At 41.1% G+C, this 144,179-nt stretch overlaps 1 protein-coding gene and 1 non-coding gene across 2 annotated transcripts; one reads left to right on the plus strand and one right to left on the minus strand.

Moving 5' to 3' along the window:
* Positions 1–129,770: 129,770 nt before the first annotated feature.
* On the minus strand, positions 129,771–130,334 carry LOC104237329 (uncharacterized). The gene has a single exon (XM_009791460.2). The coding sequence runs from the start codon at positions 130,332–130,334 to the stop codon at positions 129,771–129,773; it is 564 nt and encodes a 187-aa protein (XP_009789762.2).
* A 1,160-nt stretch (positions 130,335–131,494) lies between these two features.
* LOC138872331 (small nucleolar RNA R71) lies at positions 131,495–131,601 on the plus strand. The gene has a single exon (XR_011400787.1). It is a non-coding gene; the product is annotated as a small nucleolar RNA R71 (small nucleolar RNA).
* Positions 131,602–144,179: the final 12,578 nt, after the last annotated feature.

The following is a 144,179-nucleotide window of genomic DNA, read 5'->3' on the forward strand; positions in this document are numbered from 1 at the left end:
CGTTTGATGCCAAAACATGAAATGTATTCCCTTGTTTTCCAGGTGGGCGCCTGATGTCAAAACATGAAATGTATTCCCTTGTTCTCTAGGTGGGCTCTTGATGCCAAAACTTCAAATGTATTCCCTTGTTTTCCAGGTGGGCGCCTGATGCCAAAACTTAAACTGAATTCCCTTGTTCTCCAGGTGGGCGCCTGCCGCCGATACTTGAACTGAATTCCCTTATTCTCCAGGTGGGCGCCTACCGCCGATACTTGAACTGAATTCCCTTGTTCTCCAGGTGGGCGCTTGCTACCGATACTTGAATTGAATTCCCTTGTTCTCCAGGTGGGAGCCTGCTACCGATACTTGAAATGAATTCTCTTATTCTCCAGGTGGGCGCCGACTGCCAATTCTTGAAATGAGTTCCCTTATTCTCCAGGTGGGCGCTTGCTGCCAATACTTGCTTGTTTATTGACTAACCACTTTCTTTGTCACCCTTATCACAGAAAATACCTCTGATCCGTTAAAACCCAAGCCCTCTATCTATTGAATTGTGCTCATGAATTGACATATACCGAACCTTTGTATTTCACATGAATCCCAAAGCACGTCAATTGCCACCCACTCAGTGCGCATACTGTTCTTTCCTGACTTATGCCGCTTTAATGTGCTAGCCAGATTCTGTTTTGTGCAATTGGAAAGCTGGTAGCAAATTTTAAAGTCATTTCTCACTTGTTCTGACCAAACAGACTCAAGAAGAGGAAGTAATCAAAACAAAAAGAACAGAGTAAAGGACAATGGAAAGAGATGATTCCTAACAAGAAAACTACGAAGTAGAAACTTATCAGATGTGGGTACCACCTCTAATGACCATGACATGCACCTTTGGATTAAGTGGCCTAATATGTCAAGCAAGTCTAATGTTCAACTCTTGTTGTACCTCTGAGTCGTGAAACTGGGCTTCCATGCTCCGATTATCCTATTTGATTCACGGTCCTTATTCGACTTGTAGTGCCCGAAGGGTTTTTACCACCAAGCCTCTCTCATTTTGTTCTCTCTCTCAACTTACCATCGCCTTATGGTGCCTATGAAGGTTTTCACCGATAAGAATCTCTCATTTTTTTTCTTCTTTTTTTCTCTGATTCTGCAGATGACAAGGCATTAACCACGATAGAAATATCATATGCTCTTGGCATGTCTAACTCGGTACTCTCAAAGATTATCTGGGAGGTCTTTGTACTGTAATGTGGCTTTTGGACAAGGTTAGAAAGAAGGGATATCATAAAGGCTCAGAATAACTAAGACATCAGGGTTAATTTATTTATAACGTTTGGAATCCATTCTAAAACTTTGCCCCAATTTCTGAAACAAGATAATTTGATTCTTTTTTTTTCTTTTTGAGATGGAATTTCTAAGAAAGACTGCCCCACTCTCGACTTCGTGGGATTATGAAATATTTTATTTGGTGCGACCGAACCGCAAGGCTGCCTACATATCTTGTGGTAATAAGAATCAGGTTGAATGTAGTTCACAAGAATACTTTTTGTTACTATTTTTCTTTTTTCTTTTTTTCCTTTTTTCCTTTTTTTTCTTTATCTCTACTTTTTCTTTTTTTTCTTTTGAATTTTCCTTTTGGAATGAACTTTCTAAAACAAATCTATAGGGACATGAGCCTTTTTTCTACGACTCTAACTTGATTCCATAAGAGGGGAGGTCAAGAAAATTAGCATAGGCTCAAAAAGGGGTACCGAATGGTATAAAGTGTTTGGGTAGTTGAAGGAGGGCCTCCCAATCCCTGAAAATACTATGTACAACACATGCAACTTGAAAATGAAAAAGGAAGATCATGCATAACATTTCTTTTGCAGCTCCGGCATTTATATCACTGATATGCCTTCAACTTTTTTAGCCTTGTCAAGTATAGAACTCCCGTTGGGTAATTTCTTCTTCACAATGGATACCCTCCACCTGTTCGGAGCAAACACCCTTGGCTTTATCTTGTAACTTGAGATGCACTTGAACTCAAAGTTGCTTGCTTCAAATTTTCCGGGATGCACTCTCCTTTAACAAATTCTTGTCATCCTATTAACTTCCCAAATTATCTGCCCCAGTTCACACAGTTCGGGCTTCAAATGATCTTAAAATGTCCAAATCTGTACTTATTTCCCTATCATCTTCAAAATTATTTCATTGCTTTATGACTAAACTAACTTTTAAAACCAGGCTGAGAATTATACGTGCATGTCATGTCACTAGAGTTAGCAGGAAAAGAACTATAAAAGGAAAAAAAGAACTAAACAAAAAATGACTAGAAATAACAAAAAATAGAAAATTGCATTAGACAGACTGTGAAAGGGTTTCAACAACAAAACACATTGGGATTACGACCCTGGAAAAACCTAAATAACACTAAAAGGGGTACTACGACTAAATGAACTACGCAAAATAAAAGGATAGAAGGGTTTGAGTCACAAGATAATATCTGGATTACAACCCTGAAATAACCTAGACAACAGAAATGATAACAAAATAAACCACCACCCCGGGTAACCAAGAAGGGAGCGTCTTTCCAATTACCAAGCTCGACATCTTAGCTACTGTGTTCCATATCAAGATTATCAAGACCATTACCAACTTAAATATCATTAACTTCAGCCAGCAAGTTACCAAGGGGATTTGCACCCCCCCTATCACTGTCCTTGATCACAATTATCCCTTCTTGAATCATTCTTTCTATTTCCCTTTTCAAAGTACGTCAATCTTCGATGATATGCCCTTGGACATTAGAATGGTACATGCACCGTACAGTATGATCAAAACCTTTTGCATATGGGCCTGGAGTATAGCCGAGGGGCGGCTCAATCAGGCCAGAATGTTTTAACTTCTCAAACAGGCTTGTGTAGGATTCTCCGATTGGCGTGAAACTATTTTTTGGCCTTTGTTCCCCTCCATACCCCAATTTTCTAGGGTTGTTGGATGCTCAGAAATGTTGTGAAGGCAAAAGTGCATTATACGGTGCTCGCACTCGCCATAAGGAGTGATCCGGTGGTTGGACAGATGACCGGATGATGTTCGGAGGATAATACTGGGGTGGATTATGTGGAGCTCGAGGATATTCATGGGGTCGGTATTGAGGCTGAAAGCGTTTAGCAGGAATGCACACTAGATCTCGTCGTTGGCAGGACTCGTCAACATCTTTTATATCAATCGGAGGACTGACTCGAGCAACTTGTTCGTTCCATCTGAGCCAAAACTCCCTAAAACTTCCCTCGTATTTCTTTCCCGTCTGAGATATGGAGGAGCGGTCTGGGATAATGTCTACATTGTACTAATAGTGTTGAATAAAATCTTGAGTCATGTCACCCCATGCATGCCATTTACTGACATCTTGACGAGTATACCACTCCAAGGCTTCCCCACTCAATCTCTCACTGAAATATGCCATCAACAATTCATCTTACCCGCAAACAATTCTCATTTCACTGCAATAACCCCTCAGATGGGCTACTGGATCTCCACGCCCATCATACAAATAAAACATTGGCATCTTAAACCTAGCAGGCAGTTGGATGTCAGGAAACAAGCACAAGTCTTTGTAAGGCACGCTCACCTGGCTCTCTATCCCTTGCATGTTTCTTAAAGACTGCTCTAAAATTTTCACCTTCCTGGATATCTCATCTTGCTCCACTATCTTAGCATACTTTTCAGTTTCTTCGGGAGGCTCAAAATTAGAAGCGTGAGAAGTTGGTTCTGGAGCATAATGTTGGGCATCGAGGACTTTGAACACAACCTCGCTAGAGGATCGAGGAAAGGTAGATGGTGGAGGAGCTATAAAAATATGAGTGGTCAAAGGAGCGAGATATGAGGTGGTTTTGGCGGGTGGAGTGTGAAAAGGTTGTGAGGAGATATTAGCAGCAGTGGGAATCTGGATTTGTGACAGTGGCAGAATGGTGACAATGCTTTCAGGGTAGTTAGTGGGGAACTAATGGTGGAGGACGCCCACTAATCCAGGCTTGGTATATCTCGGCCATTTGTCCTTTCAACCTTAAGACCTCTTCTTTCAACTCAGATTCCGATTCAACAATTCCCTTAGACGGATCAATAACCCCTATATCCAAGTCTTTGCTAGCCATGGCTACCTTGCTCTTTGACCTTGTGTTGTATGGATGAGTTACTTAAGAACCACAAACCAACCACCCTTCTGCTCAATGAAGATAACAAAAGGAACAAAATGGGGTCATCCTGTTAGCATTAGGGCATTTAACAGCTAAAAATATCACATTGCGTGTAATGCACCTAGCAACAATTAACAGTTCTAGAGTGACTTCGAGGGTCACAAGGTCACTTGCCATCATCCCAATTTATTCATTTCAATCTTCTCTTTTCTTTCTTTTCTAGCACTTTTTAGCTTGCTCATTTTCCTTCTTTTTTTTTCTTCTAATTATCACTATTTTCTTTCCTCTCATTTCTCACATCCCATAATTTCACCTCTTTTTTTTCTTTTTCTTTTAATAAAATAAAAAAAATGATTCGATCGAACCCTATGTAGGTTGCCTACGTATCATGACGCCGCATGAATCAGATCTTTGCGTAGTTCGAGAAGATCGGGAATAAAATAAACAAACTAACGTTCTTATTTCTTTCTACTTTTTTCCCCTTTTTAATTTTTATTTTTTTACCTTAATGACTACTCTGATGAGAAAAAAAAGAAGAAAATCTCTCTTTTTAGACGTAGTGTTCTATAATCTATTCTAAACTCAATCTTAACGAGCATATATTTTTCTTTTCCTTTTTTTTGAAACAGATACTCTACGAGAAATTATTAAGGAAAAACCCTTAGAAGAGAAAAATATTTTTTGATTTTTTTTAAAGAAGGAAATCTAAAGAATGAACCAAAGAAAAATATTTTTAATTTTTACTTGATATCCTGAAGAAAGATTTCGAAACAAGAAATGAAAAAGATAAAAAATATTTTTGGATTTCAGTTTTTGATTACTTAAAGGAGAAACTCTAAAGATAAACAAAAGATAAAGTATGTTTTTTTCTTCTTCTATGTAAAATGTCCTAAAGTTCTAGTGAAAATAAAAAGAATATTTTTTTGTGTTTTTTTTATATATTTCCCAAAAAAGAACCTCAAAAGAAAATCTTTTTTTTTTGGATTTTTGGAATTAATATCTTAAAGAAAACTTCTAAAGAGGTATTAAAATAAAATTCTCTTTTTTTTGAATTTTAAGTCTTAATATACTAAAGGAAATATAAAAGCAATTTTTATTTCGAGTTCTAGATATTAATTTCTAAGGAAAACCACCTCAAAAGAATTTTTTTTTTAATTTCTAGAATTAGAATTCTAAATAAAACTTCTAACGGAAATATAAAAATGCAAAATCTCTTTTTTTTGGATTTTTGATTTATAACACATTTTTTCAAATACAAAATAGGAAGTACAATAACAAAAGACTCGACAAACTTAGCTAGACTATGACAGACTCTAACGTCACCTAAAAGACTCAACATTATGTACAAAACTAGAAGGTAAAAGACGACATAAAAAGAAAAACAGACTCAAAACATAAAAAAAAAATCTCCTTAAGCAACTCCTGAATGGGCTATCCTGACTGGATGGTCCCGAGGTATCTGTCATGCTCAAACTCCAGTAAGTAGATCCACACCTGTATGAGAAAATTAAGACCAAATAAAGTTAAAGACCTAGAATACTATGTGAGTCAATAACACTTCCTGTTAGACACGCAAGACATGATTGAGGCTATTTTGGCAAAACAACTTGCGTGGCCAAAAGTGGCTAGACATGCAAGATTTGGCTACGACCCCGCGAAGCCAAGAACCTAAGACTCACTAAGAAGACCGAACCCTATGTGGGTTGCTTACGTATCACCCCCCCCCTCCCCCCCGAAAGACGAGAATCAAGTATGCGTAGTTCGGGAAGATTGGATACGGGCGAGAATTAAAAAAAATAACTGATTTGAAGAAAATATATTTTTTGTTTTTCTTGAAAAATGATGAAGCATGTAAACTCTTTTTGGATTTTCTTTTCCCTTTTTTTTTGGATTTTTTATTTTCATTTTTTTTGGTCTTTTTCTTGGAAAAAAATGTGAAAGAAAAATACAACTAGGCCCTACTGGCTTCATTTTCACACTTCACCCTTTTTTCTATCTCATTTACCCTCAAACATCATTGGTCCGCCAAATGACCCTTTTACCCTTGAAAAAATGTGACATATAGCACATAGGATGCATCAGGATAGTCTTTTATTTTTTGGGTACACATGTCCTAGATGGACCCAACCCCTGTGTTGAGTCCCTTAAGTCAAATGCACGTGATGCAAAAAAACGTTCCTACTAGGGATCCGACATGAGGTTATGTTATTCTAGGTTTAAACCTGGGGTTGTGTTCTAGACCTGGCTTACCCGAGCGGACAGCTCGAACCGAGATGGGGGCAACGTACCGGGAGCACGAAAGTCTACCCGGCCTTGTTGCTGGCCCAGCCTCGCTCTATTTGGTATAACTTCTAACAGAAAAGTGGGTCACGCGAATGTGTGCACCATTTTTTAGAAGACTCAGATGGTAGGCATAAGAAGACAGTTTAATACAATTCAAATACTATCAAAGTGGTAAATAAGCAGTAGTTAGCACATTAGGTCCACAAATACGGTAATATGAACAATAAATAAAGCCAAGTAAAAATCACAACACAAGCTCGAATTCTTGAACCCTGAACCAGAGATTCTGGGTTCTTGTCCCCTGCAGAGTCACCAGAGCTGTCACACCTCCTCTTTCTACCCCGAAAGGGGATACAAGGGAGTTTTTCCAATTAAAGTGACAATAATCGAAACATGATTATTTATATCAAATTCAGAGTCGCCACTTGGGATAATTTATGGTGTCCCAAGTCACCGGTTTAAAATTCCGAATCGAGAAAGTTTGACTCTATTTTATGGTCTGCGAAACACAGAAATTCGGGTAGAATTCTGTTAACCCGGGAGAAGGTGTTAGGCATTCCCAAGTTCCGTGGTTTTAGCACGATCGCTTTAATCATACCTGACTAATTAAATTGTTTAATTACTTATTTTTTAAACCTTTGTGCATCTACGCCCTTAACCGCTTTTAATTAAGAAATTAACCTGAAACGAGTCAAGCATACGTGTACTCATTTCGTTTGGCGTGTCAAGAATTATGTCACGCGTACGTGTTCACAATTAATCACGCTTTATTATTATTAACAAAGTTTGGCCGAAATTGCGAGAACGCATACCTTGATTCATTTTTTAGAATCATAATTATGTAACGCGGACGTGTAGACAATCACAATAATAGATTAAGTGACTCCTAAATCATTCTAACGTATGTGGATCATTTTATGGAAACATATTTATTAAAGAGAAATAGGCCATCTTGTTACTTTATTATTTTGGGCCTTGTCAAAATTATATTAAAGGACACTAAAACTATATGTATATGAAAGAACTAAATCTTTAACTTTGGAACCAACTGATGACTTCGTTTCTACTTATTCCTAAACGAACAGCCCAATTTCACATTTTTAGTTATTAAATCCCAACGCTACTTAATCAATTAGAAATTCATATAACCCCATGCTTTAGCATTAGACAATTCTTCCAAATTCATGAGAACAGTGGAATGAATATCCACATCAAATAGAAGCAAAGTAACGGAACTCAAAGCATACAAACACAATCAATAAATAAAGCACATCAAATAAGAACTAATCAGAAAATTCATTTTAAAATGCATAAGTGACTTTGTAAAGAGAAAAGGGAAGGACCTTTTGTATTTAATAAAAATCTCCAAGACAAATATTTAACAAGGAAGCTGAGGAATGGAATAAAGATCGAGAAGTCGACGACGAAACTTTGGCAGAAAATTGGACCGCGACCAAGCTTGCGAACGGCGCCTTCGATCTCAACTTTTGACGCTGCTATTTGCTTTTGTGAAAACGAGACTGTTTTGAGGTATTTTTAAGTGGGTTTTGTGATGATATTTGGCTGGGTTTAAGGGTGGAATAAGCTGGTTTTGGATGGACGTTTTAGCTAGTGGTTAGCATCTGAAACAATGGTGGAACTGGGTTGGAGACGAGGCTGTTTTGGGGTGCATTTTTGAGCAATTTCATGGTTGTTCTGTGTGGATCTGTTAGAGTGAAATTGATGGAAGATTACATGGTTGTTCTAGTCATCCCCGGCGACCAACTCCGGCGGGCAGCAGTGGTGCCAAAAATCACTCGAGAGAGAGAGAGGGCTGAAGGGTGAACAACTGAAGACTCTCTCTGTTTCTGCGTTCCTCTTCCAGCTAAAGAGAAGGCTGCCATTTTTTTAACCTTAGGAAATTGGCCGATCTCCTCCTTTTGTGTAGGGAAATCTCTTCCTCTTATTTAGGTCCCTAGGTTTTTATTTTATTTGGATCTAAGAGGGGAATGGGTAAATGGGCTTGGATTTAGGAAATTGGGTTGGGTCCATGTCTTGTTGGGTTTAGATTTGGGCTAAGAAGACTAAAATAATATAATATAGTTATAAAAATATAAAAAATACTCTTGATTAATTAATAAACTACTATTATGGCATGAAACTAATTATTTTTTTTTGTATTTTCAAATATTATGATAAAGTAAAAAGTTGGAAGAATAAACTAAAGCCACGGTGAAATTAAAATACTATAAATATAAATATACTAATTGACATTAAACTAAAGATGAAAAAATTTTTGTAATTTTTATTTTTGTGATAAAATAAAGTAAAAGAGTCAAAACTAGTTAAACTAACTATATTAGACCTAAACTGAATATTTAAATGCTAAAATGTGTAAAATCCTGGAGAGGGTAAAAAATTACATGACTACATTAGGCACCAAGCTACATACTCTACTATGTCCTTCTTCATTCTCCTCCACCAATAATGCTGCCTCAAGTCCTGATATATCTTCCTGGCACCCGGATGAATAGAGTACCGCGAACTGTGAGCCTCATGGAGAATCAATTCACGCAAACCATCTACATTGGGCACACATAGCCTGCCCTGCATCCTCAATGCACCATCATCTATAATATGACCTCCTTAGCATTACCGTGGCGAATCATGTCCTTAAGGGCAAGAAGATGGGGTCATCATACTGACGCTCCCTAACACGATCATAAAGAGAAGACTGCGAGACCACACAAGCCAAAACTCAGCTCGGCTTAGAAATATCCAATCTAACAAACTTGTTGACCAAGGCCTGAACATCCAATGCCAATGGTCTCTCTGCTGCTAGTAGATATGCTAAGCTGCCCATACTCTCCGCCCTCTGACTCAAGGCATCGGCTACCACATTGGCCTTCCCGGGATAGGATAGAATAGTGATATCATACTCATTAAGCAACTCTAACCACCTCCGCTGATGCAAGTTAAGATCCATCTGTTTGAACATATGCTACAGACTTCGGTGATCGATGTAGATCTCACAAGGGACACCGTACAAATAGTGCCACAAAATCTTCAAGGCATGAACAATAGCTGCTAAATCAAGGTCGTGGACAGGATAGTTCTTCTCATGCACCTTCAACTGTCTAGACGCGTAGGCAATCAGACTACCTTCCTGCATCAACACCGCGCCGAGACCAATCCGCGACATATCACACTATACAGTATAAGACCCCAAACCTGCAGGCAATACCAATACTGTGGCCATAGTCAAAGGTGTATTGAGCTTTTGAAAGCTATCCTAACACTCCTATGTCCACCTGAACGAAGCACCCTTTTGGGTCAGCCTGGTAGGTGCTGCAATATATGAGAAACCCTCTATAAATCGACGGTAATACCCTGCCAAACCAAGAAAACTCCAAATCTCCGTGGCTGAGGACGATCTGGGCCAACTCTGCACTGCTTCAACTTTCTTCGGATCTACCTTGATCCCTTGACTCGACACTACGTGACCTAAAAATTCCACTCAATCCAGTCAGAACTCACAATTTGAGATTTTGCATATAACCTCTTTTCTCTCAAGGTCTGAAGCATAGTCCTCAGGTGCTGCTCATGATCCTCCCGACTCTGTGAGTACACCAGAATGCCCTCAATAAACACAATGATGAATGAGTCAAGATAGGGTTAAAATACACTATGCATCAAACGCATGAATACTGATGGGGTATTGGTCAGCCCAAATGACATCACAAGGAACTCGTAGTGACCATACCTAGTCCTGAAAGAAATCTTCGATATATCCGGCTCCCGAATCTTCAACTGATAATAGCCTAAATACAAGTTAATCTCAGAAAACACTCTGGCACCCTGTAGCTGATCAAATAGGTCATCAATACAAGGCAATGGATACATATCCTTCACTGTAACTTTGTTGAACTAGCGATAATCAATGCATATACGCATAGAACCATCCTTTTTTATTCACAAACAAGACTGGAGCACCCTAAGGTGACACACTGGGTCGAATGAAGCCCTTATAAAGAAACTCCTGCAACTTCTCCTTTAACTCTTTCAACTCAGGCGAAGCCATACGATATGGAAGAATTGAGATGGGCTGAGTGCCTGATAACAAATCAATACCAAAGTATATATCTCTGTCTTGGGGCGTGCCTGGAAGATCCGCTAGGAATACTGTCACTACCCAAACTGGAGGGCCATGACTGGCACCCGGGCCATACCTGCCGAGCACTAACGTACATTTTATCTGACCTTTCTTATTATATGTAAAGGATAACGAGATCAACATAAATGGTAGACCTGAACCATGAACAACCAACAATGACAGATAATGGCATGAACATACATTACATGGGACAACAAGACTATAATGAAACTATATATAACATACGAGCTGACAAGCTGCCATGAGAGTCTATACAACAATAATTAGCCGACAAGGCAATCCAAACTATACATGAGTCGACACCTATCTATGAACCTCTAAAGGAATATAAGTGCTGCAACATTGCTGGAACAAGGCCTCAACATATCCATAACCAAGACCAAGATAAGTCCGGAGAAGGGATCTCGCCAATAATCGATGAACTAGCAGCCTACTGTGGTGGGTGAGCTGCGTCTACCTATTTATCAGGACCTGCAGCACGACATGCAACGTCCACAAATAAAAAGGACGTCAAGTACTAAGTATGTAAGTCAAGAAAGTATAAGTACAAACAGTAATGTAAACAGGGATAGAGAATATACAACCTATAACATTTGGTACCACTGAGCGCTACTGACATGAAATGCATGATACATATATATATATACATAAACTTTTAAAACATATGCCTCTGTTCATCATCATCATAGCGTACCCGGCCGTAATAGACTCGGTAAAAATGTACCCGACCATCATAAGGTTCGGTAGAATCATACTCGACCACGTGGAGCTCGGTAAAACCCAATTGATCAGTGGTTGCACAATAGGTGCCCTACCTGGCCGACTATAGTGCGCCTCAGTAGAGAAAACTAGATACATATATATAATTCATGCTGGTCTCATTGGAATCACATTCTGAACCTCTTGGAGTAACGTTAGGTCGGTATCCTTTGTACATGTTATTAGGACTAACTCTTCATCATGAATCTTATAAGAATAAGGAAGCACTAACAACACTGAAAACATAAGAATAAGAGAATCAAAGTCAACATCAATTGTTCCATAAGAAGGGAAACAATGTAAGTACTGCGAGCTTCTAAGAGTAGAGTATCTTTGGAAGATCGTTCATTACATCATGTAAAATTAGAGTCGTGCAAAAGAACGAAATGGATAGCCTCACATACCTTGTATATACTGCCCAACCTCAAGCTATGCAAATGTCATGACTCCTTAGTCTACAATAAGAGAAATGACACTATCATTATCGTTTAAGTGTCGTAACTATTATGTATCGACCACAACCTATTTTACAATGAAACGGGCAGCACCTTCCCTATTTATATGAATTCCTACAAGTTAAAACAATCACCAAACAACATCAATAATAATCATATTGAGCCTCCCAAAACAGTCCACCATCCAACAATATTACTAACAAGCCTTTCGATATATATATCTCACAAATTCTAGCTTCAACGGCTTAGCCGCAACTTGGATAATCTTAGATACATGTAGAGTAAGAGGTTTTTACCTTTAAACAGATAGAAAAACTTCAATTTGACCCTAATTGACCACGAAATATCTCTCCAATGCTACCACAAGAACAAGGAAGCGAAACTAGCAATCAATTAGGGTTTTCCGGCACTAGAATCACTTAAGAAAACTTGAAATCACCTAGGGTTGATATTAAAAACTTTAGGGAGTAATTTAAAGAACATAAACCACTAAAAAAAACCTCCCACATAAGCTGGAACAACACAAAATCAGCAACAATAAGGACAAGAAGAAACTTACTAGCGCGACGGGATTCCCGACCCTTGATTTGTATTGTTTGCCCTTTGCTTGGGTCTTGGATCATGAGAGAACCTTGAGAGAATGTTTTTAGGGATCTAATATCTGAATATACTGAAAAATAATGACTTATAACATGGTTGAGGCATCTTATACATATCCATATGTCTTAAACCACCTATGTAGGCCCCATAGAGAGCTGTTTGGCGCAGTCTCGCAAAAACATGAATATCTCTCTACTCCGAGATCGTATCGACAAATGGTTTAATGCGTTGGAAATTAGACTAATAAATATTCAATTTGGTGGGTAGGTAACCATGTAATTCCAAGTAAACTGGGATAAAATCTTAGTAACATTTGACCTAGAGTTTGAGTAATATTATAAACGTACGTTGCGACAACTTTTGTTTCATGGCTCGTTTGAATTCAAAACTTATGATACGGATATTAAATTATTCAAATACCTTAAAACACGACCTCTTGGGAATATTAAGCACCTCTAGTTTTCCCCGAAAATATGGGCTACAACATCTTTGATTCGTTTAACTTCCAATACTTGTTACCCACTCTTATACACCCTTATATCATTTAAGACCAATATGATTAGCTTTTTATTATCTCAAACATAATCTTTTCTCGGGTTTACGTCGACTAACTTATGGTGTAAACTAAAGTACGTGAATATGGGTTTTAACAAATACTTCTGGATAATCCTTCAGTACTAGAAGTGACTCAACTGTAGGGGTATCAATACTGACATCTCTCACATAAGCTACATACACGTCATACCCCTTCTCAACCATTCGATGAGCCTTTAGAAATGAAATAACTCGGCTAGAAACATAATCTAAGGTACCTCTCCACTCTAACCGTGGTAATGCTGGCATAGCCAGCATCACTATCTTTGCGTGACAATCAAGGACAGCATAATAGGGTGACAACCAGTCCATGCCCAAAATAATATCAAAGTCTACTATACTAAGCAATAATAAATCGGCCCTGGTCTAAAAACCACTAAGAACAAACAATACATGACCAATACATACGGTCAACCACAATAGAATCTCCTACAGGTGTCAACACATAAACAGGAGTACTCAAAGAATTACGGGATACTCCCAAATACGGAGTAAAATAAGAGGAAACATAGGAATAAGTGGAGCCTAGATCAAATAAAATTTATGCATCTCTATGACAGACCAGAACAATACCTGTAATGACAGATTCGGATGCAACTACCTTCGTACGAACAAGAAGAGCATAATATATGGCCCATCATCCCCCTCTAGGGCGACCTCTACGTGCCCGACCTCCACCTCGAGCTGGCAGAGTAGGTAGAGTGGTAGCTAGTGCTATAATCATAGCCTAGGGACCATGTGGAGCAGGGTGCCTGAGTAGTCTGTGGAGGTGCACCCCTCATAAGTCCGGGGAAATCCCTCACCATGTGGTGAGTGTCGCCACACTCAAAAAATGCTCTCAGAGGGCGTGGTTGCTATGAATGGCTTGAGTCAGGTCGGTCGGACTGACCGCTAAAAGCACTTCGTGTAGGAGGTAAACTAGACAATGGCGATGCATAATAAGGATCTTGGGGCCTAGGAGTGGCCGGAATACCATAGGCGGCTGGAAGTGCTAAATGAACATGGCGACTCACACAGCCCTTACCATGACGACCTGCCACTGGGGCACGAGTACCACTATAAGTGCCAGGCTCTTGAGACCTCTTGGCCTCCCTCTCCTGTCTCTCCTGAATCAGCATACCCTCTAATCTCCTAGCAATACCCAATACATACTGGTATGCGATGTCCATCTCCAACTCTCGGGCCATGCTAAATCTGATACTAGGGTTGATCCCCTCAAAAAATTAACGGACCAACTCTTGAACTACAGCAACCAAGGCGTGTGCATGTCTAGCCAAATCACTGAAGCGAACCGCATACTTTGACATAGTCATAGAACCCTGGCGCAACTGCTCAAACTCTATGCGCCATGCATCTGTGAGACTTAGAGGATAATTTCTTGACTAAAAGAGGTAAAAGCACGTAGCTTTTAAAAATAAGTAATTAGACAATTTAATCAAGCCAAGTATGATTAAAGCGACCGTGCTAAAATCACGAAACTCGAGAATGCCTAACACCTTCTCCCGGGTTAACAGAATTCCTTACCTGGATTTCTGTGTTTCTTGGACTGTAAAACAGAGTTAAACTTCCTCGATTCAAGATTTTAAACCCGTGACTTGGGACACCCTAAATTATCCCAAGCGGCGACTCTGAATTTAATATAGATAATCCCGTTTCGATTGTCACTTAAATTGGAAAAACTCCCTTATACCCTTTCGGGTAGAAAAAAGAGGTGTGACAGCTCTGGCGACTCTGCTGAGGAAAAGAAACCAGATTCTGGTTCAGGGTTCAAAATTCGAGCTTGTTAATATGATTTTTACTTGGCTTTATTTATTGTTGATATTACTATTTTTTGTGGACCTAATGTGCTAATTGTCGTTTATTTACCGCTTTGATATTATTTGAATTGTATTAAACTGTCTTCTTATGCCTCCCACCCGATTCTTCTAAAAAATGGTGCACACGTTCGCGTGGCCCACTTTTTTGTTAGAAGTTATACCAAATAGACCGAGGCTGGGCCAGCAACAAGGCTCGACAGACTTTCGTGCTCCCGGTACGTTGCCCCCATCTCGGCTCGAGCTGTCCGCTGGGGTAAGTCAGATCTAGAACAATAAACCCAGGTTTTAAACCTAGAATAACATAGCCTCATGTCAGATCCCTAGTAGGAACGCTTGTTTGCATCACGTGCATTTAACTTTGGGGGACTCAACACAGGGGTTGGGTCCGTCTAGGACATGTGTACCCAAATTAAAAGACCATCCTGATGCATCTTACGTACTATTTGTATATTTATTTGTTTCGGCTTGCATGTTGATCGGCTAAGAAAAAAAAAACAACAAAAAAACCAAGAGTGAGGTAGGATAGGGAATTCATCCGATTCTGAAAATACTGGTATTTGAAAATGCCTCGAAATTCTGTCAAAATTTTTGAAAAAAAAAAAGGAAAAGAAAATGTATTTCAAAAAAAGAATGAATGAAAGTGAGTCAATATCAAGTTTTTTTAATTATGTTAAAATTGACCGAACTATGCGGGTCTGATTCTCACCGGATGTGAGATACGTAGGCAAACCTCATCGGTTCCGGCCCACAATTTTCAAAAAAAATCCAAAAATATTTTCCTTTAGTTCCTTCTTTAGAAAGTCTTTCTTTTAGACCCCAATTTTAAAAAAAATAAAAAAATATTTTCTTTTAATCTCTCTCAAAATCCAAAAATATTTTCATTCTTCTTTCAAAAATTGAAAAGAAAATTTAAAATTCAAAAATATTTTCTTTTTTCTTTAGAAGTATTTCTTTCATAAATTCAAAATAAAAGTCCAAAAATCCAAAATTATTTCCTTTCTTCTGTAGAAGTTTTTCTTTCGAAATTCCAGAAAAAAAAGAGTCGAAGTTAAAAAAAATATTTTCTTTCTTATTTACAAGTCTTTCTTTTCAAAAAAAAAAATTTAAAAAAACAAACAAACAAATCGAAATCCAAAAATATTTCGGGTCTTCTTTTTAAGTCTTTCTTTTGAAAAAGTCCAAAATCCAAAAAAAAAGTTAGTTTATTTACTTTATTCCTAATCTTCCCGAACTACGCAAGATCTGATTCACATTCCCACATGATACGTAGGCAACCCACACCAAGTTCGATCAACCATTAAAAAGAAAAATGAAAAAAAAATGAAAAAAATGAAAAAGATGAAAAAATATTGGTGCTAATAATAAGGACTGAGTGAGTCCATTCTAACGTGTCTTTTGTTTTGAATTGTGAAAAACGTTTGAGGTGGTCGATTTATGGTATGCGGACAACACAAGATCCAAGGAAAAATAATAACTGACATCGAAGCTGTTACAAGTGCTCAAGAGACTCAGGGTCTTTAGGTTCGATAAGAGTCTACTGTGTTTGAGGAAAATAGAATACTGAAATATCAAATGGGCAAAATGTGTCAAGCATAGGCCAATGGCCAAGGACAGCCTTGTCTTGAGTCATAATTTGCTACCCAGCAAGAGCAGTACCACTCTCCTGAGTACCACTCTCCTGAGTACCACTCGTACTTGTTTTATCTTCCTGCAAACATTGAGAAGCCTGCCTGAAAGATGGCACAGGAAGAAATGACCCAAAGAGTGAAAAGCTTAGAACAACGGTTGAAAAACATGCAAGGGTTGGCAGGTCAGGAGAGTATTGCCTTCAAGGATTTATGTATGTTCCCCGATGTCCACTTGCCGCTTGGTTTCAACACTCCCAAATTTGAAAAGTATGATGGATATGGAGACCCCATAGCCCACCTGAAAAGGTATTGCAATCAACTAAGAGGTACGGGAAGAAATCAAGAATTGTTAATAGTTTATTTTGGGGAAAGCCTTATGGGAGTAGCATCCGAATGGTTTATGGATCAAGACACATCTCGCTGGTATGTCTGGGATGACGTGGCGCAGGACTTTGTCAAATAGTTCTAATACAATATCGACATTGCCCCAGACCGCAATCCCTTTGAAACCTGAAGAAGAAACCAACTGAAAGTTTTAGGGAATATGCCATTAAATGGAGAGAGAAAACAGCTAGAGTTAAGCCACCTATGGATGACCATGAGCTAATCACTGTCTTTCTCCAGGCTCAAGAGCCAGATTATTTTCAAAACATTATGTCCGCAATGAGTAAATCCTTCTCGGAAGCAATCAAAATGGGGGAAATGGTTGAGAATGGTCTTAAGACAGGCAAAATTATAAGTCAAGCAGTTCTCAAAGCCGCAAGTCAGGCTGTCCAGATTGAATCTGATAATTTTAGTGACATGAATGAGAAGGACGAAGAAATCATGATGACATCAGGGTCGAGAAGAGGTCCTAGGAGAACGTCTCAAAGGTATGACCAGCCTTGTCTATTTTCTGATGATGCTCCTGTCTACCTCAGAACTCACAATACTCTATTGCTCCACCTCAGTATGTTGTGCAACCACCAAATCACCCAAGAAGGCGAGCACGAGCACCGCAAAATCTCCATAAGCCTCCACAAAATTTTCAAGGGCCCTATAACCCATGTCCAAGCCAGGAGTATAGAAAGGAACAAAGGTTGAAAGATAATTTTACAACAATAGGAGAGTCCCATGCAAGCTTATTTTAGAAGTTAAAGCATTATGACATGATTGCACCCATGCCTCCAAATCATGTGGACCCACGTGCAAGAAGCTTTGACTCTTCTAAAAGGTGTGAATACCATTCTAATGCCCAGGGGCACAATGTTGAAAGCTGTCGGGATTTGAAAAGAGAAATAGAAAGGATGATCCAAGAAACCCTAATTGTGATCCAAGACAGTGACACCCTGAATATCGTGCAGAATCCTTTACCTGCACATGATGATGCACACTTTGTGGGAATGATGCATGGTGACAGGGAGTATGAGAATCCTCTCGGGAACTTGCTAACTGAAGTTAATGATTTTGAAATTAGAGAAGGCTTTGTTGATTCTGATGAGCAAATTTGTGGCTAAATGTTAAGCTTAGCAATTGAAAAGTCATTCCCTCCTTGTAAGCACGTGATTTTTGACCCTCCCCGAGGATTTTCACATTTTTTAGCATGAATATGTGAAATTAGGTCTAATTTAGCTATTTTAACTATTTTTCATTGCAAAAAGAAAATTACAAAAATATATATATAAATTTTAGTTTATGTATCTCTCATAAATTTGAAAAAATACAAAAATTGCACTTTATTTTTGTACTTTATATAATTTCAAAAATTACAAAAAAAAATATAGTTCTATTAAGGTTTTATAGTCATTTTAACTTTGAAAAATACAAAAAAATATTACCTCATATTTTATCTTAATATTTAAAAAACGAAAATTACAAAAAAATAGTTTTATTAATATTTTGTAGCTATTTTAAATCTTGGAAAATATTTAAAAAGATATAGTTTTGTTTAAATACTAGTCTTATTTTTGGTAGTTATTTTGCTTGCATAGGACTAGTTAAGCAACGTGTTCCTATTTCTCGGGTCCGGGCAAAAGAATAATATTCGGGTTCAAACTACCCGGTTTTAGGCCTAATTTTCGGACCTAGCCCATAATAAACTGAGTCCAGGACACATGGGGAACCCCACCACGCGTGGGGGACATAAGTCTCGAACCCCACCACGCGTGGGGCTCATTTTTCTGGGCAAACCCATTACAAAACACGGACAAAGGACTTGGAAAAGGGGGACTTTTGAATTTTGGGGTTACTGTGCATCTTCTTCTTTCTCTTTGAAAGAAGAAGCAAAGAAAAAACCCTACTGTCCCACGAAAAACCAGTGAAACCACCTTCAACAAACCACCATTCCCTCCATCACCTTCACCAACGCCTGAAACCACCTGCGTCCACGTCCAACCAACGACCGAACGACCACCTCCATCGACGCGCCAACCCCTGCTCGTCGCCACCACAAAACGACCACCCTCGTTCCACCTCCAAACCCTCCCCAGCTGATCCCTCTCAGTCACGACCCCTCCAGCAAACCACCAGCTTCGTCACAACCCCCCGCCGCTACCAGCTCCCTCCACCTCCGTCAACTGTTCAAACGACCATAACCACCGGAGCCCCGTCGAGACCCATCACTATTTCTGCCTCCCGCTGTCCGCCATCGCTACCAGCTTCCAACCAGCACCACGACTAATAGCTCCCCCCCTTGTCGTCGAATAACCAGCTCCCCGCCATCACCAAACACCAAAACCAAAACAGACCCTTCCACCACAACACAGTAAACCCGTCACTGACCATAACCTGCTGCCCAACCCGTCGTCAAACACCACCGCCCTCACGTCCAAGAACCAGAAAAAACCTACCCGTCGCCATTGCCCAAACGACCCCTCCCTCCTTGCCACGACTGACCGGAAAAATAACACACGCACACGCCAGTTGAATCTTAACCGAAAACATTCGAAAAGTAGCCCAGAAGTTCTGTCCGGGGTGAGGTCGTTGAGGTCGTCTTTGGTTCGTCGAGGTCCGGTACGTCGAGGTTGTTGTCCAAGGTTTCGTCGCGGGTCCAACGCATCGGACGATAATATCAAGTAGGTCATCTCTGTCCGTGTCCTTCATATTCGTTGTTTAGTAACATGTACATGTGTTCGTTGAAATACAATCCTAGTTCATGCGAATAGTATGCAAATGAGCGAGACATATTCATATGATGTTTGTAAGTTGCTATTTCTTGATAATTAACTCCGTATGATATTGAAATTTGTTCGTGAATGTATTTCCTTTGTTTCGTCATGTTAAGTAGTTATTCGGCATTTTATTTCTTCATGCTCAGATTATTGTTATCTCAATGTTTGTCTTAATAGTTGTTTGTACATGTAGTAGTAATGTTAAAATCATAGTAGTAATTTAATCCCGCGGAAAAAAAATACTCGTTTCATCAAATAAGTTTAATCTACGATCCATGACCTCGCGAAGTAGCAAAGAAATGTAGTCATTTTAGCCTTGTCCTTTTTCTAAAAAAAAATAAAAAAAAGAAAAAATAAATAAATAAAAAACGAGACTAGTTTCGCCAAAAATAAAAATGTACAGATTGCGGAGCCCTCACAAAATATATGTATTAAATGCTTAGAACTCGGGACAGGCCGTTTAGAAAATTTCACGGCCCTACCAAAAAATAATAATGCGCTAGTTGTTTTAGGCGCGCCTTAATAATGTTATCTCCCTAAACTCAGGTGCACATTTATGTGACCCAAATCCAAATCTCAACGAAATCGAAATATGTCTCTAATCACGGGTACATTGACTGTGATGTGGTCTGAGATGCATTTTCATGACGTTGCAAATTCATTTTTAAAATAATAAATGGGACGAGCCTCGACAAACAAAAAAAAATGCAACTTGCGGGGCCCTCAGTAAATACTTGTTTTAAATTTACTCAGAATTCAGGAGGGCCGCTTAGCGAACTTCGTGGCCTTCCCAAAATAATAACACGATAGTCTCTTTAGGCGCGTGTTTAATAATCTACTTTCTTAAACTTGGGTGTGCATTTCATGCGACCCAAATCCAAATCCCAAAACGTCAAATAAAATATGTTCCGGATTGCGGGTGCATTTCATGTGACGCAGTCCAAAGACATGTTTTAAGCGATGTTCACATTCCTTAAAATAAATGATAAAAAGCGGTTAAAAGTCAAATTTTGCACATAAGTTCACACTTGTATAAAATCAGATAATCAAGCCGAATATAACAGTTGAGCGACCGTGCTAGAACCACGGAACTCGGGAATGCCTAACACCTTCTCCCGGGTTAACAGAATTCCTTATCCGGATTTCTGGTACGCAGACTGTAATATGGAGTCATTCTTTTCCTCGATTCGGGATTAAAATTGGTGACTTGGGACACCCTAAATCTCCCAAGTGGCGACTCTGAAATAATTAAACAAATCCCGTTTCGATTGTCCTTTAATTGGAAAAAACTCCCTTTCGCCCTTCGGGTGCGGAAAAAAGAGGTGTGACAGCTCTGGCGACTCTGCTGGGGATCGGTGTCCCAGAACCACTAGTTCAGGGTTAAGAATTCGAGCTTAAAATAATTGTTATTATTTGGCTTTATCTATTATCTGATTTTTACATGTTTGAGCCTAATGTGTTAAATGTTGCTTTTACCGCTTTGATATTATTTGAACTGTATATAAACTGTGCCGAAACCCATATCCTTTCTGAGTCTTCTAAATCATGAAGAAGGGTGTACTTCGTACGACTTCTTTTCTGTATAGTGTCAAATCCCAATTTAGAACGAGGTTCGGACAAGTTGCTAAGCCGGTGAAGCTTCTGTATTCCCGGTACGCTGCCCCCCCTCGGCTCGAGCTGTCCGCTCGGGTAAGCCAGGTCTAGAACAAACACCCAGGTTCTGAACCTAGTATAACAAAGCCACACGCCGGATCCCTAGTAGGAACGTTTATTTGCATCATGTGCATTTGACTTAGGGGACTCAACACAAGGGTTGGGTCCGTCTAGGACAAGCAACCTGAAAATAATAGACCATCTTTTGGCATCCTATGTGCTACATGTTGTACTTATTCAAGGGTGAATTGTTATGTTGATCACGTTTAATAAGAAGGCCGCACGTTTTTCCAGCATGATCTTATTTTAATCAAAAGCATGGGGAACCTTTGTGGAATCCAAGAAGTCTTGGAATTCCCTATGTCCCCCATGCTTCATTTTTGGGAAAAGCACATGGGGAACATTTGTGGAATCCAAGAAGTCTTGGAATTCCCTATGTCCCCCATGCCACATTTTTGAAAAAATACAATAAATATAAAATATATATATAAAAAGAGCATGAAAATTCAAAAGATTTTGTATGTTGTCATCATTTTCCATAAATTAGAAAATCGTGAAAAAATAAATTAGAGATATAACTACTTTTTTTTAGAAAAAAGCAATGTCCAAGTAGTATCGAAACTCTGCCGAAATTTTGAGAAAATAAAAAAAAATGTCTTATTAGTTTGTTATATTAAAAGCAAATGAAAAATAGAAGAAAAATCATCATTGTTCTGTCTTGTTTTTTTTTTCAAAAAAGAAATTAGTTTGTTGTGCCATTAAATAGAAATCAAAAAAAAAGTTTGTTTTTTTTAAAAAAAATGTTTTTTAATCTTATTTTGGTTGTCTATGAAAATGCCAAATAAAAATAAAAAGAGTCGGGCGTTAACGTGATTTTATTATCTGTTCCAAAATAAATATATATATAATCAAAAAAAAATTCAAAAGAAAATTCAAAATTAAAAAAAAATCCGAAAACATTTTGATTCTTCTTTAAAATCCAAAATTCAAAATTCAAAAAATATTTTTTAAGCAAGGTAAAAATTCCAAAAAAAAATTCTTTTCCTTTAGAATAAGAAAAACAAAGGAAAAAGAAGGAATGTTTTATGTTTTTTGTATGTTGTTTTTGTTAATTTATTTGTTTGTTATGAATGAAAAATAATAGTCTATTTGATTGTTGTGGAAAAATATAATAAACATAGAAAATGGAAAAGGGTCTTCTCCAAGTTAGTGTATAACCGAACTACGCGGGTTTGATTCTCACCGGATGTGAGATACGTAGGCAACCCTCATCGGGTCCAACCCCACCTTTTGCTAAAAAGCCAAAAATAAATTAATAATAATATACAAAAAATATATGTCAAACTTTAATTTTGTCATAAAGAAGTTGGGTGACGCTGCTTCATCAAGACATAGCCGAATGTTCCCGAAAGGGACGCCGGAAGGCTGACTTTGCATAAACAGCCACCTTTGGGTCATTTTTTAGACTTGGTCCAGTTGACCCCCACAGCCTAAAATCTTCGTCCCCGAGACGTTGAAAGGCCGTGTTTGCAATATTGACTTTTCTAATTTGAAAAACGATAAAAAAGAGTTATAAATAAGTCAGGTGATGCTGTTTTGTCATAAATAGCCAAATGTTCCCGAAAGGGACGCCGGAAGGCTGATTTGGCATAAACAGCTGCCTTTGGGTCATTTTAAGATATGGACCCACACAGCCTTAAAAATCTTCGTCCCCGAGGCGCTGAAGGGCCGTGTTTGCAACACCAGGTTTTGTTATAATTTGAAAAGAAAAAAAAACCGTTTGAATTTTGTCATAATAAGCCGAGCCAGCCTCGGCCGCGTCTTAAACCGTTCTTGCCGAAATAATCTTAGAGTATCTTTCAGTTGTCGAAAGGTTATTTTCATAAAAGAACGGACAAGTTTGTAAGGTGTCATAAAATAATCCTCCCCGGACTCAAAATTCTTGTGAAATTTGGAAGGGGCCACATTTGCAAAAATAGCCGTTTGGTTGCATTTGTCAAACGGGGAAAGAAACTGGCCGTTTGTAAATCTTTTGATTAGAATATGCGGGTGTTTGATTTTCGAGTTTGTAGGTCATCTTCAAACCTTTGAAACCCGGTCTGTTTTAATATGAAAATTGAAAAAAATGTTTATTATTCTTTATCTCTTATTGGTCCGAACTACGCAAGGTCTGATTCATGCGGGGTCATGATACGTCGGCAATCTCCATAAGATTCGACCACAACAAAAAGAAAAGCAAAAAAAAAAAAAAAACGAAAAAGAGAATGAAAAAAGAATGAAAAAAAAAGAAAGGAAAAAAAGGAAAAGAGAAAAGAGAAAAATGGCAAGCTGGGAATGAGGAATGAGTTTTTATTTTATTTTACTCTATTTTAAAAAAAAGAGAGAAAAAGAAAAAAAATAAAATAAAATAAAATAATAAACTAGTTAGTGTATAACCCGAACTACGTCGGTTTGATTCTCACCGGATGTGAGATACGTAGGCAACCTTCATCGGGTCCAACTCCCTTTTTCATTTTACCAAAAATGATATACCATAAAGCATATATGTATATATATATACACATGTATATAAATACATATATTGTTTGTTTTTGTGTTCAAAGATTTTTGTTTAGAGTCAAAATAAAGGTTTTTGTTTTCGCCTAAAAGGTCACCTTAATAAATGTGCAGGATGAGCACAGAGCAAAATGAACCATTCTCGGCCATCAGCGAGGTCCCTCTACAACTCCACATGTGGTGGAACGACTTGGAAGCCGATAACAAAGGGGTAGTAGGAAGAATATTGGGAGGTTTTGTAAATTTGTTGGGTGTTAGGCCAAGGACAGATATTCTTGAAGCTCTAATACCATTTTGGGACCCAACCCGCAATGTATTCCGTTTTGTTGACTTTGAACTTTCACCAACACTTGAGGAAGTCGCCGGATATGCGGGATTGAATGAGAGGTTAAGAGGGCAATATTTGCTTTCGCCAAGGCCAGTGTCTCCGCATGCGTTTCTGGATCTACTAAGCATTAGTCGGAAGGTACAACATGACGATTTATCGAGAGGATGTTGTGATCTCCATTTCTTGTATCAGCGGTACGGAACCCCGCAGGGTTTCGAGGAACCGAACCTTGGGCTAACTCACGGCGGGAACAGAAACAAATGGGAAGCAAGACGTACTTTGGCTTTTATCACAGCATTCTTGGGAGTCATGGTCTGTCCAAGGAAGGATAAAAAGATAGAGATAGGTCTGGTAGGGATGGCCGACGTGGCAATCAAAAGAACCAATAGTACTGTGGTTCCTTTGATTTTGTCCGAAATCTACCGGGCTCTGACTATATGCCGAGAAGGAGGCAAGTTCTTCCAAGGTTGCAACCTGTTACTTCAGCTATGGATGCAGGAACATCTCCATCACCGAGTAGGATACATGAACCACGGGTTGACCGAGAGGAATTGTATCAGCGGATTCAAGAAGCGCATGACAGGCGCCAGATTTCCTGAAGGTGTCGAAGCATGGTTTACACGGTTAAGGTCAACAACAGCTGAACCAAATTGAATGGGCATTCGGTTGGTTGACTGATACTGAGGTGATCTACATGTCGGCTGAAGAATGTCATGTTCTCTTAATGGGGCTTCGCAGCATCCAGCCATATGCCCCTCATCGGGTATTACGACAACTGGGCAGGTTTCAAGTAGTCCCTACTGATGAAGATCTGAGCAAGCATGCCTTGGAATTAAGCCCGGGAGTCATATTCCCCGAGGGGAAGATTAGAAAACTGTGGCATGAATGTAGATTCTTGGAGCCCAAGACCATGGTGCGAGAACTAGCTAAAGGTGAGGTAGACCCAAAGTACGATGCTTGGTTCGAAAGAAGGTTTCAGATTCGGCAAAGACCTGCTAAAAGGGCACACGTCCAACACTTCACAGATGATTCACAAGAGCAATGGGGATGGTTAAAAAGGGAGGAAGGTTACCGGGTTGAAATCGGGAAGCTAAAGCAACAAGTCGAAAGGCTTGTATTTGAGAACAATGTGCAAGTCGCCTCGGAGCAGGCTGAAAGAAACAAGCTAGCCCAAGAAAACCAAACCTTGAAGGCCCGCCTTCGCCAAGCCAGTAAGAGTAACGTTGACCGACAGAAGCGTCGCTCTGACGAAAGATTGATAGCAAGTTTGAGAAGTCAGGTCATCCAGAGCCAAGAAGAATTAGAACAATCAGAAGCTTGCATAGCAAGGATGAAGGTCAGATGGGAAAAGTACACAATGGCCCGGAAACAGCGTTTGCAACAGGTCATAAGGGATTATGAAATGAGCGTCGGAATATGAAGGGAGACGAACTCCACTCTACATGATCGGATCGTCAAACAAGCACGAGACGCCCAGGCCGACAGAAGACAGTGCTACGATGCAATAGCCTGCATGGAAAGACAAATGGAGTTGTTCCAGGATCGACTTGCCGACAATGCTCAGGCACTGGGGTTAAAGAACCGACAAATCAGGCAGCTGTTCAGCGAAAGCGATAACATTCGAGCAAGGATTGACGAAATCGGGCATTACATCTACATGAAATGCCTGGCATGTGAGCGAACACCTCGGAAGACCCTCCTTGTTTCCATCATGGGCTGCGTCCACCGGATTATGAACGAGTTGAAGAGCCTGCAAAGAGACCTCACACCTAGAGCCGCGGAGAGGCCGAATGATGCCTCGCGGGCCCTTAAGTTGGAAAATTAGTTTTTGGTCAAGTCCTGTTTATTTGGCTTTTGTTGTTTTCCCATATGTTGTTTTCTTTTCTTCAAACCAGGTTTAAAACCGTGGAGTCTGTGCTGTTGCTATTTTTGTTTGAAACAATGTGTAATAGCAAATTTTGATAATGAAATTAAGTGACTCCAGTAGAATTTCTATGTGTCTTTACTTTGAGGCAGAACTACGCCTGGTCTGATTCACGCGGGGACGTGATACGTAGGCAATCCCCATAAGATTCGACCGCTTTTAATAAAGAAAGAAAAGAAAATACAAAATAAAATAAAACACAGGGTTTCCCAAAGTACTTTAAAAGGGGACGAATGAGCAAACCGGGATGACGCATGTTGTTTGAAGCAAAGCATGTAGAAACGATTAACTGCCTAGGTGCATTGCATCCTCTATGTGTTATGATCAAATCTGTTAAACTCTAACGCTAACAAAGTTTGTTGTTGTCTGAATCAAACAAATCAATTGTTAAAGAACTCTGGCAACACACTCCTATCAAACCAGATCCAAAGGACCGATAGCAACCAGCATGACTACTTCAGAGAATAGTAATGAGGAAGAGAGGCCAATGAGTCAGTTGCTAAAAGAAGCGATGGAAAATATTGAAAGCATGGGACTAGAGATGAATGCAATGCAGCTAGCCCTAGCCAAAACACAAAAGAGCCCTGAAACACTGGGACACATGCCGGAATACCCTCACTCTGGCCCTTCCACAAGCCGTCCAAATCCCCTTTATCATCAAGAAAGAAGCCCTCATGATTCCCAAGCTCCACCACCCCATCAACCTCTCCCAACACCCAATATTCCCATTTTTGTGGGACCAACATCAGCCCCTTTGCAAAGAACGACCAGTGAGCCATTGTTTCAGGCTCACGATACACAATACTACCCCCCCGAGCCTACGTTTCATGCCCCCGAACCACAGGCTTACAATCCACATTTGGAAGTGCCGGCAGAGATTGAGAAGCCGGCTAAGGCCCCTGAACAGGATGAAGTATTGAGAAAGTTCAAAAGCCTGGAGCAGTCCTTCAGGAACTTGCACGGGCTGGGCAATCAAGTCAGCGTAGCATACAAAGATCTGTGCCCTTTCCCAGACGTCCAACTCCCGGCTGGGTTCAAGATGCCTAAGTTTGATTTATATGAAGGGCACGGTGATCCCATGGCACATTTGCGGGGATTCTGTAGCAAAATGAGAGGGGCAGGCGGCAAGGATGAGCTGCTGATAGCTTATTTCGGCCAAAGTCTGAGCGGATCTGCACTAGAATGGTATACCAGGCAGGATTCCAGCAGGTGGTACACGTGGGATGATCTGGCGCAGGCTTTTGCAGGTCATTTCCAGTACAATCTCGAGATAGTCCCTGACCGTCTCACATTATTGAGAACTGGGAAGAAACCCGGGGAAAGTTTTCGCGAGTTCGGGTTCCGCTGGAGAGAACAAGCAGCTAGAGTCGATCCTCCCATGAGAGAGGGAGAGATGGTGGACTATTTCTTGCAGACACTGGATCCAACCTACTTTGGTCACTTGGTGACAACAGTTGGAAAATCTTTCAACGAGGTGGTCAAGATAGGGGTCATGATAGAAGAGGGTCTGAGGTCTGACAAAATCTTGAACTATTCGGCACTCAAAGCCACAACCCAGGCTATTCAAAGCGGCACGGGAGGTGCGCTGAGAAGAAAGAAAGAAGAGGTTGCCACGATCGAGGCAGGCAGTTGGTCTAGGGCTGGCAGGCCGCACTACAACCAACCCAGACCTCACAGGTCAAACTACCCATACAACCCACCACAAAATTTCTATCCACCTCGAGAACCACATTGTTCCGTACACCAGGCCCAAGCATACACTCAGCCTCCGGTTCGCCCACAATGGCGCGCGCCGGCTCCCCAGAACATATATGCACCACCACAAAACACCTATCCTCCACCGAGGGCGTATAGAAACCCTTCAGGGGCAGGCTTCCGGGGAAATCCAGATGCTAGGAATGACAGGTTGCGGAAGCAGAGAACTTTCACGGAGTTGGGAGAAACCTACACCGCTTTGTTCCACAAGCTGAGGCAATTGGGTTTGGTTAGTCCTGTCCAGACTCGAGAACCAAATCCCCCACCTCAGAATTTGGATCGATCAATAAGTTGTGAATACTGCTCAGGGATGCTCGGGCATGACACCGAGAAGTGTTGGAAGTTAAGGCATGCCATACAGGATCTTATCGACACCAATAAGATCGAGGTCCAGACACCAGAAGCTCCTAACATCAACCAAAACCCACTGCCAGCGCACCACGAAACTCTCGGCCCTCAGCGAGGTCCCTCTACAACTCCACATGTGGTGGAATGACTTGGAAGCCGATAGCAAAGGGGTAGTAGGAAGAATATTGGGAGGTTTTGTAAATTTGTTGGGTGTTAGGCCGAGGACAGATATTCTTGAAGCTCTAATACCATTTTGGGACCCAACCCGCAATGTATTCTGTTTTGTTGACTTTGAACTTTCACCGACACTTGAGGAAGTTGCCGGATATGCGGGATTGAATGAGAGGTTAAGGGGGCAGTATTTGCTTTCGCCAAGGCCAGTGTTTCCGCATGCGTTTCTGGATCTACTAAGCATTAGTCGGAAGGTACAACATGACGATTTATCGAGAGGATGTTGTGATCTCCATTTCTTGTATCAGCGGTACGGAACCCCGTAGGGTTTCGAGGAACCGAACCTTGGGCTAACTCACGGCGGGAACAGAAACAAATAGGAAACAAGACGTACTTTGGCTTTTATCACAGCATTCTTGGGAGTCATGGTCTGTCCAAGGAAGGATAAAAAGATAGAGATAGGTCTAGTAGGGATGGCCGACGTGGCAATCAAAAGAACCAATAGTACTGTGGTTCCTTTGATTTTGTCCGAAATCTACCGGGCTCTGACTATATGCCGAGAAGGAGGCAAGTTCTTCCAAGGTTGCAACCTGTTACTTCAGCTATGGATGCAGGAACATCTCCATCACCGAGTAGGATACATGAACCACGGGTTGACCGAGAGGAATTGTATCAGCGGATTCAAGAAGCGCATGACAGGCGCCAGATTTCCTGAAGGTGTCGAAGCATGGTTTACACGGTTAAGGTCAACAACAGCTGACCAAATTGAATGGGCATTCGGTTGGTTGACTGATACTGAGGTGATCTACATGTCGGCTGAAGAATGTCATGTTCTCTTAATGGGGCTTCGCAGCATCCAGCCATATGCCCCTCATCGGGTATTACGACAACTGGGCAGGTTTCAAGTAGTCCCTACTGATGAAGATCTGAGCAAGCATGCCTTGGAATTAAGCCCGGGAGTCATATTCCCCGAGGGGAAGATTAGAAAACTGTGGCATGAATGTAGATTCTTGGAGCCCAAGACCATGGTGCGAGAACTAGCTAAAGGTGAGGTAGACCCAAAGTACGATGCTTGGTTCGAAAGAAGGTTTCAGATTCGGCAAAGACCTGCTAAAAGGGCACACGTCCAACACTTCACAGATGATTCACAAGAGCAATGGGGATGGTTAAAAAGGGAGGAAGGTTACCGGGTTGAAATCGGGAAGCTAAAGCAACAAGTCGAAAGGCTTGTATTTGAGAACAATGTGCAAGTCGCCTCGGAGCAGGCTGAAAGAAACAAGCTAGCCCAAGAAAACCAAACCTTGAAGGCCCGCCTTCGCCAAGCCAGTAAGAGTAACGTTGACCGACAGAAGCGTCGCTCTGACGAAAGATTGATAGCAAGTTTGAGAAGTCAGGTCATCCAGAGCCAAGAAGAATTAGAACAATCAGAAGCTTGCATAGCAAGGATGAAGGTCAGATGGGCAAAGTACACAATGGCCCGGAAGCAGCGTTTGCAACAGGTCATAAGGGATTATGAAATGAGCGTCGGAATATGAAGGGAGATGAACTCCACTCTACATGATCGGATCGTCAAACAAGCACGAGACGCCCAGGCCAACAGAAGACAGTGCTACGATGCAATGGCCTGCATGGAAAGACAAATGGAGTTGTTCCAGGATCGACTTGCCGACAATGCTCAGGCACTGGGGTTAAAGAACCGACAAATCAGGCAGCTGTTCAGCGAAAGGGATAACATTCGAGCAAGGATTGACGAAATCGGGCATTACATCTACATGAAATGCCTGGCATGTGAGCGAACACCTCGGAAGACCCTCCTTGTTTCCATCATGGGCTGCGTCCACCGGATTATGAACGAGTTGAAGAGCCTGCAAAGAGACCTCACACCTAGAGTTGCGGAGAGGCCGAATGATGCCTCGCGGACCCTTAAGTTGGAAAATTAGTTTTTGGTCAAGTCCTGTTTATTTGGCTTTTGTTGTTTTCCCATATGTTGTTTTCTTTTCTTCAAACCAAGTTTAAAACCGTGGAGTCTGTGTTGTTGCTATTTTTGTTTGAAACAATGTGTAATAGCAAATTTTGATAATGAAATTAAGTGACTCCAGTAGAATTTCTATGTGTCTTTACTTTGAGGCAGAACTACGCCTGGTCTGATTCACGCGGGGACGTGATACGTAGGCAATCCCCATAAGATTCGACCGCTTTTAATAAAGAAAGAAAAGAAAATACAAAATAAAATAAAACACAGGGTTTCCCAAAGTACTTTAAAAGGGGACGAATGAGCAAACCGGGATGACGCATGTTGTTTGAAGCAAAGCATGTAGAAACGATTAACTGCCTAGGTGCATTGCATCCTCTATGTGTTATGATCAAATCTGTTAAACTCTAACGCTAACAAAGTTTGTTGTTGTCTGAATCAAACAAATTAATTGTTAAAGAACTCTGGCAACACACTCCTATCAAACCAGATCCAAAGGACCGATAGCAACCAGCATGACTACTTCAGAGAATAGTAATGAGGAAGAGAGGCCGATGAGCCAGTTGCTAAAAGAAGCGATGGAAAAGATTGAAAGGATGGGACTAGAGATGAATGCAATGCAGCTAGCCATAGCCAAAACACAAAAGAGCCCTGAAACACTGGGGCACATGCCGGAATACCCTCACTCTGGCCCTTCCACAAGCCGCCCAAATCCCCTTTATCATCAAGAAAGAAGCCCTCATGATTCCCAAGCTCCACCACCCCATCAACCTCTCCCAACACCCAATATTCCCATTTTTGTGGGACCAACATCAGCCCCTTTGCAAAGAACGACCAGTGAGCCATTGTTTCAGGCTCACGATACACAATACTACCCCCCCCCCCGAGCCTACGTTTCATGCCCCCGAACCACAGGCTTACAATCCACATTTGGAAGTGCCGGCAGAGATTGAGAAGCCGGCTAAGGCCCCTGAACAGGATGAAGTATTGAGAAAGTTCAAAAGCCTGGAGCAGTCCTTCAGGAACTTGCACGGGCTGGGCAATCAAGTCAGCGTAGCATACAAAGATCTGTGCCCTTTCCCAGACGTCCAACTCCCGGCTGGGTTCAAGATGCCTAAGTTTGATTTATATGAAGGGCACGGTGATCCCATGGCACATTTGCGGGGATTCTGTAGCAAAATGAGAGGGGCAGGCGGCAAGGATGAGCTGCTGATAGCTTATTTCGGCCAAAGTCTGAGCGGATCTGCACTAGAATGGTATACCAGGCAGGATTCCAGCAGGTGGTACACGTGGGATGATCTGGCGCAGGCTTTTGCAGGTCATTTCCAGTACAATCTCGAGATAGTCCCTGACCGTCTCACATTATTGAGAACTGGGAAGAAACCCGGGGAAAGTTTTCGCGAGTTCGGGTTCCGCTGGAGAGAACAAGCAGCTAGAGTCGATCCTCCCATGAGAGAGGGAGAGATGGTGGACTATTTCTTGCAGACACTGGATCCAACCTACTTTGGTCACTTGGTGACAACAGTTGGAAAATCTTTCAACGAGGTGGTCAAGATAGGGGTCATGATAGAAGAGGGTCTGAGGTCTGACAAAATCTTGAACTATTCGGCACTCAAAGCCACAACCCAGGCTATTCAAAGCGGCACGGGAGGTGCGCTGAGAAGAAAGAAAGAAGAGGTTGCCACGATCGAGGCAGGCAGTTGGTCTGACAGCTCTGGCGACTCTGCTGGGGATCGGTGACCCAGAACCACTGGTTCAGGGTTAAGAATTCGAGCTTAAAATAATTGTTATTATTTGGCTTTATCTATTATCTGATTTTTACATGTTTGAGCCTAATGTGTTAAATGCTGCTTTTACCGCTTTGATATTATTTGAACTGTATATAAACTGTGCCGAAACCCATATCCTTTCTGAGTCTTCTAAATCATGAAGAAGGGTGTACTTCGTACGACTTCTTTTCTGTATAGTGTCAAATCCCAATTTAGAACGAGGTTCGGACAAGTTGCTAAGCCGGTGAAGCTTCTGTATTCCCGGTACGCTGCCCCCCCTCGGCTCGAGCTGTCCGCTCGGGTAAGCCAGGTCTAGAACAAACACCCAGGTTCTGAACTTAGTATAACAAAGCCACACGCCGGATCCCTAGTAGGAACGTTTATTTGCATCATGTGCATTTGACTTAGGGGACTCAACACAAGGGTTGGGTCCGTCTAGGACAAGCAACCTGAAAATAATAGACCATCTTTTGGCATCCTATGTGCTACATGTTGTACTTATTCAAGGGTGAATTGTTATGTTGATCACGTTTAATAAGAAGGCCGCACGTTTTTCCAGCATGATCTTATTTTAATCAAAAGCATGGGGAACCTTTGTGGAATCCAAGAAGTCTTGGAATTCCCTATGTCCCCCATGCTTCATTTTTGGGAAAAGCACATGGGGAACATTTGTGGAATCCAAGAAGTCTTGGAATTCCCTATGTCCCCCATGCCACATTTTTGAAAAAATACAATAAATATAAAAAATATATATATATATATATAAAGAGCATGAAAATTCAAAAGATTTTGTATGTTGTCATCATTTTCCATAAATTAGAAAATCGTGAAAAAATAAATTAGAGATATAACTACTTATTTTTAGAAAAAAGCAATGTCCAAGTAGTATCGAAACTCTGCCGAAATTTTGAGAAAATAAAAAAAAATGTCTTATTAGTTTGTTATATTAAAAGCAAATGAAAAATAGAAGAAAAATCATCATTGTTCTGTCTTGTTTTTTTTTTCAAAAAAGAAATTAGTTTGTTGTGCCATTAAATAGAAATCAAAAAAAAGTTTGTTTTTTTTAAAAAAAATGTTTTTTAATCTTATTTTGGTTGTCTATGAAAATGCCAAATAAAAATAAAAAAGAGTCGGGCGTTAACGTGATTTTATTATCTGTTCCAAAATAAATATATATATAATCCAAAAAAAATTCAAAAGAAAATTCAAAATTAAAAAAAAATCCGAAAACATTTTGATTCTTCTTTAAAATCCAAAATTCAAAAAATATTTTTTAAGCAAGGTAAAAATTCCAAAAAAAAATTATTTTCCTTTAGAATAATAAAAACAAAGGAAAAAGAAGGAATGTTTTATGTTTTTTATATGTTGTTTTTGTTAATTTGTTTGTTTGTTATGAATGAAAAATAATAGTCTATTTGATTGTTGTGGAAAAATATAATAAACATAGAAAATGGAAAAGGGTCTTCTCCAAGTTAGTGTATAACCCGAACTACGCGGGTTTGATTCTCACCGGATGTGAGATACGTAGGCAACCCTCATCGGGTCCAACCCCACCTTTTGCTAAAAAGCCAAAAACAAATTAATAATAATAAACAAAAAATATATGTCAAACTTTAATTTTGTCATAAAGAAGTTGGGTGACGCTGCTTCATCAAGACATAGCCGAATATTCCCGAAAGGGACGCCGGAAGGCTGACTTTGCATAAACAGCCACCTTTGGGTCATTTTTTTAGACTTGGTCCAGTTGACCCCCACAGCCTAAAATCTTCGTCCCCGAGACGTTGAAAGGCCGTGTTTGCAATATTGACTTTTCTAATTTGAAAAACGATAAAAATGAGTTATAAATAAGTCAGGTGATGCTGTTTTGTCATAAATAGCCAAATGTTCCCGAAAGGGACGCCGGAAGGCTGATTTGGCATAAACAGCCGCCTTTGGGTCATTTTAAGATATGGACCCACACAGCCTTAAAAATCTTCGTCCCCGAGGCGCTGAAGGGCCGTGTTTGCAACACCAGGTTTTATTATAATTTGAAAAGAAAAAAAACCGTTTGAATTTTGTCATAATAAGCCGAGCCAGCCTCGGCCGCGTCTTAAACCGTTCTTGCCGAAATAACCTTAGAGTATCTTTCAGTTGTCGAAAGGTTATTTTCGTAAAAGAACGGACAAGTTTGTAAGGTGTCATAAAATAATCCTCCCCGGCCTCAAAATTCTTGGGAAATTTGGAAGGGGCCACATTTGCAAAAATAGCCGTTTGGTTGCATTTGTCAAACGGGGAAAGAAACTGGCCGTTTGTAAATCTTTTGATTAGAATATGCGGGTGTTTGATTTTCGAGTTTGTAGGTCATCTTCAAACCTTTGAAACCCGGTCTGTTTTAATATGAAAATTGAAAAAAAAATATTTATTATTCTTTATCTCTTATTGGTCCGAACTACGCAAGGTCTGATTCATGCGGGGTCATGATACGTCGGCAATCTCCATAAGATTCGACCACAACAAAAAGAAAAGCAAAAAAAAAAAAGAAACGAAAAAGAGAATGGAAAAAGAATGAAAAAAAAAGAAAGGAAAAAAAAAAGGAAAAGAGAAAAGAGAAAAATGGCAAGGTGGGAATGAGGAATGAGTTTTTATTTTATTTTACTCTATTTTTAAAAAAAAGAGAAAAAGAAAAAAAAATAAAATAATAAACTAGTTAGTGTATAACCCGAACTACGTCGGTTTGATTCTCACCGGATGTGAGATACGTAGGCAACCCTCATCGGGTCCAACTCCCTTTTTCATTTTACCAAAAATGATATACCATAAAGCATATATGTATATATATATACACATGTATATAAATACATATATTGTTTGTTTTTGTGTTCAAAGATTTTTGTTTAGAGTCAAAATAAAGGTTTTTGTTTTCGCCTAAAAGGTCACCTTAATAAATGTGCAGGATGAGCACAGAGCAAAATGAACCATTCTCGGCCATCAGCGAGGTCCCTCTACAACTCCACATGTGGTGGAACGACTTGGAAGCCGATAACAAAGGGGTAGTAGGAAGAATATTGGGAGGTTTTGTAAATTTGTTGGGTGTTAGGCCAAGGACAGATATTCTTGAAGCTCTAATACCATTTTGGGACCCAACCCGCAATGTATTCCGTTTTGTTGACTTTGAACTTTCACCAACACTTGAGGAAGTCGCCGGATATGCGGGATTGAATGAGAGGTTAAGAGGGCAATATTTGCTTTCGCCAAGGCCAGTGTCTCCGCATGCGTTTCTGGATCTACTAAGCATTAGTCGGAAGGTACAACATGACGATTTATCGAGAGGATGTTGTGATCTCCATTTCTTGTATCAGCGGTACGGAACCCCGCAGGGTTTCGAGGAACCGAACCTTGGGCTAACTCACGGCGGGAACAGAAACAAATGGGAAGCAAGACGTACTTTGGCTTTTATCACAGCATTCTTGGGAGTCATGGTCTGTCCAAGGAAGGATAAAAAGATAGAGATAGGTCTGGTAGGGATGGCCGACGTGGCAATCAAAAGAACCAATAGTACTGTGGTTCCTTTGATTTTGTCCGAAATCTACCGGGCTCTGACTATATGCCGAGAAGGAGGCAAGTTCTTCCAAGGTTGCAACCTGTTACTTCAGCTATGGATGCAGGAACATCTCCATCACCGAGTAGGATACATGAACCACGGGTTGACCGAGAGGAATTGTATCAGCGGATTCAAGAAGCGCATGACAGGCGCCAGATTTCCTGAAGGTGTCGAAGCATGGTTTACACGGTTAAGGTCAACAACAGCTGAACCAAATTGAATGGGCATTCGGTTGGTTGACTGATACTGAGGTGATCTACATGTCGGCTGAAGAATGTCATGTTCTCTTAATGGGGCTTCGCAGCATCCAGCCATATGCCCCTCATCGGGTATTACGACAACTGGGCAGGTTTCAAGTAGTCCCTACTGATGAAGATCTGAGCAAGCATGCCTTGGAATTAAGCCCGGGAGTCATATTCCCCGAGGGGAAGATTAGAAAACTGTGGCATGAATGTAGATTCTTGGAGCCCAAGACCATGGTGCGAGAACTAGCTAAAGGTGAGGTAGACCCAAAGTACGATGCTTGGTTCGAAAGAAGGTTTCAGATTCGGCAAAGACCTGCTAAAAGGGCACACGTCCAACACTTCACAGATGATTCACAAGAGCAATGGGGATGGTTAAAAAGGGAGGAAGGTTACCGGGTTGAAATCGGGAAGCTAAAGCAACAAGTCGAAAGGCTTGTATTTGAGAACAATGTGCAAGTCGCCTCGGAGCAGGCTGAAAGAAACAAGCTAGCCCAAGAAAACCAAACCTTGAAGGCCCGCCTTCGCCAAGCCAGTAAGAGTAACGTTGACCGACAGAAGCGTCGCTCTGACGAAAGATTGATAGCAAGTTTGAGAAGTCAGGTCATCCAGAGCCAAGAAGAATTAGAACAATCAGAAGCTTGCATAGCAAGGATGAAGGTCAGATGGGAAAAGTACACAATGGCCCGGAAACAGCGTTTGCAACAGGTCATAAGGGATTATGAAATGAGCGTCGGAATATGAAGGGAGACGAACTCCACTCTACATGATCGGATCGTCAAACAAGCACGAGACGCCCAGGCCGACAGAAGACAGTGCTACGATGCAATAGCCTGCATGGAAAGACAAATGGAGTTGTTCCAGGATCGACTTGCCGACAATGCTCAGGCACTGGGGTTAAAGAACCGACAAATCAGGAAGCTGTTCAGCGAAAGCGATAACATTCGAGCAAGGATTGACGAAATCGGGCATTACATCTACATGAAATGCCTGGCATGTGAGCGAACACCTCGGAAGACCCTCCTTGTTTCCATCATGGGCTGCGTCCACCGGATTATGAACGAGTTGAAGAGCCTGCAAAGAGACCTCACACCTAGAGCCGCGGAGAGGCCGAATGATGCCTCGCGGGCCCTTAAGTTGGAAAATTAGTTTTTGGTCAAGTCCTGTTTATTTGGCTTTTGTTGTTTTCCCATATGTTGTTTTCTTTTCTTCAAACCAGGTTTAAAACCGTGGAGTCTGTGCTGTTGCTATTTTTGTTTGAAACAATGTGTAATAGCAAATTTTGATAATGAAATTAAGTGACTCCAGTAGAATTTCTATGTGTCTTTACTTTGAGGCAGAACTACGCCTGGTCTGATTCACGCGGGGACGTGATACGTAGGCAATCCCCATAAGATTCGACCGCTTTTAATAAAGAAAGAAAAGAAAATACAAAATAAAATAAAACACAGGGTTTCCCAAAGTACTTTAAAAGGGGACGAATGAGCAAACCGGGATGACGCATGTTGTTTGAAGCAAAGCATGTAGAAACGATTAACTGCCTAGGTGCATTGCATCCTCTATGTGTTATGATCAAATCTGTTAAACTCTAACGCTAACAAAGTTTGTTGTTGTCTGAATCAAACAAATCAATTGTTAAAGAACTCTGGCAACACACTCCTATCAAACCAGATCCAAAGGACCGATAGCAACCAGCATGACTACTTCAGAGAATAGTAATGAGGAAGAGAGGCCAATGAGCCAGTTGCTAAAAGAAGCGATGGAAAAGATTGAAAGGATGGGACTAGAGATGAATGCAATGCAGCTAGCCATAGCCAAAACACAAAAGAGCCCTGAAACACTGGGGCACATGCCGGAATACCCTCACTCTGGCCCTTCCACAAGCCGCCCAAATCCCCTTTATCATCAAGAAAGAAGCCCTCATGATTCCCAAGCTCCACCACCCCATCAACCTCTCCCAACACCCAATATTCCCATTTTTGTGGGACCAACATCAGCCCCTTTGCAAAGAACGACCAGTGAGCCATTGTTTCAGGCTCACGATACACAATACTACCCCCCCGAGCCTACGTTTCATGCCCCCGAACCACAGGCTTACAATCCACATTTGGAAGTGCCGGCAGAGATTGAGAAGCCGGCTAAGGCCCCTGAACAGGATGAAGTATTGAGAAAGTTCAAAAGCCTGGAGCAGTCCTTCAGGAACTTGCACGGGCTGGGCAATCAAGTCAGCGTAGCATACAAAGATCTGTGCCCTTTCCCAGACGTCCAACTCCCGGCTGGGTTCAAGATGCCTAAGTTTGATTTATATGAAGGGCACGGTGATCCCATGGCACATTTGCGGGGATTCTGTAGCAAAATGAGAGGGGCAGGCGGCAAGGATGAGCTGCTGATAGCTTATTTCGGCCAAAGTCTGAGCGGATCTGCACTAGAATGGTATACCAGGCAGGATTCCAGCAGGTGGTACACGTGGGATGATCTGGCGCAGGCTTTTGCAGGTCATTTCCAGTACAATCTCGAGATAGTCCCTGACCGTCTCACATTATTGAGAACTGGGAAGAAACCCGGGGAAAGTTTTCGCGAGTTCGGGTTCCGCTGGAGAGAACAAGCAGCTAGAGTCGATCCTCCCATGAGAGAGGGAGAGATGGTGGACTATTTCTTGCAGACACTGGATCCAACCTACTTTGGTCACTTGGTGACAACAGTTGGAAAATCTTTCAACGAGGTGGTCAAGATAGGGGTCATGATAGAAGAGGGTCTGAGGTCTGACAAAATCTTGAACTATTCGGCACTCAAAGCCACAACCCAGGCTATTCAAAGCGGCACGGGAGGTGCGCTGAGAAGAAAGAAAGAAGAGGTTGCCACGATCGAGGCAGGCAGTTGGTCCAGGGCTGGCAGGCCGCACTACAACCAACCCAGACCTCACAGGTCAAACTACCCATACAACCCACCACAAAATTTCTATCCACCTCGAGAACCACATTGTTCCGTACACCAGGCCCAAGCATACACTCAGCCTCCGGTTCGCCCACAATGGCGCGCGCCGGCTCCCCAGAACATATATGCACCACCACAAAACACCTATCCTCCACCGAGGGCGTATAGAAACCCTTCAGGGGCAGGCTTCCGGGGAAATCCAGATGCTAGGAATGACAGGTTGCGGAAGCAGAGAACTTTCACGGAGTTGGGAGAAACCTACACCGCTTTGTTCCACAAGCTGAGGCAATTGGGTTTGGTTAGTCCTGTCCAGACTCGAGAACCAAATCCCCCACCTCAGAATTTGGATCGATCAATAAGTTGTGAATACTGCTCAGGGATGCTCGGGCATGACACCGAGAAGTGTTGGAAGTTAAGGCATGCCATACAGGATCTTATCGACACCAATAAGATCGAGGTCCAGACACCAGAAGCTCCTAACATCAACCAAAACCCACTGCCAGCGCACCACGAAACTCACATGATTGAGTTGGTGTGTGAGGGAGGAGAGTTGAGAAAACCCTCACAAACAGTGATGATGATCCAAGCCGCCCCGAAAGAAGTCTCGACCAGTGGAGGGACGAGTGTACAGTCGCAGGGGGAAGGCGTCAAGCCGGTAGTGATATTGGTAAAGAGCCCGTCCGCCATAACAAGCAAACCCGAGCCAAGCAAGTTGGTAATATCAGGAATCCCGCCCACACCGGCAGTCGTGTTAAAAGGGGTATGTAGAGAACTGGTGACCATAAAGCCTGTGGTCCAGCTGCCGATGATTGACAGCAGGGCTGTGCCTTGGAAATATGAAAAGGCGGTGGTGATGTACAAAGGAAAACAGGTGGAAGAAGTCAGTTGTGAAGCGCAAGGGCTGACTCGATCAGGTCGATGTTTTGCTCCGGTGGAGCTAAGAAGAACCAACCCAGTTGCAACCAAGAAACCTGTGTCCGAAGAAGAGGCTGAAGAGTTCCTGAGGAAGATGAAAGTACAAGACTATTCTGTGGTCGAACAGCTGAGAAAAACACCGGCCCAGATCTCACTGTTGTCATTACTGATCCATTCTGAGGAGCATCGTCGGGCCCTGTTGAAGATATTGAACGAAGCTCATGTACCCAGTGAGATTTCTGTAAACCACCTGGAAACCATTGCCAACAAGATTTTCGAGGTGAACAGGGTAACATTTTCAGACGATGACCTGCCGATGGAAGGTACGGAGCACAATAAAGCTCTATACCTAGCCGTCAAATGTGAAGACTCGGTGGTAACTCGAGTATTGGTGGATAACGGATCAAGCGCCAATATTTGTCCATTATCCACTCTGGACCAGTTAAATCGACCGCGGAAGAATCCGCAAGAATAGCATCTGTGTCCGAGGGTTTGACGGAAACGGAACAGCCACTGTAGGGGGATGTTGTACTTGAACTGACCATTGGTCCAGTCCTGTTTACCATGGAATTCCAGGTGTTAGATGCCACAGTTTCTTATAACCTGCTGTTAGGACGACCATGGATTCATGCCGCCAAAGCGGTGCCCTCCACCCTACATCAGATGGTGAAGTTCGAGTGGGAAAGGCAAGAGGTCGTGTTACACGGCGAGGACCCGGCGTGCACCATGGGTGGCGCCATTGTACCTTTCATAGAGACCACTGACGACAAAGGTCCTTGGGTCTACCAGATCTTTGATACAGGGTCGGCCAACAAAATCTCTGAAGGAGAGATCATCCCACACCCTAGGGTAGCGGCCGCAACGGTCATGATGGTCTCAGAAATGCTGGGTAATGGATTTGTACCAGGAAAAGGCCTGGGAGTCGAGCTTCAAGGGATTGTCCAACCTGTCTCCCTTCCTAAAAATCTGGAAAATTTCGGATTGGGGTTCAAACCAACCGCAGCAGATAGGAAGCGAGCGCGAAAAATGAAGAAGAGGGTTTGGGTTTTGCCTAAACCAGTACCGCATCTCTCACGGTCTTTTGTCAAAGCAAGTGCCAGGGGGTCACCGGTCCCGAAGATTCTAGGACCATTGATCGGTATAAATGAGGACCTGAATCAGAGTTTTGAGAGGCTCTTCGCTGATGTCAGCGTGGTAGAAGCTGGGGAAGGTTCCAGCAGAACAGAGATACAGTTTGTGGGACCTGAGGCCAAGACCAACAATTGGACAGTTACTCCTCTTCCTGTCCGAGGGGAGTCTTGGTAGTAGGCTTTGATTTATGTTTTGTGTGTTTTGTTTTGTTCGGATTATCCCAGGGTGTAATCCAAATTTTACTTTCGTTTTTGTAAAAGTGTGAACCCTTTTATCCCGCAAGTTTAATAAAATTCTCTTCTTTTGCCCATTTTAATTTTGTTTCGTTCTTTTGTCTTTATGAACAGTTCTCTTTTTACTTGTTCTAATGACATGGCATGCACAGCGGATCTTCGACCTAGTCTAATAAATCAATCTGAATCTGACTCAATGATGCAAGAGGTCGTTTGTGATGATGAATCTGAATGTGATGAAGGTGAAGCCTTCGAAGAGATAAACCGAGAATTATGCCAATTTGAAGAAAAACCCAAGCCTAACCTAAATGACACTGAGGCTGTAAACCTAGGAGACGCTGATAACATCCAAGAAACCAAAATCAGCATCCACATTGAGCCGAATGTCAGGGAAGAATTGATCAGAACCCTCATGGAATTCAAAGATGTTTTTGCATGGTCCTATGACGATATGCCTGGATTAAGCACAAATTTAGTGGTTCACAAATTGCCCACTGACCCGGCATACCCTCCGGTCAAGCAAAAACTAAGGAAATTTAAAACAGAAATGAGTGTAAAAATCAAAGAAGAGGTGATTAAGCAGTTGCAGGCAAAGGTCATTCGGGTCACTCGATATCCCGAGTGGTTGGCCAATGTGGTACCAGTCCCAAAGAAGGATGGAAAAATCAGGGTGTGCGTCGACTACCGCAACCTCAACAAAGCAAGTCCCAAGGACAATTTTCCGTTACCCAACATTCATATCCTGATCGATAATTGCGCTGGGCGCGAGATCGGATCCTTTGTGGATTGCTATGCGGGTTATCATCAGATCCTAATGGACGAAGAGGATGCTGAGAAAACAGCGTTTATTACGCCATGGGGAACCTACTGCTATCGGGTAATGCCATTCGGGTTAAAGAACGCCGGGGCAACGTACATGCGAGCAATGACTGCTGTGTTTCATGACATGATACACAAAGAAATCGAGGTGTACGTCGATGATGTGATCATCAAATCTTGGCGTCAGGAGGACCATGTAGCAGACCTAAGGAGATTTTTCCAAAGACTCCGGAGGTATGATATCAAGCTTAACCCGGCCAAATGCGCATTCGGGGTTCCATCAGGAAAGCTGCTAGGATTCATCGTCAGTCGACGGGGGATTGAGTTAGACCCATCCAAAATTGAATCCATCCGAGATTTGCCACCGCCAAGGAACAAAACAGAGGTAATGAGTTTGCTGGGTAGACTCAATTACATCAGCAGGTTCATCGCTCAACTCACAGCAACTTGTGAGCCCATATTTCGGCTACTGAGAAAGGATGCTGCAGAAGGTTGGACGACAGAGTGTCAAGAGGCTTTCGACCAAATCAAAGGGTATCTGTCTAATCCACCCGTATTGGTCCCGCCTAAGCCCGGGAAGCCCCTAATCCTTTACCTGACGGTCTTGGAAAATTCATTTGGTTGTGTACTTGGGGCAACATGATGACACAGGAAGGAAGGAGCAAGCCATCTACTATCTTAGCAAGAAATTCACAGTACATGAGGTCAAGTACACTCAACTCGAGAAAACATGTTGCGCCCTAACTTGGGTAGCTCAGAAGTTGAAACACTACCTGTCTTCGTATACTACTTATCTCATATCCCGCTTGGACCCATTGAAGTATATCTTTCAGAAACCTATGCCCACGGGAAGGTTGGCAAAATGGCAAATTCTGCTCACAGAGTTTGATATCGTCTATGTAACGAGGACGGCCATGAAAGCCCAGGCGCTGGCAGACCATTTGGCAGAGAATCCCGTTGATGAAAAATACGAGCCCTTAAGAACGTATTTTCCTGACGAAGAGGTAATGCATACAAATGAGTTGGAATTGCCTGAGGAACCGGGTTGGAAGCTTTTCTTCGATGGAGCTGCAAACGCGAAAGGGGTTGGAATAGGAGCAGTACTCATTTCTGAAACAGGACGGCATTATCCTGTTACGGCTCAACTACGCTTCTATTGCACCAACAATATGGCCGAGTATGAGGCTTGCATTCTGGGTCTGCGCTTGGCTGCTGACATGGATGTCCAAGACGTCTTGGTCTTGGGAGACTCGGACCTCTTGGTACATCAAATTCAGGGTGAATGGGAAACACGAGATCTAAAACTCATACCATACCGACAATGCTTGCATGATCTGAGCAAGCAATTTCGATCGGTGAAGTTCAAACACATCCCGAGAGTTCACAATGAGGTTGCGGATGCCTTAGCCACCTTAGCATCAATGCTGCACCACCCTGACAAAATGTATGTTGATCCTCTACACATCCAGGTCCGTGATCAGCACGCCTACTGCAATGCCATAGAAGAAGAAGCAGATGGCGAACCCTGGTTTCATGATATCAAGGAATACCTCAGAATGGGGATATATCCAGAACATGCCTCTGGAGACCAAAAAAGAGCCCTTCGGCGTTTGTCGAATGGTTTCTTCCTCAGCGGAGGAGTATTGTACAAAAGAACCCCGGATTTGGGATTGTTGAGATGCATAGATGCCAGTCAAGCAACGACGGTTATGGCAGAGGTACATGCTGGAGTTTGTGGGCCACACATGAGCGGATATGTATTGGCAAGAAAGATCCTTCGAACAGGGTGTTATTGGCTCACCATGGAACACGACTGTATCACTTTCGTGAGGAAATGCCATCAGTGCCAGATACATGGAGATCTGATTCATTCTCCGCCAACAGAGTTACATACGATGTCAGCACCCTGGCCGTTTGTAGCATGGGGCATGGATGTCATTGGACCTATCGAACCAGCAGCATCCAACGGCCATAGATTCATTCTAGTGACCATTGATTACTTCACCAAATGGGTTGAGGCTAAAACCTTCAAATCGGTAACCAAAAAGGCAGTGGTGGACTTTGTTCATTCCCATATCATCTGCAGATTTGGGATCCCAAAAGTGATCATCACGGATAACGGTGCGAATCTTAATAGCAGCTTGATGAGAGAGGTATGCCAACAATTCAAGATTACACACCGCAATTCCACCCCATATCGTCCCAAGGCGAATGGAGCAGTCGAAGCAGCCAATAAGAATATCAAGAAGATACTGCGAAAAATGGTGGAAGGGTCCAGACAGTGGCACGAGAAATTACCCTTTGCTTTGTTGGGTTACCGCACTACCGTCCGGACTTCCATAGGCACAACTCCTTATTTGTTGGTGTATGGAACTGAGGCCGTGATACCAGCGGAGGTCGAAATTCCGTCCCTCCGAATTGTCGCTGAAGCCGGGATTAATGATGATGAATGGGTCAAAGCTCGATTGGAACAGTTGAGCCTGATAGATGAGAAAAGATTGGCAGCAGTGTGCCATGGTCAGCTGTACCAGAAGAGAATGGCAAGAACATATAATAAGAAGGTGCGCCCCAGGAAGTTTGAAGTAGGGCAGCAGGTATTGAAGAAGATCCTCCCACATCAGGTCGAGGCAAAAGGCAAATTCGCCCCAAATTGGCAAGGGCCTTATATCGTGACCAGAGTATTGTCCAACGGTGCTTTGTGTTTGACAGATGTCGAGGGGAGATGTGTCGACATGGCTATCAATTCAGATGCAGTCAAGAGATATTATGCGTAATTTCTTTAATTATGGCAATTGTTGGTTTATTTGTTTGTATTTGGCATTTATTGGATAATGAGATGACGGAGGCAATTCTTTCTTCTATCCAAACACTTTTTAACCCTTGCTTCCCCCTTTGAGCCTTAAGTTATTCTTTCATACCCCTCTTTTGGAATCACTAATGGAAAAGACATGAAAAAAAAGAGAAAAGAAAAAGAAAAATGAAAAGAAGGAAAAAGAAAAAAGGAAGATAAAATCATAAGAAATACAAAACCGTGGGAACTACGTTTGACCTGATTCCTCAAAGAGGATACGTAGGCGCCTCACGGCTCGGTCATAGTATGCATCATAGTGAATATAGGATGCATAATGTACATAGTGTGCATAATAGGCACAATGTGCGTAACGCACATAGCTCAACATAAGTGTAAAAAATAAAATTCCCCAAGCAAGAAAACTGGGGCAGAGGTTATGTTTTAAGTTCCAACAAAGGTTTGATTCCAAAAGTTGTAGCAGATCACCCATCAAATTATTTCATTTTTTGAATAGCCTTTCTTTAACCCCACACCAAAACCAACATCGACGTCCAAAAGACCTCCCGATCAATATCCAAGAGATGCCAAGTCAGGCAAATAAGGCCGAGAATAATGCACCGATCCCCAGCAAAGAAGAGGATCGTAAGACTGGGAATAAATTGATGGTCAAAGGAATCTCCAGAAGAGAGGGTCGTATCGACAACACCCCGATTCCTCGATAAAAAAATAAAATGAGAGAGTCTTATCGGTGAAAACCCTCACAGGCACCGAAAGGCGACGTAAGATGAGAGATATGAAATGAGAGAGTCTTATTGGTGAAAACCTTCACAGGCACCATAAGGCGCCGGGAGATGAGAGAAAAGAGAGAGTCTCATTAGTGAAAACCCCTCGAAGGGCACTATGAGGCGACAAGACGGATCAACAAAAAGCGACCACATTCGCAACGGAATGGACACTCATTTATCATCCCCAGCAAGACAGACCATCGGGCAAATCGATTGATACGAATAGACTGGGTCGGGAATCTATGGTGCATGTCATGATCACGGGGACCAGTCATTTCCTCCAGATAAGTTCTTCTGAGTTTCTTCTCCCACCAAATATTGGTTCAGAAAGATTTTCTCCCTTTCTATCTTTTATTTTCTCTTCCTAAAAATTTGTCTTGAAAAGGATTTTTCAAAGCTTACTACCAGAGACCGAAGGGGAGTTCATCCAATGCAGGATAACACAAACAGTCTTAAAAGCCGGCCCTAGGCAATGCAATAATCGTGCCTCGCAGTTTTGGAGGAAGTAAGCTCCAAAGGGAATGGTTTCAGGAGTAAAAGCAGATTCCCACAGTATGTGCTTAAAGAAAAGCAGAAAAGGGAACAAATTGAAAACCAGCCCCAGCAGGCTAGAGACCCCTAGCAGGCAATTTTGTCCACTAACCAATTATGGGGACATAGAGCAAGAAAAGGGGAAGAGAGGAAAAATCATCCGCCGGAAAGGAACCCTCTACCACCACGATTAAAACTAATTAAATCCTTTTGTCTGCGGGAATACATTTAAGTTCTAGGTCGCCCACCAGTAAAATGCGGGAATACATTTAAGTTCTAGGTCGCCCACCAGTAAAATGCGGGAATACTTTTAAGTTCTAGGTCGCCCACCAGTAAAATGCGGGAATACTTTTAAGTTCTAGGTCGCCCACCAGTAAAATGCGGGAATACTTTTAAGTTCTAGGTCGCCCACCAGTAAAATGCGGGAATACTTTTAAGTTCTAGGTCGCCCACCAGTAAAATGCGGGAATACTTTTAAGTTCTAGGTCGCCCACCAGTAAAATGCGGGAATACTTTTAAGTTCTAGGTCGCCCACCAGTAAAATGCGGGAATACTTTTAAGTTCTAGGTCGCCCACCAGTAAAATGCGGGAATACTTTTAAGTTCTAGGTCGCCCACCAGTAAAATGCGGGAATACATTTAAGTTCTAGGTCGCCCACCAGTAAAATGCGGGAATACATTTAAGTTCTAGGTCGCCCACCAGTATAATGCGGGAATACTTTTAAGTTCTAGGTCGCCCACCAGTATAATGCGGGAATACATTTAAGTTCTAGGTCGCCCACCAGTAAAATGCGGGAATACATTTAAGTTCTAGGTCGCCCACCAGTAAAATGCGGGAATACTTTTAAGTTCTAGGTCGCCCACCAGTAAAATGCGGGAATACTTTTAAGTTCTAGGTCGCCCACCAGTAAAATGCGGGAATACTTTTAAGTTCTAGGTCACCCACCAGTAAAATGCGGGAATACTTTTAAGTTCTAGGTCGCCCACCAGTAAAATGCGGGAATACTTTTAAGTTCTAGGTCGCCCACCAGTAAAATGCGGGAATACTTTTAAGTTCTAGGTCGCCCACCAGTAAAATGCGGGAATACATTTAAGTTCTAGGTCGCCCACCAGTAAAATGCGGGAATACATTTAAGTTCTAGGTCGCCCACCAGTAAAATGCGGGAATACATTTAAGTTCTAGGTCGCCCACCAGTAAAATGCGGGAATACTTTTAAGTTCTAGGTCGCCCACCAGTAAAATGCGAGAATACATTTAAGTTCTAGGTCGCCCACCAGTAAAATGCGGGAATACTTTTAAGTTCTAGGTCGCCCACCAGTAAAATGCGGGAATACTTTTAAGTTCTAGGTCGCCCACCAGTATAATGCGGGAATACATTTAAGTTCTAGGTCGCCCACCAGTATAATGCGGGAATACATTTAAGTTCTAGGTCGCCCACCAGTAAAATGCGGGAATACTTTTAAGTTCTAGGTCGCCCACCAGTAAAATGCGGGAATACTTTTAAGTTCTAGGTCGCCCACCAGTATAATGCGGGAATACATTTAAGTTCTACGTCGCCCACCAGTAAAATGCGGGAATACATTTAAGTTCTAGGTCGCCCACCAGTAAAATGCGGGAATACATTTAAGTTCTAGGTCGCCCACCAGTATAATGCGGGAATACTTTTAAGTTCTAGGTCGCCTACCAGTATAATGCAGGAATACATTTAAGTTCTAGGTCGCTCACCAGTAAAATGCGGGAATACTTTTAAGCTCTAGGTCGCCCACCAGTATAATGCGGGAATACTTTTAAGTTCTAGGTCGCCCACCAGTATAATGCGGGAATACATTTAAGTTCTAGGTCGCCCACCAGTAAAATGCAGGAATACATTTAAGTTCTAGGTCGCCCACCAGTAAAATGCGGGAATACATTTAAGTTCTAGGTCGCCCACCAGTAAAATGCGGGAATACTTTTAAGTTCTAGGTCGCCCACCAGTAAAATGCGGGAATACATTTAAGTTCTAGGTCGCCCACCAGTAAAATGCGGGAATACATTTAAGTTCTAGGTCGCCCACCAGTATAATGCGGGAATACATTTTGTCTGTTCATTCCATATTCTAGGTCGCCCACAAGTATAAATGCAGGCATGTCATTACCAATAGGAGACGCACTTCCTCAGTTTAGTTTCACCATAGGAGACACACTTCCTAAGTTTAATCTTACCAATAGGAGACCCGCCTGTAGAACGGAGTTTGTTGTAGGACAAAAATAATAGAAATCAGGCGTCCACCTGGAGAACAAGGACAAAGAAAAGAAGTAATCAGGCGTCCACCTGGAGAATAAGGACAAAAGAGAAGAAGAAATCAGGCGTCCACCTGGAGAACAAGGACAAAGAAAAATAGAAATCAGGCGTCCACCTGGAGAATAAGGACAAAAGAAAAGAAGAAATCAGGCGTCCACCTGGAGAACAAGGACAAAGAAAAATAGGAATCAGGCGTCCACCGGGAGAATAAGGACAAAGGAAGGAAGAAATCAGGCATCCACATGGAGAACAAGGATAAAAGAAATAGAAATCAGGCACCCACCTGGAGAATAAGGGAATACAATTGAAGTATTGAAGTCAAAAGCCCGCTCATATGAGAAAGGAGCACACTTAGAATCAATAAAGCAGAGGAATACAACAGGAATCCCCAGCAGGAAGCAATAAAAATCCCCAGCATTCACAAAAGGCTGGTCAAAAAAAGAAAACAAGAAAACAAGAGGAGAAAAGAGGGGAAAAGAACCCAAGGTACGGAAGTGGAGAACAGATGCGGTCCGCTCAAGAACTAGCACCTACAACTAGCAGTATCAAGGTTCAAATCTGAAGTCTGTATGAAGCACCATTCAAGACTCAAGACCAAGTTTCAGAAGACTTACAGATAGGAATCCCTGTAACTAGTAGCTGATAGGCTTAGTTAGTCTTTTTCAGTCTTCATTTTTTGTTGTAACGACAGGACCGCGGACCGGAACCTCAACGGAACGGCACCTCGATCGGCTCCTCACCTCGGTACACTTTACCATTTCTCTCATTCCCGAACTACACGTGGCCTGATTCCTGTATAACCAAGGATATGTAGGCAGCCTAGATACCAGGGCTCGGTCACATTCCCTCCCTTTCCTTAGTGTAGTCCTTCAAAATAATGGTCGGGTCAAAAACACGTCTAGTCGTTCTTTGTCGGAAAACTCTTCGTGTTTCCAGTCAAAGAGGGGCAGCTGTAAGCACGTGATTTTTGACCCTCCCCGAGGATTTTCACATTTTTTAGCATAAATATGTAATTGGGTCTAATATAGCTATTTTAACTATTTTTCGTTGCAAAAAGAAAATTACAAAAATATATATATAAATTTTAGTTTATGTATCTCTCATAAATTTGAAAAAAATACAAAAATTGCACTTTATTTTTGTACTTTATATAATTTCGAAAATTACAAAAAAAATATAGTTCTATTAAGGTTTTATAGTCATTTTAACTTTGAAAAATACAAAAAAATATTACCTCATATTTTATCTTAATATTTAAAAAACGAAAATTACAAAAAAAATAGTTTTATTAATATTTTGTAGCTATTTTAAATCTTGGAAAATATTTAAAAAGATATAGTTTTGTTTAAATACTAGTCTTATTTTTGGTAGTTATTTTGCTTACATAGGACTAGTTAAGTAACGTGTTCCTATTTCTCGGGTCCGGGCAAAAGAATAATATTCGGGTTCAAACTACCCGGTTTTAGGCCTAATTTTCGGACCTAGCCCATAATAAACCGAGTCCAGGACACATGGGGAACCCCACCATGCGTGGGGGACATAAGTCTCGAACCCCACCACGCGTGGGGCTCATTTTTCTGGGCAAACCCATTACAAAACACGGACAAAGGACTTGGAAAAGGGGGACTTTTGAATTTTGGGGTTACTGTGCATCTTCTTCTTTCTCTTTGAAAGAAGAAGCAAAGAAAAAACCCTACTGTCCCACGAAAAACCAGTGAAACCACCTTCAACAAACCACCATTCCCTCCGTCACCTTCACCAACGCCTGAAACCACCTGCGTCCACGTCCAACCAACGACCGAACGACCACCTCCATCGACGCGCCAACCCCTTCTCGTCGCCACCACAAAACGACCACCCTCGTTCCACCTCCAAACCCTCCCCAGCTGATCTCTCTCAGTCACGACCCCTACAGCAAACCACCAGCTTCGTCACAACCCCCCGCCGCTACCAGCTCCCTCCACCTCCGTCAACTATTCAACTGACCATAACCACCGGAGCCCCGTCGAGACCCATCACTGTTTCTGCCTCCCGCTGTCCGCCATCGCTACCAGCTTCCAACCAGCACCACGACCAACAGCTCCCCCCTTGTCGTCGAATAACTAGCTCCCCGCCATCACCAAACACCAAAACCAAAACAGACCCTTCCACCACAACACAGTAAACCCGTCACTGACCATAACCTGCTGCCCAACCCGTCGTCAAACACCACCGCCCTCACGTCCAAGAACCAGAAAAAACCTACCCGTCGCCATTGCCCAAACGACCCCTCCCTACTTGCCACGACTGACCGGAAAAAACACACACGCACACGCCAGTTGAATCTTAACCGAAAACATTCGAAAAGTAGCCCAGAAGTTCTGTCCGGGGTGAGGTCGTTGAGGTCGTCTTTGGTTCGTCGAGGTCCGGTACGTCGAGGTTGTTGTCCGAGGTTTCGTCGCGGGTCCAACGCATCGGACGATAATATCAAGTAGGTCATCTCTGTCCGTGTCCTTCATATTCGTTGTTTAGTAACATGTACATGTGTTCGTTGAAATACAATCCTAGTTCATGCGAATAGTATGCAAATGAGCGAGACATATTCATATGATGTTTGTAAGTTGCTATTTCTTGATAATTAACTCCGTATGATATTGAAATTTGTTCGTGAATGTATTTCCTTTGTTTCGTCATGTTAAGTAGTTATTCGGCATTTTGTTTCTTCATGCTCAGATTATTGTTATCTCAATGTTTGTCTTAATAGTTGTTTGTACATGTAGTAGTAATGTTAAAATCATAGTAGTAATTTAATCCCGCGGAAAAAAAATACTCGTTTCATCAAATAAGTTTAATCTACGATCCATGACCTCGCGAAGTAGCAAAGAAATGTAGTCATTTTAGCCTTGTCCTTTTTCTAAAAGAAAAAGAAAAAAAAAGAAAAAAATAAATAAATAAAAAACGAGACTAGTTTCGCCAAAAATAAAAATGTACAGATTGTGGAGCCCTCACAAAATATATGTATTAAATGCTTAGAACTCGGGACAGGCCGTTTAGCAAATTTCACGGCCCTACCAAAAAATAATAATGCGCTAGTTGCTTTAGGCGCGCCTTAATAATGTTATCTCCCTAAACTCGGGTGCACATTTATGTGACCCAAATCCAAATCTCAACGAAATCGAAATGTGTCTCTAATCACGGGTACATTGACTGTGACGTGGTCTGAGATGCATTTTCATGACGTTGCAAATTCATTTTTAAAATAATAAATGGGACGAGCCTCGACAAACAAAAAAAATGCAACTTGCGGGGCCCTCAGTAAATACTTGTTTTAAATTTACTTAGAATTCAGGAGGGCCGCTTAGCGAATTTCGTGGCCTTCCCAAAATAATAACACGATAGTCTCTTTAGGCGCGTGTTTAATAATCTACTTTCTTAAACTTGGGTGTGCATTTCATGCGACCCAAATCCAAATCCCAAAACGTCAAATAAAATATGTTCCGGATTGCGGGTGCATTTCATGTGACGCAGTCCAAAGACATGTTTTAAGCGATGTTCACATTCCTTAAAATAAATGACAAAAAGCGGTTAAAAGTCAAATTTTGCACATAAGTTCACACTTGTATAAAATCAGATAAATAAGCCAAATATAACAGTTGAGCGACCGTGCTAGAACCACGGAACTCGGGAATGCCTAACACCTTCTCCCGGGTTAACAAAATTCCTTATCCGGATTTCTGGTACGCAGACTGTAATATGGAGTCATTCTTTTCCTCGATTCGGGATTAAAATTGGTGACTTGGGACACCCTAAATCTCCCAAGTGGCGACTCTGAAATAATTAAACAAATCCCGTTTCGATTGTCCTTTAATTGGAAAAAACTCCCTTGCGCCCTTCGGGTGCGGAAAAAGGAGGTGTGACACTCCTCACTAGGAAGGAATCTTGGTAGCTTGTTTTGATGTTTTTTCTATTATCTGGGTTTTTTAAGGGTTGTGATCCAGATTTTATTTGTTTTATCGAGTCAAACCCTTCTGTCCCTCCATTCTGTCTGTATGAGTCTTGTCCGTTTGTTCTGTTGCTATTTTCATTGTTCGAGTTATTTTAGGGTTGTAACTCGGATCTTAGCTTGTTTGTCTTGTTTTTAAACCCTTCCATCCTTATTCAATAAAATACAGTTTGTCCTTTCGTGTCATTCTGTGCTTAGTTTCTTTCTCGCTAGTTTTAGTGATATGACATGCATGCGGAATTTTTGGCCAGATCTTAAAAAATTGATTTAAGCTTGAATTGGATAACTAAGAACAAGACACTTTTGAGGATGAATAAAGAGTTGAAATACTTTGAAATTAATGGTGAGTAAAGTTCACCCTCAAATTATTATGAAGATCGGGCTTGAGAATATTGAACCAATTTAAGCCTGGTCGAAAGTTTGTCATTAATGGATGGAAAGTATTTTTCGAGCACGACACACCAAGAAAACAGACATGCTCATTAATGATGCGATCGCAAAAGGATACTATGTTTAGCGTTCTCAAGGATAGGAGGCCCTTCTTCTGCTACCCAAATACTTTATAACCTTTGTCTCCCTTTTGAGCCTGTGTTATTTTTCTTTGAATACTCTCTTTTGGAATCAAGTTTAGAGTTAAAAGTCCAATAAAAATAAAAATGAAAAAATGATAAAAAAAGTCCATGCCGCAAGAGTACAAACTGGGGAAATTCTTAGAAGTTCAAGTAAAAAAAAAGAGAGAGAAAAAGTCAAAGGTCCATGCCCCGGAAAATAGAAGCAGGGGCAACTTGAAAAGAAAGAAAAAAAGAAAAGAAAAAAGAGATACATAACGAAAGATGAAAAAAAAGAAAAAAATAGTTAGGTCAGATGTTTGAACTATGTTCGACCTGATTCCTTAAAAAAAAGATATGTAGGCAGCCTCACGGTTTGGTCCAACCAAATAAGAATTCAAAAAAAAAAAAATAAAGAAAATCCCAAAAAAAATCCCCAATAGCTGAAACTGGGGTATAGATTATTTCACTTTTGAAAGAGTCGATTCCAAGAGTTGTAAGTCCACAACCCCTTTTACTTTGAGTCTATTTTGAGCCTTCATGACGTCCTTTCTTTCCAACCCTATCCAAAATCCTTTCAAATAAAGACCTCCTTATACGCCTTCAAGAATGCCAAGAAATGCATGCAATGAGAAACAGTTATCACGCGACATAGACCACTGTCAGGTTACTCACACAAGAGAGCAAAAGAAAGAAAAATAAAAGAAAATGAGAGAGTCTTGCTAGTGAAAACCCTCATGGGCACTGTAAGGTGATGATAAGCAGAGATGAATAAATAAGAGAAAATTGTTGGTGAAAACCCCTCGGGGCACCACTAGTCGAAAGTGAGTCATGAAGCTGATGCAAAGGATCAACACGAACAAGCCCGACTTCAAGGTCATAGGAATGATAAAAGGAAAGATCAGCCCCGTTTGATAGATTAGGCCATTAAGTCCATAATGCATGTCATGATTCATTAAGGCTAGTTATTTAAAAAAAAACACCTTCCTTCTATCCTTCCCAACAGGGACATTTCTTATTAATATTATTTCTTTGCATCATTTGTGTCCTTCACTCTGAGTCCGTCATTGTCAAAACAAGCAAGAAAAGATTTCAAAATATGCTACCAGCTTTTCATTTGCACAAAGTAAGTTTGGCCAACACACTTACTTGTTAATGTCAATATACCTTGAGGATTCATGCAAAGGCTCCCCCAAAAGACTCTTGTCAGCCTACTTGGCGCAAAAAAGATAATTGGTGATTCTCTCTGACAGACAAATTGCTCCAAAAGCGAAGCCATTCAAGATATCAGAAAAGGTCCCTGATAAAAGATCTCCAGTTGGGGTAAGGCTGATTGAGCCACAAATACAAATGGTACTGGGTATGAAACAATTAGGGTTGATGCAGAGCAAAAGTCTCTTGAAATCGACTCAAACTGATTGAGCAGAAGCCAAGATGCCCAAGACTCAAGGCCACAAATAGACCACCATTTTCAAAACTGACAAATTTTTCTTTTTGTGAAACAGGAACAAATCAGCGCAAGGAAAGTGGTTAAAAAAACAAAAAAAACAAAAAAAGAGAAGACAAAGAAAAGAAGAGAAGAGTCGACGAATGGAAGTTTATCAAATTTTTGCCTTTATTTGTCTTGTTACTATGCATAAAATCATGCCATTGCTCATTTTTTTTCCTCCTAGGATAAAAAGTCCTAGTATGATGGATTTTCATCCTAATAAAAATCTTAGTCTAATGAATTTTTCTCCTAAGTTAAGAAAACCTAGTCGGATGAATCTTTCTCCTAGGATAGAAATCTTGGTCTGATGAATCTTTCTCCTAAGATAGGAAACCTAGTCTGATGAATTTTCTCCTAGGACAGAAATCTTAGTCTGATGAATCTTTTTCCTAGGATAACAAAAAAAGGGGATCTAGTCTGATGATTTTTCTCCTAGGATCAAAATCTTAGACTGATGAATCTTTCTCCTAAGATAGGAAACCTAGTCTGATGAATTTTCTCCTAGGATAGAAATCTTAGTCTGATGAATCTTTCTCTTAAGATAATAAAAAAAGGACCTACTCTGATGAATTTTTTCCTAGGATCGAAATCTTAGTCTGATGAAGTTTTCTTCTAAGATAAGAGCCCAAGTCTGATGAACTTTCTCCTATGATAGAAATCTTAGTCTGATGAATCTTTCTCCTAAGATAAAAAACCTAGTCCGATGATTTTTCTCCTAGGATAAACGTCTTAGTCGGATGAATCTTTCTCCTAAGATACCCAAAAAAAAGAATAAAAAGTAAAGAGACCTAGTCTGATAAACTTTCTCCTAGAATCTTTTTTTTTTTACAAAATGTTTGGGACTAATAAATAAAAGAGAGAAGAATTAGCGTTAGAATTATAAAGCTGGACCTCACATTTCGTCTTTTGCATTGCAAGTTAGAAATGTTATGCAGCTTAAAAGGAGCAACAAATATTTTCATCATCATCAGTTGAAAAAAGTTTGCAACACCAGGGCAGTAGATGAATTTCCAATAATGGTGATTTCTCATTCTAGTTCCATAATGCAGAGGACCTTAACGTGACTGCCGCTACAAAAGCTTCAATCCGCCAATTATGTCGTCAACTAAATCAGCTGGTCCAAGTACAACCATCACTGTCCTAGGATCAAAATTTTAATCTGATAAATTTTTCTCCTAAGATAGAAGACCTTGTCTGGTGAATTTTCTCCTAGGATAATAATTTCTAAAAAAAAGGGAAGTCTGGATTTGAAAAAAAAGGGTCAATTTTAGTTTCTCAAGTTATCAATCTTTAGTTTTCTTGAAATCATGACCCTCCTGGATAATGAGATTTAATTTTAAAGTTTTTCAGGACCCTCCTGGATAATGGGATGTAGTTTTAAGTTTTCAGGACCCTGATAGATAATGAGATTTAGCGTAAGTTTTACCTTTAGGAAATATAATTTAGCTTTCAAATTTTCACTCTTAAGATAAGATTTAATTTTAGTTTTCAAGACCTTCCTGGATAATGGGATTTAGCTATTAAATTCATAGAACTCTTTTGGATAACGAGATTCGATTAACACACACAGATGTTCCCAGTACCAAACTGGGGCAGAAAAATTTCTTTTGTTTTGTCTGTTTTGTTGTAATAGCAGGCGCCCACATGGAAAACAAGAGATTTCGTTTCGAAATTATTTCAAGTTTCAAGTCAGTAGCAGGCGCCCACCTGAAGAACAAGGAAAGTTATTTTAGAATTTAATTCAAGCTATAAGTAGCAGAAGCTCGCGGCAAGAATGCGAGTCAACAATCCGAGGTGACCAATAGAAGTAGTCTCAATCAAAAAAAAAAAGAAGAAGTGAATCCAAATTGCAGAAGTAGAAAAAAGATGTGAATTGCTCAAGACGTGGTTGAGGTCACGAGGGTTATATGTCCGGTCTTGATCCGAAAAGCTTAAGAAGAATGAACTAGCACCTGCAGCTAGCAAGCGTCAATGTTCAAATCAAAAGTTCGCATGAAGCATTCAAGACTCAAGATCAAGCTTCCGAAGACTTATAGATAGGAATCTTGTAACTCATAGCTGATAGACTTAGTTAGTCTTTTTTTATGTTTTGATTTTGATGTAATAACAGGACCGCGGACTGGAACCTCGATGGAACGACACCTCACTCGACTCTCCAACTCATATTTCCATCATTTTCCAAAACTACACCGACCTGATTCCTTTATAGCCAAGGATATGTAGGCAGCCTCAGAAGCAAGGTTCGGTCAAACTTTTCAAATTGCTTCTCATGGAATATCCAAACGGGCAAAAATCACTCATATTTGCTCACTTTATCTTTGCCCTAAAACTCTTCGTGTTCCTGAGCAAAGAGGGGAAATTGTGAGCACGTGATTTTTTCCCGAATAATAATATTCCTACAAAAGTCCCAAACGATTTTTTTTTTCTTTTCTTCTTTTGAGTGTTTATTATTTTAGGAATTTATAATAATTGTTTAGTAATTGTTTGCATTTAGTTACATTTAGGTGCATATTTAATACTTTAAAATTAGTGAAAATACCTTTAAAATGTTCAAATTTCATGCATTGCATTTTTAGATTTAAGTTGTTAATTAATTGCATTATTAAATAAAAAAATCAAAATATTGGTTATTATTATATTTTTAGCTTTTAGTTTCAAAATTAGTAATTGCATTGCATTAGCTTTAAGTTAATTAATTTTGTTTATGTTTTGAATAATTAATATGATTTTACAAATTAGATTTGAGTCTAGGATTTTTAGTTAAATTTATTAGTTTAAAAATCAAGAAAAAAGAAAAAAAGAAGAGAGAAGCTTATTAAATCCCGAAATTGGGCCAAACCAATCCCTGAGCCCAAAATATTTCCCCCAAACCCACCCTAGACCGGTTTGCCCCGCCCCAAATAACCCCTCTGACCCGCCCCATTCCTCAAATATAAGCCTAATATGAGAAACAAAACCCTAACCCTATCTTCTTCAACCAAAACGGCGCTCACATAATCCATCTCCCAAATCCGCCTCTGCCCGCTTCAGTTCCACCCAAACCCGCCGAAGATCCGAACCCAATCCCCCATGTGATCCCTTCCTCATCTCTTTTCTCCACGTCACTCTAATCCTAACGGATTTCTGACAACAAGAAGATGCCTTTCCGATTTTCACGTGTTCTTTAGCCTTTTTAGCGATTTGTTGGATGAATGGGAGTCGTGGATGGATGGAAATCAATCCATGCCCTCCATTTCTCCCTAAAATCGTTCACAAAAGAGATTGAAAGGATTTTTCGGATTCAGGGCAGAAGGTTCGAGAGCTGTGAGATGTTATATAAGGTAAGGAGTTTCCTGTGTGAGGGGGAGGGAGTGAGATTTTCTGGAAAGAATGGGGTTTTGGGTTATGGAGATTTTTTTCTGCGAATTCTCATCTTCTTCGTCTTCTATTGGAAGCACAGAAAAATATAATAAAAATAGTTTTGAGTTTATTTTTTTTATGTTCTATTTTTTTTTTCCATTTTAAAATCAGAGAACACAAAATACAAAAAAAAAGTTCGGTTTCCTTGCATCTCATCTCGTGTTCAATCTTGCTTGTAATGGAGTTTGTTTGTGTGATTGAAGTCGTCGATCGAGGTTTTCTGGTGCTGTTTGGCGTTCTGTTCGAGTTTGGATTCCATTTCATTGCCAGATTTCTTATTGTATATTCAAAGCCGAAAGTCAATCGAAAGTTACAAAGGTTTATCCCCAATTCTCTCTTATTTTAGATTTTGTCTTATTAAAGTATTTTGTAGGGAAATCGTTTGGTCTGCATATATTTTCTTCGAACCACATATTTAATTGGTCTTTTTACACCTTTTCCTTTTTTTTAAGAAAATTTCTTAGTCTGTTTTGTGCCACTCTTGGCCTTCTAATAAGAAAGACAGAACATTGTCAAGAGAAAAAATGAAAGCGACAAGTGGTATTCTTACCCAATGTTGTTTTAATATGTTCTTTCGTGATACCGTGTCGTTCTTCAGCAAATTATTTTGTATTTGCTGTTTCAATGTTCTCTAGTTTTTGCCTTTGTTATGTGCCTCTTACCAAACATGGTTCTTGTTAATGATTGTGATAACTGTTACCCTATTAGACATTTCAATTCATTTATATGGTTCAGAAAACAGATATCGGAGTTTTGTTTGTTTTTCCGCAAGTAGTAACAAAAGGTTGTATGAGGTCAACCCATCTGTTTAATACTGGAGTAGTTGATATCTATTTAATAGTGGAGTAGTTGATAGAAACTGAAAAGATCGGGCCTTTATCAATTTTTGCCTCCGTTCCTCAATCTTTTATTTGTATGAGTCTTTTGTCATTTGGTGTGCTTTCCTAGTTTTCTCTTCTATATCATTTGGTTCTCGAAGATCTTCATGTTTAAGTTGAGTTGATGAAATTTTAGGTTGGTATATAAGAAATTTTGATATTCAAATGATGGGAAGTTGCTTATTCTAAATGAAAGCACAAATTGTAGATACTAAATTGCAGCAACAATATTGATTATAGAACTTCTTAAAGATGATATTGATTCACCGGATGTTAGTGGTTCAATGGACCACATTTTCGTCTTCTAATAATAAACATCACCTCTCCTCCAGTAATTTCAAATAGTTTAGGAACGAACAACTCATGAACATCGTATTTAGGACAAAATTTACTCTTATCTTACATACATAGGCTATAATAGTATACTAAAATAAATAATTTTGAACTATAATGTGAATTAAAAAAACACCAAAAAATGATTGTATAATTTGAATTCTCTTATATTTATTTTCCGAAATGGACAAAGGACGAATAAAAAAAAAAGACCAATTGTGCGTCGAGAGATAAGGAATGATTGCAGCGTAATCTTATCCATGATGCTGTCTATGAATATTAAATGCAAGTATGGTTAGTACCTAATTGATAATAGGGTTTGTTAGTATGTTAAAAGAATTAAAAGCATTGATATGATCATTCATACCAATTTGTAAAGACATTAGCTTTTGAACTAGTCTCCTTTTTCTCTATCTAACTTCTCTTCTTGTGTTCTTCCTTTTTGGTCAACCAATATATCGGTCCTCCCTTAGCATGATTTTTATTTTTTTATCGTGATTATGTACACGTTCGCGTGACATGATTACGATCCTAAAAACAAAATCGGGATATGCGTTCGCGCAACTTTGACTAAACTTTCGTAATAATAATAAAGCGTGATTAATTGTGGACACGTACACGTGACATGATTCTTGACGCGCCGAACAAAATGAGTAAACGTACGCGTGACTATTTTTAGGATAATTTTTTGACTAAAAGAGGTAAAAGCATATAGGTTTTAAAAATAAGTAATTAGACAATTTAATCAAGCCAAGTATGATTAAAGCGACCATGCTAAAACTACTGAACTCGGCAATGCCTAACACCTTCTCCCGTATTAACAGAATTTCTTACCCGAATTTTTGTGTTTCGCGGACTATAAAACAGAGTTAAACTTCCTCAATTCAGGATTTTAAACCGGTGACTTGGGACACCCTAAATTATCCCAAGTGGCGACTCTGAATTTAATATACATAATCCCGTTTCGATTGTAACTTAAATTGGAAAAACTCCCTTATACCCTTTCGGGGTAGAAAAAGGAGGTATGACATCGTCCACCATCGGATCTGAACCACCACCAGCAAGTTATAAGTACCGCCACCTCCTTCCACTTAAACTTTACGCTTAAAATTTCCCTCATTGTTGTTTCTCTTCAAAAAATCTCTTTGCTTTGCAACTCTTGCTCCAAAATTTCTTGAATCTCAAGCAAATCGCACATCACCCTAATACCATTGTCTTCTACTTTATAATGACAAAAACTTCTAAAATCGTACCGTAAAAGGAAACCACCTCTTCTTCACGGCCCGCCGGTGATGGAGCTATGGTGGAACCTCCCCTTGAGGATTTCGTTCTGGGAGGGTGCCCTATTGTCGTCGATTTTAGGGTTGAGCAAACCTCCTCAGTACCTGGTCAATATGAATCGGTCTCGATGTATATATGCATGATAACCGATGATCTCCTTGACAAAGTTAAAGAGGAGGGCCACTGGGTCGATAAACACGTTGTGGTACCTTCGCTCGAGGAGTAAATCACTACCCATGTGGAGGGCTTCCTAAGTCTTTACACTTACCATTTCACGTTGGGTCCTTTAGACCCCATCATCGTCGCCTTCTGCAAGAGGTATGACGTGACCCTCGGCCAGATCCATATCCTTTTGGAGAATAGTGATTCCCCTCCGATTCTTTGTGAGCAAAATTGAGGGATGTCCTTTCACCCTCGATCACCTTATGTGCCTTTACAGTCCCCGACTCTATCGAAGAGAGCTGATCAAGCTTGCTCGCCGGGCCGTCAAGGCCCCATTCTGGAGCATAGATGAGTCTTGCGACCGATGTTGGATGGGCCGATTTGTCCGAATAAGGACTTCAGACTTGATCCCTATTGAAGACATGCCGTTTTCAGAGAAATGGAACATGAATCGTGAGTAGTACTTTGTCTCTCTAATTTTGCTGTTTTACTTCTTATCTTCTTTCCTTATCTGTATTTTTTGATGTTGCAGCTGTGACCCAGGTGCCGGAGGTAATCCCCAATCCAAAGCATTGGGTCGAGAGCCTAGTATCGTAGAGACCTTACTCCGTGCATGCTTGGATGGAATTGTCAAAGGGTCGATGAGAGGCCTGCAATCATGGTAAGCCTCTTTCTTAGAACGATTATCATTTGGGCAACTTCTCGAGTTTACTCGTCTTTTTTCCTTTGCATGCTTCGGAAAGGATGTGGAAATGAGGCTCCCATCTGAAGAAGAAATCCTTTCCTAACCACCTGCTCTGAAGCAGGCCAAAGAGAAGAAGAGAAAACGGGCCCCGAGTTCCCGAACTCGGAAAAGCAAAAACCAAAGAAAAAGCAAGCTAGTAAACCCAATGGGAGCACCATCGCTCTATCTTTGGACTCAGTCCGTTGGCTAAGGGACGAGTCCAAAGATGAAGAAGAAGAGGAATCAAATCTGGTAGCCCGTATGCAGGGTAGAGCTTCGATACAAAAGCCCTCCGTACTGGACGAGGTTAACGAGGGAGCTTCGGCCGAGGTTCCCAAACTAGAAAGAGTTGAGGCCACTCCATCCCAAGCTGAGATGGTCGAGAGAGAGACCGGGGGCGAGGCTTCCTGTGTGACGGGAGATGTTTCAAGGGACGAGCTTGGTGTGATCAATATTTCTGGGTCCCCTTAGTTTTCGGACGCCACGATCCGTGAGGCTAATATGTTTGAAGGTCGCCCTTGCAAGGGTCCCCAAGGAACGATCGATACCCATGGCTTCTTGGATGGGGTTGAGTCCGATTCTTAGGGAGATGTCACCGGGCTTGGTTACTTGCCACTGCCAAAGAAAACATCGTCCTCGGGCACTACTGTGTCTTCGTCGAGCCCAAAACTGGTGGACCGATTCCCGGCCCCAAGTGTTAACCTCGACCGTAGGTGGAATATAGTGTTTTCCGTACTAGAGGATACTCGGGTCATCTCTCCCCCCTGTGGGGATTTCCAGCTATCTGAGGTGCTTGGTGACTGAGGAAGACCAAGTTGTGATGAATGCGGTAGGAGCCGCTTTCCTATTCAACGAGGCCCAACATGCTCTGAATCAGGTAACTTCGAGGGTCATTCCATTATCTCTTTCAAACTTGGAGTCATAGGTAATTCTAGCATTTTCTTCCTTTCTTGTAGGCTTCGGTGTTACATCACAAGGCTTTTCTTCGAATCCGGGATGAGTGCAAGGCTGAGGTTTAGGACCTCACTGAGAAAAATGACACTTACAAGCTTCTCAGTGAGAAGCTTCAGGTAGATTTAGTGACGGCTCGGGATGAGCATGCTGAGATGGCCGAATAGGTATTCTGAGTGCTTCAGGATAATGAAGATGAATTGGAGATAACGACTAACGATCTGATTCTGCAGGTCCGGCAGAGGCTCGAACAGATCGGGTATCTTCAGAAACAAATAGATGCAATTCGAGTTGAGGCTGAAGAGTTCAAGAAGAATATGGATATCTTAGCCTAAAAAAAAGAGGTTGTTCAAGCAGAATTGGAGTTGGACGAGTCCCAGCTTCGAGGTGCAAGAGAGAGAACCTCGGTGCAAGCAAAGAAAATCGAGGAGCTTCAGTCCCAGTTAGCTAACTTGGCTAATAAGCTCGAGGCAGCCAAATCTGAGGTGGCCGCGACCAACACTAAAGCCAATGCTACTGCGACCTAGTATAAGGTCGATGTTGGGGCCATCCACGCGTAGGCAAAAAGAATGGTGGATCATGCAAAGTGGAAAGATCTCGAGGAAGTCCCTGCTCAAGGCTTCGATATACAGTCTAGACTCAAGAATGCCAAAGTAGAGGAAGCTAGGGCTTGAAAGCTAGCCTTCCCCGAGGAAGACTCAGATAGTTTAAGTGAGTCTAAAGGTGGGGAAGATCTCAGAGATGCTGCCTCTGATGAAGACCGGGCCACTTAGGCCTTTAGGCATTTTTTTTCTTTGCATTCTTCTGAGGCCATTTCGGCCGTTGTAGATTTTGTATTAAGCCGATTTCGCCTTTGTTAAAAACTATTGTATATAAATATAAAGCTTTTCTTTCCCATTTGGCTCTCAAATCTTTTCCTTTGCTTTATCATTTGTATTCACAAAGGTTGGAATGCCTTAGCATGTAACAATAAGGTTGTTTCGAGAGTTCGAACAAACCTTGGTTTTATTGCCTTTTTGGGTTGAGGCGTTATCGTGGTTCGATGATACCAAAGTTTTCTCCCAAAAGTATCTTAAGCTTGAGAATTTACCGAGGGTAGCCTTTAGAACCGGTTGTGAAAGAATTTTATTTTTTCTTTTTCAAAGACCTATTTTCGTTAAGGATTTCAGACGTCTCCGTACCGTGTTAAATTGGCCTTAGCCTTTTAGTTTGGGCGTAGCCTAGTAAGCTTGCTTTCCCGAATTATCCAGGCTTGCATAAGATAACAGTCCCCGAGTGTGTATGGCCGTGTCCTTTAAAATTTGGGGGTTGCATAAGAGGTCTTATGCCCCCGATGCTCAATAGTTCACTCTGTTCGAGTTTATTTTTCGGACAGTAGTCCTCGAGTGTGGAAGTGATCATCCGAACTCTGTTATAATTGGCGCTTGAGCTCGTTTTCATAATAGATTGAAAGTACGGAATTGTAAAATAGAAAAAGAAATTTCTAAGAAATGAGATAATTGCAAGGAAAAGTACTTCTCTTTATTCTTGTGAAAAATGATTACACGTGCATACATATTTTGTGCCAGGGATCGAGAAACCTATGTGAGCACGGTTCGTTTGACTGTTTGTCCCTTACAACAAATCTCACCTATCGAGACCCCACTATTATGAAATAATTTCCTCTCAACAAAGTTGACATCCAAGGGCAATGCCCCCCAGTATTCGAGGTTGATTATAGAGGAACCTTGGATACTGTTAGTGCTTTCTTTGACACCGATTCATGATCGACCTTCGATTCAAAGTTAGCATGGTCCACTATTGACTCGTTAAAAACCTTGCCGAAAAACCCAATTGGGATAAAAACGGTTCAAGGGAAAAAGAGTGTAATGCGTGCTTTCAAACCTAAAGGCTTCGTGCCGCTCTTTTTCGATAACCTGCAACTGTTAGTCAAAAAATAGAAAGAATTGAAATGGGGTCGTACCTTGACAGTAATATCATTTAAGATGAGTTACCTTCCAATTATTCGATAGTTGTTCTATAACACCTCCTTTTTCCGCCCCCGCGAGGGCGTAGGGAGTTTTTCCAATTAAAGGACAATAGAAACGGGATTTATTTATTTATTTCAGAGTCGCCACTTGGGAGATTTATGGTGTCCCAAGTCACCGATTGAATCCCGAATCGAGGAAAATATTCGACTTTCCAAATGAAGTCTGCGAACCAGAAATTCTAAGTAAGGAATTCTGTTGACCCGAGGGAAGGTGTTAGGCACCCCCGAATCCCGTGGTTCTAGCACGGTCGCTTAAACTGTTGTAATGGCCCCGAAGGGTAAAATGCGCGAGGGAGTTTTTCCAATTTAAGTGACAATATTCGAAATGAGATTATTTATTTAATTCAGAGTCGCCACTTGGGAAAGGTTTGGCTTTTGGTGTCCCAAGTCACCGGTTTATCTTGAATCCCAAATCGAGGAAATTTTCGACTTTTCCAAATGAAGTCTGCGAACCAGAAATTCTAAGTAAGGAATTCTGTTGACCCGAGGGAAGGTGTTAGGCACCCTCGAATCCCGTGGTTCTAGCACGGTCGCTTAAATTGTTATAATGGCTAAATATCTGATTTAAATACATGTTGTGACTTATGTGCTTTTATTAAGTTTAAACCGCTTTTATTATTATCATTTATTTTTATAGAATTGCAACGTCGTGAAAATGCATCTCGAACCACGTCACAATCAATGCACCCGTGGTCGTCGACACATTTTGACTCCGTTGAGATTTGGATTTGGGTCACATCAATGTGCACCCGTGTTTAAGAAGGTTAAATTATTAAAGGTGCGCCTAAAGCAACTAGCGTATTGTTATTTTGGGAAGGCCGTAAAATTCGCTAAACGGCCTGTCCCGAATTCTAAGTATTTTAATATATACATTTAGAGGGCCCCGCAGCTTGTGCATTTTTGTTTGTCGAGGCTCGTCTCATTTTTATTTAAAAGGATAAACCTACAGTGACTATATTTTCTATTAAGTTCATCTCTAAAATAAAAGAAAATCTCTTAATTAATTACATGCTAAAACGTAACTTATTAATTATTAGTTTACGGCTAATGCGAATGGAAAATTGCGACCGAGTTTGTACAAAGAAAAACTGCTTTCATTCTATATTCTATTATTCAATAATACTAAAACGTGAGATTGACACACCATAATATCAAAACAGATTAACTATTCTTTGATTAATTTGAACTAACGTTATTAGATGAAGAAGTTATACATATGCGACATCATTACTCATTTAATCAATCAACTACATTTTTATACAAAGAAAGGAAAATTATATTCAAACACAAATCTAAACATGAGGGATTCAACATGAACAAAGCCTGATTAATATTTCATTTCTCTTCAATCCGAGAGTATACAAATGTGTACCTGGAAATGGCAGTACAAGAACAAAAGAAGGAGAAGTCAGCAACAATAATAACACAGCAACAGCAGGTTCAACAACACCGCAAACCAGTAATAACCAGTAGAATAACCCAGCAACGGATTGAAAAAATCAGCAATACCAAAGTGCAATCACAGTCAAAGAAGAAGAGAGACGGATACAAGATGCAGTAGTTTACTGATTTTGAATAACACTCGAGAAAAGACAAACAAAATTTATTCAAGTAGAAGTTCAAGTTGTCTTTCTCTTCTTCAAAACTCTACCACACTTCTTCAGATTTTCAGAAAGTATTACTCTCAAAAATATTTTCCCAAATAATAATCCTCTCCCTCTCTAAATCTTCCCCTAATCTTCAAGTTCTAGTCTAAGCTTTTTTTTTTCTCAAGTCTAGTCTGAATCCCCTTCAAAAATCAGTCTGCCCCCTAACTAATGGAAGTTCTTCTCCCTTTAATAGCCTAACATCAGGCTATTCACAGCTTGTTAAAACACATCAGAACCCCTATCTTTCTTGCTGTTTTTCCATTCAACATTTTAAAATATGAAACATTCCCATGAGATTCCTGACAGCCCTTTTAATTGGCTTATTAAACTAAAAGCAGACATGGGCAGCAAGAATATAATCTGACAGCATATGCTGTCAAACTATTTTAATCTTAACAAAGGCTTTTATGCACATGTTGTGCACAAGTGCACATGCCCCCCAATTCAGACTGCAGTTACAGACCAGACCCTTAAATTTCCGATTCAAATACAACAACTATAAGTAGTTATACTCAATTCCTAATTTGATTTAAGTAGGACTTCAGCAGAAAAACCAATCAAATTATTATCATTCAAAGCTTTGAACTTATTGACGATGTGTATCGACTCGACTATACTAATGGTAACACATACAGTCGAAGCTAATGATCAGAAATCTAACAGTATCAACAAGGGGTTCAGATTGCACTGTTAATACAAAAATGAACCTGGGAACTAATTAATCGACTCATTTCAAATTCGGTTGATTGTACAGCTTACATATACACACATTATCAGTAAATGAAAGAAAGACTCGATCAAACAGAGAGGTCCAGGCAAGGTGGACAGGACACAGTCGACCAACAATTCAGAAATAAAATCAACTAACATTTTGGGGCAATAAACAAACATTCAATTACAACAAGACTCATGAACTGATAGAAAAGAACACAAAAATACCTGAAATCTTGAAAAATCAGCAAACCCTAGCTCGGATTCGAATTGATCTTTCTTAGGGTTGAACGGACTTTAATCGAAGTGTTCTCAAATGAGAAACACTTCGATTAAGGTCCATTAGACCCTAATCACTTGGCTCAAACAGACACAGATCAGTCACGAGGAACCCTAGGGCTCCTAAAAGCAGATCTGGGATTTATGTTTCCCTGGTTAGATTCGGACCAAACCAAGCATGGTTTGGTCACGAGGAGGTCCGGGGACTGTCTGGTGTGAAGCTGGGGTCAATCGGTGTAAGTCAGGTTCCGACTCGAATCCTCAAATGAAGATTCGAGAAGGTGGGAGGGGATTCGAGCTAAGTGGTTGGTGGATTTGGGTTCAGGATGGTGAGGTGCATCTATGGTGTTAAGGTGGGGGTGACCGGCATCCATGCCGCCGGGATTAATGGTGAAGGTAAAGGGGGCGGCTAGGGTTCCGGGGTTTTGGGTCTGGGAAAGGGTTAAGGACGAAGGAGGGGTATTTTGATAGGGGGTGGGGTATGAGTGGAAAGCTTATATATGGGGTGGATGGTTTGATCTCAACCATTAGATCAATCGAGATCAATGGCCTGGATCTGGAAGTTTAAACGAAACGATGTCGTTTAACTTACTAAGAGTCATGGTTTGTTCGGGTAGAACGGATCAGATCTATTCGTGGGTACAGGGTATGCAATCTTGGCCGTTGATTATTCTGAAATCAACGGCCCAGATCAGACCAGATCAAAGCTACGTCGTTTGGACGCTCTTGAGATCAGCTGGTCTGGACCGGGGCAATCACGTGTTTTGGGCTCGATTTGGGCCTCAGATTTTAAATGGGAACAGGCCCAAACTTGATTTCAGGCCAATTTTGCACTTTTTTTCTTTTATTTTTTTATTTTAAAACAAAACCTAATTAAACAAAATTAAACCCCATTAATTAGACACTTAATACAATTATTTACACACGTATCAAAAATATTAAAAATAGGTAAAATCAACAAGGCGACAAATAGGACAAAACATGCATATTTCGTAATTTTCCTTTTAATAACCGGACTATGATTCAACTACACATGACACACACATTTTTTGTATTTTGTTTGATAAAAAATAAAAATGGACAAAATCACAAATAACTAACGAAATGCCACATAAAAATCCAAAAATTGTACAACAAGAACAATTGCTATTATTTTTGTTTCTTTTGGAGTGATTGTCGCGCAAAACAAAAATCACGTGCTCACAGCTGCCCCCTCTTTGTTCGGAAACACGAAGGGTTTTCGTGCAAAGATAAAGTGAGCGGATATGAGCGATTTTTGCCTATCGGAAAACTCCGTGTGAAGCATTTTTTTTTTGAAAGATTTGACCGAATCTTCGCTTCAAAGATTTCCTACATATTCTGGGCTAAACAGGAATCAGGTCAATGTAGTTCGGGAAACTTTGGGTAGCTGGGACTACCATGGGACTGCAATGCTTGCCGCTACTGTTGTTGCCGCTGCTGTTGCTGCTTACTGACTCCCTTATTACAAACAAAGGAAAATTGAAACTGAACTAACTACGTATGCATGCCAACCGCTAGTTACAAGATTCCTATCTATGATTCTTTTGCGACTTGATCCTGGGTCTTAGCTGATTCTGCTTGTAGACTTCGATCTGAATCTTGATGCTTGCAAGTTGTAGGTGCCTGTTTATTTCCGGTACTGGGTAATACGGGGTTGGTAGAATTCGGGACCTTGATCAAACCTTTGAACGATCCGCCCCTCGCCTTTCCGAATATCTCGGCACATCTTCTTTTTGTCTTTTTCTTCTTTGATTCTGAGTTGAGACTCATCTCGTGGGTCGTTTCGATCCGTGTGGCTCGAGGTCAGACCTGCGAGGAAAAACAAACGAACGAAATTTTCTGCCCCAGTTCTACTAGGAAAATTTCGTGAGTTAGTTGCCAGGAAGTTTATAGAGTTGATGAAAGGATTGAACTACAAAAATGCAACTCCGGTATTGGATCCCTAATATTGCCATAAGGTAAAAATGCTCAGTTCAGGGTTGGAGCCCTAATGCTGGCTGACAAACAAATGCTCAGTTAAGGGTTGGAGCCCTAATGCTGGCGGAATGGAAATAGTTCAGTTCAGGGTTGGAGCCCTAATGCTGACTAGCTGGGGAGAAGTTCAGTTTAGAGTTGAAACCCTAATGCTGACCAACTGGGGAAAAGTTCAGTTTAGGGTTGGGGCCCTAATGCTGATTAGGGAAAAGTTCAGTTTAGGGTTTAAAACCCTAATCCTGATTAAAGGGAAAAGTTCAGTTTAGGGTTTAAAACCCTAATGCTGACTAAAGGAAAGAGTTCAGTTTAGGGTTTAAAACCCTAATGCTGACTAAAGGAAAAGTTCAGTTTAGGGTTTAAAACCCTAATGCTGACTGAAGGAAAAAGTTCAGTTTAGGGTTTAAAACCCTAATGCTGACTGAAGGAAAAAGTTCAGTTTAGGGTTTAAAACCCTAATGCTGACTGAAGGAAAAAGTTCAGTTTAGGGTTTTAAAACCCTGATGCTGGCTGAAGAAAAATGTTCAGTTTAGGGTTTAAAACCCAAGTGCTGACTGAAGGAAAAAGTTCAGTTTAGGGTTTAAAACCCTAATGCTGACTGAAGGAAAAAGTTCAGTTTAGGGTTTAAAACCCTAATGCTGACTGAAGGAAAAAGTTCAGTTTAGGGTTTAAAACCCTAATGCTGACTGAAGGAAAAAGTTCAGTTTAGGGTTTAAAACCCTAATGCTGACTGAAGGAAAAAGTTCAGTTTAGGGTTTAAAACCCTAATGCTGACTGAAGGAAAAAGTTCAGTTTAAGGTTTAAAACCCTAATGCTGACTAAATGGAAGAAGTTCAGTTTAGGGTTTAAAACCCTAATGCTGACTGAATGAAAAAGTTCAGTTTAGGGTTTAAAACCCTAATGCTGACTGAAGGAAAAAGTTCAGTTTAGGGTTTAAAACCCTAATGCTGACTGAAGGAAAAAGTTCAGTTTAGGGTTTAAAACCCTAATGTTGACTGAAGGAAAAAGTTCAGTTTAGGGTTTAAAACCCTAATGCTGACTGAAGGAAAAAATTCAGTTTAGGGTTTTAAAACCCTAATGCTGACTGAAGGAAAAAATTCAGTTTAGGGTTTAAAACCCTAATGCCGACTGAAGGAAAAAGTTCAGTTTAGGGTTTAAAACCCTCATGCTGACTGAAGGAAAAAGTTCAGTTTAGGGTTTAAAACCCTAATGCTGACTGGCTGGGGACAAAGTTCGAGGATACTAACTGACCTTTTTTTTTGAATTTTCTTGTTTTAGTAGAAGATAAAAGGGAATCTCGTGGAAACTTACCTTTCGAGTGAATTCTTTATTGCCAAACTGTTTCTTGTACTCACGTACCTTCTTCTTTGGGTGACACATGCTTCTTGCACGGTTGTCTTGGATTATTCCTGTTTCAACCTCTCAAACAAAGAACAATTGTTAGTTTGGAAATGGCGGTTGGTTCGGTGACCTTGATTGTTCCCATTGCTTTGTTGCGTCCTTATTTCTGTTGAGAATTCATGCCATTGATTGGATTCAAATGGTGAAACCTTTTGGACTGCTCAGGCTTGTATTTCCAAATTCTGTGATGATTTGCCTTGTAAGGCTCCCTTTTTTGTGTCCCGTTTTGCTTGGGGATTCTCAACGGGGATTTTATTGGGGATACTCTGTGGGGATTTGTACAAGGCGGTCTTGCCGGGGATTTGTTGCAAAGCGGACTTGCCGGGATTTGTTGGGAAAGCTCGCTGGGGAATTTTACAAAGGGATGGCGCTGTGGGGGATTTGTACAAAGGGAAGTTCTGTGGGGATTTGTACAAGGGAAGTTCTGTGGGGATTTGTACAAGGCGGATTTGCTGGGGAAAGTTCTCTTTTTTTTTAAATGTAGTCGAACATCATGATTCATCAGGTTCAGACAAATGTGCCAACGAAACGAGGTATTTTCCTTCAAAACGAAATTTCGTGAAACCAAACCTGCCACCTATCCTTTCCGGTATATCTGGAACTCAAGGTTAAAAAAAATGAGAGGGAATCGAAGAAAAACAAAGAAAGGGGAAAGCAAACTTCAGAAAAGAAGTGTCCCTTTCGGGACGAAAAAGACTTATCTGAGGAAGATAATGCTGACTTTAAATGGACAGGACATGCTCTTTGGACTGGACGCCTGACCTTCAATGAACTTGCATCTCCTCCTGAACTAAAATGGGTCTGTGTTTCAAACCGATGGAATTTTGCCGAGACTTCCTGGGGCGGAGTCATCTTTTCGGCCAACAGCGCCCTTTGCGGGTTTTCGCTAGTTGACCTCTCTCATTTCCCTCTTTGCTGTCGCTTGATAGCACTCTTTACGAGTTTTTACTACACAAACTCTCTCATTTTGGTTTCTCTACTCCCGTCGCCTTGCGGTGCCCGTAGGTTTTCACCGTCGAGACTCTCTTATTTTATTTCTCTCAATTTAGAGTGTGCCGGTCTCCATTCGTGACGCTTCTTGGCTTCCCGCTACCTTTGGTAATTGATCTGAAGGGTTGTGCTTGGTAAAGAGAGGTAGATGATACTACGACTATTAAACCGTTTGACGTGCCACGATTTCAATTTCAGGGTAAATGAGATTTTATTGGTGGTGTGACTGAACCTCATGGAGAGGCTGCCTACGTATCCTTTCGGAATCAAGTCAGACGTAGTTCAGGCCTCGATCAATGTTTTTTTTTGTAACCGGCTCAAAGGTTTGTAGAGAGAGTTGATAGTGGGAATAAAACCTTCAGCATTTCAAATGTGTCAGGACCGCTGGGGCGTCACTCAGACATAGTATCTTTTGACTGCGTCTGCATTCATTGCTGTTTCGGGATCATTTCCTTCAATGTCACCTAGGTACAATGCTCCTCTCGGCAATATCTTCCTGATGATGTATGGGCCTTTCCAGTTTGGGGCAAATTTCCCTTTTGCTTCTTGGTGATGTGGCAGAATGCGCCTCAGTACCAGTTGACCTACTTCGAAATTCCTGGGTCGGACTTTCTTGTTGTAAGCACGGGCCATTCTTCGTTGGTACAACTGTCCGTGACAAACACGACCATTCGTTTCTCATCAATCATAGTTAGCTGCTCCAATCGAGTCTTAACCCATTCGCTGTCCTCGATTTCTGCTTCAACAATGGTTCGAAGCGAATGGATTTCTACTTCTGCTGATATCACAGCCTCGGTCCCATAAACCAAAAGATAAGGAGTTGCTCCTACTGACGTGCGTACCGTAGTGCGATACCCCAACAATGCAAATGGTAACTGCTCATGCCACTGTCGGGAACTCTAGATCGTTTTCCTCAAAATCTTCTTGATGTTTTTGTTTGCCGCTTCTACAACGCCATTGGCCTTGGGCCGATAAGGAGTAGAATTCCTATGCGTTATTTTGAACTGCTCGCACACATCTCCCATCAAGTGACAATTCAGGTTCGCTGCGTTATCTGTGATGATAGTTGCAGGGATACCGAAGCGACAGATAAGATTCGAATGTACAAAATCCACTACAGCTTTTTTGGTGATCGACTTGAGAGTGACAACTTCTACCCATTTTGTGAAGTAGTCAATGGCAACTAGTATAAATCTATGTCCATTTGAAGCCTTTGGCTCGATCGGACCAATGACGTCCATGCCCCAAGCAACAAACGACCAAGGTGCAGACATGGGATGCAACTCCGTGGGAGGTGCATGAATCAAATCACCGTGCACCTGACACTGATGACACTTCCGAACGAAGCTAAAGCAATCCTTTTCCATGGTTATCCAGTAATAACCTGCTCGAAGGATTTTCTTTTCCAAAACATACCCGTTCATGTGAGGTCCGCACACACCTGCGTATACTTCGTGCATGATCTTTCTTGCCTCCTCGGCGTCGACACATCTTAGTAGATTGAGGTCCGGGGTCCTCTTGTACAATAATTCACCGCTCAGAAAGAAACCACTTGCATGCCGCCTAATGGTTCTCTTTTGATCTCCAGTAGCATGCTCGGGGTATTCTTGCGTCTTCAGGAACCTCTTGATATCATGGTACCATGGCTGCGTATTTGATCCTGCCTCGATTACGTTGTAGTAACCGTGTCTTTCCCTGATTTGGATTTCCAAAGGATCGACATGGGCGTTGCCCGGGTAGGGTAGCATTGAAGCCAGAGTAGCAAGCGCATCTGCTAGTTCATTGTGACATTGTGAGATATACCTGAACTCTATTGATTTAAAACACTTGCCGAGATCTTCCACGTGCTGTCGGTAAGGAATAAGCTTGACATCCCGAGTTTCCTATTCACCTTGGGCTTGCCAGATAATCAGGTCAGAATCTCCCATGATCAGTAAGTCTTCGACATCCTGATCGATCGCCATATGCATGCCCATGATGCAGGCTTCATACTCAGCTGTATTGTTTGTGCAAAAGAAACGCAATCTAGCTGTGGCTGGATAATGCTGACCGGAGGGCGAGATCAAAATTGCCCCAATCCCTACACCTTTGGCGTTTACGGCTCCATCAAAGAAAATCTTCCAAACATGAGCGTTCTCCGAGAACACTTCTATAGTGTTTATTTCTTCATCTGGAAAGTAGGTACTCAATGGCTGGTATTCCTTATTGACTGGATTTTCAGCCAAATGATCTGCTACCGCCTGGGCTTTTATTGATGTGCGAGTGACATAGACTATGTCGAATTCAGTTAGCAAGATTTGCCACTTGGCCAGTCTTCCAGTAGGCATCGATTTCTGAAATATATACTTCAAAGGATCCAGCCTGCTTATGAGGAAAGTAGTGTGAGCTTGGAGATAATGTCTCAGCTTTTGAGCAACCCACGTCAGAGCGCAACATGTTCTTTCCAGCAGAGTGTACTTGGCCTCGTAGCCAGTGAATTTCTTGCTCAAGTAGTAGATTGCTTGTTCTTTCTTTCCGGTTATGTCATGTTGCCCGAGGACGCAACCGAAAGAATTCTCCAAGACTGTCAGATACAAGAACAGTGGTCTTTCTGGCTCTGGTGGGACCAAAACTAGGGGATTTGAAAGATATTCTTTAATTTTGTCAAAAGCTTCTTGACACTCAGCCGTCCATTTGATCGCCGCATCCTTTCTCAATAGCTTAAATATGGGCTCACACGTGCTAGTTAGCTGGGCAATGAATCGACTGATATAGTTCAACCTGCCCAACAAACTCATCACGTCTTTCTTCGTTCTTGGGGGAGGTAGATCTCTGATAGATTTTATCTTTGTTGGATCTAATTCGATACCTCTCCTGCTTACTATGAAGCCCAAAAGCTTGCCCGATGGGACTCCGAAAGCACATTTGGTTGGGTTCAGCTTCAAGTCGTACTTCCTCAGTCTTTCGAAGAACTTCCTCAAGTCTTGGATGTGATTATCCTGCGTCCTGGATTTGATTATCACATCGTCCACGTACACCTCTATTTCTTGATGCATCATGTCGTGAAAAATGGCAGTCATGGATCTCATGTAAGTAGCCCCAGCATTCTTCAGACCAAATGGCATGACCCGATAACAGTAGGTGCCCCAAGGCGTGGTGAAGGCAGTTTTCTTGGCGTCTTCTTCATCCATCAATACCTGATGATACCCAGCGTAACAATCTACGAAAGACTGTATCTCGTGTTTGGCGCAATTATCAACAAGGATGTGGATGTTGGCAGTGGGAAATTATCTTTGGGACTCGCTCTATTTAGGTCTCGATAGTCCACGCACACCCGAGTCTTCCCATCTTTTTTCGGCACTAGAACCACATTTGCCAACCATGTTGTATACTGGACTACCCGAATCACTCCCGTTTTCAGCTGCTTGGTGATCTCCTCTTTAATCTTGTCACTGACCTCAGTTTTGAACTTTCGTTGCTTTTGTTGAACTGGAGGACAATCAGGGTGAATTGACAATTTATGAACCACTAGATCAACACCTAATCCCGGCATGTTATCGTATGACCAAGCAAACACATCTTTAAATTCAAAAAGAAGTTGAATTATCGCGTCTCACGTTTTCTTGTTCGTGTGAATGCTTATTTTGGTCTCCCGGATTTCTTCAGGAGTTCCTAAATTAATCGGCTCGGTGTCATTCAGATTTGGCTTAGGTTTATTCTCAAAATGTTCCAACTCTCGGTTTATTTCCCTAAAAGCCTCTTCTTCACCATATTCTGGTTCTGGGTTCATTATTTCACAATTAAATAGCTCATTGTGATCTGGGAGTGAAGTCCGCAAGCATGTCATATTTAAAGCCGCATTATTTTAACTGAAAGAAAAGATAAAAGAAAAACAGCAAAATCAGAACAAAGGAGAAAATGGGAAAACAATGACGCTTTTTTTTTCATTTTTTATTTTCTTGCAATTTTGGAAGACAACAATGTTTACAACTCAGGAATGCAAAACAACAACTGAAGGGAAGAAAAACATCCAAGTTATATCCTGGAGATAACTTGGGATGCAGAAAAGGTGGCAGGACAGGTCTACCCGGACTTCCGCCTAGTCGGGAATGGCATGGCCTCCCAGTTTCGGAGTTTGGCGTTTTGCCCCATATATATTATTTCGGCGGTGCTGGTGCCTTCTCCTGGATGAACCATATGAGCCTCGTAGAGCATCTATCTCATTGCCCCACATATCTCCTCGATTTCCTCAGCCGTGAAAACCTCGTCGTCTTCTTCTTCAGTATATCTTGGTCCGACGAAAGTTTCATATAAATCCGGCAATGGTTGAGGCAATTTCCACCCCTTGTTCTTCCTTTTCTTCGCCCATTCTTCATCTTCTGGAGTGGGTTGAAAACCTATCCCAAAAAGTTTTTTGGCGGAAGACAGGGTGATGGGTTCCGTTATTCCCTGCAGTGTTCATCCGAGCCCTTTTCCTGGCCTGAATCCATGCCGGATCATCTCTTTAGCCACCATAACTGAGGCCTTAGACAAGAAAGGTTGGGGGCAAGGTCTTCCCTCTTTATGCTGCTCTGCTAACACAATCTTGAAAGCTTGATAGACCGTGTGTTCGCTCCCTTCTCTTGGTTCGAGATATGGGATGGATGGGTCCCGATAAATAGCATGTTCGTCTTCTCCATGGACCACGATCTCTCGGTCTTCGTACTCAAACTTCACCATCTGATGAAGAGTGGAAGGCACAGCTCCTGCCGTATGGATCCAAGGTCTGCCAAGGAGGAAATTGTAGGACGTATCCATGTCAAGCACTTGGAAAGTTACCTCAAACTCTACTGGCCCTATGGTCAAAATCAAATCTATTTCCCCAAGGGTGTCTCTCTTGATGCCGTCAAAAGCCCTCACGCAGACATTATTGGGGCGGATTCTTCCGGTCCCAATTTCCATTCTCTGTAGCGTGGAGAGCGGACAAATGTCAACACCTGAACCCCCATCCAACATTACCCGCTTGACGTAGTAGCCTTCGCATTTAACTGTTAGATGCAGGGCTTTGTTGTGTGCCGCTCCCTCTGGGGGTAGATCGTTCTTGCTGAAAGAGACTTGGTTGATGGCAAAGAACCTCTCCGTCATCCGTTCCAATTGTTCAACTGAGGTTTCTACTGGTACGTATGCTTCATTCAAGGTCTTGAGTAAGATCTTTTGATGCTCGGTTGACCTCATTAGCAGAGATAGCATGGACACTTGCTCAGGGCTCTTGCGCAGTTGATCTACTACTTCGTAGTCTGGCATTCTCATTTGTTGGAAGAAAAATTCCGCTTCTTCAACGCTTACAGGCTTCTTTGGTGGGAAGCGTTTCTGTGTGGCGTTGTTCATCTCTTGGGTGTTTGAATACCTTCCAACGAAAGTATTTTCCGGAAGTTCCCCCGTGACTTCTTTACTTTTGTACGTTACCAACGTCTTATGATAGTTCCATGGTACTGTGGATGGGTTTGTCATCGGCTTTTGTGGCACGCGTTCGATAACCACTGGCTCATTCAGCCGAGGTGGTTGAATCGTCCCCCGGACCACATATGCCCCCTTTGGTACGTACATAGGTTTTGCCTTTTTGACCTCGAAGCTCTGCGGTTTCTCTGCTTGACCTCGTGGGATGTAAAGAACTCCATTCTTCACAGGCACCGCCTTCTTCTCCACCTTCATTTCGGGCTCGCACTTTACAGTATTGGCTTTTCCCCCTTTTCTGGTTTCTGGGCTGTTTCAGGCTTTTTCCATGCGTCGACAATGGCGATTATAGCTTTTAAAGCAGGGTCAAATTCTTTGTCTTCGCAAATCATTCCGATCAGCGGCCCATTATTGTGAGCAGGTAATGGATTGTTAGTCACATTCGGGACCTCCTCGTCCCTTAGCACTATTAAATTCTCGACCACTCTTCTCAATGACCAGCAGTCATTTGTATCGTGACCCTCGGCCCCTGAATGATAGGCGCATCTGACACCGACTTTGTAAGAAGGTGATGACGGGTTGTGCCTTGTCTGAGGGACTGGCTGCAGGAAACCCAACTGGACTAACTTCGGGAACAAAGTAGAGTATGGCTCAACGATGGGCGTGAAAGTCCGCCTTCTAGGTAGTTCCTGAGGGCGGAAATTATTTTGAGGAGGCTGTGGGTTGTAGTGGTTGTGGTATGGAGGCTGATTTCTGAGAGGTGGAGCTTGGCCTCGGTTGGCTTGTTGTGGCGGATGGACATAAGGCTGGGTGTTCATAACCATGTATGGTTGAGGAGCATATGCCATGTTTTGGTGGGGGTAGTAGTGTTGTGGAGTCCTTTCTGGAAAACGGGGCCTGAGATTACGATATTCCCTTGTTTCTGATGCCGCCATAGCCGTTTCCTCCTTTTTCTTCCCTCTTGCCATTCTTCCAGACCCGCTTTGGACGGTTTGGGAGGTTGCCCTTATGGCTGCTTGACTCAAAATCCTACCAGTTTTTAGCCCATTCTCCACCATCTGTCCAATCTTAATAGCTTCTGCGAACGACTTTCCCATGGCTGACATCATGTTTTGGAAATAGTCAGACTCTTGAGCCTGGAGAAAAGTAGTGACCATTTCCACCTCATCCATGGGAGGCTTCACCCTCGAAGCCTGCTCGCGCCACTTAATAGCATACTCTCTGAAGCTTTCTTCTTCAAGTTCGACAGAGAATTTCAGTCTGGTGCGATGTCGATGTTATACTGGAATTGTCTCACAAAATCTCTAGCGAGATTATCCCAGACATGCCATCGGGACATGTCCTAGTCCATGTACCATTCCGAGGCTATTCCTACCAGACTTTCCCCGAAATATGCCATTAGCAATTCCTCTTTTCCGCCGGCTCCCCTTAATTGGTTGCAATACTTCTTGAGGTGAGCAATGGGGTCACCGTGCCCATCGTACTTCTCAAACTTTGGTGTCGTGAAACCCACTGGTAGGTGCACGTGAGGGAACATGCATAGGTCGGCGTAAGAGACGCTTTTCTGTCCGCTCAAACCTTGCATGTTCTTCAAACTCTGTTCAAGGCTTCTCATTCTTTTGGCCATCTCATTTTGTTCAGCAAATCTGGGGTTCTGATCCTGCCCAGGTGCAAACTCGCACTGAGGCTGTGGAGGATTAGTGCTGGTGGCGAACCTAGTTGGTTCCATTGAGAAAGATGGGGCTTGGAATGTAAACGAGGACAAGTCAAAGTTCGACTTGTATGCAGCAGGTTGGGCCGTGATCGGGCAAGGTGGTGCAGTAAAGATGTTTGTGTTTACATCCGATGCCGACACTCGGGGATAAGACTCAGAGGGCGATCCAGCAGAGAAGGCCGAAATGGCTGGGTATCCAAACGGGGTAGCAGGATAGCTTATGGGGACATTAGAAGTCCCGCTTGTCCTGGAGAATAACTCAGGGAATCCAGGGATGATGCTTGGTGGCTCTTTTCCATTATTCCAGTCATCAAGCATTTCCAGCATGCGGAGCCGCAAGATTCTATTTTCCTTCGCAGTTGCGGATTCGGGCGTGAGGACGGCCGAGATAGAACTTTCCTCGGAAATAGGGATTGTTGGCAACGAAATCTCTGAAGACATTTCTATGCTTCCTTTTGACCTTGTGAAGTAAGTGTGAGCACTGCCTCCTGTCTTAACAATAGGTAATTGAACACTCCCTTTCGATCTCGTGAAATATGAGTGCGAGGCCAGACTTTCACCAAACCAACCACCTTTCCAAAAACCTGGAAGGAACTCAACGACAAACAAACGGTTAATTCGAATCAAATAACGGATAGGCAATCTCACGTTGGGGCATGATGCACCTATACAGTTAAATGGCTTCCAACATGTTTGCGACGAAAGCATGTGTCATTCCGGCATTCTTTTAGGCTTTCCTTTTATTATTTTCCTTTTTTTTTCAATTTTTCTCTTTGGTTAAACCGCGACCGGGTCCGATGAGGATTGCTTACGTATCACGATGCCACGTGAATCAGATCATTACGTAGTTCAAAAACACAAATGAGCGTAAAAGAAACACACCTTTTATTGTTGAAACGGTCTATTACAAACTACATTTTGCAAAAGAAAGAGCAAACTTTGAAAATAAACCTAGACTGAAATAGACTAAAACAAACCGATGGGAAAAACAGGCAGAAGATGCTAAGATACAGACTCGACTTATGAGTACATTATGGTTTTGAAAATTGGTGCCCGCGGGGCATCATTCGGCCTCGCCGCGGTCCTAGGTGTGAGATCCCTCTCAAGCTGCTCCAGCTCATGCATGGTCTGCTTGACATAACCCATCACTGCCGAGAGGACGGTAACGCTGGTCATGTTCTCACATCGTAGACATCGTCTGGTGATGGCATGGGCAATGGCCTTGATCCTATCTCTGGTTTGCTTCTTCTCTATGAGTAGGCGTTTTATCTGATCGCTACACATCTTGAATACCTGAGAATCCTGTATATGCTGATTCTTCAGTCGCCGTACTTCTAACTTCATCTGGGCTAACAAGTCGTACCAGTATCTGCTCTCAATTTGGAAATCCTTGGCCTGATTAACTGCTTTGATCTCAAGTATAGCCATCCCTCTCTTCATTTTGGCAACAATTTTCTCGTGGTCGCTTTTCAATTGATTCAAGTATCGGCGATGCTTATCTGCTCTTGTATCCCACTGTGCTCTGAGCTCCGCCATGATGTTTTCGGACTTCTCTAAGCCATCTCGCCATTCCCTGACTTCACTTTTCAGCCTTTTTATCAACTGCTCGTCCGATCGACTCCTTGGCTGTTTATCAGCATCCGTCCTCATCTGTTTGATCTGGACCCTGAGCATCTCGTTTTCCTAAGTCAACCTGTTCTGTTCTCCCATATCGGTAGCAAGTTGCATGTTGTGCTCATATTTCAGGCTTTCCACTTGTTGCTTCAACCTGCAGACTTCGGTACAATAGCCTCTTTCTTTTGCCAACCAGTCCAACTGCTTTTGCGACGACTCGGCGAAATTCAGGATGTGGGGTCTTTTAGCCGGCCTTTCATGTTCGAGTTCTCTTCTGTACCATGCCAGGTAGCCTGGTGCTGTCTCACTTTTGGTCTGATCTCGCACGCAAGTATCTTCTTTCAAATATTGACATTCATTCTAGATCTGGCGGACTTTTGCTTCCGGAAATTGTCCGTCAGGACTTATCTCAATCGTTTGAGCGCTAAGATCCTCCTCATACGGTATCATTTGGTATCTTCCGAACTGTCTCAAGACTCGGCAGAGTGCGTAAGGTTGAATGCTCTTAAGTTCCATCAGCAGGAAATGAGTTTTAGTTGCTGGCATATATATGACTTCATCAACAGGCAGCCATCCCAGTGTCCACTGTATTTGGCTGGCAGTAAGAGCTTGAAAGAATGAGGTCCATGCCATAACTCCTTTGGGCAGACTGATCTCTTTGGTTCTCGTGTAAAATTCTTCTATGCAAGTTTTCTCTGAAGAACCATGGCTCAAGAGATCGGAACGATGGCAGAGATGTTCAGTCATCCACATTTGTAGCAGCAAGTTACAACCTTCGAAGAAATTCCCCCGGCTTTGCAAGCTGTGAGAGCTCGAAAAATATCAGATACCACCATAGGCGCGAGAGTGCTATCGTTTTGAGTGAGCAAAGTACTGACTACCCCGGATATTTTTCAGATCAATATTCCCATCTTTCCTTGGAAATACTAAAAGGCCCAAAAATGTTATCATGAAAGCCACCCGTCTGTGTTTATCCCACTTCTGACGACTATCTTTGCTGCATAGTTTGTTAATCGGATTGTTGAATCCTCCTACATGACCATACCTGTCGTATATGAAGCATGGATTACAAAAACCGGCGGCCAAATCTGGATTGCGGACTGTCCTGGGTATTTTTAGCGAGTCCAGGAATCGATGTACCGTGACGGCTCTTGGGGCGACTAGGTATTTTTGCCTTAACGGAAGTTCAGCGTTCCCGATGTACCTAGCCATTTCTTCCAGAGTCGGGGTGAGTTCAAAATCGGAGAAATGGAAAACATTGTGTGCTGGGTCCCAGTAGGTAACCAAAGCTCTTATAATATCCCCTCGAGGCAGGATTTCCAGTAAACCCGTGAGACATTTCAGATATTTCTTGACCTCGTCTCGCCCCTCAACACCTAAATCATTCCACCATAGCCGTAACTTGACAGGGATTTTGGTCATTATTGAAAAATGTTCATTTTGCATCGTGCTCATCCTTCACATTTATTAGGGTGATTTTAACAAAAAATAAACTTGACTCAAAAATATTTTACAAGAAGGATCAAGTTTTCGAACACGGCCTTTCAACACTCCGGGGATGAAGATTTTAAGGCTGTGTGGGTCAATTGGACAAAATACGACCCAAAAGGTGGCTTGTTTATGCAAAGTCAGCCTTCCGACGTCCCTTTTGGGAACATTGGGCTATTTATGATAAAACAGCACCACCTGACTTATTTTGACACATTTTTTTTGTTTTGTTGGTTTTGGCTATCTTAGCAAAAAAAAAAGGGTTGAACCCGATGGGGGTTGCCTACGTATCTCACATCCGGTGAGAATCAAACCGGCGTAGTTCGGTAGATCGTGAATAGAGCAAATCAATTAAACCCTTTTTTTTTTGGAATACAATTTTTTTTAAGAAAAGGAAAGCAAGAATATGTTTTTATTTTTATTTTTATATATTATTATATTTTTTTTTGTTTTTCTTTCAAAAAAAGAGATAAAGAAAATATTCTTAAGGATTGCTAAATAGCATTTTTTGGATTTTTAATAAATCAAACTAAAAGACAAATTTTTTTTCTTAGAAAATACCGGTGAGGTTTTGACATTACTTGGACATTGGTTTTATTTTTCCAAAATAAGTACTTATCTCCCTACACTGCTATTTTTCCTCTTTTTTTTTTTAAGTTTTCCTCTTTTTTTTAGGAACCGGTCAACATGCAGATCCGAAGCAAATAAATGCGCAAAACAAAACGGGATGCAGCATGATGGTCTTTTCATTTCAGGTTGCATGTCTTAGACGGACCCAACCCCTGTGTTGAGTCCCCTATGTCAAATGCAACATGATGCAAATAAACGTTCCTACTAGGGATCCGGCATGAAGTTTCGTTATACTAGGTTTATAACCTGGGTATATGTTCTAGACTGTGTACCCGAGCGGACAACTCGAGTCGAGGAGGGGGCTACGTACCGGGGACCCGCGAGATCGTCCGGCTTTGTAACTTGTCCGGCCTCTTTCTTATTTCAGGTATTGACACTAACAGAATAGGGAGTCTCGACCAGCGAGCTTCTCCCCGGAGGTAAGAAGAGAAGGGTTTCGGCACAGTTTATATACAGTTCAGATAATATCAAAGCGGTAAAAGACAACATTTAGCATGTTATGCAAAAACATGTAATAAAGATCAGATAATAAAGCCAAATATAACAATTATTCTAAGCTCGAATTCTTGAACCCTAAACCAGTGGTTCTGGGTTCGAATCCCCAGCAGAGTCGCCAGAGCTGTCACACCTCCTTTTTGCGCGCCCGCCCCGAAGGGTTAAATGCGCGAGGGAGTTTTTCCAATTTAAGTGACAATATTCGAAATGAGATTATTTATTTAATTCAGAGTCGCCACTTGGGAAAGGTTTGGCTTTTGGTGTCCCAAGTCACCGGTTTATCTTGAATCCCAAATCGAGGAAATTTTCGACTTTTCCAAATGAAGTCTGCGAACCAGAAATTCTAAGTAAGGAATTCTGTTGACCCGAGGGAAAGTGTTAGGCACCCTCGAATCCCGTGGTTCTAGCACGGTCGCTTAAATTGTTATAATGGCTAAATATCTGATTTAAATACATGTTGTGACTTATGTACTTTTATTAAGTTTAAAACCGCTTTTATTATTATCATTTATTTTTATAGAATTGCAACGTCGTGAAAATGCATCTCGAACCACGTCACAATCAATGCACCCGTGGTCGTCGACACATTTTGACTCCGTTGAGATTTGAATTTGGGTCACATCAATGTGCACCCGTGTTTAAGAATATAATTTGATTAAACCGTGCCTTAAAGCGACTAGCGTATTGTTATTTTGGGAAGGCCGTAAATTCGCTAAACGGTCTGTCCCGAATTCTAAGTATTTTAATATATACATTTAGAGGGCCCCGCAGCTTGTGCATTTTTGTTTGTCGAGGCTCGTCTCATTTTTATTTAAAAGGATAAACCTACAGTGACTATATTTTCTATTAAGTTCATCTCTAAAATAAAAGAAAATCTCTTAATTAATTACATGCTAAAAACGTAACTTATTAGTTATTAGTTTACGGCTAATGCGAATGGAAAATTGCGACCGAGTTTGTACAAAGAAAAACTGCTTTCATTCTATATTCTATTATTCAATAATACTAAAACGTGAGATTGACACACCATAATATCAAAACAGATTAACTATTCTTTGATTAATTTGAACTAACGTTATTAGATGAAGAAGTTATACATATGCGACATCATTACTCATTTAATCAATCAACTACATTTTTATACAAAGAAAGGAAAATTATATTCAAACACAAATCTAAACATGAGGGATTCAACAGGAACAAAGCCTGATTAATATTTCATTTCTCTTCAATCCGAGAGTATACAAATGTGTACCTGGAAATGGCAGTACAAGAACAAAACAAGGAGAAGTCAGCAACAATAATAACACAGCAACAGCAGGTTCAGCAACACCGCAAACCAGTAATAACCAGTAGAATAACCCAGCAACGGATTGAAAAAATCAGCAATACCAAAGTGCAATCACAGTCAAAGCAGAAGAGAGACGGATACAAGATGCAGTAGTTTACTGATTTTGAATAACACTCGAGAAAAGACAAACAAAATTTATTCAAGTAGAAGTTCAAGTTGTCTTTCTCTTCTTCAAAACTCTACCACACTTCTTCAGATTTTCAGAAAGTATTACTCTCAAAAATATTTTCCCAAATAATAATCCTCTCCCTCTCTAAATCTTCCCCCAATCTTCAAGTTCTAGTCTAAGCTTCTTTTTTTTTCTCAAGTCTAGTCTGAATCCCCTTCAAAAATCAGTCTGCCCCTAACTAATGGAAGTTCTTCTCCCTTTTATAGCCTAACATCAGGCTATTCACAGCATGTTAAAACACATTAGAACCCCTATCTTTCTTGCTGTTTTTCCATTCAACATTTTAATATATGAAACATTCCCATGAGATTCCTGACAGCCCTTTTAATTGGCTTATTAAACTAAAAGCAGACATGGGCAGCAAGAATATAATCTGACAGCATATGCTGTCAAACTATTTTAATCTTAACAAAGGCCTTTATGCACATGTTGTGCACAAGTGCACATGCCCCCCAATTCAGACTGCAGTTACAGACCTGACCCTTAAATTTCTGATTCAAATACAACAACTATAAGCAGTTATACTCAATTCCTAATTCGATTTAAGTAGGACTTCAGCAGAAAAACCAATCAAATTATTATCATTCAAAGCTTTGAACTTATTGACGATGTGTATCGACTCGACTATACTAATGGTAACACATACAGTCGAAGCTAATGATCATAAATCTAACAGTATCAACTAGGGGTTCAGATTGCACTGTTAATACAAAAATGAACCTGGTAACTAATTAATCGACTCATTTCAAATTCGGTTGATTGTACAGCTTACACATACACACATTATCAGTAAATGAAAGAAAGACTCGATCAAACAGAGAGGTCCAGGCAAGGTGGACAGGACACAGTCGACCAACAATTCAGAAATAAAATCAACTAACATTTTGGGGCAATAAACAAACATTCAATTACAACAAGACTCATGAACTGATAGAAAAGAACACAAAAATACCTGAAATCTTGAAAATCAGCAAACCCTAGCTCGGATTCGAATTGATATTTCTTAGGGTTGAACGGACTTTAATCGAAGTGTTCTCAAATGAGAAACACTTCGATTAAGGTCCATTAGACCCTAATCACTTGGCTCAAACAGACACAGATCAGTCACGAGGAACCCTAGGGCTCCTAAAAGCAGATCTGGGATTTATGTTTCCCTGGTTAGATTCGGACCAAACCAAGCATGGTTTGGTCACGAGGAGGTCCGGGGACTGTTTGGTGTGAAGCTGGGGTCAATCGGTGTAAGTCAGGTTCCGACTCGAATTCTCAAATGAAGATTCGAGAAGGTGGGAGGGGATTCGAGCTAAGTGGTTGGTGGATTTGGGTTCAGGATGGTGAGGTGCATCTATGGTGTTAAGGTGGGGGTGACCGGCGTCCATGCCGCCGGGATTAATGGTGAAGGGAAAGGGGGCGGCTAGGGTTCCGGGGTTTGGGGTCTGGGAAAGGGTTGAGGATGAAGGAGGGGTATTTGGATAGGGGGTGGGGTATGAGTGGAAAGCTTATATATGAGGTGGATGGTTTGATCTCAACCGTTAGATCAATCGAGATCAACGGCCTGGATCTGGAAGTTTAAACGAAACGATGTCGTTTAACTTACTAAGAGTCATGGTTGGTTCGGGTAGAACGGATCGGATCTATTTGTGGGTACAGGGTATGCAATCTTGGCCGTTGATTATTCTGAAATCAACGGCCCAGATCAGACCAGATCAAAGCTACGTCGTTTGGATGCTCCTGAGATCAGCTGGTCTGGACCGGGGCAATCACGTGTTTTGGGCTCGATTTGGGCCTCGGATTTTAAATGGGAACAGGCCCAAACTTGATTTCAGGCCAATTTTGCACTCTTTTTCTTTTATTTTTTCATTTTAAAACAAAACCTAATTAAACAAAATTAAACCCCATTAATTAGACACTTAATACAATTATTTACACACGTATCAAAAATATTAAAAATAGGTAAAATCAACAAGGCGACAAATAGGACAAAACATGCATATTTCGTGATTTTCCTTTTAATAACCGGACTATGGTTCAACTACACATGACACACACATTTTTTGTATTTTGTTTGATAAAAAATAAAAATGGACAAAATCACAAATAACTAACGAAATGCCATGTAAAAATCCAAAAATTGTACAGCAAGACCAATTGCTATTATTTTTGTTTCTTTTGGAGTGATTGTCGCGCAAAACAAAAATCACGTGCTCACATAGCACGGTCGCTTAAACTGTTGTAATGGCTAGGTATCTGATTTTAATACATATTATAATTTATGTGCTTTTATCAACTTTAAACCGTTATTATTATTATTTTTAATAAAATTGCAACGTCGTGAAAATGTGTTTCGAACAACGTCACAATCAATGCACCCGTGGTTGTTGACACATTTTGACTCCGTTGAGATTTGGATTTGGGTCGCATAAACGCGCACCCGAGTTTAGGGATGTAATATTATTAAAATCGTGCCTAAAGCGATTAACGTATTATTATTTATGGGTAAGACCGTGGAATTCACTAAACAGTCCATCCCGAATTCTAAATACTCAATTAAATATTTATTGAGGGACCCGCAATTGGTGCATTTTATTGGGCGAGGCTCATCTCATTTATTTTTAAAAGACAATCCTAAAATGCCTACATTATTTTCTATTAAATCTGTCTCTACAAAATAAAATAAAAAAATGTCTTAATTTATTTACATGCTGAAATTAACCAATAATATTTACTCTAAACAATATTTCTACCAAGTTCCTACTAGATGGCCTATTCGTTTGATTTTTGACTCGACGAAGTTACTACACCATTTATTTATTTAGGCAATATATGCAGATAGTTCAACTGTTAAGCTATCGTCGAATGTTCCACTATGTGTATTAAATAGCTACATGATTCTGATTTTTTGCAAGCTAAATAATTTGTACATACAAATAAAAATCAGAATATAATTAAAGCTAATTCAGAATTTCAACTCTTCATTTTTTCGTATTCATGCTTCATATTCGGATTACAATAACCAGCTTTTCAGTTGTGTACCTGATATTGGAAGCAAAAGAAAATGAAGATGAGAATCAGCAGCAGTAATAACAGTACAACACAGCAACAACAACCCAGCAACAGTAACAACCCAGTAACAGACCGGTGGAGTAGTAATCCCAAAACAAATGCTTCCAACTTTTATGAAACAACAACAATTAATGCTGATTTCAAACAATGAAAGAAAGCAGAATATTTTTTTTTGTTTTTTTTATTTGAAGGTTTGAATATTTTTCGGAATTTTTCTCTCTCTTAAATATTCAGTTTTTTTTTTTTTTTTTTTCTGTTTGTGTTTTTCTGTTCTGTCTATCTGTTCTTTTTTTCTTCAGATTCGTTCCTCTCTGTTATTCTCTTTTTGTGTGTGTTCCCAAGACCTCTATTTTATAACACATTCCCCAAACTCAATTAAAATCAATCACTTTCTCCTACCAAACCCATTATCTTCCCACTCACCTCCATTACATTAAATAAATATATCACCCCACCCCGTTATATTTTGTCCCCCATGCCTAACATAAATAAATACAAGATTCCTCCCCACTAAATTTTGTCTTGTCCCCTTTTATATTAAACAACTATATCACAACCCACCCCATTACATTTTGTCCCCCATGCTTCACATAAAAAATTACAAAAATGTACAATTACTAAACTACCCCTCCGACCTTATTGCAATTACTATTTTACCCCCAAACGTACTGCGATTTACCAAATTACCCCCATCAGCTATAACAAATCAATTAATCAAATTCAACCAAAATATAGCCAATATGACCAATTTCTACACAAATTCACACAACAAATCACATGAACATGATTTCTTCAACATTTCAACAACAAATCACATGAACATGATTTCTTCAACATTTCAACAACAAATCACATGAACACAAATTGAACAACAAAGAACAACTAAAATTTGATTGAACAATATTTTTAGCAACAAACAAACCTATTTTCAGATTCAACAACAACAATCAAACAAGTATATTTAGATTTCTAAATTCAATAATATTGAACTTAAAATCAACTCTAACAACATTACAACAAACAATTCCTATATTAAACTTTAAACAAGATTATGAGACAAATTCAAGAAATAATCATAAATGATAAACAAGAAACAAGAAAATCAAACTATACAAATTTCGGATTCAAGAACAATCAAACAAAGTATGGACATGAATTAAGTTTACAAAAACAACATGACGGATTCAAATGATTAAACCAACATACTTCCCTATTACAACTAAATTCTTTTAGGCAAATAACAAAACAAAACCTAAGAAGAAACAATTATGAATTTAAACTTGAACTTAACAATATTAACAATTTCTGGAAAATACATAAAATACATGAAACAAATTGAAGAAACAATTAATTAAACTTCAATTTGTATCTAACTAACATTAAACTAACAACATTTACCTAAACAATAAATAAGAACAATGAAACAAACATGAAACAAACTGAAATATTCACAAAAATAATGAACGAAACAAACATTTAATGATTTCGGATCCGAAAAATATCAAGCAAAAATTACGGACAATAAATGAGATTCAAAAACCAACTAACCGGAAATGAAACGACGAACTCGATTGCAAACAAATCTGTCCGGGCCTCGACTCAACGAAAGACCTTCGAACTTTGACGAAACAAAGAGGAAAGGAGCAACAGCAGAAGCTGAAACGTGAAGCAGCAGTGCCGACTCAAAACAACATCAGCTCGACCTCGACGTGACTGGAAGGAGGAAAATGAGCAGCATCGCGGCAGCAGGGAAACAGAAGCATCAACGCTGCTTGGAGCAGCCATGGTTGCTCGTCGTAACTGGACGCGGGTAGCAGCAACGACTAGGAAGTAGCAGCGACGAGGTGGAGGACCAAACCATGGTCGACGCAACAGAAGGAGTAGAAGAAGCAGCCGCGACAGCAGCGGCGTGGCGCAGGCAGGTCGTTAGGTCGCCGCTGGTTCTCGCGACTGTGGTCAGAGCTCACGACTATGGTCGCGCTAGCTGGGGTTCGACAACGACGATGATGGAGTTGTTTGACTAGAGGGGGGACAACTGGTCAATAGTCGATGTTTGGTTGACGGGCTGGACGCGATGGCGAGATGTGGTAGGGTGGAAGCCATGGCAGCCTGAGCTCAAGCTTTAGCTCGATGAAGAGGACGCGAGGAGTCGTTTGGACGTGAGAATGGAGGGTAAAGGGCAGCCATGGTTGAGCTTGAGGGGGAAGCCATGGATGAGCTTTGGAGAAACTTAGAGAAGAAGAAGATAGGGAGGGGGGGTGGCAGATTGGTTAGTATATTTTTTAGGGTTTTCTTCTCTTTTTGTTTTTTGTTTTGTGTTGTTTGTAAGATAATAGGGGTGTTGGGTTATGAACTGGGTCGACCCAGTTCGAAATGGACTGGGTCGTTTGGGAAGATTGGGTATTTTTTGGGCTTGTAGCTTGAATTTGAAGAAAAGGCCCAATTCCGATTTTTTATATTTTTGCTCTCTTTTCTTCTTTTATTTATCTAAAACTAAATTATAAAAATACTTAAATTATTATTAAGAACTAAATTAAGTTATAAAAGCGCAAATTAACTCCCAATAACAATTAACGCACAATTAAGTAATAATTAAGCATAAATTGTATATTTGGACATTAAATGCTAAAAATGCAAACGATGCCTATTTTTGTAATTTTTATTTTTTGTAAAACAAACTTAATTACTAACAATTGTAGAATTAAATCCTACATGCAAAATGCGACATATTTTTGTATTTTTATTAATTTAACAAATAAACATGCACAGACAAATACAAATAATTATTCAAAAATATCACAAAATATCACAAAATTGCACACCAAAGAAAAATCATTTTATTTTTGATTTTTTTGGGATTAATTATCATATAGGGCAAAAATCACGTGCTTACAGTTCTTCGTCCATCATTCCGAGCTTATAGGACCCTTTCCTTGTGATCTCGAGAATCTGGTACGACCTTTCCTAGTTCGGACCCAATTTCCCTTTGTTTGGGTTTCGGGTGTTTAACGTGGACTTCCTCAGCACTAAGTCCCCAACATTACAATATCAAGGTTGGCCCTTCAATTGTAATAACTTTCGATCCATTGCTTTTGGGCAGCCAATCGAACAAAGGCGGCTTCACGCCGTTCATCCAATAGCTCCAGGCTCAATTCATGGTCTTACCAATCGATTCCTTCATTGCGTATTAGAATCTGATGCTCGGCTCCCCGACTTCTGCTGGTATTAAAGCTTCGGTGCCATAAACCAATAAGAATGGGGTGGCCCCGGTACTTGACTTCGAAGTTGTGTGATACACCTAGAGAACTTCGGGAAATATCTCTCTCCATTTTCCCTTGGTGTCGGTCAAACTTTTCTTGAGGTTTTGGATGATGGTTTTGTTGGTCAATTTGCTTGTCCGTTCCCACAAGGGTGATAAGGTGTTGATAATATCCTTTTGATCTTATGGTATTCGAGAAATTTGGTCACCTTTACATCCCGCATTTTCGTATGTTAAAGTTTCGTCGTAAGTTAATCGACGTAAGTTCGAGAATGACATTATTTTGAGATTATAAGCATCATGCTATTTAAACAAGTGATGAGTAAATTCGTGAAGGTGAGAGGGGAAGAAAGTCAAAGAAAATGAATTTTCGTCCAAGTTTGGCATGTTGGGATAAAATACGGGCCGAGCTAAAATACTCGGTATTTATGGACTAGTGCCATACAAGGTACCATATGACCATGATAGTAGGATGTACAAAGTATATTAAAAATAAGTAGAATTTTAAGTAAGTTCAGACAATTCTTAATTATGCGAGTAATTGATTAATTACCGGGTAGTGAGATATTACCTAATTAGTTAATTAATAAATTGGATAAGATTAAAAATTCCTACCCCCATCCCCACGTGGCAGTAAGCCAAACCTTAAAGAAATGACTAAGAGTCATTTCTTATTAGGTGGCATGTTAGACATTCCTAAATTTCCAAGACTTTCCATATAAAAGACTTGTCAATTAAAAAAAAAGTGAAAAACGTAGCCATTCTTATAACTCCTTCAACATTCCATTCTCAAAACACTTAAGATCAGATTTTATACATTAATGCAACGTGATTTCTACAATTTCAACAATTCTAGCGAATTTTTAGAGTTTTAGCAATGGAGAAATTTTTCGGTTTTAATGGAGTACGGTGCAACCTTTTCCAAGAATATCATACGGATATTTTCCCTACTCCGGGTATGTTAAGGCTATCCCTTCTTTCTTTTGGCATGATCCATACGATGCAAACAAAACGTGCAAGTGCACAAGTTCTATAAATGACTCTATACATAGAAATGCTAGATATGCTTATATTCTTGATTCTCCATGTGTCATATTATTCTATCATATGTTCATAAGTCTCAGAAAAATGCATAAGTTGAAAAAGTTTACTTTATGTTATTATTCAAAGGCATAATGTTCTTATGACACTCCTAGAGATTTTAGTGACGTACTTCTCATGCATTGCATTCATGTACATTGACCCATGACCAGATGACATTATATACGCGTATATATATATATATGTATATGGGATATGGGAAAAAGTTACGGCGTTATATACACACCACCACCTGATCAGCTGGTATACGTTGATAATGTTGCCCACAGTGGCTGAGATGATATGATGGGATGCCCTCAGAGGCCTGATGATGTTATGAAACATATACCTATACACGACATGACATTCATATGTGTCACAACCCATATCCACATGTGTTAGTTCATGCCATATATTAGTTAACATAAATCCAAGAAGGAATTATCTTTTAGATGATAAGAAGTCAATCCTATTGGTCTTAAGTGATACAAGAGTGTATAAGGGTGATTAACCAGTATTAGAAGTTAAACGAATCAAGGATGTTGTAACTCGTATTTTCAGGTAATCTAGCGGTGCTTAATACACTCAAGAGGTCATTTATTAAGGTATTTTAATCATATAATATCCGTATCATAAGTCTTGAAGTCAAACGAGTTATGAAACAAAAGTCGACAAAAGTTGTCGCAACTTAGGTTCATAATTTTACTTAAACATTAGGTCAAATGTTTCTAATCTTTTCTCATAATTTACAAGGAATTACGGGGTGATCTACCCACCAAATTAAAGATCTATGAGTCTAGTTTCCAACGCATTAAACCGTTCATCGATACGATCTCGGAGTAGAGAGATATTCGCGTTTTCGCGAGACTGCGCCAAGCACCTCTCTATGGGGCCCACTAAGGCGGTTTAAGATATTTGGACCTATATAGGATGCCTCCAACCCGTTTTAAGTCATTTCTTCTCACTATTTTCAGACCTTAGAACCCTAGGAACATCCTCTCAAGGTTCTCTCAAGATTCAAGACCCAAAAAAGGGCAAACAACACAAATCAAGTGTCGGGAATTCCGTGGCGCTAGTAAGTCTCTTGTTCTTCTTGTTGTTGCTCATTTTTGTGTCGTTCCAGCTCGTGTGGGAGGTTGTTTTAAAGGGTTTATGTTCTGTAAATACTCCCTCATGTTCTTAATATCAATCCTAGGTGATTTCAAGCCTTCTAAAGTGATTCTAGTGCCGAAAAACACTAATTGATCGCTAGTTTCGCTTTTTTGTTGTTGTGGCAGCATTGGAGGGATATTTCATGGAAATTTAAGGTCAAATTGGAGTTGTTCTTTCTGTATAAAGGTAAGTAACCTCTTACTCTATATGTATTTAAGATTATCCAAGTTGCGGCTAAGCCATTGAAGCTAGAACTTGTGAGATATATATCGAAAGGCTTGGTAGTAATGTTATTGTTTTGTGGACTGTTTTGCGTTGTTGTTGGGCTGCATATTTTACTACTATCTTGTGGAGTTTTGGAGGAGGAAGGGTGTGGATAAACACCATATATATGTAGGGTTATGGGCTGATAGTTATTCGTAACATTTCCAGGTTGTTTGACACGACTACGGTGGTCGTCGTATGTATGGAGTGATTAGGCTGTGTGTGGACTATTTTGGGAGGCTCAATATGTTTATTATTGATGTTGTTTGGGCTGTTTGGTGACTGTTTTGAATGGTGTGAGGTCATATATATAGGGGAGGTGCTGTCCGTTTCATCGTAAAATAGGTTGTGGTCAATACATAATAGTTATGACGCTTAAATGATAACGATAGTATCGTTTCTCTTATTGTAGACTAAGGAGTTTTGACAATTGCATAGCTTGAGATTGGGGCAGTATATACAAGGTATGTGAGGCTATCCCTTTTCTTCTTTTGCACGACTCCGATTGTACATAATGTAATGAACGAGCTTCCAAAGATACTCTACTCTTAGAAGCTAGCAGTACTTACATTGCTTTCCCTCTTATGGAACGATTGATGTTAATGTTGCTTCTCTTATTCTTATGTTATCAATGTTGTTCGTACTTCCTAAATCTTATAAGGTTCATAGTGAAGAGTTAGTCCTAATAACGTGTACAGAGGATACCGACCTTACGTCACTCCGAAAGGTTTAGAATGTGATTCTATGAGTCGAGCATGCATTATATATATGTATCTATTTTACTCTACCGAGCCACGCTATAGTTGGCCGGGTACGACACCTATTGTGCAACCACTGATCAGTTGGGTTTTACCGAGCTCCACGTGGCCGGGTACGATTCTACCGAGCCTATTATGGCCGGGTACGATATGATGATGATGATGCCCACAGAGGCGAATGCTTTAAAGGTTTATGTATTTATACATATGTATCATGCATTTCATGTAAGTAGCCCTCAGAGGTACTAAGATGTTACAGGTTGTATATTCTCTATCCTTGCTTACATTACTGATCGTATTTATGGTTCCTTGCCTTACATACTCAGTACTTTATTCGTACTGACGTCCTTTTATTTGTGGACGCTGCATGTCGTGCTGCAGGTCCTGATAGACAGGCAGGTGCAGCTCCCCCACCACAGTAGACTGTCCAGTTCAGCGGTGATTGGCGAGATCCCTTCTCCGGACTTGCCTTGGTCTTGGTATGCAATTTTTGTTATAGACATTATGGGTATGTCGGGGCCCTGTTCCGGCTATGTTGCAACACTTATGTTCTTTTAGAGGCTCATAGACAGGTGTCGGCTCATGTATAGTTTGGTATGCCTTGTCGGCTAGTTTTTGTTGTATAGTCTTTCATAGTAGCGTGGTAGCTCATACCTTATATGTAGTTTCTTGATTGTCTGGTCATCCCCTGCTATGTATGTTCATGCCGTCATATTTTATTGCTGGTTGTCCATGATCTAGGTCTACCATTTATATTGATCTCGTCAGCCCTAAAAGATAATAATGAAGGTTAGATGAAATGTACGTTGGTGCTCGGCAAGTGTGGTCGGGTGCTAGTCATGGCCCTTCAGTTTGGGTCGTGACAAACTTGGTATCAGAGCAAGTCTGTCCTAGGGGTTGTCTATGAGCCGTGTCTAGTAGAGTCTTGATTATGGATGTGTAGCGCGCCACATTTATAATCAGGAGGCTACATGACATCTAGGGTTGTTACCTTCTTCCTGAATCTAGATCGTGCGTAGAGTTGAGTCGTAAGTGTTCGTCTCTAATATTCACCTTGTTTTTTCAGTGATGCCTTCGACTAGGAAGCAAACGATTAGTAGACGGCTTGATACAGCAGCGGGAGAGGGTACCAGTCAGGTGCCCCAAGTCAGAGCAGGACAAAGTGAGGCTCAAAGTGAGATGCCCTCTCATACCTCATCTACTCCATCTCCTCCAGAGGATATTAGAAGGCACCCAGCGCCTCCAGTTCCTCCGTCTGGCACTCCAGACCAAGATATGCGGAGTGCTTTGCAGTTATTGACTAGCTTGGTAGCTGCTCAGGCTCAGAGGCAGAATACAGGTGCTGCTAAGAAACCAGTTAGTACAAGAGTTCGTGATTTTATTAATTTAGACCCTCCAGTGTTTACCGGATCAGACCCCAAGGAGGACCCACAGACTTTTATTGACCAGGTTCATCGTACACTTCGGGTTATGCATGTTAGTGATACAGAGGCAGTAGAGTTGGCTTCTTATCGGCTACGGGATTTAGCGGTTCTCTGGTATGATAGTTGGGAGAGATCCAGGGGTCCGAACCCTCCTCCAGCTGTGTGGAAGGAATTTTCTGAGGCCTTTCTTCGTCACTACTTGCCAGTTGAGATACGACGAGCTAGAGCTGATAAGTTCTTGAACCTTAGACAAGGTAATATGAGTGTGCGAGAGTACAGTATGCAGTTTGATTCTTTGGCAAGGTATGCTCCCCATATGGTGGCCGAGATGAGTGATAGGGTGCATATGTTCGTGAATGGGTTGGGACCACATCTGATAAATGAGTGTACGACAGCCTCCTTGGTGGAGGGCATGGATATTTCCCGTATTCAAGCTTATGCCCAGACCCTAGAGGATCGTAAGCGCCAGCAGAGGGCAGTTAGGGAGCAGGATAGAGGCCAGCATAAGAGGGCGAGATTTGCAGGGTATTCTGATGACTTCAGAGGCCGCATCAGGCCACAGTTTTCGAGGAGTTCGGCGCCACCTGTAGCTAGTGCTCCTCCACAGTTTCAGAGGCCTCGATATGATCGATCCTATTCTGGTCCAGGTCAGAGTTCGCGGGCATCTGGCTCGCAACATCACAGGGATACTAGTCAGATGAGACCCCCAACACCACATTGTGATCAGTGCGGCAAGGCCCACTTTGGACTGTGTCGTCGAGGTTCTGATGCATGCTATTCGTGCGGGCAGCCTGGCCATATGATGCGGGATTGTCCTAATAGAGGAGGTGATGGTATGGCTCAGCCGACTGGATCTGTGTCTGGTTCTTCCTCATCAGTTCGACCTCCAGCACGGGGTTTTCAGCAGTCGACAGGTCGTGGTAGGGGTAGAGGTGCAGTGCCGAGTTCGAGTGGTGCTCAAAATCGAACCTATGCTCTAGTAGGTCGACAGGATCTCGAGTCGTCTCCAGATGTTGTTACAGGTATTATATCTGTGTTTTCTTATGATGTATATGCGCTGATTGATCCGGGATCTACATTATCATATGTTACACCCTTTGTGGCTAATAAGTTTGGCATTGAACCTGAATTGATAAGTAAACCCCTCGCGGTATCTACTCCGATAGGAGATTCTGTGATTGCTAGAAGGGTATATAGAGGTTGCACTGTGATGATTTGTAGTCGTCAAACCTCGGCAAATTTATTTGAGTTAGAAATGGTTGATTTTGATGTGATAATGGGAATGGACTGGTTGGCCTCATGCTATGCAAATGTTGACTGTCGTACGAAGATGGTTAGGTTCCAATTTCTGGGTGAACCCGTCATTGAATGGAAAGGGAACATTGCTACACCGAAAGGTAGGTTTATTTCCTATCTTAAGGCAAGGAAAATGATCTCAAAAGGTTACATTTATCATCTCGTTCGCGTTAGGGATGCGGAGGCGAAACCGCCTACTTTACAATCAATCCCTGTGGTCAACGAATTCCCAGATGTTTTCCCAGATGAACTCCCAGGCCTTCCTCCTGAAAGGGAGATTGAGTTTAGCATTGATGTGTTGCCTGACACTCAACCGATCTCTATTCCTCCATACAGAATGGCCCCGGCAGAGTTGCGAGAGTTGAAGGTGCAGTTGAAGGACTTGCTGGATAAGGGCTTTATTAGGCCTAGCACTTCACCTTGGGGTGCACCAGTCCTATTCGTGCGGAAGAAAGACGGGTCGTTACGGATGTGTATCGACTATCGACAGTTGAATAAGTCTACTATAAAGAACAAGTATCCACTTCCAAGAATTGATGACCTGTTTGACCAACTCCAGGGTGCCAAGTATTTCTCTAAGATTGATTTACGTTCAGGGTATCATCAGGTGAGGGTTAGGGAGAAGGATATTCCAAAGACGGCCTTCCGGACAAGATATGGGCACTTTGAGTTCTTGGTGATGTCGTTCGGGCTAACAAATGCCCCAGCAGCTTTTATGGATCTCATGAATACTATATTCAGGCCCTATCTTGATGTGTTCATGATTGTATTCATTGATGACATTCTAGTGTATTCTCGTTCGGAGGCGGAACATGCGGGCCACTTGCGGATAGTATTACAGACGCTTCAGGATCGTAAGTTATATGCTAAGCTCTCCAAATGTGAATTCTGGCTGAACTCAGTAGCATTCCTTGGCCATGTGATATCTGATGAGGGTATTAGTGTCGACACTCAGAAGATCGATGCAGTAAAGAATTGGCCGAGACCTACAACACCATCAGAAGTCCGCAGCTTCCTAGGGCTAGCAGGATATTATAGGCGGTTTGTAGAAGGATTTTCCTCTATATCATCACCATTGACTAAGTTAACACAAAAAGCTACCAAATTCCAGTGGTCTGACACTTGTGAACGTAGTTTTCAGGAGCTGAAGAATCGATTGACATCTGCACCAGTGCTCACTCTTCCTGAAGGAACAGAAGGTTATGTGGTATATTGTGATGCCTCAGGTATAGGTTTGGGGTGCGTATTGATGCAGCGTGGGAATGTGATTGCTTATGCATCAAGACAATTGAAGAAGCATGAAAAGAATTATCCAACCCATGATTTGGAATTGGCTGCAGTAATATATGCTTTGAAGATATGGCGGCACTACTTATACGGCGTCCATGTTGACATCTACACAGATCACAAGAGTTTACAATACATCTTCAAGCAGAAAGAGTTGAATTTGAGGCAGCGTAGGTGGCTTGAATTATTGAAAGACTACGACGTCGAGATATTGTATCATCCCGGTAAAGCCAATGTTGTGGCAGACGCTCTCAGCCGTAAATCAATGGGAAGCTTAGTACATATTGAGGCAGGTAGATGGGGGTTGATTAAAGAGCTTCATCAGCTAGCCAATATGAGAATCAGATTGTTAGACTCTGATGATGGAGGTGTTACTGTACAGAATACATCAGAATCATCTTTGGTAGCCGAGGTAAAAGCACGACAATATGAAGATCCTATCTTAGTACGATTAAGAGAAAGCATTCAACAGTGTAAAAGTATGGCTTTTGGGATCGGAAAAGACGGGGCACTGAGATACCAGAGCCGATTGTGTGTGCCTAATGTGGCAGGGTTGCGAGAGAAGATTATGAATGAGATTCATCAATCCCGATATTCCATCCATCCCGGCTCGACAAAGATGTATCATGATGTCAAGGAGCAGTATTGGTGGGATAATATGAAGAAGTCTATTGCAGAATTTGTAGCCCAGTGTCCCAATTGTCAACAAGTAAAGATAGAACATCAGAAACCCGGTGGATTGCTTCAAAATATAGAGATTCCGACCTGGAAGTGGGAGGTGATTAATATGGACTTCATTATTGGATTACCTCGCTCTTATCATAAGTTTGACTCCATCTGGGTGATAATTGATCGACTTACAAAATGTGCCCATTTTCTGCCAGTGAAGACAACTTACACGGCTGAAGATTATGCAAAGTTGTATATCAAGGAGATTGTTAGGCTTCATGGTGTGCCCATATCTATTATATCAGACCGAGGAGCTCAATTTACGGCTAACTTTTGGAGGTCTTTCCAGAAGGGTTTAGGCACACAGGTAAATCTCAGCACTGCATTTCATCCGCAGACTGACGGACAGGCTGAACGTACCATTCAGACACTGGAAGATATGCTACGAGCATGTGTTCTAGATTTTAAGGGGAATTGGGATGATCATCTTCCACTCATAGAATTCGCCTATAACAATAGCTACCATTCCAGTATTAAAATGGCCCCATACGAGGCACTATACGGGAGGAGATGTAGATCACCAGTTGGATGGTTCGAAGTCGGTGAAACAGAGTTATATGGGCCAGATTTGATTCACCAAGCTATTGAGAAGGTGAAAGTGATACAGGAGCGATTGAGGACGGCACAAAGCAGGCAAAATTCTTATTCTGATGTCCGACATCGTGATCTAGAGTTTGAGGTTGGTGATTGGGTTTTCCTGAGGATCTCACCAATGAAGGGTATTATGCGTTTTGGGAAGAAAGGTAAGCTGAGTCCAAGGTATATCGGGCCGTATAAAATTCTTCGACGGATTGGACAGGTTGCTTATGAGTTAGAATTGCCATCCGAATTGGAATTTGTCCACCCGGTATTCCATGTATCTATGTTGAGAAAATGTATTGGAGACCCTTCTCGAGTCGTCCCTATCAAAGATGTACAAGTTACAGAGGACCTATCATATGAAGAAGTGCCAGTGGCGATATTAGATCGGCAAGTCCGCAAGCTGAGAACAAAAGATGTAGCTTCTGTCAAAGTATTGTGGAGGAACAAAAATATGGAAGAAATGACATGGGAAGCAGAAGAGGAGATGAAGTCTAAATACCCTTACTTATTCCAGAATGAAGATAACAAGGATGCTGGTGGAAGACAGGATACATTGGAAGGTGAAACGGCTCTATGAGGTAAGCAATAATTTGAGAATACTCCTCCTTAATACAAAATGGTGATATGTAGATAATGTAAATACGCATAATGCTTTGTGTAACCTTGTGAAGCCATATGTTGGGCTTAATTACTTGCAAGTTTTGCTAGTGACCATTTTATAGGGGAAAATTGATCGGAAATTTCCATTGGAATCCACGATGATTTAAACTCCCCATAAACCCTTACATTCGAGGACGAATGTTCCTAAGGGGGGAGGGTGTTACAACCCATATCCACATGTGTTAGTTCATGCCATATATTAGTTAACATAAATCCAAGAAGGAATTATCTTTGAGATGATAAGAAGTCAATCCTATTGGTCTTAAGTGATACAAGAGTGTATAAGGGTGATTAACCAGTATTAGAAGTTAAACGAATCAAGGATGTTGTAACTCGTATTTTCAGGTAATCTAGCGGTGCTTAATACACTCAAGAGGTCATTTATTAAGGTATTTTAATCATATAATATCCGTATCATAAGTCTTGAAGTCAAACGAGTTATGAAACAAAAGTCGACAAAAGTTGTCGCAACTTAGGTTCATAATTTTACTTAAACATTAGGTCAAATGTTTCTAATCTTTTCTCATAATTTACAAGGAATTACGGGGTGATCTACCAACCAAATTAAAGATCTATGAGTCTAGTTTCCAACGCATTAAACCGTTCATCGATACGATCTCGGAGTAGAGAGATATTCGCGTTTTCGCGAGACTGCGCCAAGCACCTCTCTATGGGGCCCACTAAGGCGGTTTAAGATATTTGGACCTATATAGGATGCCTCCAACCCGTTTTAAGTCATTTATTCTCACTATTTTCAGACCTTAGAACCCTAGGAACATCCTCTCAAGGTTCTCTCAAGATTCAAGACCCAAAAAAGGGCAAACAACACAAATCAAGTGTCGGGAATTCCGTGGCGCTAGTAAGTCTCTTGTTCTTCTTGTTGTTGCTCATTTTTGTGTCGTTCCAGCTCGTGTGGGAGGTTGTTTTAAAGGGTTTATGTTCTGTAAATACTCCCTCATGTTCTTAATATCAATCCTAGGTGATTTCAAGCCTTCTAAAGTGATTCTAGTGCCGAAAAACACTAATTGATCGCTAGTTTCGCTTTTTTGTTGTTGTGGCAGCATTGGAGGGATATTTCATGGAAATTTAAGGTCAAATTGGAGTTGTTCTTTCTGTATAAAGGTAAGGAACCTCTTACTCTATATGTATTTAAGATTATCCAAGTTGCGGCTAAGCCATTGAAGCTAGAACTTGTGAGATATATATCGAAAGGCTTGGTAGTAATGTTATTGTTTTGTGGACTGTTTTGCGTTGTTGTTGGGCTGCGTATTTTACTACTATCTTGTGGAGTTTTGGAGGAGGAAGGGTGTGGAGAAACACCATATATATGTAGGGTTATGGGCTGATAGTTATTCGTAACATTTCCAGGTTGTTTGACACGACTACGGTGGTCGTCGTATGTATGGAGTGATTAGGCTGTGTGTGGACTATTTTGGGAGGCTCAATATGTTTATTATTGATGTTGTTTGGGCTGTTTGGTGATTGTTTTGAATGGTGTGAGGTCATATATATAGGGGAGGTGCTGTCCGTTTCATCGTAAAATAGGTTGTGGTCGATACATAATAGTTATGACGCTTAAATGATAACGATAGTATCGTTTCTCTTATTGTAGACTAAGGAGTTTTGACAATTGCATAGCTTGAGATTGGGGCAGTATATACAAGGTATGTGAGGCTATCCCTTTTCTTCTTTTGCACGACTCCGATTGTACATAATGTAATGAACGAGCTTCCAAAGATACTCTACTCTTAGAAGCTAGCAGTACTTACATTGTTTTCCCTCTTATGGAACGATTGATGTTAATGTTGCTTCTCTTATTCTTATGTTATCAATGTTGTTGGTACTTCCTGATTCTTATAAGGTTCATAGTGAAGAGTTAGTCCTAATAACGTGTACAGAGGATACCGACCTTACGTCACTCCGAAAGGTTTAGAATGTGATTCCATGAGTCGAGCATGCATTATATATATGTATCTATTTTACTCTACCGAGCCACGCTATAGTTGGCCGGGTACGGCACCTATTGTGCAACCACTGATCAGTTGGGTTTTACCGAGCTCCACGTGGCCGGGTACGATTCTACCGAGCCTATTATGGCCGGGTACGATATGATGATGATGATGCCCACAGAGGCGAATGCTTTAAAGGTTTATGTATTTATACATATGTATCATGCATTTCATGTAAGTAGCCCTCAGAGGTACTAAGATGTTACAGGTTGTATATTCTCTATCCTTGCTTACATTACTGATCGTATTTATGGTTCCTTGCCTTACATACTCAGTACTTTATTCGTACTGACGTCCTTTTATTTGTGGACGCTGCATGTCGTGCTGCAGGTCCTGATAGACAGGCAGGTGCAACTCCCCCACCACAGTAGACTGTCCAGTTCAGCGGTGATTGGCGAGATCCCTTCTCCGGACTTGCCTTGGTCTTGGTATGCAATTTTTGTTATAGACATTATGGGTATGTCGGGGCCCTGTTCCGGCTATGTTGCCACACTTATGTTCTTTTAGAGGCTCATAGACAGGTGTCGGCTCATGTATAGTTTGGTATGCCTTGTCGGCTAGTTTTTGTTGTATAGTCTTTCATAGTAGCGTGGTAGCTCATACCTTTTATGTAGTTTCTTGATTGTCTGGTCATCCCCTGCTATATATGGTCATGCAGTCATATTTTATTGCTGGTTGTCCATGATCTAGGTCTACCATTTATATTGATCTTGTCAGCCCTAAAAGATAATAATGAAGGTTAGATGAAATGTACGTTGGTGCTCGGCAAATGTGGTCGGGTGCTAGTCATGGCCCTTCAGTTTGGGTCGTGACAATATGCTAATGCATGATACTATAATTACTTCATGATTTACAAAGGTATCCAGACTTATAGGTTGAGTCATTTACTCTATATTTCTTCCATGTCTATTATGTACTTATTTATGTGCCTTACATACTCAGTACATTATTCGTACTGATGTCCCTTTTGCCTGGGGATGCTGCGTTCATTCCCCAAGGTACAGATAGACAGGTCGAGAGCCCTCCAAGTAGGCTATCAGCTAAGCGGAAGATGTTGGTGCACTCCATTTGCTATGGAGTTGCTTGTTTTGTTAGTATGATTTATATGTGTATTGTTTGGTATGGTGGGACTCTGCCCCGACCTTTATAAAAATTATGTGTTCTTAGAGGCTTGTAGATAGATGTCATGTACGTAAAAGATTGTATGGCCTTGTCGGCATATGTTCAGTATACGAATGGTTATTTTGGTCTTAGAGGCCCATGTGTCTTATGTATAAGTTGGTATTGCATGTTGTATTCTACCTATTTCACGGCAGCCTCTCCGACTTAGTTATCTATGATAGTATGATACGAAAAGATACGTTATGTTGGTACTCAGTTGAGTAAGGTACCGGGTGCCGGTCTCATCCCCCGGTTCGGGGCATGAAAAAAGTGGTATCAGAGCAGTTCTATCCTAGGGAGTCTACAAGCCGAGTCTAGTAGCGTCTTGTTTATGGGAGAGTCATGCACCACACTCATAAGCATGAGGCTACAGGGCATTTAGGACTATCACTCTTCCTTCTTACTCTAGATCGTATGGTAGAGCTCAGTTGTAAGAACTCAATTTCCTAAACTATATCTTATTCATAATACGATGATGCCTACATCCAGAAAGATAATTGGTAAGGTATTGAATGTGGTTGCGGAAGAGTTGAGTCAGAGGAACTCGATTTTGTATCATGCTTATGCTGAGTAAATGAAATGTCTCTAGCAGATCATGTGTGTACTAAGACGTGTAAGCCTTTTGACAAGGAGCCTTAAGGCAGGAATATCTATCCACTCCTATGGTGAAAGACAATGAGAGATTGTCACGACCCTAAACCCGAACTCGGTCGTGCTGGCGCCTCTCATATAGACAAGACTAGCCAATTAAACCCAATTCACTTCTTAAATAGTTAATCAGTAATAAACAACCGAAGAATGAGTAAATAAACCAAAGTCTAAGCAAAATATAGTATAATATACGAAATACAGCCCAAGCACAGCCCGATACCGGGGTGTCACAAGTCATGAGCATCTATAAATCCTACTACAAGTCCGATAAGTCTATAACTATTACAAATGTCTGAAAAGAGATAGAAATGACAAAGAGGGAGAAACACGGGGCTGTGAACGCCAAGCAACTACCTCATGAACTCCGAATGTCTGCCGGGAGCCCTTAACTCACACTGGCCGGATCAGCAACGCCTGAATCTGCACACGGGGTGCAGGGAGTAAAGTGAGTACGCCAACTCAGTGAGTAATAATCATAAATAAAGACTGAAAGCAGGAAATCATGTAAGACACAAAGCATGCTATAATGAAGCAGTAAAACCATTTAAAACAGTAAAACCAGTGAGAGATAGGTAAAAATCCTTTATCTCAATTTAAATTCATGAAAAGCCCTTTTCAACAATTAAGCAGGGAATTGACAGTAAGTTATGAAAATAAACACGTAAAGGCTCGCCCCTCGGGCACAATATCAACAAATCTGCCCCTCGGGCAACATCTCAGAATAGTACCAGCCTCTCGGGCAATCACAAAGAACAATACCAGCCCCTCGGGCTCAATCTCACATCACAATGGGTACCCACGCTCACTGGGGGGTATACAGACTCCTAGAGGGGCTCCTTACGGCCCAAGCGCAATATCAAGCCACCTCATGGCATCATCACTAGGCCCTCGGCCTCACATCAATCAAGACACCTAGTGGCGTACATATCTCAGGCCTTCGACCTCATAATCAATATCAAATGTTTCCTAACAACATAGGCCATCAGCCTTACTCAGTCAAAAATCCTCACAAGCCACTCAGGCAGTAGTAAAACATGTTTCTCAGCCCAAAATATCATTTAAAAGATCATGTAAGTGTTAAAACAGAGTAAACATGGCTGAGTACAAAAAACAGTGAAATATAACATGACTGAGTTCAAGTATAAAGTCAAAACACTGAGAAAATACTATTAAAAATCCCCGAAGGGTTCAAATAATTGGCACAAGGCCCAAAATATGGCATTCAGCCCAAACCATGATGATAGCAAATAGATTTCAGTCAAATATGCAGTAAAATAGTCATTCGGGACGGACTAAGTCACAATCCCCAATAGTGCATGACCCCACGCTCGTCATCAAGCGTGTGCGTCACTTCAATATAGCACTACAATGTGCAATCCAGGGTTTTGAACCCTCCAAACATCATTTACAATCATTACTCATCTCGAACCGGACAAATCTCTAGCTCGCGACGCCTTTGCCCCTCAAATCGGCCTCCACTCACGTCGAATCTATCCAAAATCAGAACGAGGATGTCAAAATATGCTAAGGGAACAAAGCCCAAGCGAAAATAATTAATTTACAACATAAATCCCGAAATTACCAAAACCCGACCCCGGGCCCACGTCTCGGAATTCGATAATTTTTACATCAATAGATTCCTTATCTCCCCATGAGTTCATATATATCAAAAGTTCTGAAATTCGACCTCAAATGGTCCTTCAAATCCTCAATCAAAGGTCTAAATTTCCAAGCCCTATTTCTTCAATTTTTGGTTTAATTTCCATGATTATTTAGGTGGAATTCACATTAGAATCGAGTTTTAAGTCCAAGAATCTTACCTCCAAGTGATTCCCCTTGAATCCTTCTTCAATCCCCTTCAAAAAGCTCCAAAAACGACCAACAATGGAAGAAATAAACCCCACATTCGCGGACAAGACGACCTTTTGAGCCTTCTACCCAGGCCTTAATTCCTTCTTCACGAACGCGGACAACGCCTCGCGTTCGTGAAGCACAAAATGACTTTGACCAAAAATCCTCTTACACGAAAGCGACATGCCCATCGCGAACGCGATGGTTCCTCAGACTTACCCTTCGCGAACGCACTCCCTCTCTCGCGAACGCGATGAACAACTCGACCTCAGACCCAACTGACCAAATTACTCTACGCGAACGCGCTGCCCTTCTCGCGAACGATATGCACTAACATCCAGCCCTTCGCAAATGCGGAGCCTTCCTCGCGAACGTGAAGGCTAAAATTCCACCTTCCTCCACTGACTCTTCGCGAACGCGAGGGTCCACTCGCGAACGTGAAGAGTAAAATACATGCAATAGCTGAAACCAAATTCTACAATTTTTCTTAACTTAGAATGATCCGTTCAACCCTCCGAAACTCACCAGAGGCCCCCAGGACTTCAACCAAAGGAACAAACATATCCCAAAATCTTATTCAAACTTGTTCCTATCTTCAAAACACCTCAAACAACATCAAATCAACCAAAACACATCGGATTCAAACCTAACTTTCAAAAACCTTCAGAATTCTGCTTTTGATCAAGAACCCGACCAAACCACGTCTGAATGACCTGAAATTTTGCACACACATCCCAAATGACACAATGGAAATAATGCAACTCTCAAAATCCCATTCTGATCCCTATATCAAAATCTCGCCTACCAACCAGAAATCGCCAAAATATCAACTTCGCCAATTCAAGCCTAAATCTACTCCGAACCTCCAAAACTCATTCCGATCACACTCCTAAGTCCCAAATCACCTCCCGAAGCTATCCAAACCATCAGAACTCAGATACGAGCCCTCTAACACATAAGTCAACATTTGGTTAACTTTTCCAACTTAAGCTTCCTCAAAAGAGACTAAGTGTCTCAAACCTTACCAAAATCTTTTCGGATTCGATCCGACCAATCCGATACCATAAAACACGGTTAAACAAAGCATAAAGAAGAAGAAATGGGGGAAATGAAGCGGTAACTCATGAGATGACTGGCCGGGTCGTCACATCCTCGCCAACTTAAACAAACATTCATCCTCGAACGAGTCAAGAAACATACATGAAGCCTCAAACAGGTGAGAATATCTGCTCCGTATCTCCTGCTTGGTCTCCCAGGTAGCCTCATCTATGGGCCGACCTCTCCACTGCACTTTCACTGAAGCTATATCCTTTGACCTCAACTTTCAAACCTGACGACCCAAAATATCTACTAGCTCCACATCATAAGTCAAATCATCATCCAACTGGACCGTGCTGAAATCAAAAACATGAGACGGATCCCCAACATACTTCCGGAGCATAGAAACATGAAATATCGGATGCACACTCGATAAGCTGGGTGGCAAAGCAAGCTTACAAGCCACCTCCCCAATCCTCCGAAGCACTTCAAAAGGCCCAATGAACCGCGGCCTCAATTTTCCTTTCTTTCCAAATCTCATAACACCCTTCATGGGCGAAACCTTCAACAGAACCTTCTCGCCAACCATGTAGGACACATCTTGAACCTTCCTGTCAGCATAACTCTTTTTCCTCGACTGTGCTGTACGAAGCCTATTCTGAATCACCTTTACCTTTTCTAAAGCATCTTGCACTAAGTCTGTCCCCAATAGCCTAGCCTCACCGGGCTCAAACCAACCAACTGGAGATCTATACCGCCTCCCATACAAAGCCTCATATGGAGCCATCTAGATACTCGATTGGCAGCTGTTGTTATAAGCAAACTCTGCAAGCAGTAGAAACTGATCCCATGACCCTCCGAAATCAATAACACAAGCACGCAACATGTCCTCCAATATTTGAATAGTGCACTCGAACTGCCCGTTCGTCTAAGGGTGAAAAGCTATGCTCAATTCAACCTGAGTACCCAACTCTCGCTGCATAGACCTCCAAAACTGTGAAGTAAACTGAGTGCCTCTATCTGAAATGATGGAAACCGGGACACCATGCAAACGGACAATCTCCCGGATATAGATCTCTGCCAACCGCTCTGAAGAATAGGTAGTACACACTGGAATGAAGTGCGCAGACTTGGTCAGCCGATCCACAATCACCCAAATAGCATCGAACTTTCTCAAAGTCCGTGGAAGTCCAACAACAAAGTCCATAGTGATCCTCTCACACTTCCACTCGGGAATATCCATCCGCTGAAACAAGCCACCCGATCTCTGATGCTCATATTTCACGTGCTGACAATTGAGACACCGAGCTACAAATTCCACAATATCTTTCTTCATTATTCTCCATCAATAGTGCTGCCTCAAATCCTAATACATCTTCGCGGCACCTGAATGAATGGAATACCACAAGCTATGGGCCTCCTCCAGGATCAACTCCCGAAGCCCATCCACATTGGGCACACAAATCCGGCCCGACATCCTCAACACTCCATCATCACTGATGGTCACATATCTAGCATCATCATGCTGAACTGTGTCCTTAAAGACAAGCAAATGCGGATCATCATACTGGCGATCTTTGATGCGATCATATAAGGAAGACCGAGAAACCACACAAGCCAATACCCGACTGGGCTCCAAAATATCTAACCTCATGAACCGATTGGCCAATGCCTGAACATCAATTGCAAGAGGTCTCTCCCCAACTAGAATATATGCCAAACTCCCCATACTCACTGCCTTTCAGCTCAAAGCATCTACCCCCACATTGACCTTTCCCGGATGGTACAATATAGTGATATCATAATCCTTAAGCAACTCCAACCATCTCCGCTGCCTCAAATTTAGATCCTTCTGTTTCAACAAGTGTTGGAGGCTACGATGATTAGTAAACACCTCACAAGACACACCATACAAGTAATGCCTCCAAATCTTCAACGCGTGAACTATGCCAGCCAACTCCAAATCATGAACGGGGTAGTTCTTCTCATGGGGCTTCAACTGACGGGAAGCATAAGAAATAAATCTACCCTTCTGCATTAATACACAAACAATACCACATCTCGAAGCATCATAATACACGGTATATGAACCTGAAATTGATGGCAAAACTAACACTGGAGCTGTGGTCAAAGCTGTCTTGAGCTTCCGAGAGCTCTCCTCACACTCGTCCGACCATACAAATGAAGCACCCTTTTGAGTCAACTATGTCAAGGGCGATGCGATAGATGAGAATCCCTGAACAAACCAGCGATAATAGCCTGCCAAACCAAGAAAGCTGTGAATCTCCGTGGCTAAGGATGGTCTGGGCCAACTCTGAACCGCCTCTATCTTCTTCGGATCAACTTGAATACCCTTGCTGGACACCACGTGCCCCAAGAAAGCCACTGAACTGAGCCAAAACTCACACTTGGAGTATTTTGCATAAAGTTTCTCCTCTCTCAACCTCTGCAACACAACTCTCAAATGCTCCGCATGCTCCTCCTGACTACGCGAATATACCAGAATATGATCAATGAAGACTATGACAAATGAGTCGAGATAAGGCCAAAATACGTTGTTCATCAAATACATGAACGCTGCTTGGGCATTGGTCAACCCAAAAGACATCACCAAGAACTCATAATGACTATATCGGGTCCTAAAAGCTGTCTTAATAATATCCGAGTCCCTGATCTTCAACTGGTGGTAACCTGAACGGAGATCAATCTTGGAGAACACTCTCACTCCCTGAAGCTGGTCGAATAGATCATCAATACGAGGCAAAAGATACTTGTTTTTAATTGTTACTTTGATCAATTGCCTATAATCAATGCATATTCTCATTGTGCCATCCTTCTTCTTCAAAATAGAACCGACGGACCCCAAAGTGACACACTAGGCCGAATGAACCCTTTATCAAGGAGTTCCTGAAGCTGCTCCTTTAATTCCTTCAACTCCACTGGTGCCATACGATATGGCGGAATAAAGATAGGCTGAGTGCCCGGCACCAGGTCAATACCAAAATCAATATCCCTGTCCGGTGGCATGCCCGGCAGGTCTGCAGGAAACACATCGAGAAAATCCCTCACAACTAGAACAGAATCAATACTGGGAGTCTCAGCACTGACATCCCTCACAAAGGCTAGATACGAAAGACAAACCTTCCCAACCATACGCTGGGCTTTCAAGAATGAGATCACTCTGTTGGGAATGTAATCAGTCACACCTCGCCACTCAATCCATGGCACACCCGGTATAGCCAATATGACTGTCTTAGCATGACAGTCCAGAATAGCACGACACGGAGATAGCCAATCCATGCCCAAAATGACATCAAAATCTACCATACACAATAATTAAAGATCTACACGGGTCTCCAGACCCCCAATAGTCACCACACACGACCGGTACACACGGTCTACAAAAACATTATCACCCACCGGGGTAGATACATGAACAGGTGAAGCAAAAAACTCATGGGGCGTACCCAAATAACGAGCAAAGTATGACGAGACATATGAAAAGGTGGAACCGGGATCAAATAACATAAAGGCATCTCTGTGGCAGACTGAAACAATACCTGTAATAACAGCATCTGAAGCAATAGCATCGGGTCTGCCCGGAAGTGCATAAAAACGGGCCTGACCACCACCCGATCGACCTCCCCCTCTGGGGTGACCCCTAGCTGACTGGTTGGGTGGTGGTGAAGTAACTGGAGCTAAAGCCGATGACTGATTCACCCGCATGCCTCAAACTGGAACCAACATAGCACATAACCGTGCAATCGACTAATTAATAGTGGACTCCCCCACTTGACTCGAAGCCATAGACTAAAACATACACAATAACTCATAAAGCATATACTTTATTGCTGCCATAATACCATAGCGAGATTAAACTCAATCCTTCATAAGCTTGTGGAACACAAACCATCTAGTACTTTATATCTTTTGCAAATCTCGCATTCACTCTCGTAGTAGTCAAGCCTACTCTCTTAAGCAACCCAAATTCAAATTGTAAAACATATATGTCCCTGGTAACAGAGATCTTCCAATAAATGACACAAGGGATTACGCAAACTTCAGAACAATCCGCAGGAGATAACCCCACCTGCTTTTGTCTCAAACTAACATTTCTGTATACCTTCCACCGTCATAAACATTACGCAGTCACTTAAACTTCCTGAGTCTGCACTCAGACCGCAACATGAAATTTATTCCACTCCCAACTAGAAAACATGGAAAGATTCTTCACACACCCATAACTTGGGGCTATACCTCAAATCAAGATAAAAATTGAGCACCTAATAGTCCTTCTATCTCCAGCAGAGCCTTCTCGTCGCTTCCAAATCACATGAATATATCTCACAGTCGCATCACACTCATCATGTAACTATCCAGTCATCACCTCCCTTAATAGGGACACAACAGAACATATGGATCCAGAAACACGTGCTCACAAAATCAACAGCTTAGGGCTCAAGCTATAGGCAACAATCCGGCCTCGAGTCCTCCAGACTGTCCCAACATCAATGCACAGAGATCATATCTCGCCCCTCGATCAGGGAATCACAATCCATCGATGCGTAGCGCTCATGCGCGCATACGAACGCGTGGAAGGAATTCAAAGAGTTACTTTTCAAGCTGAATCAAGGATGCACGATAAGAATTCAAGAATGTGAAATTTTTTCTAAAGGTTCTGTAGCCTCTTGAGGATAAATACAGACATCTCCATACCGATCCGCGAGACTCTACTAAACCTGCTCATGACTCGTGAGACCTATGTAACCTAGGCTCTGATACCAACTTGTCACGACCCTAAACCCGAACCCGATCGTGATGGCACCTCTCACGAAGACAAGGCCAGCCAATTAAACACAATTCACTTCTTAAACAGTTAATCAGTAATAAAAAGCCTAAGCATGAGTAAATAAACCAAAGTCTAAGCAAAAGATAGTGTAATATGCGGAATACAGCTCAAACACAGCCCGATACCGGGGTGTCACAAGTCATAAGCATCTATAAATCCTACTACAAGTCCGATAAGTCTATAACTATTACAAATGTCTGAAAAGAGATAGAAATGACAAAGAGGGACAAACACGGGACTGCGAATGCCAAGTAGCTACCTCGTGAACTCTGAATGTCCGCTGGGAGCGCTCAACTCACACTAGCCAGATTAGCAACGCCTGAATTTGCACACAGGGTGCACGGAGTAAAGTGAGTACTCCAACTAAGTGAGTAATAATCATAAATAAAGACTGAAAACAAGAAATCACGTAAAGCACAAAACATGCTATAATGAAGCAGTAAAACTATTTAAAATAGTAAAACTAGTGAGAGATAGGTAAAAATCCTTTATCTCAATTTAACTTCATGAAAAGCCTTTTTCAACAATTAAGCAGGGAATTGACAGTAAGTTATGAAAATAAACACGTAAAGGCTCGCCCCTCAGGCACAATATCAACAAATCTGCCTCTCGCGCAACATCTTAGAACAGTACCAGCCCCTCGGGCAATCACAAAGAACAATACCAGCCCCTCGGGCTCAATCGCACATCACAATGGGTACCCGCACTCACTGGGGTGTACAGACTCCTAGAGGGGTCCCTTACGGCCTAAGCGCAATATCAAGCCACCTCGTGGCATCATCACTAGGCCCTCGACCTCATAATCGATATCAAATATTTCCTCACAACATAGGCCCTCGGCCTTACTCAGTCAAAAATCCTCACAAGCCACTTGGGCAGTAGTAAAACATGTTTCTCAGCCCAAAATATCATTTAAAAGATCATGTAAGTGTTAAAACAGAGTAAACACGGCTGAGTACGAAAAATAGTGAAATATAACATGACTGAGTTCAAGTATAAAGTCAAAATAGTGAGGAAATACCAGTAAAATTCCCCGAAGGGTTCAAATAATTTGCACAAGGCCAAAAATATGACATTCAGCCCAAAGCATGATGATAGCAAATAGATTTCAGTCAAATACGCGGTAAAATAGTCATTCGGGACGGACTAAGTCACAATACCCAACAGTGCACGACACCACGCTCGTCATCAAGCATGTGCGTCACTTCAATATAGCACTACGATGTGCAATCCAAGGTTTCAAACCAGCAGAACATCATTTACAATCATTACTTACCTCGAACCGGTCAAATTTCTAGCTCGCGATGCCTTTGCCCCTCGAATCGGTCTCCACTCGCCTCGAATATATCCAAAATTAGAACGAGGACGTCAAAATATACTAAGGGAACGAAGCCCAAGAGAAAATAATCAATTTACAACATAAATCCCAAAATTACCAAAACCCGACCCCCGGGCCCACGTCTCGGAATTCGATAATTTTTACATCAATAGATTCCTTATCTCCCCACGAGTTCATACATATCAAAAGTTCTGAAATCTGACCTCAAATGGTCTTTCATATCCTCAATCAAAGGTCTAAATTTCCAAGCCCTAGTTCTTCAATTTTTGGCTTAATTTCCATGATTATTTAGGTGGAATTCACACTAGAATTGAGTTTTAAGTCCAAGAATCTTACCTCCAAGTGATTCCATTGAATCCCTCTTCAATACCCTTCAAAAGCTCCTAAAACGACCAACAATAGAAGAAATAAACCCCACATTCGCGGACAACACGACCTTTTAAACCTTCCACCCAAGCCTTAATTCCTTCTTCGCGAACGCTGTCAATGCCTCGCGTTTGCGAAGAACAAAATGACTTTATCCAAAAATCCTCTTACGCGAACGTGACATGCCTATCGCGAACACGATGGTTCCTCAGACTTACCCTTCGCGAACGCACTCCCTCTCTCGCGAACGCGATGAACAACTCGACCTCAAACCCAGCTGACCAAATTACTCTACGCGAACGCGCTTCCCTTCTCGCAAACGATATGCGCGAACATCCAGCCCTTCGCAAACACATATCCTTCCTCGCGAATGCGAAGGCTAAAATTCCACCATCCTCCACTAACTCTTAGAGGGTACACTCGCGAACGCGAAAAGTAAAATACCTACAACAGCTGAAACCAAATTCTGCAATTTTTCTTAACTTAGAATGATCCGTTCAACCCTCCGAAACTCACCCGAGGCCCTCGGGACCTCAACCAAAGGCACCAACATATCCCAAAACCTCATTCAAACTTGTTCCAATCTTCAAAACACCTCAAACAATATCAAATCAACCAAAACACATCGGATTGAAACCTAACTTTCAAAAACCTTCTAAATTACGCTTTTGATCAAGAACCCGATCAAACCACGTCCGAATGACCTGAAATTTTGCACACACATACCAAATAACAAAATCGAATTGCTGCAACTCTCGAAATTCCATTCCGACTTCTATATCAAAATCTCGCCTACCAACCGAAAATCGCCAAAATATCAACTTTGCCAATTCAATCCTAAATCTACTCCGAACCTCCAAAACTCATTCCGATCACACTCCCAAGTCCCAAATCACCTCCCAAAGCTATCCAAACCATCAGAACTTACATCCGAGCCCTCTAATACATAAGTCAATATTCGGTTGACGTTTCCAACTTAAGCTTCCTCAAAAGAGACTAAGTGTCTCAAACCTTACCAAAATCATTCCGGATTCGATCCGACCAACCCGATACCACAAAACATGGATAAACAAAGAATAAAGAAGCAAAAATGGGGGAAACAGAGTGGTAACTCCTGAGACGACTGGCCGGGTTGTCACAGAGATTCAGAAGATAGATACAAATTTCAATAAGTAAATGAAGCAAGATGAAAAAGGGTATGAGGTACCCATTTAGGGTAGATGATCATTAATTACAATTCAAGAGAAGAGATATAAGCATTTTGAGTTACTTTCAACAGTAAAAAAAGGTATGTACAATTGGCCACACCCATCTCATTTATGCCTTACGAGGGCTAACAAAAGTAGTATAAGAGAAGAACGGATATCAGGATCTGGCTGGGGTTAAAGTAACCCAAAATGGTGAATTAATTGTTTGCGTTAGTTAACATTTTCGAAGGATATTGCAAATGTACAAATATATCTCCTTGTGAGACACTCAGATGGTGCACTCTAAAAGTAAAACCAGATATGAGTACTACAATGATAGGCACTAGAAGACTTGAAAGGACAAATATTATCTTAGTGTGGCTTCTGCCCCTAGTAGAGAAAGAATGTTAGGCAATTCAAAGAGATAATGGATGAAGCAAGGGGAGCTGAAAGCAAAGGAATGTCTTGTTCGAGTTTTCAGAATAAAGTGATAGACATAGATGTTAACGGGAAATAAGAAAGAGTTAGTGAAACATTATAAGTAAGATGTGATACCTGGATGTCAATGGTAGAAAAAGAAAAATGAAAATGATCACAGTATTACAGATTCTACAGTCATGTGAAGGAAAAGACGAAAGGTGACAAGCCTTGAGACAATAAAAGAGTATAGGCCATAAAGTCATATCCTAATTTCAAGAAATAAGTTCGTGACTCCAATGCGACTACCATAAGGGAGAGTTAAACCCCAAAGTAATAGAAATTGTACGGGTTGGTGAACAAGATAAACTAAACATGAATTAGGGACTGAGTGATTTGATAATAGTCATCATCATGAGAATTTCATATTGCGTTCCGGCAATAATAGAATGGACAATAGAAAAATATACCATGATGAATTCAGAGAAAGATCATTTAGGGAGATGCTTCCCTAAAGCAAGCAATAAGAGAAAAGTTAAGCTTAAGGGACGGTATGTGCTAGTTACACTAAGTGTCATCATGGCGAGTGAGGAATTTTGTTATCCTTGGTATAGAAGGATTACCGCAAGGCAAGTAAAGGTCATTAATGATGTAGAAGGACGCCAAAGATGAAGAGGAAAAACATCTATAGGCAAGTCGTCATAGCTCCAAGTCTTAGTACTCCCCTAAAGGAGGGAATATAAAATGATAAAGGAAGAATGCGATAAAAATGAGAAAGGGATGAGATTGCACTTATCCAAATATTACTGATATGCTATGATTCCAGAACTTTATGTAAGCACGACATCAAAAAAAAGGAAAGTAAGGGTTCCTGCCCGGGATGTTATTGATAAATAAGGAGCCACTGCGAGAGGTAAGTTAAGACAAGGAGATAACCAAAGAAAATTACACAGAATATTGATTTGAGAATGAGCTAACGAGTAGTTAATAATTGATTCAGGAAGAGCCTATTTATGACCAGACAAGAGGTTGCAGACAAATCAACAGATCGTGCAAGATAAACATAGGGAATCCTAACATGGGGAATTCATCCTTGCAGTTATGACATTGTGACCCTTGTGAAATATTTAGATAGGAGTTGGGATAGTTAAATGTATAAGTGTTACGAAAATAAAAGAGAGTGCCACTTGGAAGATAGTCAAAATATCAGTTCAGAAGTAGCCCTACAAGCATAAGGGCATAAAGGTAAGTAAATACGGATAATTATAGGCAAGGAAGGACATCAAAAGGTCCGTCGAGTATACGATGTAATAAGCTCATAGCTTTACAAAAGTCAAGGGTTCTCTCTAAGTACTACAACGAAAGACTAGATGAGGAAATAAGGAAGAAGGCTTCAACCTAAGCACAATGAACTGAAGAGGAAATGGTGGTATAACAATAGTCTCACAACAACATTGTAAGCACTTCAAAGGAAAGTGGCACCTACCGTGGCTAATGAACGGGAAGTAAAATTAAAAATAATATTCAGGATCATATGAGTTTCACAAAAACTCTGGCATGTGTGGGCACTAAGATAAGCTAAGTATGGACGCAACAAGGGGGCAAAAAGACCAGGAAAAGTAATAGCTGACTCTGAAAGAAAGATAAGATGGAATGAAAGAAATTATTCGATCAATGATCTAGAGTTGGTTACATTATGAATGCACTTAAGAGTTCGAAGTATTCTCCATGCAACATACATGTTGATAGTCATGCACCCCTATAAGACTTTCTTATAAGATAAAAGAAAGAATTGAGTCCAGATCATAGGCAAAGGATTGAATCGTTAGAAGATTGTATCATGGATATTCCACAACGTCCATTAAAGACTAAAGTAATACCATGAGCCACGAATCGGAAGATAACTTAAGCCAACATAAAGGTTGATCAGAGGGAACATGAAACTAAAGAGTTACATCAACGAAGTAAATCAGGAATCTAATTATTGGACTCCGAAAATTATAAACCTCGTGTGAGAACATTGTAGGATTACTCTTAATATCCGAGGTACAAGAAGGATAGTACAGTCACCATATTCTATAACAACCCTATGTTAAATTTAGCTAGTTAGAATAGTACCAGCCTTGTAAGAAGTCAACATGAAGCACCCACTGGATTCTGTATGCACTAGAGGTGCAAGTATTGTAATAGAGCTTCAAGTTATGGATGTGAATTATACCTATGTGGAAGGGATGTCATGAAAGAGATAGAAGATATGATGCGGGATTTTAAGGCAAAGGTAAGCAACGTACGAGATACTCAAAGGAAAAAGATCGTGAATAGTCCATTCCTCGGATAAAAGGCTAGAAGCACGGGGATTCAGTATCTAGGAATAATAGAGGCATCGTCAGTAGCATATCTTCCAGCCTATGGTCTAGGTATCGAAAAGCCTAACTAAGAGAGTAAAGAAGAGCTAGAGACGATGTGATGTATCGTTTGACATTCCAAAATGACATAAGGAAATCTATGATGCAAGCAAGTTGAAAGGTTGCAAGTAATATAAATAGAGTTGTGTAGGTCGCAAGCTATTATATAGCGACAAGGTTCTAGAAGACAGGAGTAAGGATAAGAACGGGCGAGTTAGAAGGTAACGAAAATGGATATGTCCTCAGGATTAAGCCCATGAAAACAAGAAGAGCAGATGGTTTCTCTAAGTTATACAAAACTCACTATAGCCTGAATGAACTCAAAGGAGTCTAAGACTAATAGCATTTAAAAGAGATTGAATGTTGCCCTTGTAATAGAATGAGAGTGTAATTGTGATATATAAAGGATGACATTTGGACCTTCGATTGAGTAATGATTTGAAGAAAAAAAAAGGATTTCATGGATGACACAGGATTTGGATACCCCCCAGAAGGTGAATCACATTGGGATACTATGAAATATGATTATGAAATTACTCTAGGTGTTCCATGATGAAACGTAAGCCCTAGTGGCAATATATTACATAAGAAATTTCAACTTATCAATGGATGATTGTAGATCAACATTGAGGTGAATTAACAATGGATGGATAAAAGTTGCAAGGTACGAGATGAGATTGAGCCATCAGTCTTAAGATGAACAGTAATGTGGAAGCATTAAAGGCTATAGATTTATACGTATTGGATAAGCAATGAAAGTAACCTAGAATTTGGTAGCAAACCTCAGTAACGAGAAATCGAGGTAAGAGTTATGGTATAGTATGACCTACTTAGATATAGTAAAGTCATACGGGTGGATAACCGGGTCTATGAAATAAGATATAGCAATATTCGTAAGTTCGACAAAATAACGAGCGAAGAACTTCGGTAGTGGCTAAAAATCAAAGGAAAAAAACGAAGAGACGCATAAGCGCACTTCCAAGGTTAGAGTCATACAAGCTACATGATAAAAGGTAGCAATAGTTATGAGACAAGAACGATTCCGACCATAAGTCGTGGTGTGAGAAGAGGCCTAAAAGGGAAAATGCCCTGGCCTTTGGACTTATTCACAGAACAGTTTCCTAGATGGCAAGAAGAGTACTAAAGTATTCGTAAGAGCTATGGGTTATGAGAATGATAAGTACATTAGTCAACATTCGAGGAAGAATGTTCCAAAGGGGGGAATGATGTTACATCCCGCATTTTCATATGTTAAAGTTTCGTCGTAAGTTAATTGATGTAAGTTCGGGAATAAGATTATTTTGATATTATAAGCATCATGCTATTTCAAACAAGTGATGAGTAAATTCGTGAAGGTGAGATGAGAAGCAAGTCAAAGAAAATAAATTTTCGTCCAAGTTAGACATGTTGGGATAAAATACGGGCCGAGCTAAATTACCCGGTATTTATGGACTAGTGCCATACAAGGTACCATATGACCATGATAGTAGGATATATAAAGTATATTAAAAATGAGTAGAATTTTAAGTAATTTGAGACAATTCTTATTTATGCAGGTAATTGGTTAATTACCGGGTAGCGGGATATTACCTAATTAGTTAATTAATTAATTGGATAAGATTAGAAATCCCACCCCCATCCCCACGTGGCAGTAAGCCAAACCTTAAAAAAATGACTAAGAGTCATTTATTATTAGGTGGCATGTTACACATTCATAAATTTCCAGGACTTTCCATATAAAAGACTTGTCAATTAAAAAAAAAGTGAAAAACGTAGTCATTCTTATAAATCCTTCAACATTCCATTCTTAAAGCACTTATGATCAGATTTTATACCTTAATGCAACGTGATTTCTTCAATTTCAACAATTCCAGTGAATTTTTAGAGTTTTAGCAATGGAGAAATTTAGCGGTTCTAACGGAGTACGGTGCAACCTTTTCCAAGAATATCATACGGATATTTTCCCTACTCCAGGTATGTTAAGTCTATCCCTTCTTTCTTTTGGCATCATCCATACGATGCAAACGAAATGTGTAAATGCACAACTTCAAGAAATGACTCTATTCATAGAAATGCTAGATATGCTTATGTTCTTGATTCTCCATGTGTCATATTATTCTATCATCTGTTCATGGGTCTCAGAAAAATATGTAAGTTGAAAAAGTTTGCTTCATGTTATTATTCAAAGGCATAATGGTCTTACGGCACCCTAAGAGATTTTATTCACCTACTTCTCATGCATTGCATTCGTGTACATTGACCCATGAACATATGGCGTTATATATATATATGGGATATGGAAAAAGGTTACGACATTATGTACACACCACCACCTGATCAGTTGGTATACGTTGATGATTTTGCCCACAGTGGCTGAGATGATATGATGGGATGCCCTCAGAGGTCTGATAATGTTATGAAATATGTACCTATGCACGACATGACATTCATACACATATGCATGACACTATAAATATTTCATGATTTACAAAGTTATCCAGACGTACAGGTTGAGTCATTTACTCTATATTTCTTCCATGTCTGTTATGTACTTATTTATGTGCCTTACATACTCGGTACATTAGTCGTACTGGTGTCCCATTTGCCTGGGGACGCTGTGTTCATGCCCTCAGGTCCCTATAGACAGGTCAATAGCCTTCCAAGTAGGCTATCAGCTCAGCAGAAGATGTTGGTGCGCTCCATTTGCTTCGAAGTTACTTGTTTGGTTAGTATGATTTAGGCGTGTATTGTTTGGTATGGCGGGACTCTGTCCCAACCTTTATTAAAATTATATATTCTTAGAGGCTTGTAGATAGATGTCATATACGTAAAAGATTGTATGGCCTTGTCGGCCTATGTTCAGTATACGAGTGGTTATTTTGGTCTTAGATGCCCATGTGTCTTATGTATAAGCTGGTATTACATGTTGTATTCTACCTATTTTACGGCAGCCTCTCCGGCTCAGTTATCTATGATAGTATGATACAGAAAGATATGTTATGTTGATACTCGGTTGAGTAAGGTACCAGGTGCCAGTCTCGCCCCCTGGTTCGGGGCGTGATATTCGGATGGTATTCCGAATTGACATTTGATGTAGTCCCAAATGAAATCGATGACTTCCTTCTCCCTGATCCTCTGGTAGGCCTATGCTTCAACCACTTAGAGAAATAGTCAGTCATAAACAAAAAAAATTGAGCCTTACTAAGAGGGTCGACGATGTCCATCCCCCACTTCATGAACGACCACGGTGATAAAATCGAATGCAGCAACTCCCTGGGTTAATGAATCATCCGAGCATGTCTTTGACATTTATCACATTTTTGCACAAAATCCTTCGCATTATTTACCATATCGACCAAGTAATAGCCGACTTTGATTACCTTTCGAACCAATGATTCGGTGCCTGAGTGGTTCCCGCATGTGCCTTCATGGACTTCCCTGAAAACGTACTCGGTATCTCCCGATCCCAGACATATTGCTAATGGACCGTCAAACGTTCTCCTGAGTAAGGTTCCATCTTCGGACAAGTTAAATCGGGCTGCCTATGTGCGCAACGCCCTCGATTCTTTTGGATGTGAGGGAAGTTTTCTGGTCTTCAAATATTCTATGTATTTATTTCTCCAATTCCAAGTCAGGCTTATGGAGTTTATTTTGGCATGACCTTTTTCTACTACTGACCTCATAAGTTTTATGACCGCCCCCGATTTGAGCTCATCGTCCTCGACCGATGATCCCAAGTTCGTAACGGCATCGGCCTCACTGTTTTGATCTCGAGGCGGTGCTACAAAGTCCATCTCTGAACTTGATGTAGTGTTACCTATAGATTTTCTAGGTATCTTTGCATTTGCTCATCTCTTACTCTGAATGTTCCATTTCCTTGGTTCACTACAAGGAGGGAGTCCCACTTAGCTTCGATCACCTCCGCCCCCGAACGTTTAGCCAGTTCAAGTCCTACAATCATGGCCTCATATTTAGTCTCTTTGTTAGTCAATTTTATAGTTCTAATAGATTCTCTAACTATATTGCTTGTAGGTGGCTTCAGTACTATTGCCTGCAGGTAGCTTCAGTACGATGCCTAGTCAGGACCCTTTTACGTTCGGGGCACTCTCCTTAAAGAGGGTCCAGATTCCTGAAGATGTTTCCGAGTTTATCAACAACTCTCTTTTGACTTTGAGTATTAGGGCCGGTGTAAAGTCGGCCATGAAATCTGCCAAAATTTGAGATTTGATGGATGTTCGGAGTTGATACTCGATATCGTACCCTCTGATTTCTACGGCCCATTTGGCTAGCCATTCCGAGAGTTTGGGCTTATGCATTATATTTCGTAAAGGGTAGGTTGTCACAACACATATAGGATGCCACTGAAAATACGGCTTCAGTTTTCTACAGGCACTTAGCAAGGTGAGTGCCATTTTTTCTAGGTGAGGGTATCTAGTTTTGACCTCACCTAAGGTCCTATTAACATAATAAATTGGAAATTGCGTACCTTGTTCTTCTCGGACTAGGAATCCACTTACCGCTATTTTCGATACCATAAGGTACAAGTACTGTCGTTCATCCGCCCTAGGTGTGTGAAGTGCTCACGCCCAACTATGCCTTATAAAAAGGACAAAGTGGTCGCTGCAAATATATCCCGGTTAACAAGTCCGGAGTCGAATCCCATAGGGAATTAACCTATCAATGACATCTAATGGACTCATAGAAATTCACGTATTCAATCTTCAGAGATATTTGATTAACAATTTGGGTGTTTGTTAACTAAATATTATTTAATAAAAATGTAGTAAATTAAGACTAGCTATAGACTGATTGTAAGCAAGAATGAGAAAGGTCTAAGGTTATGATTTCTCCTCTTGTCGGAATCCTTTCTGCTATGTTTGCTATAAATTTTCCTAAGTCTTCTCTATCGAGCATTAGCACTCTGACTGTCGTAACTCTCTCCTGAGTAACTACAACAATATACTAGACATATTCTCCCGAATTACGCTAGCTGGCTTTAGTTACAGCTCACTTAGATCACACCCACAGTTTTGTTATCCCCAATCCCACCTTTAACCCCTTCCTATTGATCCCTCATATACATTAGGAGTGGTGTTGTTCAACAACTACCTAAATATACACTCTCTCCCGAGTATGCATACTAAATAGGCACAGTCGATTGAGGGCCCTTCAATCAATAACAATCACAATATAGTTGAACAGACAAAGAATTTATTAAGGCAAATCTATATTAACATATCAGAAATTCATCCTCCAGGAAGTTCCATCAAAATCCTAGATTAAATGTTTAGCTACGAATAATCGTTTTCACAATCACAGCAGTAGAATTCATCATTAAAGATCAAAACAAGAGGAAGAAAGGTAAAACTCTATGCCGAATCTTTCGCCTTGCCTCTTCTTGCCTTCAATAATCCCTCAAAAACCTTGATACCCTCTCTTTGGGTGACCTGCGCTTCTTATATGTTAAGGAAAGTTGCCCCTGAAGTTACAAAATTACCCCTGAAAATAATTTTCCTCGAGGTGACGAGCGCGACCGCGCTTGGGCTGCATATATCGCGTTCTATTCTGCCTGACGAGCACGGCTGGAGCACCCCAACGTTTGGCCCGCGCTCGTGAAGTTCAACTATTTTATATTTTTTTCCTTCTTCTTTCACACACGTTCACCTCCGATTGGCTTTCCTTGCTCCAAATTAGCTCCAAACACTGTTCATTGTCCTCATAATCAAGACTTGCTCCTGCAAAGCACAAAATTCATAATTAGAGCTATTTGTTGTCACTTAACCTTCATATAACACTTAAGCATAGCTAAGTTGGGGCGTAAATGGTCGCTAAACTACATAAATATAGCCTATTATCAACACCCCACACTTAAACCACTGCTCGTCCCCGAGCAACCAACTATACTCTACAGAGGTTCCTTCACTAAGCAACTTCTCTAATGTATCACACCACGAACATACCACAAGGATTGAGTCCAGTAGTGTAACATCTTTGCCTCAAGAGTTGACTCTCACATGTCGCGCAATATTCCTAACTTACTCACTTACTCTACATAGAGGTCAAGATGTACCTTTCCTTCATGAATCAAGTGCCCTCACATCGCACACGAGAGTAGTTCCACAAGCAATAAACATTCAGAATAATTAGGAACTCAAATAGACAAAATTCACTCACTCTCAGAAAGAACATTCATATGCCACAAAAGATGCACCATAGGCTTGCCCGTAGTGTACTACTCTACTAATCGAGCTCATTCAGTCTAGGATCAAATAGAACTTTATTCGGTTGTAATGTAGGCTAAGAGATGGGTAGGATATATTTGGATATAAGAGTGACTACACCTCTCTAAGCACTTTAATACATATACTTTAACATTCATAACCCCACATTTATGTCAAACCAAGACTCCACCTTTTACACCAATATATATTAACTCCTTGCTTCTTTAAGTACACTTAATCAAGAGCCACTATTTATCAAAGACTATATATCTATATATATATATTATTTTTTTTCACAACAATGTATCTATTTTCTTCTTTTTTTTTCATTCAAGTGGCTCTTACTTATTCACAACCGTGCACCTTTCTCCTGATTTTGTTAGTTCCACTCAAAAGCCAAAACCAACCACCCCACATTTTAACTTTTACCAGTTCATCACAATTCATGTGTTTACGGGAGGTGAAAGGGTTCAAACAAATGATTCATTCAAACAATTGGGTGAGGCTTGTAATGTGGTTGCCAAGGAAACGGGATTACAGGCTCAAAGGGGTTAACTACGGTACATAACACTTAGGCGGGTAAAATATACATATCTGATTCAACAAAGAAACGCCTATATCACTTCCAAGACTGAATAAAACTACTATTTCGCTTTGCAAACACACATGGCAAGTTCTAGGTATCAAATGCAGTGCACAGAATACAATAAATCTCTCACACACATGGCACATGACTCACTCTAGATTGGCTTATCAAAACACTCTCGTCTGAGTACTGAAGTCAAGTTAAGAACATACAATTTAAGGCACTCTAACAAGAATCAACAACTGAGACTAAGCGTCACACTAAAATGTCTATTGTATTCAAAGCGTAACAACGTTAAGAGATTCTTTTTCCATCTCAGCTCATAGCCCATAAGTACCTAAAAGTTAAAAAATAACCAAAAAACTAACTACACCCCGTTCAAACAAAACCCTTGGAAAAGAACCGCGGTCCAAAGAAAAACCAAGGGGGAATTGATATACTACCTACAAAGGAAAATCTTTTCTTCTCTTTTTCTTGTTTTTTTTTCATATCGACTTGGACCCTCATGAAACCCATCGAGTGATATCCATCGCCGGGACACGTCTACTCACCTATTTAGACAAATAACTAAGGACCAAAATCAAACTAACTCAAGACCAAAATCAAACTATATACCAACATATATACAACATACAAATGAAGCATCCCCACCCCACACTTAAAAAGATGGCATGTATCTAGGGCATACAAAATAAATAAATGTGAGGTAAAGGAACTTCCCTGATAGATCAGTCTTGATCGGAGACAATGCCAGGGTCAAGGTGACACGCCTGACCCAAAGCACGTAGCCAGCCCATGATTTTCTTTTTCGATTTAGCATTCTGGGTGGCCAAAGCATCAACTCGCGTCCCCAAGTCTGCGACAATGGTACGCATCCCTTCCATCTTCTGCTCTAAGGCTGCTAACCGGGTAACCCGACCAACCCCAAATGGTTCTGCAGCTTCCGCAACCGGCTCATGGATGGGCGACTTGGCTCCCGCTTCCTCCTGCTCATCCTCTCCCTCCTCAGGTGCATCTAAGTCATCACTATCATCACTACCAGGTGCCACAGGCTCCTTCCTAGTAGTTACCTTATCTGCTCGAAACTTTTCCTCTCTCGGCACTTTACCATCACTTAAGTTTTCCAGCACCCGAGCTGCCCGTCATAGCCTAGTGACTAGGGAAGGGAAAAAGAAATCATACCTCTTCACCGGACAACGAGTAAACATCTCCTCGTGAATAATCTTGGCCACGTCAAAATTGTGACCATTTATAAAATACCAAATCAATGCAGTGCGAGGAGCATTCACTTTCGTGGTATTGGAAAACGGGAGCAGTCAGTTGTTGATGACATACAACCAGCACTTCCCTTCAAAGGTGAGTGCCGCTAAATGGAATTTACACCCATGTTTCATCCATACAATCTCCTTGCCAGGCACACAAATTGTTTCAAAGAATAACTCTCACTGAGTGTATAACCTACCATAGGCTTCATAATAGTCGTCCATTTCTGCCACAGGTGTGCGCATGCGATATACTCTCCTAATAGCCTCAACAGAGGCGTCCACAAGTTTTTTGCGCACTGTGACCACACCATTCACATGTTCTTTAACGTTCGCATGGAACTCACACACAACCATCAAATTCCTATCATCCGGTTCTTCAAAGAAAATTTCTAGCCTACGTCTAACCAGCTCATTGTACAAGTTGGGGCAGTCATATTAGAGCGACCCAATATCCATGCCCTTCTCTGGTATTAGTTTCTTGGTCGCCTTATCAGCAAAACGGTCCTGAGCTGCAGCGGAAACGAACCTGTTACTATCATAAGGATGAGCAAGAGCCGAAGCGCGCGCTCTGGAGAATCCAGCTTGGCCGCTAGATGAAGCACCGGTGGTTCGGCATTTCCTGGAAGGTGCCATAGTACCTAAAATCAACAACATCATCAGTGAAACACAAGAGATGTGAACTAAAGGCAGTTACTTAGACTTCATCCGCCCAATTGGTCATAATTAACATCAACAACTCACTAAGGCATTCTAACAAACACTTTGTATGCACCATTCACCAGAGTCCCCAATTAATAAATTTATAAGCCAAAAACCACCACAATTGCCCCAATGTCACCCACATGTGTTAAGAGATACATTTACAATAACCTCAACAAACCAACTAGCATACAAGAGCACACTACAAAAATAAAATAAAATAGGGTTCAAAATTACAAAATAGGGTTCAACTGCATCACCAAGAACACAAATATTCCAAAAACAAAACCTTACCTGGTGGGATTGAGGTTAGTAGATGTGAGGAGATAGTTAGAAGAGAAAATAGGGTGGCGTGGGTGTGTTGGGATCGTGAATTTCAGAGTGTTATGGCTGGGGATCTTTGGGGGAAAAGAGGGGAGGTGAGTATTTTGATTTGTGAGTGAGGGTTTAGGTTTGGGCGTAAGTAGAATAGAAGAGGGAGAGAGATATCAGGTTGGGGGGGGGAATAAGTTAGTAAATTACAATTAAAAGACAAAACAATTATTAAAAAGAAGTAAAATAAACTGATTTTTTTTTAGCTTAAACTCAAGTGGAAGACGAGATGGTACAAGCGCGGTCCGAGCGCGACCGCGCTTGTGAAACAGAATACTTCGCCATATGTGCGGTCTGAGTGTGGTCTGAGTGCGGCCGCGCTCCTGGGCGGAACTTTGAGGCATAATACATTGCAATATGAGCAGTCTTAGCGCGGTTCATGCACGGTAGCGCACCTGTGCCTCGTGATTTCTCAAATTTTTACCTCTCTTTAAGAGTCAGATGGACTTGTCCCTTGCCCAGGCTCACCTGCACTTGTTTTTACTTACAAAAATCAAAATAACACTTCTAACTACACTAAAATCACTACGCATTGGGTTGCCTCCCAACCAGCACCTTTGTTAATATCGTGGCACGACATATACAACAAATCAATTGGTTGCCTCCCATGAAGCGTCTGATTTAACGTCGCGACACAACGTAGATAAGCGCAATTAAGGTACTCTCAACTTTGGATGCTCGATTAAATAGGCCACTGACACTTTTTTTGCTTCCTCCATGCCCACATAATGTTTTAGTCTATTCCCATTGACTCTAAATGTGCGAGAGTCATTACTCGCAACAATCTCTACTGCTCCCGTGGGGTGAACTTCAACCACACGAAAAAGGCCTGACCATCGTGATTTCAATTTGCCTGGATACAACCTTAAACGCGAATTGTATAGAAATACCGTATCTCTAGGTTCAAAATTCCGCTCAATAATATTCTTGTCATGTATCATCTTTATTCTATCCTTGTATAATCGTGTGCTCTCAAAAGTTTGATATCGGAACTCATCCAGCTCATGCAATTCCGTTACTCGGTTTGTTTCGGCCGCTTCAGTATCGAGATTCAACTGTCTCAATGCCCACCAAGCTCTATGTTCCAACTCTACGGGTAAATGACACGTCTTCCCAAATACCAATTTGTACGGTGACATGCCAATTAGAGTTTTGAAAACGGTTCAATATGCCCACAGTGCATCATCTAACTTCATTGCCCAATCTGTTCTAGTTGCATTCATAATTTTGGTTAGCACACTCTTTATTTCTCTATTTGAGACTTCCACTTGCCCGCTTGTTTATGGATGGTATGGGGTGGCCACCTTGTGGCGTACATCATACTTCTCCAACAACTTAGTAAAGGCTCGATTGCAAAAGTGAGTGCCTTCGTCACTGATTATTGCCCTTGGGGTGCCAAATCGGGTGAAAATGTTCTTTCTTAGAAAACAAATTACCCCCTTGCATCATTTTTAGGGAGAGCTGCAGCTTCCACCCATTTGGACACGTAGTCCACAGCGACGAGTATGTACTTATTTCCATATGAGCTGACGAACGGCCCCATGAAGTCGATCCCCCATACATCAAACACTTCTACTTCATGAATTGGGTTCATGGGCATCTCATGTCTGCGGGAAATGTTCCCCATTCGTTGGCATTCATCACGACCCTTTATCCATTGATGTGCATCTTTGAACAGTGTTGACCAATAGAACCCTGACTCCAAGACTTTTGCAGCTGTCCTCACTCCCTCGAAGGGCCTACCATATGGTGACGCATGACAAGCCTACAAAATAGAAGACTGGTCTATCTCGGGGATACATCTCTGGATCATGTTATCAACACAAATCCTGAACAGATAAGGCTCATCCCAGTAATACATACGACAATCACAAAAGAACATTTTCTTTCGAACAGAAGAAAGGTCTATACCGCTTGCCAAGTAGTTTGCAATGTCTGCATACCATGGCACTTCCTCGAGACTCATTGTTAGTAGTTGTTCATCTGGAAAAGTTTCCAAAATCTCTTCTACCTCAACCTTCTTTTCAGCTCCTTCCAGCCTGGATAAATGGTCTGCTACTTGGTTCTCCGTTCCCTTTCGGTCATGGATCTCCAAATCAAATTCTTGTAGCAGTAGCACCCATCGAATTAGGCGCGCTTTTGACTCTTTCTTTTCAATTAAGTACCTAAGAGCAATATGGTTAGTATAAACAATTACCTTTGAGCCTATCAGGTAAGACCTAAACTTGTCAAATGCGAACACCACTACCAACATCTCCTTTTCAGTCACAGTATAATGTAGCTGGGCTCCACTCAACGTCCTACTTGCGTAGTATATTGGATGCATTATTTTATCTTTTTGTTGCCCAAGCATTGCACCCTCAGCATAGTCACTAGCATCACACATCAGCTCAAATGGTTGCTCCTAGTTGGGGGCAACTATGATAGGTGATGTCACTAGTCTCTTCTTTAATTCCTCAAAAGCTACCCTACAGTTATCAAAAAACACAAAAGGGTGATCCTTTTCAAGCAATTTACATAAGGGGTTAGCAATTTTGGAAAAGTCTTTTATAAATCTCCTATAGAAACCGGCGTGCTCAAGAAAAATTCTGATTGCTTTGACTGAGGTAGGTGGTGGAAGCTTTACTATCACATCAACTTTTGCACGATCCACCTCAATACCTTTACTTGACACTTGGTGCCCCAAGACTATACCTTCCTGTACCATGAAATGGCACTTTTCCCAATTTAGTACCAGATTATTCTCTATGCACCTTTTCAAAACTCGCCTCAAATTCACAAGGCAATCATCGAATGAATTTCCCACCACTGAGAAGTCATCCATGAAAACTCCTCTACCATATTTATGAAGACAGTCATCATGCACCTCTGGAATGTGGCGGGTCCATTGCATAGGCCAAACAACATTCTCCGAAAAGCATAGATTCCATAAGGGCAAGTGAATGATGTTTTCTCTCTATCCTCCGGGGCAATGGAAATCTGATTATACCCCGAGTACCCATCTAGGAAGCAAAAGTGAGACCTCCCTGCCAATCTATCTAGCATCTGATCAATGAATGGCAGTGAGAAGTGGTCCTTCCTGGTGGCCAAGTTCAACTTCTTGTAGTCCATACAGATTCGCCATCCTGTGACTGTTCGTGTAGAGATCAACTCATTCTTCTCATTTTTCACTACCGTCATCCTTCCCTTTTTTGATACACACTGCACTGGGCTAACCCAATTGCTGTCAGAGATGGGGAATATGGTTTCCGCATCTAACCATTTAATCACTTCCTTTTCACCACTTCTTTCATGTTGGGGTTCAGCCTTCTTTGATGTTATTTGCAAGGTTTGTGCCCATCTTCCAGCAGAATCTTATGCATACAGAAGGCCGAGCTGATCCCCTTAATGTCTGCAATGGTCCACCCAATTGCAGCCTTGCACTCAGTTAGTACCTGCAAAAGTTGTTCTGCCTACACATCTAACAAACTGGATGAGATAATAACAGGTAGAGTTGAGTCAGGTCCTAAGAATGCATACCTAAGATGGGATGGTAATGGCTTCAGTTCCAGCTTTGGTGGCTCTTCTATTGACGGCTTAGTTGTATGAGTTTTTCTTTCCTCCAAGTGCAAAGGCTCAAATTCCAACTCCCTTTTCCAAAAACCTTGGCTTTCAAGTGCAAGTACCCACTCTGCCAAGTCTTCACCATTAGCTTCGTCTAAGTTCATGAGACAAGCTGCTAGAGGGTCTTTAAGGTTCAATGTTGCATCGTCCTCCTCCAACACTACATCCACCGCATCTATTAGAGAGAAATTGGCAAATTCACTGGGTCTGCGCATAGATTTCTACACGTTGAATGTTATCTCTTCATCGTTCAATCTCATTTTGAGCTCTCCAGTTTCACAATCAATTAGAGCTGTCCTAGTGGCCAAGAATGGTCTTCCCAAAATTATGGGAATTTCCTCGTCAACTCGACAGTCAAGGATGACGAAATCTGCTGGAAACACAAACCTCCCAACCTGCACCAATACATCATCTAGAATCCCGGAGGGCCTTTTCACAGTTCGGTCAGCCAGCTGTAGTAGCATAGACGTGGGTCTAGATTTTCCAATGCCTCGACTTTTGTAGATAGCTAGGGGCATAAGGTTTATGCTTTCTCCCAGATCACACAGTGCCTTAGAAAATGCAAAGTTGCCTATTATGCAAGGGATTGTGAAACTCCCTGGGTCATACAACTTCTCAGCTATTGGTCTCGTCACAACAACACTGCAGGTCTGAGTTAGTGTAACTGTGGCCACGTCTTGGAAGTCAAACTTGCGGGACATCAAGTCCTTCATCATCTTTGCAGACCCGAGTATTTCCTTTAATGCATCAATCAATGGAATGTTTACCTGAATTTGCTTCAACATCTCCAAGAATTTCTTGTATTGCTGATCTTTTTTATACTTAGCCAATCTCTATAAGAATGGTGCTGAAGGTCGCTTCTTCCCTGTAATTTGACTTTTCTCTTGTTTAGGAACTACTTCTACTGCCGGTTTCGGTGCATTTTCATTATCTTTTTCAACCACATTTTCCTTGTTGGTGGCGCATTCTGTATCGTCACCTCAGTTAAACCTGTTGAATCATCTAACTTAATGGGCACTGGCACCAGTGTATCAGTCGGCCTTTATTTCATGAGTAATTTCTTTCTCCATATCCAAGTCCCTACCATTTTGGAGACTCACTGCCATCAACTGCTTCGGGCCCTGCTCTTTTGGATTGATTTGGGTGTCAGCAGGTATCGTCCCATGAGGACGATTATTTAGGGCCATGGAAATCTGTCCTAACTCAATCTCAATTTTTTTTGATTGCTGACTCATGTGAGTCTACTCTGTCAGCTAGCTTTCCAGTGGACCCAATCACTTGTTGCATCACACCCTCAAGTTTAGCAAACCCATCTTCATGTCTCACAATCTGTTTTTGTGGAGGTTGTTGATAAGCCTGCTGCTGATTTTGCTAGTTGTACCCTTGTTGTCTTTGGTAAGGCACCATTTTTCCCTGTGGTCGCATAGCCCCATGATTATTGTTGTTATTGTACTGCTGCTAAGCTGGTCTGTATTGTTGATTTTGCGGACCCTAATTCTGACCACCTGGTCTTGGTCCCCCATAGTTAGCCACATAATTCATGTTCTCCTGATATTGTTGATTATCACCTTCAACACTCCATAAGCAGACATATGGCTGATTAATGCATGATGTGCATAGACCCCTATTAGTTGCATCAACTATGTGTACCCACTGCTTCTGGCCTGATTCTTCCACCTTTTTGGTGAGGATGATCATTTGTGTCATCAAAGTAGCCATATTTTTAGCTATGGTGTTAGCTGGGTCTAGAGCCACTGAGTGAACCACATGAGTGATTGGAGCATTCCTTGTTGTCCACCCTGCGTTTTGTGTCATCTTGTCAAGCAGGATCTTGCTCTCTCTGAATGTCTTGCTCAAAAATGCTCCACCTACTGAAGCATCATCATTAGCCTTCAAAGTATCTGTTAAACCCATGTAAAATCTCTGCCCCAACATTTTCTTCGAAATACCATGATGTGGACATGCAACTAGGAGACCCTTGAATCTCTCCCACGTTTCATACAGCGTCTCAGTGGGTCTCTATTTAAAGCTCAATATCTCATCAATTTGTTGAGCAGTCTTGTTGGGTGGGTGAAATTTGCTCAAATATTGCTTGACTAATTCCTCCCAAGTAGTGATGGAGTTGATAGGGAGTGAATTAAGCCAAGTCTGGGCTACTCTTGTCATTCATAATGGAAACAACAACAAACATATTGCTTTCGGTGTGACATTGTGCTGTCTCTGCATGGCACATATTGAGAGGAAGTTCTTTAGATGTTGCTGAAGATCTTCAATGTATGACCCATAGAATAGTCCCTTATTCTACAACACATGTAACATGTTATTGGTGATCTAAAATGAGTCTTCTTGTATCTGTTGGACTACAATAGCAGTTGTTAAGTTGTCAGCTGTGGGTTATGCCCAGTCATATAGTGCTGCTTCTGGCACAAGAGGTGCCACACCCTGATCATTTGGGTCATTTGCGTTGTTTCTGTTGTTTGGGTCATTCATGTTGTCCCTGTTGTTTAGATTATCGTCTTCCATGTCTGATTCAATTCTTTTGGTTGAGTTTCATCATTGTTTGCCTTTCCTGTTTGCACTGTTCAATGCCTTGGACACCTTCTCAGGATATGATAATGCTTCGAACAATTCTCCAGTTCTTGAGGAGTTTCTAGGCATGCACCTGTGACAACCATGACTACAAACGTTAGAATTTTAATGATCAGTTTAAATTGAAGAAAATTGACTACACTAAAAATTTCATCACTTCTTTTTAACTGCAATCAATAACACTGTTAATTTCCCGACAACAGCGCCAAAATTTGATCACGCCCAGCAATGTCTTATAAAAAGGACAAAGCGGTTGCTACAAATATATTTCGGTTAACAAGTCCGGAGTCGAATCCCATAGGGAATTAACCTATCAATAACATCTAATGGACTCACAGAAATTCACGTATTCAATCTTCAGAGATATTTGATTAACAATTTGGGTGTTTATTAACTAAATATTATGTAATAAAACTGCAGTAAATTAAGACTAGCTATAGACTGATTGTAAGAAAGAATGAGAATGGTCTTATGATTTCCCCTCTTGTCGGAATCCTTTTCGTTATGTTTGCTATAAATTTGCTTAAGTTTTCTCTATCGATCATTAGCACTTTGACTGTCGTAACTCTCTCCCGAGTAACTACAACAATATATTAGATATATTCTCCCGAATTACGCTAACTGGCCTTAGTTACAGCTCACTTAGATCACACCCACGGTTTCGTTATCCCTAATACCACCATTAAACCCTTCCTATTGATCCCTCATATACATTAGGAGTGGTGTTGTTCAACAACTACCTAAATATACACTCTCTCCCGAGTAATGCATACTAAATAGGCACAGTCGATTGAGAGCCCTTCAATCAATAACAATCACAATATAGTTGAACAGACAAAGAATTTATTAAGGCAAATCTATATTAACATATCAGAAATTCATCCTCCAAGAGGTTCCATCAAAACCCTAGATTAAATGTTTAGCTACGAATAATCGTTTTCACAATCACAGCAGTAGAATTCATCATTAAAGATCAAAACAAGGGGAAGAAAGGTAAAACTCTATGCCGAATCTTTCGCCTTGCCTCTTCTTGCCTTTAATAATCCCTCAAAAACCTTGATACCCTCACTTTGGGTGACCTGCGCTTCTTATATGTTAAGGAGAGTTGCCCCTGAAGTTAAAAAATTACCCTTGAAAATAATTTTCCTCGAGGTGACGAGCACGGCTGGAGCGCACCCGCGCTTGGCCCGCGCTCGTGAAGTTCAGCTGTTTTCTATTTTTTTTCCTTCTTCTTTCACACGCTTTCACCTCCGATTGGCTTTCCTTGCTCCAAATTAGCTCCAAACACTGTTCAATGTCCTCATAATCAAGACTTGCTATTGCAAAGCACAAAATTCATAATTAGAGCTATTTGTTGTCATTTAACCTTCATATAACAATAAAGCATAGCTAAGTTGGGGCGTAAATGGACGCTAAACTACATAAATATAGCCTATTATCATTAAGCAATGGTAGGCTCGATAAGTATCACTTAAGTTCCTCTAGAGCTCGTTGACATTCTGGGGTCCATGTGATGTTGTTTTTCTTTTTCAGCAACGAGAAAAATCGATGACTTTTATTGGACAACCTCGTGATGAATCGCCCCAGGGCTGCAATGCGCCCGGTTAGCCTTTGTATAGCCTTCACATATCCACTACCGTGATATCATCAATAACTTTGATCTTATTGTGTTAATCTTGATCCCTCAATTGGATACCATGAATACGAGAAACTTGTCGGACCCGACCCCGAATGCACATTTTTTTGGATTCAGCTTCATGTTGTACTTTTTTAATATACTGAAGGTTTCCTGCAAATACTTTAAATGGTCCTCTGCTCGCAGGGACTTAACTAGCATATCGTCAATATAAACTTCCATGGGTTTTCCTATTTGTTCTTTGAATATTTGGTTTACTAGTCATTGGTAAGTGGCACCGACATTTTTTAATCTAAATGGCATTACGTTATAGCAGTATGTGCCATATTTAGTGAAGAAAGAGGTTTTTTCTAGGTCGCCCGGGTTCATCCATATTTTGTTGTAACCGGAATAGGCATTGAGAAAAAATAGGGTCTCGTGGCCGGCCATAGCGTCAATCATGCGATCGATGTTAGGCAAAGGGAAAGAATCTTTAGGACATGCTTTATTTAGGTCTTTATAATCTACGCACATTCTTAGTTTGGTCCCTTTATTAGGAATCACAACTACGTTCGCTAACCATTCCGGGTATTTGACCTCCCGGGTGGACCCTATTTTAAGGATCTTAGTTACCTCGTCTTTGATGAAGGCATGTTTGATCTCGGACTGGGTCTCCTTTTTTGTTTTACTGGGAGGAACATCGGGTCCAGGATCAGTTTGTGAGTAGTGAGCTCCGGTAGGATCCTTGTCATATCGAGATGGGACCAAGCAAAACAATCCATATTAGCTATAAGAAATTGAATAAGTTTTTTCTTGAGCTCGGGAGTTAACCCTTTGCCCAGGTATACCTTCTGATCAGGCAGATGTTCGATCAGCACAACTTGCTCCAGTTCTTCGACCGTTGAATTGGTAGCGTCGAAATCATTAGAGGCAATAAAAGATCGAGGAACCCCGAAGTCATCATCTTTGTCAATCCCTTGCTTGTCCGATTAAGTCGAATCTGACATTGATAATTGCTATTTGGCTTCCTACTTTGGTTTCGAACCTGAGTACCCTTTTGATGAGAGCGTTAATATCAGAATTACTTCATCGGCCTCATACATCTCTTTTGCGGCAGGTTGTTCCCCGTAAATAGTCTGTATCTCCTCTGGTGTTGGAAATTTAAATACCTGGTGAAGGGCCGAAGGTATAGCCCCCATGTTGTGGATCCATGGTCTTTCGAACAGGGTGTTGTATCGCATGTCCCCCTCGATTACATAAAACTTAGTTTCCTGGGTAGTACCAGCAACATTTACTGGCAATGTTATTTCTCCCTTAGTAGTTTCACAGGCCATGTTGAATCCATTCAACAGTCCAGCCGCTTGTACAATCTGATCTTGCAGGCCGAGTTGTTCTACGACCCTCGATCAAATGATGTTGGTCGAGCTACCTGGATCAATTAGCACACGTTTAACTCTAATTTTATTCATAAGTACAGATATTACCAATGTATCATTATGAGGTTGCATGATTCCTTCTGCATCCTCTTCATTGAAAGATAGAGTCCCTTCTAGTAAGTAATCCCAAGTTCATTTTTCTCTTGTGATTGACAATTTGGTGTGTTTTATCATCCGACCTTGAGGAACATCTGTAGACGCGTGATTTTTGACCCTCCCCGAGAATTTCCACATTTTTAGCGTAAATATTTAATTTAGGTCTAATATAGCTATTTTGACTATTTTACTTTATTTCGTCGCAAAAGAAAAATTACAAAAAATATATATATAAATTTTAGTTTATGTATTTCTCATAAACTTGAAAAAATACAAAATAATTGCACCTTATTTTGTACTTTATAAAATTTCGAAAATTACCAAAAAAATATAGTTCTATTAATGTTTTGTAGTCATTTTAATTTTGAAAAAAATACAAAAATATTACTTTATATTTTATCTTTATATAAAAACAAAAATTACAAAAAATAGTTTTATTAATATTTTGTAGCTATTTTAATCTTGAAAAAATATAAAAAAAAAGATATAGTTTTGTTTTAAATATTAGTCTTATTTTGGTAGTTATTTTGCTTACATAGGATTAGTTGAGCAACGTCGTGTTCTTATTCTCGGGTCCGGGCAAAAGAATAATATTCGGGTTCAAACTACCCGTTTTTAGGCCTAATTTTCGGACCTAGCCCATAATAATCCGAGTCCACCACACATGGGGGACACACGTGGGGAACACGGACGGAACCGCGCATGGGGGACACAAATCTTGGACCCCTACACACGTGGGGTCCATTTTTCTTGGTAAGAGCTACAAATGCACGGGGAAAACACGGGAAGAGGGGGATTTGGATTTTTGAAAGGCTGAGCACTGTTGATCTTCTTCCAAAAGAAGAAGGAACAAGAGAAAACCCTAACGACCCTACTGTCCAAACGCCATAACCATCGTCGACCACCTGCGTCCGACTCCCTCTCCGTCTCACGACCACTATCAACAAAGCCCGCCACCACCTCCCTCCGTGAAACCACCATTGCTGCTCGCTACGAGCTCCAGCTCCACCCAAACCAACCTGCTGCTGCGTCGCCCAACTCCCCCATCGTCTGCCTCACTAGCTGAACCCGCAAACGACCCCCCACGCCTCAGCTGCTATCAAGCAGCAGCTGCTGCTGCTTCCTCGTCGGAACCACTGCAGCATCGACGACCCACAAACACTGCTCCATCTTTTCTGCCCAAACAGCCCGCCACCAGCACCCTCCATAGCTGCTACTTCCTCAAGACAAACGACCACCGGAGCCCTGTCGAGCAGCAGCTGTTGCTGCTGCGTCGCCACTGTCCCTCAACCCAACTCCCTTGCGTCCAAACGCCACCGCCAAACTGTAACTTCCGTTCAGCACCCTCGCGTTAAAAGGACCTCTCGAAAAAAACCAATAGCATCCATGATTCATCCTCAGCCCGTTCGCGTTCGAGTTTCTGGCGCGAGCTGTTCCGTTTGAGCTTTGATGACTATTTCCATGGGTTCCCATTCGAGGTTATCCGTTGAGGTCGAGGTTGAGGGCTGGTCCATGGCTCCATCCGTTTCTGTTTTGTTCAGGTTAGTAAACCTCAAGTGTTAGATAAGGAAAGGTTACGTTAAATGTTCGAAAATGTAATATAGAAATTGGTATGATTATTTTCTGCTTATGTTTTCACCGTATGCATTTTGTCCATTTTTGCGTTATGTATTGTTGTTTATTTGATGTCATTTGATTAAGTTGTATTACGTGTTCTATGACACAGTTTGACGTTAATTGGTTCGTCCCTTCCTTTACTTAGTGCATTTAGACAAAATTAATATTAGTACATGTTGTTACTACTACCGAAACGCTCATTCGCTAAACTCCTTTTATTAAATTTCTAACAAGTTATGAGATTTTAGTTGTAAAGGGGCTGTAAGGTTTAGTATTGTTAAAGGCATAAAAATGACATCCTTTAAAAAAAAAAAAAAAAAACGAGACAAGCTTCGCTAAATAAAAAATGTACAGATTGCGGAGCCCTCACAAAAATATATGTGTTAAATACTTAGATTCCGGGACGGGCCGTTTAGCAAATTTCACGGCCCTACCCAAAATAACAATACACTAGTTTGCTTTAGGCGCGTATTTAATAATGTTATCTCCTTAACTCGGGTGCACATTTATGTGACCCAAATCCAAATCTCAACGGAGTCGAAATGTGTCTCTAATCACGAGTACATTGATTGTGACGTGGTTCGAGATGTTTGTCCATGACGTTGCAAATTCCTTCTAAAATAAGAATGAGATGAGCCTCGCCGAATAAAAATACAAAATTGCGGGACCCTCAGTAAATATTTGTTTTAAAATTGCTTAGACTTCGGGATGGACCGTTTAGCAAAACTCCACGGCCCTACCCAAAGTAAATGATACGCTGGTCGCTTTAGGCGCGCCTTTAATAATTTAATTTCCTTAAACTCGGGTGCACATTGATGTGACCCAAATCCAAATCTCAACGGAGTCAAAGTGTGTCGACGACCACGTGTACATTGATTGTAACGCGGTTCGAGATACATTTTCACAACGTTGCAATTCTTGATAAAAATAACAGTAAATGATAAAAGCGGTTAAAAGTTAAATTTTGCACATAAGTTCATACTTGTATAAAATCAGATAATCAAGCCGAATATGACAGTTGAGTGACCGTGCTAGAACCACGGAACTCGGGAATGTCTAACACCTTCTCCCGGGTTAACAGAATTCCTTATCCGGATTTCTGGTACGCAGACTGTAATATGGAGTCATTCTTTTCCTAGATTCGGGATTAAAATTGGTGACTTGGGACACTCTAAATCTCCCAAGTGGCGACTCTGAAATAAATAAACCAATCCCGTTTCGATTGTCCTTTAATTGGAAAAACTCCTTTGCCCCCTCGCGGGTATGTAAAAATGAGGTGTGACAGCTCTGGCGACTCCACTGGGGACTATTGTTGACCCAGAACCACTGGTTCAGGGTTAAGAATTCGAGCTTAGAATAATTGTTATTATTTGGCTTTATTTATTATCTGATTTTATTACATGTTTTAACTCAATGTGCTAAATGATGCTTTTACCGCTTTGATATTATTTGAACTATATATAAACTGTGCCGAAACCCTTCTATTCTTACCTCCGGGGAGAAGCTCGCTGGTCGAGACTCCCTATTCTGTTAGTGTCATACCTTGAAATAAGAAAGAGGCCGGATAAGTTACAAAGCCGGACGACCCCGCGGGTCCCTGGTACGTAGCCCCCTCCTCGACTCGAGTTGTCCGCTCGGGTACACTGTCTAGAACACATACCCAGGTTTGAACCTAGAATAACTTAGCTTCATGCCAGATCCCTAGTAGGAGCGTTTATTTGCATTATGTGCATTTGACTTAGGGGACTCAACACAAGGGTTGGGTCCGTCTAGGACAAGCAACCTGAAAATAATAGACCATCTTAAGGCATCCTCTGTGCTACATGTTGTATTTATTCAAGGTTAAAAGGGTCATTTGGCGGACCAATGATAGTTGAGGACAAATTGCACTCCTTATCATGCTAATCACGTTAAATAAGAAAGTTGCACAATTTTTTAAGATAAGCATGCTATTATGTTAATTAAGCACATGAGGAACATTTGTGGAATTCAAGAAGCCTTGGTATTCCATATGTCCCCCACGCTTCATTTTTGGGAAAAGCACATGGAGAACATTTGTGGAATCCAAGAAGGCTTGGAATTCCCTATGTCCCCCATGCTTTATTTTTGGGAAAAGCGCATGGGGAACATTTGCGGAATCCAGGAAGTCTTGGAATTCCCTATGTCCCCCATGCCACATTTTTGAAAATAATATATATATATATAATGAAAATAAAAAAGAAAAAAGCATGAAAATTCAAAAGATTTTGTATGTTGTCATCATTTTCCACAAATTAGAAAATCGTGAAAAAGATGAGAAAATAACAGTGTAGAGATCTAACTACTTATTTTTAAAAGAAAAAAAAACAAATGTCCAAGTAGTGGCGAAACTCTGCCGAAATTTTGAAAAAAAAAAGAAAAGAAGGAATGCTTTATGTTTTTCGTTAATTTGTTTGTTCGTTATGAATGAAAAATAATAGTCTATTTGATTGTTGTGAAAATAATAAAAACAAAATATATAGAAAATGGAAAAGGGTCTTCTCAAAAATAGTTTATTTGCCCGAACTACGCGGGTTTGATTCTCACCGGATGTGAGATACGTAGGCAACCCTCATCGGGTCCAACCCCACCTTTTGCTAAAATAGCCAAAAACCAATAAATAAACAAAAAAAAAAATCATGTCAAAATTTTAATTCTGTCATAAATAAGCCAGGTGATGCTGTTTTGTCAAAACATAGCCGAATGTTCCCGAAAGGGACGCCGGAAGGCTGACTTTGCATAAATAGCCACCTTTGGGTCATTTTTTAAGATTTGGTCCAGTTGACCCACACAGCCTTAAAAATCTTCGTCCCCGAGACGTTGAAAGGTCGTGCTTGCAATATTGAGTTTTCTAATTTGAAAAATGATAAAAAGAGTCATAAATAAGTTAGGTGATGCTGTTTTGTCATAAATAGCCGAACGTTCCCGAAAGGGACGCCGGAAGGCTGACTTTGCATAAATAGCCACCTTTTGGGTCATGTTTAGGATTTTTGGTCCAGTTGACCCACACAGCCTTAAAAATCTTCGTCCCCGAGGCGCTGAAGGGCCGTGTTTGCAACACCAGGTTTTTATTGTAATTTGGAAAAAAAACAAAGAGTCATCGGTCAGGTGAATACCGTTTGAATTTTTGTCATAATAAGCCGAGCCAGCTTCGGCCGTGTCTTAAAACCGTTCTTGCCGAAATAGACTTAGAGTATCTTTCAGTTGTCGAAAGGTTATTTTCATAAAAGAACGGACAAGTTTGTAAAGTGTCATAAAATAATCCTCCTCGACCTCAAAATTCATGTGAAAGTTGGAAGGGGCCACGTTTGCAAAAACAACCATTTGGTTAAAATTAGCAAATGGAGGAAGGAAGTTGGCCATTTGTTTTTGAAGTTTGCAAATCTTTTGATTAGAATACGTGGGTCGTTTGATTTTCGAGTTTGCAGGTCATCTTCAAACCTTTGAAACCCAGTTTGTTTTAATATGAAAATTAAAAAAAATGTTTATTATTGTTTATCTTTTATTGGTCCGAACTACGCAAGGTCTGATTCGTGCGAGGTCATGATACGTAGGCAATCTCCATAAGATTCGACCACAACAAAAAAAAATGAAAAAAAACTCGAAAAAGGAAAAATGAAAAAATCGAAAAAGAAAAAAAAAGGAAAAAAAAAGAAAAGAAAAAATGAAAAAAATCGAAAAAAAAGAAGAAGAAAAAATCGAAAAAAAAAGAAAAAAGAAAAAAAGATGTTGTTAATAATGAGGACCGACTGAGTCCATTCTAAGTTGTTTGTTTCGCAAAGAAGGTTAAGGCGGTTGGTTTGTGGTAAGACGGATAATGACACCTAGAACATCGCACAAAATCCTTTACTCGCACATCATGATGCACACTTTGCGGGGATTGGGCCTGATAGCAGAAGCACTCAAATCCTATTGGGGACTTGTTGGCTAAGGTTGATGATATTGAAGTTGGTAACGGTCTGGACAATACTGATGCGAAGCTCAGTGGCTAAAATGCCAATTTTGATAAAGTGGGAGGACGCTCCGTTAATTGGTTAGCAAGAGAGAAGCTTGTGGTGGCTTATTTTGTTGTCATTTCTGTTTGTTTGGATTATTAGGATTGTAATTCGGATATTGTTTTGTGTCAATATCTTTCCGCTTATCTTTCCGTTTTGTCATAGCGATTTGTGTAAGTTTTGTCCAGTTTGTTTTTTGGGTTTTGTTCTGGTTTGTTTTGTTTTGTTATTCAAACCATTTCACCGGTAGTCTAATGCAAGATCCGGTCTTTTACTATTTCCAGTCATCTTTTGTTTAGTCCTTTTATCATTTTTGTTCGATGCCGATTCTAGTGAAATGACATGCGCATACAGTTCGGGCCTAATCTTAAAAGTTAATCGTAAAACCCCGGAAAGGTGATCAGAACTGTTTGAGATTATTCGGAGCTCGAGTCATGTGGAACTAGGGCAAGTTAAACACAAAGAAAACCGTTAAAAGCAAAGATTCGCCAAATTGGCGTGAGGGTCGTTCATAATAATAAGAATGAGAGTGTCGCCCAACGGTGCTTTAGAAGTGACAAATGAACAAACAGATATTGAATATAATTGTCAAGCCCAGCACCATCAGAAGAGGCTACAAATTTAAATTGTGTTGTTTGCACTTGGCATGTTTGAAGACTGGAATGACGAAGGCATTTTGTTCTGCTACCTAAACACTTTATCCTTCGTTAACCCCTTTTGAGCCTTATTATTTTTCTTTCGCACCCCTCGTTTAGAATCAGTAAAAACGACTAGAAAATGCAAGCATGGAATAAAACAAAAAAAAGGAAAGAAAGAAAAGAAAACAACAAAACGAAAAAAGAAAAAAAAAAGAAAAATGATAACAAAAAAAAAAGTCAAATGAAAAAGAGGAATTGGGAACTACGTTTGACCTCATTCCTCAAAGAAGATACGTAGGGGCTTCACGGCTTGGTCACAGGGTGCATAGTGTGCATAGTGTGCATGGTGTAATAAAAAATAAAAATAAAAGAATATAATAAATAATCCCCAAGCAAGAAACTGGGGCAAGGGTTGAGTTTGTTGTAAGCAAATATGGTTCCGAAGGTTGTAATTTTGAACCCCAAAGTTATTTTGTTTTTTGAGCCTTAAATACCCTTTCTTTCTAGCCTATCCAAAACCCACATTACGGTCCAAAGAAAGACCTTCTGATCAGTCTTCAAAAGATGCCAAGTCAGACAAATGAGAGTCTTACCGGTGAACATAACATTCTGTTCCACAACAGAAAGGACTCTAATCCCCAGCAGAAAGAGTCATACCGGCAACACTCCAAATCCCCAGCTGGAAAGTGATACAAATGAGAGTCTTATCAGTGAAAACCTTCACAGGCACCATAAGGCGATGAAAGCTGAGAGAAAAACCAAAGTGAGAGTGGTTTGATAGTGAAAACCCTTCGGGCACTACAAGTTGAATACGATTGGGAATCAGATGGGGAATCGTCAAGAGAAGGTCTTGAAAGACGATTGACGGCAGAGGATAGGCTACATATGCATGTTATGATTATTAGAGTCGGTATCGGCGTTTGATAGGCTTTTATTTATAGTTTCTTTTGTTAAAGAGTCATCTTTTTTCCTTTGTCTTTTATTCGGTTCCCCTTTTGTTTATCTTTCTCCTTTCATAGAAACATTTCCCAGTAGAGTCTGTTTGGTCAGAACCAGTAGGAAATGACTTCAAAATAGGCCATCAGCTTTCCAATTATGCAAGACGGAATCTGACTAGTACACCCAAGTGGTACAAGTCAGGAAGGAACGGGCGCAAAACCCGTGTCAAGAAGGGTATCCCCATCAAGATGAGATTGATAAAAGGGATGGGCCAGTGTCAGTAATTAATATCATCCCCAACAAGTTTTGATAGCATAATGGAACACAAAGCTGGGAAATGAGAAAGAGGAAACCATCCCCAACAAGAGTGGCATGACCGCTTACCATGTTTTTAAAACTAACAAAATTTTCTTTGATTTAGAAACAGGGAAAATGAACGTTATTGATGGCGGAAAGACAGGCCATATAGAAGATCATCAAACCGGGGCAGAAAACTTTCTCATTGCGAAAATTTTCTTGAAGGCAGGTACTCATTTGGGGAAGAAGAAAGATAACACCAGTCTCAAGGGAAGTGGTCTTTGAACCTGTGTTTCCCCCAGCATAACAAGTTTTAATAAAGGAAGTTGTTCCCCAGCGGACAGAACAAAAGGATGAAACTTGTGCTCGGAAAAAGCAAAAGGCCAGTATCATTCCCAGCAGCCTTCAGAAGAGTGAAACACCAATTTTGAAGGAATGAAAATCCTCCAGCAGTGTTATCCTCAACAGCGTTATCCCCAACTCATAACATTTTATCCCCCGACAGGTAAGTAAATAATTCCTCAGCAGTGTTTTCCCCAACAAGTTTTGAGGTAAGAAATTTTCAAGTTTTAATGATAGTTCGGGTTCATCCGCCCTCGAATAGGATATGTCGGGTTCATCCGCCCTCGAATAGGATATGTCCGGTTCATCCGCCCTCGAATAGGATATGTCGGGTTCATCCGCCCTCGAATAGGATATGTCGGGTTCATCCGCCCTCGAATAGGATATGTCGGGTTCATCCGCCCTCGAATAGGATATGTTGGGTTCATCCGCCCTCAAATAGGATATGTTGGGTTCATGCGCCCTCAAATAGGATTTTTTTTTTCAAAGTTGTCTGTTCATTTCATATTTTAGGCGCCCACATGTATAACAAGGGAATACATTTCATGTCTTTACCATTAGGCGCCCACCTGTATAACAAGGGAATACATTTCATGTCTTTACCACTAGGCGCCCACCTGTATAACAAGGGAATACATTTCATGTCTTTACCATTAGGCGCCCACCTGTATAACAAGGGAATACATTTCATGTCTTTACCACTAGGCGCCCACCTGTATAACAAGGGAATACATTTCATGTCTTTACCATTAGGCACCCACCTGTATAACAAGGGAATACATTTCATGTCTTTACCATTAGGCGCTCACCTGTATAACAAGGGAATACATTTCATGTCTTTACCATTAGGCGCCCACCTGTATAACAAGGGAATACATTACACGTCTTTACCAATAGGAGACGCACTTCCTGAGTTTAGTTTTTACCCATAGGAGATGCATTTCCTCCTAAAGTTTGTTTTTACCCATAGGAGATGTATTTCCTCCTAGAGTTTATTTTTACCAATAGGAGATGCATTTCCTCCTAAGTTAAGTTTCACCAATAGGAG

The sequence above is a fragment of the Nicotiana sylvestris genome, chromosome 6 (genome assembly GCF_000393655.2).
Source record: "Nicotiana sylvestris chromosome 6, ASM39365v2, whole genome shotgun sequence".
Classification (NCBI taxonomy): domain Eukaryota; kingdom Viridiplantae; phylum Streptophyta; class Magnoliopsida; order Solanales; family Solanaceae; genus Nicotiana; species Nicotiana sylvestris.

Coding starts and splice junctions, on each gene's coding strand:
- LOC104237329 (XM_009791460.2), bottom strand. CDS start 130,334: ATGTTGAAGCAAATTCAGGTAAACATTCCATTGATTGATGCATTAAAG.